Source organism: Saccopteryx bilineata, chromosome 2 (genome assembly GCF_036850765.1).
Source record: "Saccopteryx bilineata isolate mSacBil1 chromosome 2, mSacBil1_pri_phased_curated, whole genome shotgun sequence".
Taxonomy (NCBI): domain Eukaryota; kingdom Metazoa; phylum Chordata; class Mammalia; order Chiroptera; family Emballonuridae; genus Saccopteryx; species Saccopteryx bilineata.
In genome coordinates this window covers 28,358,134-28,475,769 of record NC_089491.1, presented here as the reverse complement: position 1 = coordinate 28,475,769, position 117,636 = coordinate 28,358,134, and the positions used below count along the sequence as shown (strand labels likewise).

The following is a 117,636-nucleotide window of genomic DNA, read 5'->3' as shown; positions in this document are numbered from 1 at the left end:
TTTTCCAGAGGACTCTCAATTCTGCAGCGTTGTCTGATGACATAAAGACTCGAAGGGAGTTCCGAGAATGAAATATGTTTATAGTTATTCTTTTGATTCTCCAAACAAATATAATCTTGGGTTTTGTTCTTCCTGGAGATTTTGATAGAAATTTTTGGATGCTTTCTTTCCTTTACCAAGGTTATCCAAGACCTAGGGAAAGAGGAAGTTAGTAATATAGTAGTGGGATGCTTTATGGGAACTATTATACATGTGTATTTTAGCAAAAATGACACAGAAAAAGCCAGAAATTCTTGTATAAAATTTTTTACTATTATGTTTTATAAAATTGTGTCTTCTCTTTAATTCAGTGCCTTCTTCCTCTAAGCATGTTCTTTTAAATCCGTGCCCCATGCCCCATGCAGTGTCAACTAATATTTAAGCCAGAGACCATTATGTTATACTGGTAAAGGCCTTCCATTGCTGGGGCATGGGAAAAGGAAGACTCAGTCAGGGCTGGTGGAGTGCATAGGATTCCTGTGCTCATGCTGCCATTTGAAACGCTTCATATAAAACTTTCTAATATTCACTTGAAAAATTCATTTGAAGTAATACTACTATTCAAAATAAGAATCTGAGGTTTACCTCTTACTGTTCTTCTTAAAGGTCTCTAAAAGTAAAGAGCAATGTGTGTGGGCTTTTAGTTTAATTGTTTTAAGTTTGTGTTAAGTGAAACTGGAGAAAGTTTGTCATCTTCATTTTCAGACTAGAAAATAATCAACTGTAGTGCCTAATTAAATAGTCTCAAATTAAGGTAACTTTCAACTCGACCATATAAAACATGTTATATAACATTGTCAATGACATTTCAATGAAAAAATATTGAGCTCTTTTCACCAATTTACTATGTTGTGTAAAGTTGGTATACCCTTTCAAACATTCTTTATTGGATTATTTGCTCTTTGACAGTCAAACACGATTGCTTTCTGTAAAAGAAATGCATGAGAGGTTGACAGGAATGGATGTATCACAGGTTTAGAAAAATTATGTTTTATAAGAACCTGCTTTTAGTATTGCATTTTTCTTTTAGCAGTTGAATCCAAAATCAGTAACCTGGATAAAGAAATGAAGGAATTGCCTTAAGCACTTTAGAAAAAGAATTTCTTTTTATAATTCATTCTGATTCTTTGGCCTGACCATATAACATGTACATCTTTAATTTTTGGTAAACATGTATATACCAAGCATTTAATAACTGCACATAGGATTTAATACACAGTACAGTGATTCTTTGAATGTTCCAGTATATATAAACAAATGAAAGTATTAGAGGCATGCTTGTCTGTACATGGGTTTGATAGCATGTGTACATTTGACAAACTGTAAACTGCTGTACAGCTAGATTTGGCCTCCTTTATTGTACAGACGAGTTTCCCTGAGTTATCATCTAAGAAGATATTGGCTTGGTTATATTTACTCATATATGAAGTTAAAGCATGAACAGTATCATGTTTAATTTGAATTTTTGTGACTGATCCGTGTTGGTATAAATAGCAAAAGTAATTTGTCATGAAAGCTTTTGATTAGGCCAAGATACTCTATTTCATGACTTACTTAGCTAGAATGATTAGTTTTTTTCTATAAATCTTTCCCATAAGGTTATAGTTATTTTTATTTTTAATTGTTTCTTTTGGAAACACAGATTAAAAATTGGAAAAGGATATTATGGAAAATGATTATTGCGAAGAGTATTAATTTCACAAGAGGAATGTAGACTTCTTACCATAAAATGTGATTCCAGACGGAAAAAAACGGAGGACTGTAGTTTCAAATCATCACCATAATTCTTTTTCAAAAAGCTTATATTTATTAGACCAGTGTTCATTCTTTGGCTGACTTATACCACAAATATTTTAAATATCTGTGATGTGGCAGTCATACTTTGTATTCAGATTTCCAAAGTTAATGAGATTTGATTTACTGGGCACGTTTTTGCTGCTTTTGAGTGGTGTAACAAAGTTTGCATCTTATAAACAAAGTTTTGCTTATGAGTCAGAAATTTTTAAAAGTAAACTTGTTATAGTTTGTAAAAATTCAAATTTTAATAAGCATATAGTTGCACATAATATGGTTCACTTTTATATAGTCACATAAAATGGGTCTGGAAAAGATTCTTTTTTTTTTTTTTTTTTTGTATTTTCTGAAGTTGGAAACTGGGAGGCAGACAGACTCTTGCATGTGCCCGACCGGGATCCACCTGGCATACCCACAAGGGGGCGATGCTCTGCCCATCTGGGGCATTGCTCTGTTGCAACCAGAGCCATTCTAGCGCCTGAGGCAGAGGCCACAGAGCCATCCTCAGCGCCCGGGCCAACTTTGCTCCCATGGAGCCTTGGCTGTGGGAGGGGAAGAGAGAGACAGAGAGGAAGGAGAGGGGGAGGGGTGGAGAAGCAGATGGGTGCTTCTTCTGTGTGCCCTGGCCGGGAATCGAACCTGGTACTCCTGCACGCCAGGCCGATGCTCTACCACAGAGCCAACTGGCCAGGGCCAAGATTCTTCTTTGATTTTATCTTTACAGAGATATATTCATTTAGGGAAGTGTAATGGCCAGCATAAATTTATTCAACATCCAGATATCCAAAAAGTTATTTTTAACCAAAATGTACATTTCATAATACCAGTCCTAAAGCATTATAAGAGATTGTGTTTCTTTAATCATCACAGAAGAAAGCTTACCTCATGTTCAGTGTAGCTTTAGTGTTGTTTGTATCTTACAATACTCGGATTATGCCAGTATGTGTCATTCTGATATGTCACCCGTTTTAGCTTTGTTATTTGATTATTGTAAATACTCTCAGCTTTTTTAGTAATTTGGAGTTAAATGGGTTATGTTCACTATATTTTGTTTTTGTTGAAAACATATTGTCATATTAAGATTAGTATTGACTTGCAGATACCACAGATTGCCATAGTACTTTCCCCTCGGACTATTCAATTACTAAATTAAAACAGTATTTGTTATTTCTGGGTCAGTATAAGGTAATGACTTGATTTGTAACCATTTGAGCTTTTTTAGTTTAAACTGATATATTTTTTTAATGGAACCTATTTACTGTAAGCTGGTCCTTTGAAATGGACATATAGAAGATTTCACAGTATGTAGGGCAGAAGGTAGGTGACTATGTTCGCTTTAGCGTGGAGCTTCTTAAGTTTGGACCAATTTTTTTAAGAAATTCAAAATGTAAGCTGTAAAAGGCATTTTTGTTAGCATTGGAACTTTTTGGAGAGCCTAAGGGCTATGAGAATGCATTATTATTATTATTTTTTGTAACATTTCCAATATCTCTAAGGCACCAAAGCACTGAAGTCTAGTTTACCTTTTAAGGGAGACTCTTTAAAATCAAATTTATAACTAATTCATATTATAAGATATATAATAGCTAAAGTTTAGAGTAATTTATATTCAAAACCACTAGTCTTTACAATTTCTGGATATAATATTAAAATTTTTTGGCTTCCATTTTTTAAAAAGTATTTAAAATTAATCACTTAGCTCTACCATACAGTAGATCTGTGACCTCAACATAAATTATTTCTCATCTTTGGGCCTCCGTTGCCTTACATAAAATAATTGTAACTTGCTCAGCCTACCTCACAGGGCTGTTGTGAGGAATGAAATGAAATGGTGTGTTATGAAATTGTTCAACAACAGTAAAATGCTATGTAAATGTAAGGTATTTTCAGTTAGTAATGGATTTAAGTATTCAGATACTTCTAGATACATTTACTTTGATAAACCATGTGCTTAAAGTGATATCACCAAGACTTCAACTATGATGTACAAAAAAAAAAAAAAAACCTGACTAAAATGCCCTTTAACCTTCCTGAGTTTGTGCATGAAGTGGCCATTCTGTGTTTTCGCATCAGACCTGTCACTCTATAGTAAGACTTTCTAGAACTGTAAATTTCTCCCACAGCATTAGTGTGTCACCATAGAATAGTAGCATAAAGCATAAATAAGTGATGTAAGCTATGTTTCCAGCCAGGCATTTGCACTTTCAATTTATGACTCCTCTGTGCCACATGCAAAGACTGAATTTGGCCTAATTCTTCCCTGACAACCAACTGGTTACAGTTTATTGTCATTGGGTAAATGATTTAAGGTGTATGTGCCCATTTAACATTTGAATTTTATTTTTAAAACCTACGATGAAGCATTTCAAAACCTTGTTAACCTGGATATCATTTAGTATCTCTCCTAACAAATTTGTTTGCTTTAAATTGGATTTATTAAATGGTTTACAGGTTCTCTTTATAGATTATTTGGTATGTTATCATCTGGACATGGTTTTGCTATGCAGTTCTAATAATAAAAATTCTGATTCCTCAGGTTAAAACTTTTAAGTTATGGAGGAAAAACATGAACTACTTATGCTTAGTGCTGCAAACTAGTGTTTTAATACGCATATTGCCTCATTTTCCTTGGAAACAAGACAAAGCCTTTTAAATGGTTTTTAACTTTAAAATAATGTATTCAAAGAAAAAGTGTATTAAAGTGGAGTAACTTGTATGTTGAAATGATTGTATGCTCTGTGTAGAACGACCAAGTTAAATTCTTACAAAACACCTGGAAATCTCATCTAAAAATTAAACTTTTGTTTCTGCTTTCTTTTGCTTCAGTGCTTGCATTTTTTTCAGTTCTCATTAAAAATATACACTGTGCTGTTGGGGATGACAAGATAGAAATGTCTAGTCCTTTTGTGCCAGAAGGGGCACTACTTTAGAGTAGTGCCGTTTAACAGAATTTCATGCAGTGATACAAAGTTCTACATAGCTGCTCTTTTGTACAGTGCAGCTATTGATGGAGGATGAAACATGCTATAAGTAACTATAAGTTAGGAACTTTGGAGCTTGTCACATCTTGAAGTACATTTTGGTAGATGATGGCTAAGAGTAAGAACTAGAACCTAAGCTTTCAAAAAAATTATATTTTAATTTGAAATCAGTTTAAGAGAAAAAAGAAAACCAATCAGTGACTAGATGAAGCTGGAGCTCCTGTAACTAAGATCATTTCACCAAGAAAAGACTGAAGGGAGCCTGACCAGGCGGTGGCTTAGTGGATAGAGTGTCAGACTGGGATGCAGAGGACCCAGGTTTGAAACTCCAAGGTTGCCGGCCTGAGCGCGAGGTCACTGGCTTGAGAGTGGGGTTGCTGGCTTGAGCCCAAAGGTCGCTGGCTTGAGCCCAAGGTTGCTGGCTTGAGCAAGGGTCACTCACTCTGCTGTAGCCCCTGGGTCAAGGCACATATGAGAAAGCAATCAATGAACAACTAAGGTGCCACAATGGAGAATTGATGCTATCTCTCTCCCTTCCTGTCTGTCCCTCTCTCCTCTCTCTGTCTCTTTCTCTGTCTCTTATCACACACACACACACACACACACACACACACACACACACGAATGAAGGGAAACGATATAGTCTTAAGTCATGGGGAGAGGAGTGTGACAGATACTGAGAAACTAGTAGTCTTATAGGGAATGTGAATTGCTGCGACATTTCTGGAGAACAGTTTAGTAATAGCAAGAGTTTAAATACACATGCCTTTGAAAAATTAATTTCATTTCTAGGTATCTGTCTTATGTATATGCTCACAAATAAGCCAGTACTAACTGGAGCACTACAATGGCAAAATATGAGCAATCTAATTGTTAACTAGAATGGGCTACCAGAATCCTGAAGGCTCCTCTATTCTAACTTGCTGCAGTAACAAGCTGCCATTGTTATTTTATTATATTCTGTCTGCCCCCCCCACCACTCTACACATGTTAGAAATGTGTAGACCATTATGGGAAATGGCTGTCTCAGTTAGAGCCCTTTCCTTGGTCTATCAGTCCTGCTATGCCTCACTGATCTCTGTGGGTAAAAGCTTGGGAGCTTGTATGCACTATCCTTTTCTGTCCAAGTGTTTGTCTTACTAAACCCTATTTTACATTTATACTGCATGGTACTAGTAAAGTGTTTTTGCCCCTTTTGCAGAAGGTCACCAGGATGATTAAATGGTAGTGTTTCTAAGTAATCTTTCACAGCTGTCATGTAATATGCTATTAGTGGAAGGTGTTCATGATACGAAATGGAAAAAGCACGTCCAACAGTATACACAGTATGATTCTATGGGTATGTGAATGCACTTAGACTTGGGTAAGAAGGATTCCTTCTCTGATTCTCACTCGGGCTCCTCTCTCCATGGACTGAAAAATTGGAGTCAGGATTTTACCCACTTGGAGTCTGCATTCCTCTGCCCAGAATTCCCTGCCAAACCAGCCAAAAATTTGCTTCCAGGACATATGCAGGCTTCTTTCCCAAGTCCGTCCTGAAGACAGAATGCATTTCTGGTATATATACCCCTATACTGAAGGGGTGGGAGTTTGTGAAGAGTGGATGGAAGTTGGAAATGTAGACTGAGATGTCCACATACATGCATAATGGGACCCTTCTGGCAAGCTGAAGCTAGAAATAAAAGACCCGAGGGCTTGGGGAGGAACAGGCTAATCTACTTAATTCTTACCGATTTAGACAAAATAGGAAAGGGTTGGTCTTCATTTGTATCCTTGAACCCCCACCCCACAGTATTGGGGTGGGCCTGGATGAATGTTTGCTTACAATAGAGTCTATTGTTACCTATCCTTGTACCCTCCCCTAACTGGATTGGCTAACTAGTGAGAAGCATACTGATTAGAAGGCTCACACTTGGGCTCTGCACTAGTATCCTGGAGTAGTGCTCCCACCAGTTAAGTTGTACGTTTACCTCTAGTTAACTTTTGTTTCTAAGTATGTTTATGCCGGTAGCAGTCATTGCTGTAATTATATGTTAAATATCACATAAACCAATGAAATACGAGTATGAAAAGTTACTTATAAGGAAAGTTGGGGAAATTTTAGAGATGAAGATCTAAAAAAAGTTGTCAAGTCTGTTGTGTTCAAGATCATTACGAATGATAGGGGAGGATTGCAAAACATAAAAATCTAGGACTCAAGTTCAGATGCTTTTACTGGTACCTTTAAGTTCCAGGTCCACTTTAAAGAAACAAACTAAAAACTAGAGATGATGTCTGTGGTATACATAAGAAAAAAAAAACAAACTCCAATCATACTTGAAAGACCTTAGCTCAAAAGATTGGCCAGTGTAATTTTCTGCTTTAGCTGCCTTTTTTTTTAGGTTTACATGGAACGAGACTTGTTATGCATGTGAAAACTATTTACTTCCAAGAGCCTGATGATTATTTTCCCCTTTCCTTGTTAAGTTTTATTATGACAGATTTCAAACATGCAGAAAATAGAGGCTATTAATAATGAACACCTTTAGCTCATCACCTAGATTTATCAGTTAACATTTTGCCATATTTATTATTCTTTAAGGTATCTAAAAATAGGTATAAGTACTGCAATATGCATCAATGATTATTTTCTGTTTTAAGCACAGACACACTCTGTTAACATTCTTAGTAAAATTAACAGCAATCCTAATATCATCCAGTGGCTCATAATGTATTAAAATTTCAGTTGTCTCAAAAATGTCTTTTTATGGTTGTTTTCTTAAAATAAGGATCCAGACAAGGTCTACACATTGTATTTGGTTATATGTCTCTTTAAGTTTCTGATTTTGTAGTAGTTCCCTTTCCCCTTTGTAAATGCCATTGATAAATGGCATATCTTACAGAATGTCCCACATTGTTACCTACTTTTTAAATTTCACCTACCTACCAACAACTAGTTCTAAGACTATATAAGAACTAATAATGCTAAGTAATAGGATTGCTACAGAAAAAGCTTTGGTGTACACAAATTATATGGAAGGAAAAACAAGCTGATATGAGTCATAACCATGGGAAATAAAAAGACTTCATTTTATACCTTTCCAAAAAATCAAAGTTTAGAAGACAAATACATGCGGGGAATATTTTCAGTCTTTACTATTAAGCTGATAATAGTAACTTTTGTAAAAATAACTTAAAAGTACAGCGATTTGTGCAATACTTTATAGTTTCCAAAATTCTCGTCAAAACTGATTGATATCCGATCCTTTGGATGACACCGTTGAAGAACCCGTTCCGAATTGTGTCTATTTCCAGACCTAAGCAGGGCATCGGGCGCGCACTTCCACCTCCCGAGCAACGGTAAGCGGAGCGGCTGTTTCCCACTGTATATTCCTCACCTGAGGGCACCCAAACCGAATTCAGGGAGTAGTCGGAATCCCTCTGCATCACACACACACTAAAAAAGGATTCGTTGTGCGTCTGAAATTGACATTTACCCGACATCCTTTATTTTCTATTGCAAACAGCTCAGCTGGTGCCTCTCCAATTTTTGGCCCACTTCCTAAAACCTCAGGTCGCCTTAGTGCGTCACTGTCGTTATTTGGGCAAGAAGAAAATGGCTTAGCTAAGTGCCGAGGTCTCAAAAACTGGGACACGGCCAAGGCTCAGCAACCTGGGGGCGGGGGCTGGCGAAAGCCGGGGCAGGACCGTGGGAACCTCTACTATGCCAGAGCGGTTTCCATGGCGCTGCTTCACGGCCCCTTTTGCAGCGGTTGCTGCGAGTGCCGTAAAGTAGAGCCGCCGCCGCTGTGGGATGAGGTAAGGTATGGGAGGCTCAGCTTGCTCAGTCGCCCCGGGTGGGCAGGTGCCTTCAGGCAGGTGTCGCCTGTGGCTCGGGTGCCTTCACTGCGCATCGGCCCGCATTCAGGGCACTTGCCCTGCCTCCGGCGGCCGAGGCTGGCCCCAGGGAGAGCGCGCTCCGGGTAGCGAGCCCGCGACACCATCTCGTGGGGGACGCCCACTCGGGCGTGTCCTCAAGGAAAATCCTCATCGTGGGACGTGTTGGGTTCTGGAGGGCGACCGAGACCCGTGTAGGACCCGGGTTAGGGTGGGGTCGTGAGTGCCGTCCCGGGGATTGCGAGAGGACCTGGGGGGGGGGGGACGGGGGGGGAGCACGGCAGGTTGTGGGGCCAGTGTGCCTGGTTGCCAAGTGCCTCAGGACACAGGGATCCGTAATATTTGTGAACTTAGTGGAGAAGGAATGAATGAGGAAACAAGCTGAAGCGACTTGTGTGACATAAACTCTGGCTGTTACTCTTCGCATCAGCTGTTCACGTTCACCACTCGTCGCAATTACTTTGTACTCTTCTGGGCACACTGAGCTCTTCTGGGGCAACAGAAGTCCGTCGTATGTAGAAAGTTGCCTTGTAAGTCTATATACTTGAGTTGTACTGTGGAAGAACATGGAGTATTGGGGAATATAGAAACATACATGATAGCCTCCTGTCTCGGAACTGTAATTTAAGACTGACTACAGAAACAGGACAAATATATAGAGCTGTGGGAATATAAAGGAGGGTGACTGAGAGCAGAGGGAATTACTAGTAGACCTTTAAGATGACTATTATTAATTATTGTTAACACTTATTGTATACTTACCAGGTATTAATTTGTTCAGTCCTTAGGAAAGCCCTGTGAGTCAGAGTCAGGTACCATACAGATCCGTTTTAAAGACGGCGGCATAGGGAGATGAAGTAACCTGCCAAGGCCATGTAGGCTACCAGTGGCAGAGCGAGGGGTGAACAGGGCAGGCTGTCCTCGGAGCCTGCACCCTTAACTACCAGACGGTGCAGTCTGTCCTTGGAGCCTGTACCCTTAACTACTAGACGGTGAGAGCCGGGAGGATGGGTAAAGGAAGCATTGTAGCTAGAAGGAATATCGTAGGCAAAGGCACCAAGGTGAGGCAGCATTGTATCGGTGGGTTCATAGCACTAAATAAGCCATAGAAGGTCTTAAAGCAGAGGGAGCGACACAAAGTGGTACTGTAGAAATAATTGGACTTTGGTCCCTAGGATGGGGTTTTTTGTTTGTTTGTTTTGTTTTTTAGGATGGATGTTTTGAGGAAAGCCTGATAGATGTGGAGTTAGAGCTACAAAAAGTATTTTGTTTTGAAATAAATAACTGAGAAATGAGAAAACAGGGATACCATTAACAATAGATGGTGCAGTCCTGAAAGAAATCTGGTTTGAAGGTAGTGATTGTTTTAAACGCTAGTGGAATATTTAAGAGGACATATCCAGTGGTCAGCTGGAATATTGATAACTAATAACCAGTAGATACAGAAAATATACCTAATAAGTTAAGAGACTAAAGAAAACGTCCATTGGTGAACATCCGTCCATATTTTATGTCAAGTGCAGAATAGTAGGCATATTAAACAATACCACTTCTTCACCCTTTCAATTTCCCCTGCATTATCATTCACTCCTACCTGCCCTTCCATCCTTACCAAGCCTTTCTTATCTAGGTGTGTGACTTCAGACACTCGCTTTCAAAAACCTCATTGCTCCATAGTCATTCAGAAAGGTGTCACTATATATTTATGATTCTTCTGAAGCATCAAATGGAGAGACTTAGTTTTTTTATCTTCAAATGTCAGCATGTTGAGAGAGAGGTTATATTGCAAAGGGTTAAGACATTGAATGAGTAGTAAGCAAACAAAAGAGACTTCTTTTTTTTTTATTTTTATTTTTTTTATTTATTTATTTATTTATTTTTTAATATTTTTTTTTTTATTTTTATTGATTTTTTAGAGAGAAATGAGTGAGAGAGAGAGAGACAGAGAGAGAGAGAAGGGGGAGGAGCAGGAAGCATCAACTCCAATATGTGCCTTGACCAGGCAAGCCCAAGGTTTCGAACCGGCGACCTCAGTGTTCCAGGTCGACGCTTTATCCCACTGCGCCACCACAGGTCAGGCAAGAGACTTCTTAAAACTCTTGCATTCTAACCTTTATTTCCAGGCTGCTGACACTCTTGAGAAGTTAGCAACAGAGGAAAGGAATGACATGAAGGACCAACAGTATTTAGGGAAGGTTGGATAGCATCTATTACAGTGGTTCTCAACCTTTCTAATGCGTGACCCCGCAATACAGTTCCTCATGTTGCGGTGACCCCAAACCAAAAAATAATTTTGGTGGCTACTTCATAACTGTAATTTTGCTACAGTTATGATTCTGAATGTAAATACCTGATATGCATTATGTATTCTCATTGCCTCTCTGCCTCCTAGGCTTCTGTCCTCTGGCGCTTGCTGCACCCACCCACTGATGATGTCAGCAAGCGCCGGACACATGTAATGTGCTGCTATGGACTGTGGAGCGTGTCCCCCCCCCCTCCTCCCCCCCCCCCCCCCCCCCCCCCCCCCCCGCTTCCCCCGCAATCACATCTGCGCATGACCACAGGCATTCAGTTTAGAACGCAGGTCCATAACGGCGTGCGTTCAAGCTGAATAGCGCTGCTGCAGATGGTAGCGTGGCTTCTCAGCGGCTAAAGCCATCGGAAATATGTATTTTCCGATGGCTTTAGGCGACCCCTGTGTTTTGGTCGTTCGACCCCCGCCGGGGTCGTGACCCACAGGTTGAGAACCGCTGGTGTATTACTACTGGGCCTTTTTTGGCTTAGAGCAGCTAAACAATTTTTTTTTCACGTTTTAACCCTGAATACATCGGAAGAAGCATTTTCTCTATGCTTTTCAATTTGCTACCTCACCTCTAAACATGCCTTCACCTAATTACCCCGCCCTCTTTCTTCTCTGTAGTGTAGCCTCCGGTTTTATTTTGCAGTATTGGAATATTTGAATCTCAGTTCTGTCTGATTTGTACCACCTACACCTCCCTCTCACTTCCCAATGTCTGCCATGATTAGTAGCATCGAGGGGGCCAGTTTAGCACACATCACTTATGTCTGAAGTTAGGTGTCGGGGCCGGTCATTTCTGGTCTCTGATGTCAGGAAAGGTGACCAGAAGGCAGAAGTAGAAAGAGGTGGAGTAAAAATGTCAGGCAGTTAGCTATGCTTTCAAACTGATCCCTACCCAGATGATTCTCTAAAAATGGTGGTGGTGGTTGGGATGTCCAGATGAGGCGGGTGCCGGTCTTTCTTGCCGGTACCCTTAAAGAACAAGCGATCATGTGAAAGGGCAGACGGGAAGCTGAAAGAATATGAGATGCTCTCAGCTTAGAAAAAGCCTGAGAACTCTCATGGACTCCCCATCTTGTACATTTTCTTGCACATTTGTGTGTGGATTTCATCTATCACCAGTTTTCATCTACCGACCTTTTTCATATCTGACTCATAGTGAAATTGCTAATAAAGGATGAAAGAATGGATAAAAGAATGCATTTGTTTTTGTCTGGTGGTGACCAGTGTTGGGCTTTAGCTGCCCCAGGCCCAAAGACGGAGGAGATTGATAGCTCTGACTCCCATAATCCATGACACGTGCAGCTGGGAAGCAGACCTGCTCATTCCTTTCTTCTTCATTGCCAAGTCTCAGTTCACGCACGTCATCTAAGAGTGCTTCTGTGCTGTAATATACAGTATTTATATTAACCTCATATTTGCGTTAGAACTTGAAGATATGTGGCTACTTAAACTTATAACTCCCCTTATTATCCCCATAACATCCTTTTCCCCCCTGAAAATACTTACTTTCTCCCCCCCCCATTTTAATTTACTATTTTTGCAATACTTTTTCATTAGACACAAGATATATTATTTTCTTTATGAAGCTTTACATAAGTATAACTAAGAAAATACATTACTTATTCTCTCAGCATTTTTATTATGATAGCTAAAATGTCACATATAAGAAGAAATGTGCCCTGGCCGGATGGCTCAGTGGTAGAGCGTCGGCCTGGCATGCAGGAGTCCCGGGTTCGATTCCCGGCCAGGGCACACAGGAGAAGCGCCCATCTGCTTCTCCACCCCTCCCCCTCTCCTTCCTCTCTGTCTCTCTCTTCCCCTCCCACAGCCAAGGCTCCACTGGAGCAAAGTTGGCCCGGGGTGCTGAGGATGGCTCTAAGGCGCTGCGGATGGCTCTATGGCCTCTGGTTGCAACAGAGCAACGCTCCGGATGGGCAGAGCATCGCCCCCTGGTGGGCATGCCAGGTGGATCCCGGTCGGGTGCATGCTGGAGTCTGTCTGACTGCCTCCCTGTTTCCAACTTCAGAAAAATACAAAAAAAAAAAAAAAAAAGAAGAAGAAGAAGAAGAAATGCACACAGGAGAAGTGCCCATCTACTTCTCCTCCCTCCCCCTTCTCCTTTCTCTCTGTCTCCCTCCTGCAGCCGAGGCTCCATTGGAGCAAAGTTGTCCCGGGCACTAGGGATGGCTCCGTGGTCTTCGCCTCAGGTGCTGGAATGGCTCTGGTTGCAGCGGAGCAACGCCCTAGATGAGCAGAGCATCGTTCCCCGGTGGATCCCAGTCGGGCACATGTGGGAGTCTGTCTCTCTGCCTTTCCACATCTTACTTCAGAAAAATACAAAAAAAAAAAAAAAAAAAAAAGAAATGCATACATAAAAATATGTTCATTTTGTTTCTATGCCACATTTCTCTATATGTTACTTTTAAATGTTTATTCTTTGGGAGTTGGAACCAAATATGGGTTTTTAAAAAAATCACTTTTTCATATTTCATATTCTGTTTTATCATGGAGGTTTCTACAGAACAGATAACTTTTAAAAAATAAAAACTTAAATAGTTTTCTGTGCTCTTGAGCGTTGTGCAGTATATTTGAGTCTACTTAGCATACTTATTATTTGAAATTCAGCCAGTTTTAGGCTGATATTGGAGATAATTCATGTGTATTAATAACTAATTCAAAATAGAAAGCAGTAAAGATTTCAGGATTAGTTGTCTCTCTTTGTGCTCTCGTAGTAACCTGTACTGACTCCTTCATGGCAGTTCCACTATTAATACTCCCTCTATATTTATCTTTTCTTGCCTCCCCCCGCTTGCAGCCTGAGAGAGAGGCAGAGGCAGAGACAAGGACAGACAGACAGGAAGGAAGAGAGTCGACTCTTCATTGTGATGTCACTTTAGTTGTTCACTGATTGCTTTCTCATATGTGCTGTGACGTGGGCAGGGGGCTCCAGCTGAGCCAGTGACCCCTTGCTCAAGCCGGCAACCTTAGACTCAAGCCAGCGACCTTTGGGTTCAAGCCAGTGACCATGGAGTTATGTCTCTGATCCCATGCTCATGCTGGTGATCCCGTGCTCAAGCCAGCAACCTTGAGGTTTCGAACCTGGGTCCTCTGCGTCCCAGGCTGATGCTCCATTCACTCTGCCACCGCCTGTTCTGGCTGATATTGCCTCTGTATTTATCTTCAATAGCGTGTATATCACAGATTAGAACAATGATTCCCAATAGATGTGAGGTGGTAAGGAATGGGGCTTTATGCATTTTTGTAAAAACTTTTCATGTTATTCATACATCACACCCTCCACCACCTTCACCATCACCGTTCCCATCACCATTCATTTATGGAAAAGGCCTACATCATCTCTAAACTCTTAGAAGGTAGGGGACTGTATGATAGTTAGCATTTTATCACCAGTGCTTAGCATTATTGGGGCATCTCTGCCTATTAAGGTAACAAGTAAATATTCTCTACAGGAAGGAAAGACTCGGAGTTTAGAGCTAGAAGAGGTCATTTCTGATTGGGAAGAGCATGGACAACCTCATAAAAGAAGGATCATTTGAAAGGAGCAACAAAAAGAGGTGTAGAACTGGTTTTATGGAAATGGGTGAGAGCATTTAGACAAGAGGGAATGAACAAAAGCTAGGAGGCAGGAAAGTGTGGGTTGTATTCCAGGAATACTTGGACAAAACTATGCAGTGTATGAAGTAGGAGAAAGCCTAGAAAATTTGCCTGTGTTCACTCTGGTGGTGAATACCCTTAAATGCCATTGTACGGAATTCGAACTTCATTTGTGGGTGGTAGAGAACCAGTGAAAAAGAACTGGATTTTTTTAAGTGAGAGGAGGAGAGATAGTGAGACAAGATTCCCACATGCAACCTGACTGGGATCCATCCAGCAACCCCTGTCTGAGGCCAATGCTTGATTCAACCAAGATATTTTTAGCACCTGAGGGTGACATGCTGGGACCAACCAAGCTATCCACAGAGCCTGTGGCTGACACTCTAACCAACTGAGGTACTTGCTGCTAGAGGGGAAAGGTGAAAGAAGGGGGAGTGGGGAGAGAATAAAATGGCTGCTTCTCTTGTGTGTCTTGACTAGAAATAGAACCTGGGACATCCATACACTGAGCCAACTGTCCAGGGATGAAAATTTTTCATTGTGGTATAACTTGATTCATCTGTCAGCCACTTGATATATCTGTCAGTGTATAGATAAGATTATGGGTAGGTAGAAAGTGGACACTGGGACATCAGTTGAAATGAAAACCTTAGGGGCCTGACCAGGTAGTGGCGCAGTGGATGGAGTGCTGGCCTGGCTCACTGAGGACCAAGGTTCAAACCCTGAGGTCACCAGCTGAGTGTGGGTTCATAGACATGACCCATGTTCACTGGCTTAAAGCCAATGTCATTGGCTTGAGCAAGGAGTCCCCCACCCCACCCTGGTCAAGGCACATATAAGAAAGCAATTAATGAACAACTGAGGTGCCACAACTATGAGTTGATACCTCTCTCTCCCTTCCTATCTGTCCATCCCTGCCTGTCTCTCTGTGTCTCTCTTGCTTAAAAAAAAAAAAAAAATAGAACCTTAGGTACAATTAGAATCTAACTTAAAATGGCAGTGAAAAACAAGAGGCAATAGATGCCAGAGAAAGTTTAAAGATAAAACTTTTTTTTAAAGTAATACACTATTCATTTTAAAGTGGTAACTACATTGCTAATACAGAGATAGTGCTAGAAAAATAGAATGTTTTGACAGGCTAATATTCTTTTGCAATTGAATTGCCTTGGCATTTGTAAAAAATAAATAAGTCTAGTTAATTAGATATCATCTTGATAATAATAATGTAGTTAAGTGGTGATATATTTTGGAGATTTATTTCAGGTAAGAATTAGTTAAATTAGAGATGTGTCCAAAGAGAGAACAAGATATTAATTTGGACTTTATGTCTGTGTAGTGGTTTATATGGGCCTTTTATGCTTTCTTTCCCAGTTATTAATTCAGGTGTAGAAGAGGCTGAGCTTTGGCACAATCTGAATGCTACATTAGGTTTCATTAGCAGTCAGTATATATTGATGCACCATTTAATACAAGCACAAGAAACTGAGCTGTGGCCCTGGCCGGTTGGCTCAGTGGTAGAGCATTGGCCTGGCGTGCGGAAGCCCCGGGTTCGTTTCGGCCAGGGCACACAGGAGAAGCGCCCATCTGCTTCTCCACCCCTACCCCTCTCCTTCCTCTCTCTCTCTTCCCCTCCTGCAGCCAAGGCTCCATTGGAGCAAAAGATGGCCCAGGCGCTGGGGATGGCTCCTTGGCCTCTGCCCCAGGCGCTAGAGTGGCTCTGGTCGCGGCAGAGCGACGCCCCGAGGGGCAGAGCATCGCCCCTGGTGGGCGTGCCGGGTGGATCCCCGTCGGGCGCATGCGGGAGTCTGTCAGACTGTCTCTCCCCGTTTCCAGCTTCAGAAAAAAAAAAAAAAAAAAGAAACTGAGCTGAAATCTTTTTTTTTTTAAGTGAGAGGAAGGGGTATAGACAGACGCCCATATGCACCCCAACCGGGATCTACCAGCAACCCCTGATCTGGGGTGATGCTCAAATCAACTGAGCTATTTTTAGCACTTGAGGTTGACACGCTTGGACCATGGGGCTAGCCTCAGCGCCCAGGGCTGACGCTGTAACTAATTGAGCCACTGGCTGCGTGAGTTTGTTGACCTTACATAATTTCTTAGAGTGTTGCTTGATATAGGCTTCAACCCTGGAAGCTGAGGATTTAAGATGGCAAAGTAAAGACATTTGTGCCATCTCCTATCTGAAATTACCCTGAAACGACAAGGAGAATAAGAGATAGAGATCATATCTTGAATGAGACTGGAAGACCTGTCACCCAAATAAAAATATTAGAGAAACGGTTGTCAGATGTGAGCAGGAAGCAATGAAAGGATGCTGGTAGAAAGAGGTCTCTGAGCTGCAGAACAAGGAGAGAAGGATCTCCTGTTAAAGGTGGGGTCGTGGTGCATAAAGGCAGTGGGAGTTTTCTTGTATTGCTTGGCAACAAGAACTAGCAGAAGGAAGAGAGAATGGGGAAGCACAGATACACTGTCTTTGAAGGAAGCGGGGTCCTGGTGAGGCAAGAAGTTATGGCTGAACACCTTTTCCTGTTTGTCCTCACACCTGTTCTCTGTGTCTCTCACGCATTCACATACACATGACACTGTCATAAAGAGCTCTCATGTGTACCAGAGACTATCTTTTGGTTCAGAACACAGCCTTGTTTCTTCCCTCCACAATCTTGCAAATCACTGATTTAGAAGGAGCTCACATTGTTCAAAAATAAATAATAATCAAAGAAATGAGCACAGCATCAGTACAAAAATGTTGTAAGAAAGGAGAAAAGAAAAGGAGAAAAGAAACGGAGAACAAGTGAAAGAGGACCCATGAGAAAACTATGGCCTCACAAACTTAATGAAACAACCAATTTTTAAAAAATAAGAGGCCAAGTTAATTGGCCGAAGAGCTAGGAAGAAATGGTAAAACGACAAGATATGGTGAATTATAATCTGGTAGAGCTCAGGAAACAAAAAGAAAATCAGAAACAAAGGCCACATTGGAAGCAAAAAGAATGAACATTGTTGAAAACTCAGAAAGGGATCTGATGACAGGCTTTTGAAAGTTGAACAAAGTGACATGGGAATGAAAGGCGATGAAACAAGCACTGACTTGTGGTTCTGGAAATGGAGAATTAAACATTGGAACAGAAAAATATTCAAACAGAATTTAAGAAGAATGTTATAGAGCTTTAGGTAACTTTTTCTTCTGTTGCTGGTTACCAGAGGTGAAAGATTAAAACAGTTTTCTGTCTCTTTAGAAATATCTTTTGTTCACGGAAATCAAGATTATCTTCTTATCCAAAAAGATGAAACTAGCTGGGTTACTTTCAAAAGACAACCAAGTGAGCACCGCAGACTAATGAGTAGAATCAACAAGAACGTGATTTTGGCGCTTTTGACTTTGGCGAGCTCTGCGTTTCTGCTGTTTCAGTTATACTACTACAAGCACTATTTATCAGCAAAGGTAACTTTTTTCTCCTTTCTCATAATTATGCTTTGTTTTAGCTGTATATTTCCCTAACATACTTCTTTTTTGCTGCATATAAATTAGTCACTGTTTTTAAAATCTTTCTAAAAATACTTCTTACTGCAGTTTTCATCTTTGTGGATGTAGGAAGCAATTCAATATTGCAATTAAATGTCATTGTAACAACACAGTCAGTCAAAGGTGTTTGGTTTCAATGATGTTTAATCTATTGGAATTTTCTGATAGTTATGTAAAAATTCTTATTCTCCTAAACAGATCATCTCTTGTTAGAATAAAAATGAGAAATAATTTTATTTTATTTTATTTTTGTATTTTTCTGAAGCTGGAAATGGGGAGAGACAGTCAGACAGACTCCCGCATGCGCCCGACGGGGATCCACCCGGCACACCCACCAGGGGCGAAGCTCTGCCCACCAAGGGGCGATGCTCTGCCCTCCGGGGCGTCGCTCTGCCCCGACCAGAGCCACTCTAGCTCCTGGGGCAGAGGCCAAGGAGCCATCCCCAGCGCTCGGGCCATCTTTGCTCCAATGGAGCCTTGGCTGCGGGAGGGGAAGAGAGAGACAGAGAGGAAGGAGGGGGGGGTTGAGAAGCAAATGGGCGTTTCTCCTGTGTGCCCTGGCCGGGAATCGAACCCGGGTCCCCCGCACGCCAGGCCGACGCTCTACCGCTGAGCCAACCGGCCAGGGCCGAGAAATAATTTTAATAGAGCATAAAAGTTAGTTCATTTTTGTACGTTTTTAAATCTCAAACTGTATTAGCAGTCATGTCTTTGATTACAAATAAGCACAAACATCTTTGTATATGCTAGTTAGTCCTTGTTACTGCTTTTAAATTTTTCTTATTATTCCTATTTGCATATTTTTGATGGTATTATCTTTCTGTAGTTGGTCTTTATAGTTTTAAGGATATTAAACCTTTAGCATATTTCAGATATTTTTACCAATTTATTAATTTGCCCTTTAGTTTTTATGTTCTACTCTCTTGGTATATTAATATTTATTTTTTTAACTTTTTAAAGTTAATTAATTGTGTTTACATAGATTCTAGGGTCACCCCGAATGCCTCCCCCTCCCCCCTATTCCCCTCAACATCTAATATATATATATATATTTATTTATTTATTTATTTTGTATTTTCTGAAGCTGGAAACGGGAGAGACAGCCAGACAGACTCCCGCATGCGCCGGACCGGGATCCACCCGGCACGCCCACCAGGGGCGACGCTCTGCCCTCCAGGGGGCGATACTCTGCCTCTCCGGGGCGTCGCTCTGTTGTGACCAGAGCCACTCTAGCGCCTGGGGCAGAGGCCAAGGAGCCATCCCCAGCGCCCGGGCCATCCTTTCTCCAATGGAGCCTCGCTGTGGAAGGGGAAGAGAGAGACAGAGAGGAAGGAGAGGGGTAGGGGTGGAGAAGCAGATGGGCGCTTCTCCTGTGTGCCTTGGCCAGGAATCGAACCCGGGACTTCTGCACGCCAGGCCGACGCTCTACCACTGAGCCAACCGGCCAGGGCTCAACATCTAATATTTAATGTCAAGATCCTCCTTAGGGCATCAGTTTATATGTTATAAGTTGCCCAAGATTGTGGAAATATTCTCCTACATTTTCATCAAATATTATTTTATATTTAAATTTGTTAACTAAATAGAATTTATTTTAGTATAAGGTGTTAGATATCTAACTTACATTTTTTTCCCAACAGGTTAAGCAGTTGTCTCTCTCACTTATCAAATTCCCCCATTAACCTAAAAATCTAATTTTAATTATGTTAAGTTTCTATAAATAACTTGTCCTGACCCTTTCCCCTGAGATGCAATGAAGTTTAGTTGTTGAGAGCACAATAACCAGCCTAGGATTAAACCTCATGTGTACTGTTTATTAGCTGTGGGATCTTGGGTAAATTACTTCTAAATACCTCTATTTCCTCTTCTGCAAAGTAGGGACAAAACTATACCACCTGTAGCCTTGTGACACTTAGGTGAATTAATACATAGAAAGCATTTGTTACAGGTCACATAGAGATGAGTAAATATGAGCCATTATTTTTATTATTATCCCCAATTTTAGAATCAAAAGCCATATTTGTGGTACTGAGTCCATGGCATACAAACTGCCTTAGGAATGAGTGCTGAGTGCATTAAACAACGGGAGTGCTAACAACTTCGGTGGCTTGGGGGTAAATACAAGAAGTGTTTCTGCTGGAGGAGTAGGCACTGAGATGCAGGAGGGAAGCTGCCTGGAGGGCTGGTGGGTTTGCCGTGGTCAGTGCTTCTGATCCTTAGGTTTCCGTTTATAAAGCATTAAAAAGATCCATTATTGAAAACTTCAGTTACGCCTGACCTGTGATGGAGCAGTGGATGAAATATCGACCTGGAACGCTGAGGTCACTGGTTTGAAACCCTGGGCTAGCTTGGTCAAGGCACATATGGGAGTGGATGCTTCCTGCTCCTCCCTCTTTCTCTATCTCTCTTTCCTTTTCTCTCTCTCTCTCTCCCTCCCTCCCCTCTCCCCACTCTAAGTGAATTAAAAAAATTTTTAAAGAAACCTTCAATTAAAAAAAGGTATTATCTTAATTCTGTATAGGCATGATTAATAATCATGCTGAATTAAAAATTGGTCTTTTTGGTTTCTTTCAGAAACTGATTGCTGGATACTATCTTCCAAAAGACAGGAAATTCTCTTAAACCTTCACCTGTTTTCGAAATGCTTTTTCTTTGATGGCATTTCTTAATTTGACTCATTTATCAGTCGAATTCAGTAGCCACCAGATTTTTTTCTACAGGTCCTTTCACTTAAATTTTCACTCCAAATATCCCATAGGCAGTGTTTCAGGATATCTTTAGGCTTCTTTTTCTTTTCTTTCTTTTTTTTTCTCTTTTACAGAGCCAGAGAGCCAGAGAGAGGGATAGACAGGGACAGACAGACAGGAACAGAGAGATGAGAAGCATCAATCATTAGTTTTTTTAGAACATTCAGTCATTTGTTTGTCAAGTATTTATGAGAGCTTACTGTGTGCCAAGCACAGCACTAGGCCATGAGACAGAATGATGAGTCAAGTGTAGTCGGTGCTATCTAGGAACTCATAAACCAGGGAAGTTTAAGTTCAAGGTGTGAGAGGTTAAGAGACATATAAGGAGACATAAACATATGACAACAATGTGATATGTTACTTCTCTAAAACACATTGTAAAACCCTGTTCTGCCTACTTTACTACTTAAAGCTTAATAACTCTTTCTGTCTTTTAACCTGTAGCCTTTGTAAGAAGAAAAAGCCTGTTCAGAGATAATGAGCTATGTGGATATCTGGAAAAGGTGCATATCAGTAGAAAGCAAAGGAAGTGCAAGGGTCCTGAGGCAGGAACATGCGTGTTAGTTTTGGGAACATCAAAGAGATCAATATGGCTATAAAAAAGTGAGGGGGAGGTAAGGTTAGAGAGTTCCATGTTATTTAGGGCCGTATAGCACATTATAAGGACTTTCATTCTGAGTGATACTGGGAAGCATAAGAAGGTTTTGAGCTGATATTTGACATGATCTGACTTTTTTTAAAAAAGTAGACTGGTCCTGGCTGGTTGACTCAGTGAATAGACTGTCAGCCCAGTGTGTGGACGTCCTGGGTGCAGTTCCCGGTCAGGGCACACATGAGAGAAACCATCTGCTTTTCTCCCCCTCCCTCTCCCACTTCTCTCCCTATTCCTTTCCCACAGCCAGTGGCTTGATTGGTTTGAGCGTCTGTCCCGGGCTCTGAGATAACTCTTTTGGTCTGAGCATCAGTCTCAGGCATTTAGGGTAGCTCAGTTGATTTAAGCATCAGCCCCAGATGGGGGTTTCTGGGTGGATCCTGGTCAGGGTGCATGCAGGAATCTGTCTATCTCCCCTCTTCTCACTTAAAAAAAAAAAAGGTAAACTGTATGCTCTGTTGAAAATAGATTGGAGGGCAGGAGTTGAAACATGGAGATCATTTAGAGCAGGGGTCGGGAACCTATGGCTCACGAGCCAGATGTGGCTCTTTTGATGGCTGCATTTGGCTTGCAGACAAATCTTTAATAATAAAAAAAAATAATGTTAAAAATATAAAACATTCTCATGTATTACAATCCATTCATTTCCTACCGCTCATGTTCATGGTTGTGGGTGGCTAGAGCCAATTATAGCTGTCCTCCGGGACACCACCAAATTTTTATTGGATAATGCATAACATACAGGGGTCATTGTATGGCTCTCACGGAATTACATTTTAAAATATGTGGCGTTCATGGCTCTCTCAGCCATAAAGGTTCCCGACCTCTGATTTAGAGGGTGATTCTAGTAATTTACATGAGATAATGATGGCTTAGACTAGGCCATTAGTGGTAGGGTTCAGGGAAAGTGGAAAGTAGAGCTAACAGGACTTGTTGATGGGCTGGGTTTAGGGTCTGAAAGACAGAAGAGAGTCAGGGAACTCTAGTATTTTTGGTCTAGATAATTGGAAGGGAGAAGTTGTTCACTGAGATGGGAAAGACTAGGAGAAACAAATTTGAGGGATAGTGAAGATCAGGAGGTTTTTTGTACATGTAAAACTTGAGATGCCTGTTTGACATCCAGAGAATGAAGGTGAATAGACAGCAATTTGGAGTTCACAGCACTGGTATGGTTGGGAATATAAATTGGGAGTTGTAAGTATATAGATAGTATTTAAAGCAGTTGGCGTAGACCAAGTAACAAGAAAGTGAACACAGTAAATGAGAGAGCAAAGTCTCATGGTCTGAGCTTTAGGAGCCTCCAACATGTCAGGTAGGTAGTGAGAACTAGGAAATGAGACCAAGAAGGAGTAGCCAGAGAGAAATAGTAGGAAAGCCAGAATTATGGAGACACTAAGCCAAGTGAATGAAATATTTAAGAGAGGCAAAAGTGATCAACAATTGATTTTTCTTTTTTTTAGTGAGAGAGAGGAGGGCCCGGGGACAGTCAGACAGGCAGGGAGAGAGATGAGGAGCATCAGCTTGTAGTCACGGCACTTGAGTTGTTCATTGATTGCTTTCTCATATGTGTCGTGACCATGGGGCTCAAGCTGAGCCAGTGACCCCTTGCTTAAGCCAGCAACCTTTGGGCTCAAAGCTAGCGACCTTGGGCTTCAAACCAGTGACCTTTGTGCTCAAGCCAGTGACCATGGGGTTATGTCTATGATCCCACGCTCAAGCTGGTGAGCCCGTGCTCAGGGCAGCGACCTCAAGGTTTTGAACCTGTGTCCTCAGCGTCCCAGGTCGACACTCTATCCACTGCACCACTGCCTGGTCAGGCTCAACAATTCTTGATAAATAAGACAAGGCCAGAGTGAATTTAAGCTCAAGTGAGGTTATGGAAGAAGAGGAATTAAAGGCAATGAAAACAGGCAACCCATTAGGAGTTTTGCTTTAAAGAGGGACAGAAAATTGTTAGTTGAGAAAAGAGAAGTCAAAGGTTTTTTTTTAATTATTTGTTTTAAGATTGAGGAGATAACATCCTGTGTTTATACTGATGAGAATTACAAAGCTGCCTCTTCGTTGTTTTTTCTGAAATATCTCTTGCTTTTAAAATGTTATTGTCTAAATTGCTGAGCTTGTGAGGAGAGACCAGTTCTGACCCTACCTTAATTACTCAGTATATCCCTCCTTCCCTGCAATTAACAAACTCATTACGCATTTACTAATTACCAGGCAGCACAATAGACGCTGGCCAGACAAAGATGAATTGTGTTTCTTCCCTGCCCTTGAGTTTGTGGTTTAGGGTGAGACGAGTCTCCTTTTTAGGAATTTAGAGCACATTTCATTTTTACTGCGAGACTACTGTAATTGTTCTTCAGTATCCTCCCATCCATACCTTATTGATAAAGAACACATTTAAGGCATAATAAGAAAGCTCTTTGGATCTTTGAGCTTGAAACATTCTTCCTTTTGTCTCTAGACCATGAGACATTCTCTCCTTGTTATTTTCAAAGTATTTTGGGCTTATCAGATGAAAACTGATTTGCTAGAGCTGAATATTTTTAAAAATATTTTTAAAAACGTCAATATTTGCTTGACCAGGGGGTGGCGCAGTTGATAGAGCACCGGACTAGGACTCAGAGGGCCCAGGTTCAAGATTCCGAGGTCACCAGCTTGAGTGCGGGCTCATCTGGTTTGAGCAAAAGCTCACCAGGTTGGCCCCTGGCCGGTTGGCTCAGCGGTAGAGCGTTGGCCTGGCGTGCGGGGAACTCGGGTTCGATTCCCGGCCAGGGCACATAGGAGAAGCACCCATTTGCTTCTCCACCCCCCCCCCCTCCTTCCTCTCTGTCTCTCTCTTCCCCTCCCGCAGCTGAGGCTCCATTGGAGCAAAGATGGCTCAAGCAAAGATGGCCCGGGCTCTGGGGATGGCTCCTTGGCCTCTGCCCCAGGCGCTAGAGTGGCTCTGGTCGCGGCAGAGCGACGCCCTGGAGGGGCAGAGCATCACCCCCTGGTGGGCAGAGCTTCGCCCCTGGTGGGCGTGCCGGGTGGATCCCGGTCGGGCGCATGCGGGAGTCTGTCTGACTGTCTCTCCCCGTTTCCAGCTTCAGGAAAAAAAAAAAAAAAAAAAAAAAAGCTCACCAGCTTGGACCCAAGGTCACTGGCTTGAGCAAGGGGTCACACGATCTGCTGTAGCCCCCAGTCAAGGCACATATGAGAAAGCAAGAATTGATGTTTCTCATCTCTCTCCCTTCCTGTCTGTCTTTTCCTATCTGTCCCTCTCTCTGACTCTCTCTGTCTCTGCCACAAAAAACAAACAAACAAAAAACCAAACCTCAATATTTAAAATTATGATGTATGTTAGGGAAAGTGTGGGCACTAGAGCCATCTGTGACACAAACAAAACTTTGCACGATTGTTATGCAGGAGAGATGAGAATACATAACTTATATATGGAAATGTCAAGCACAGTACACTCAGGAGCTGCTCAATAAATATATATTATTATACTGTACCTTCTAAGCATTTTACTAAGGTGAACTCTGTGTGTGGAGATAAGCTGAAGTTAGGGATGTGGAGCTAAATTGATAAAGCCTAATTCCAAAGGGATTTGGAATAGCAAAGAGTTACTGTATTTATTGATGGCAATTAATTAGTTTAGAGATGTTGGCCATATACAGTATATATACCTTATCATTTAATAACCTAATTAACTTAATTGCAGTCTGTCAGTGTTTTCTATCCTGGGTAGATGTGTTGTATACTTGTAGAATTCTTAGCTCATGGCTGTATGAAAATAGGCATTTGTTGAATGCTTACTAATGATTAGGAACCAGTTATGTAGTTTGAATCTCACGCCTACCCTCAATGTAATGTTGCATGCTAGTTACTGGGCTTTGGATATACTCAATGTTCTTTTGTTATCTTCCTAGAATGGAGCTGGCTTATCAAAATCCAAAGGAAGCCGAATTGGATTTGATAGCATACAGTGGGTATGTGCAATAAGCAAGAACTTCCTCAATTATAATGTTCATTTTAGTTTATTGGTATAATCAAGTGGTTATTTGTTGAATGGTGTTAACGATAATAGCTACCTTGGTCAGGAGTGGAGGTAGGTGGTCGAGGGGAAGGGGCAGGCTCTATACCAAGTGCTTTAATGCAGTCTCATTCAGTCCTTATGGAAACTCGAACAAGTCAGCAAATTTTTATACTTAGTTCACTTAGAAATTCAGGTTAGTTTGCTAATAAGTGACTGAGTCCAGATTCTGTTTGTCCCCAAATACTCATTCACTGAGCTATAGTGCTTCCTCAAATGATAAATATGTTAGTAAGCATTAAACTATAACCTGACCAGGTGGTGGCCTAATAGATAGGGTCAACTTGGTAGGGTGAGGACCCAGGTTCGAAACCCTGAGGTAGCCGGTTTGACTGCGGGCTCATCTGGCTTGAGCGCGGGCTCATCTGGCTTGAGCGCAGGCTCACCAACTTGAGCCTGGAGTCGCTGGCTTGAGTAGGGCATCACAGACATGATCCAGTGGTCTCTGGCTTGAGCCCAAGGTTGCTGGCTTGAGCAGGAGGTCACTGGCTTGGCTGCAGCCCCACGGTCAAGGCACAATCAATGAACAACTAAGTGACACAACTATGTGTTGATGTTTCTCATCTCTCTCTCTTCCTGTCTCTCTCTTTTTCTTTCTCAAAAAGAGAGAGAATTGAACTATAAAATAATGATTAGGAACAAAAATCTGTTAAACGTATTTCCTTTATAAGATAAGGGAAACTAGCAATATTATAGTATATCTTTATTATGATTTACAAATTTCAGACTGTGCACATTTATAAAACATAGTTTCTTCTTCTTTTTTGCTAAACTTAAAATGAAAAACAGTGCTTGGTTACTAATATGAAATTACATTTGTCCTGTTGGTATACACTTTGGATGTGACCAGATATTTCTCAGTCTTTTGCTTCTGTTTCACCAAAGACATGAAAAGCTGTAGATTACAGGGGGACTTTCAAATCACTAACAGCAGTAAAGTACTAGTGATAATTTTAGGTCACTGGTGACAACAGTTGTATTTGAACCACTGTTTTAAAGGTAAACTCTGGGATATTCTATTAATAAGCTCCTTGACCATCAAGTCTAGAAATATCAATGTGAACTTTAAAATATTTAAAAAAATATTTTAAGTACTGTTGACATCCAGTATTATATTAGTTTCACTTGTGCAGCATAGTGGTGAGACATTGGTATAACTTATGAAGTGATCCCCTTGTAAATGTCGTACCCACCTGACACCATACATAGCTCTTCATTGTGAACTTTTAATTTATTAAAAGTAGCAGACATTTTTCTCTGTGAACTTAGGATAGGCTGAAGGGAAAGGGAACTATGATACACTTGCAGTTCATACTCCCCAGTCAAAGCTATAAAGACTAGCAGAGGAAGTAAAAAGGGGCATTTGTGCATTCTGTTGAGCCTCCTCTGTCTCCTACCTGCCCTTAAGAACAACACATTTACAATACTTGGACAAGATTTATTGTCCTGTGAGTGAAATGGTTGGCTGGGACATATACCCATCTGAAGATAACGGAAGTTCTCCATCATTAATTTTAGCTTTCTAAAATGTGATGATACGGTATATAAACTTTTCCAGGTTGCCTTTTATTAAGAGTCTTCATATGTAAAGCTGACAGGGCATGGGCAGAAAAACTTCTAAAGCTGTAACAGCTTCAGTGAGATGGAAGACTTGATTTTGTCTGGATTAAGCAGTCAGCAGGGGTCCAGACTCACTGATAGAATTTTGAATGGAATTTATGTATCATTTAAAGCTTAGCATCAGGGAAAAGCAGGGCAGCCCCATCATTTTCATCTGGAGAATGATCCTTGAGGTGGAAGAAAATAATGGATTTTTAAAAAAAGGTTTTTTTAAAAAAGCAGCTCATGGTACTAAAAAATTACTCTTTATAAGAGTTGCAAAATCACAGAAAAGGAAGTACTGAAATTCTTTTATTTTAATATTTTAGGAGGAATGAAAGTTGAAATGCGATCAATAAGTATGATACTGAGCCCTGATAAAATTCTAGAATGAATTATTACAGATAACTTGAGAACACTTAGAAAAGAAAATGATGACTATTAAGAACTAGCCCTTCACTAAGAACGGGTTTCACCGAGCCCTGTTGGCTTCTGATAAAATTATATACACTGTCAGATAAATAGGCTTTTCTAGTGTCAGCACATCCTGCTTTTCAACAAGGCATTTTTCTTTCCTGTATGAAATGAATTACTGAAGGCCAGATGATAACAGTCATGTTGATTTAGAATTAATTGGATTTAGAGTCAGTTGGACATCTGTTTCCAAGGAGCATTGATGATTACATTGATAACAATCTGGAAGGCATATTTAGAAGGTGAGTTATAGATTCTCTCCTTGACCCTGCCCTAATCTATATTTATGTTGACAATCACAATGAAGCCGTGTCTGTGTTTACCATGTTTGTATTTAACACCCAGCTGAGATTCAGTCAACAAAGATTTTCAACGCCTTATTTGTACTGGTGTCTGTCATCTCCTCATTTTTCTTCCCAAACCATTTCTTTCCCTTTTATTCTCCTAATATAAAGCAAAGAAAGCAAGAACGTAAAAGGAAAAAAATTGATTATGCTGTGAAAATTTAAAACTTCTCGCTAAAAGGCAGCATTAAGAAAATAAATAGACGTGCCACTCACTAGAAAATATTTGCAAAACGTGTCTGACAAAAAGCTAGTATCAATGATAATGAACTTTTACCACTCACTAATAGATTTTTTTTGTTCATACTTTTTTTTAATCAAATTGAGGAAGTATTCTATTCCTGGTTTGCTGAGAGTTCTTCATTATGAATAGGTATTGAATTTTGAATACTTTTATATTGAATTTCAAATACTTTTTCTGTATTGACATTCTTATAGATTTTCCCCCCTTTATTCTGTTGATTGATTTTCAAATGCTATCTTTTTTTCCCGGTATAAATCCTACTTGGTCATGATATTTACTTTTTTTTTTAAGCTATTAGAATTGATTTTCAGTGTCTTTTTAAGTATTTTTTCATCTATGCTCATGAAAGATGGTGGTTTGTAATTTTCTTTCTTTTTTGAAGGGCATACATCCCTTTGAGATTGTAATTGCTTTCACTGAAGTTGTCTTGTAAGCAATAGTGTACACCCTTTATTCTATTTATTTTTGCTACTCTTAGGTATTATTTACTCCTAAATGTGATTTAGTCTGTTTCTATTCTAATTTTAAAATTTATTTTTTTGGAAGAGGACTCTTATTACTGCCCAGCACAATAATACCTAAAAATACTGCAGTATTATTAGAAAGCCAAACTGTATATGGGAATGTATTTTAGTTGGAGTCTTTGCTTAGAACAATTATTAAGCAATATTACAAGTATGGGGGAAAGAGGCACATATAATTGATTTTTGGTTTTGCAAAGGTTGACTGATTTTTAAAAGCTGACAGATCTGGTATTTCATCTCCCATTTTTACTTGAAAAGATTTAGCTAATAATACCAAGAAAATAATTTGTAAGCTTGAAGGTTCTTCTCTGATACTATATATTTTCTCTAAAAGATTTTCTTACTCTTTTGTTGTACAATTAATTAGTAACTTACTGCTGTATACTTTATATGTTGCGTATATTTTACCTTGATTTGTGAGTATTTGTCTACCTTCCTCAGTAGACTGTGTACTTCTTGAGAGTAAGGGCTGTGTATTATTATTATTTTAGCATAAGAATAAGAACAGTGTCTATTGAGCAAACACTCTGTGTGCTTATAAAATCAATGAATAAAATTTAATAAGCTAGATTACTGTATTGGTTTAGTAGACTTAAAGAGATCCTTTTCTTTTTAAACAGCGTGCAGTTAAAAAATTTATTATGCTAACATCGAGCCAAAATGTACCGGTGTTCCTTATTGATCCTTTGATTCTGGAATTGATTAATAAAAACTTTGAGCAAGTCAAAAATACTTCTCATGGCTCCACCTCAGAATGCAACTTTCTCTGTGTTCCAAGAGACTTCACTGCATTTGCTCTCCAGTATCACCTGTGGAAGAACGAGGTAGGATGATTTGCTTTCAGACAATGCGATGTCTTTTACAGAATAGTATGAGATAATGCCAGTTTAAAATGTAAAAAATTAAAAAATTTTCTAAAAGCTTTTTATAAATTGTATCAGGGATATTTTCAGCTGTAAGTAACAACAGAATAATAGTTTGAGCATGTAAAAGTACAGCATAGGGAATAGAGTCAACATTTTAATAACTTTTTGTGTGGTGTCGGGGGTGTAGGCTTATTAGGGGGGATCACTGTGTAAGTTATCTAATGGTTTAACCACTATGCTGTGCACCTGAAACTAATATAATATTGAATGTAACTGTACTTGAAAATAAATAAATAAATAAATAAATAAATAAATAAATAAATAAATACAATAGCTTAAGCCAACAGGGAATTTATTCTTGTATAACAAGAGGTTAAAAGGTTGGTGGCTGTTGGTATTAATTGAGCTGCCCACTGCTGTCAGGCCTTGCATCACTAAGTTCTTTTCATCTCTCTAATCTTCATAAGATAGCTATCATAGCTTCCAAGCATCATATTCACATTTGAGGCAGGAAGATGACAGGGAGGGAAGGTGATACTATCCATCTTTTGAAGTACAAATTTTCTTGGAAGCTCCTGATAAACTACTGATAGCTCCCTGTCCGGAACTCGATATTCAGATGTCTCCTTGTTGTGAAGGAGGCTAAAAAGACAGGTGTTTAGCCTTTCCTTAGTGTAGGCAGACCGATAGAAAGGGTTTGGTGATGGATTTTCAGTATCTGCCACATAAAGTGTACGTGAGGGTGGTATCCCTAATCTATCGTACCATTCTTTCCACTTTGTAAATTCACAGGACTCGTTAGATACTAGAGTGGGGTGCTTCCTAGGTGTAGCCAGAAGTTCAAACTTACATTTAAAGGCGTGCAGCAGTCAAAATAAAAAACTCTTGCTCAAACACCCCAAAATTTGCTTACTTTATTTTGAATACCTCTAACTTCCCAACTTTACTGTTTTTTCATTCTGAGGAATTATTCAAGTAAGACTACAGAAATTAGCATCAGATTCAATGAACTCAGCCACCCATGATAGCATGTGCACTGGCTCTGCGGTAGAATCTGTTCCAGACGTGTGACCCCAGGGCGCAGGTGTGGTCCTGGAAAGCGGGGTGCACTGCGCATTTCCGACTGTCCCCAACTCCTCCCCAGTGCAAGAGAAGGAGCTTCGACCTATTTCCTGCTTATAGTTCTTGTTTTGTCTTTCCTCTCAACTTTATAGTTTGAAAATGCAATATTTAAAGTTACAGAAAACTTAGGGCATGGTATTTTCAATGGAATTTTTATTTTTTGATCAAAATTATACTAGAGCTAAGTTTTAAACGTCAGATAGTAATGCAAAGCTCTCAATGAAAAAGAGCTGTATCTGCCTCTTCCCTCCCCACCCCTTAGTCCCACGCCTAGAACCAGCCACTTCAACTCTGCTGCTTTATTTTCTCTTTTATGAATGGAATGTTTATGCTTCTATTTTTACTGTTTCATATTTAGATTTCAAATTATGAGAATTTAGCTTTTACATGTTTTATCACACACATACACCACACACACTCTGTCTCTTCTCCGTCACCATCCTGAAATGACCATATCACATTTGCTAGTTAAATCAGTAGTCAGTGTTATGCAAATATAATCACACAGATGCTACCTAGTTTATTCTGATCATATTTCTTTTCTTATATAACATTTTTTCTCCTTTGGAGTTTGCAAGTTTTTATATGTCACTGATCCATGTGTGAACTCTGCAACAAAAATATTAAACTCAGTACTCTCAATAGGATCTATCATATCAGGTGATCTCTCAGTTCTGTTCTTCCCTCCTTGGTGACATGCCTCCCAGAGCCCCTGGTCTTTCTGTGCTAATACAGACGGTCTGCTGTGCACATGCTGTTTTCTAACTCCGCTTCACATTTTATGGATTCCCTTCTGAGAAAGCATGAATGGAGATTGAATCAAAAATGTTATTTGTTACTTGCACATTTACTTTCTAATTTGACTTATATAGCAGTTAGCTTCTGCTACGTAACAAATCCCTCCAAAATGTAGTGGCTCAAACAGCATCCAGTTATGTAGCTCATGGTTCTGTGGCTTGGCAGTTCAGGCAGGATTCAGCTGGGCAGTTCTGGTCTCAGCGGAGGCTCCCTCACGCAGCTGCCGTCAGCCAGGCAGCGGTGCTTCCGGCTGTGGCCCCGGCTGTCCACTGTCGGTGCGGCGGGGGAGGTGCCCGGCCCCTGTCTTCCATCCTCCAGGCCAGTCTGAGAACGCAGAAGCATGCAAGGTCTTTTGACATTGTTAAAATATTGTATTAAGATTTCTTATCCACCGACATGAAATATATGTCCTTTGATTTCAGGTGTCCTTAGATGTTCTTTAATAAAATACTCTAATTTTTCTTAAGATTTTGCACATCTTTTGTAAGATTTGTTTCTAAGCTACCTTATAGTTTATGTGTGTATGGGGGTGATTAATATAGATATTTTTTTCTTTTACAATTCATTATTATAGGTGGATGAGACTCTGTTGACTTTTGTATTTTGCTCTTTTCCCCAGCAACAGTAATGATCTCTGAACACTAGATAAATTCCAAAAGTTTCTCCCTCATCCTCTTTTCTCCTTTTCTGCCTTTTTCTTTTTCTCTCTTTGAATATAGATTATTGTATTCTCTGCACACACATACAAACACAACCAATTTGGTCTGTTTCTTTCCAACTCTTACACCTAATTTCTTCTCTTGTTTTATTGACTTAGGTAGGTAGGACCCCCAGGCTAATATTGAAAAAAAGTGTTATTTCTTTCTAAACTTTTTACTACTTGGATGTTGGACTTCCAGAATTGATCCTATTATTCTATTATCTTTGCTCTATGATTTTTATTTTTTCTAACCGTTCCACTTTTAAACAAAATCTTTAACAATGTCATTGATTTTTTTGTGTGTTTTTGCTTGAAATTTATATTTTTTATTTCCTAAGAGCTTTATACTCTGATTATTTCTCATAATAGCATTCATGTTTTATGGGTGCAGGGTTGTTTTTACTCTGCAGATTTTAAAGTTTATTTTTTAAGTTATTTTGCTCTCTGCTGAATTTTATTTTTGCAAATCCCTTCTTTCTGGGTGTTTATTTCTTGACAGATCATTTGTTTCTCTCTCCTTTTTTTTCTTCCCAAGTGAGAAGAGAGCAGACAGACTCCCACATGCACCCTGACCAGAATCCACCTGGCAATCCCCTTGTTGTGCTGATGCTCCGCCCATCTGGGGCCATGCTTGCAACCGAGCTATTCTTAGTACCTGAGGTGGAGGCTCCATAGAGCCATCCTCAGCACCTGGTGCCCGAACCAATGGAGCCTTGGCTGTGACAGGGGAAGAGAGAGAGGGGGAAGGGTAGGGGAAGGGTGGAGAAGCAGATGGGCACTTCTCCTGTGTGCCCAGGACGGGAATCAAACCCAGGACTTCCACATGCCGGGCTGATGCTCTACCACTGAGCCAACCTGCCACAGCCTCATTTGCTTTTCATGATACAGGTTTTCAACGCTGTTTGTTAATCTTTGCTTTTCATATTTAAGAATGAGACGCTGAAATCCAGCTGGAAGTTTTTTGTGATGGTCAGGCCTTATTAACTGGTGGACTTCACTATAGAGTGTGAAAGGCATGCCACCTTTTTCTCTGGAAAAACTCCTAAATGTCAGTATTTGTAGGTCATTGCTATTAGATTGCTTGATTTTCTCATAAGAAAGCATACAAGGTTTATAAGCCATTTTTACAAAGAGTATTTTATAATGTTTTTTTATTTTCCCAAAATGAAGAAGTTCATAGAAATTATAGTCTATCTTTGTACATAATCGCCTGAATCAATATAATGTCATAACTAGAATATAAAGTAGAAATAAAGGAAATGTGTATTTCAGGGTGTAAGTGTTCAGGCATGACCACACTGGAAAACATAATGAAGTAATTCCAATGCTTGCACTTATCAGTAGGATCATATTATTGAATGATGCTTTGTACTAATGTGGTTTTTCCAAAACAATGAATGTTTCTAAAGACAAAAAGTGAAGTTATTTCTCCTTTAACATGGCTTTGGTTTCTTGGGAAATGGAAGCTCAGATAATTGTGAACAAGTTTTCTACTACATGATCTTCTGTTAGAACATTTGAAATTATGCAGGACACAAGACAGATTTTCATCTCTTGGATTATAGGATGTCTATTGTTCCTGGCCTAGTCCTCTGAATGTCAGCTTTGGTCTCCTCATTCATTATGATAACCAAAAATATCCCAATAAAATTTTAAAAGTCTCTCGGATACAGTACCACTTACCTTGAGAATCTGTACTTTAGAAAAAAGAGAATATGTTACAGTTGGCAAAATCAGTTATGACCAGTCAGTGGAAGAAGCTGAAGGTCAATAAGACCCAGGATAAGCACAGAGGTTCATGTTTATTCTTTTATCCATATGACATCATAAGGGAGCCCTTGTCCAGCCCTCCCTAAAGTTTCTCCCAGGTGGAACATATTAGATCACAAGTGCTAATTACTATAGACTTTGCATTAATACTATTACTGTAAAGTGCATGAACCACTGCCAAGGCAGCTGGGGGCTGATTCGTGCTGTACAGCCTTGACTGAGGCCTTCACTCTGATCAGAGCAACGACTGTGTTCTTGATCTTCTCTCTCTCACGGTTACAGAAGACAAGTCATTCCGTAGTTCTCCCTAGCTTGTCAGTCTCCTTCTCCTCCCACAGCCCGAGGAGTGATTCCACTTCAAGGTCTGACTGGCCTTTTAAATTTTTCCTGAATTTGCCAACTTATAATGTCTTTCCTTCATCCTATGGTAGATCGTTCCCTGAACTGACCACTGTCATCCTCATTCAGTACTTTCTAGCCTTGAGGTATATACCAAGAAAGAAAAGCAAAAAGAGGAATCCTACAGTTGGTAATTCTAATATAAGGAAAATCAAGGTGAAATTTTACTAGTGAGGGTAAATTACACTAGACGCTGTTAAGAACAACCCTAAAATCTCATTGACTTAGCACTGAAAGGAATATTTATTTGTCTTGACACAAAATCCAGTGTGAATATTCTCGGTCAGGAAAATTCCTGGGCAGTTTTCTTCTAAGCAGTTACTTAGGGGGATACCAGCTGTTCCATTTGTGTGACTTTTTTACCTTGAAGTTCTTTATTTTCCTACATGCAGTTGGGAAAGGGGAGCGTGGAACATCGTATGGGATGTTGTAAAGCCAGGCCCAGAAGTGGTATATGATACTTCCAACACTATTTAGCTCTACATCTAGAGAGAAGACAGTTGCAGCACTAGTTAGCATTCTTCTAGAATTATCACATTCTCTCATTTAGCAACATAAAAACAACAATAGATATTTATTGAGCACCTGCTGGGTACTAGCCACTGTCTTGATTTCTGTGGTTGAGAAACTTATAGTCTGTTAATGGCTTTTAAACAATTTAAAAAAGTATAGTCAGTACTGTGATAGGAGTTTGTGTGTGTTACAAGAGCATAGATGAGAGGATACATCTATTCTGGATGACAACATTCAAAGTGGTAAGTGATGTGAATAAGTACTCTTGAAAATGCCTATGGATGTGGTTTTGAGACAAACTTCCAGACACACTCCATCATTTAATAACTTTAATGTCTGGTATTACCGCTTAGATCATTTTTCCTTAACTATAGAGTAGGCAAAATGTCTTCCTTGCCTCAGTTGAGATAATGACTATAAATGAGCTTTGTATATATTATATGCACATAGACTAGCGAGGTAGTGTTATTGAGTGGAGCGAACCTTGGATTTTGCTGGATAATATATAAATGCTGGTATTATTAATTTTGTTTCTTTAGTCCTCTGTGAGTCTGTTTCTTTACCTATAATATCTGTGCTGCTTACTTTGTAAAGTAGATGTCATTAAGTAAATGCATTAATGTTTATAGAAGAATATTATATTTTCTGAATTTTATAAATTCCTATTCATCTTTAAGGTGTTCTTCATAATACTGTTTAATCATCTATAGCACTAATTGTTGAGATTAGGACTAAAAGTCTACTATCTCTATTAATCTTGGTGTATGAGATTTATATTATAACTCATGATATTGGAAAATGCACTGCGTTATGTAGTATGTCTGAGTCTGTTTCCTAATGATGTGCGTTATGATGGGCTTCTGTTACATTAGCAGTTTAAAGTGCTGGAATATAAACTATAGGACAAAAGCACTTTTTCCAAGCATGTTTGAAGATAAAAATTATTAGGTTATTAGGAATTAAATTGAGAAAGTTATTAGGAATTAAATTGAGAATTACACGTTTAAGTGCTACCCTTATATCTATTAACATTTATTTTATAGATACTAATCAGAGAACACGAAAATGGGCATTATCGTTCCAGGGGAGACATCCCTATTTATTTCCAGAAAGAGAGGCTTTGAACATGTCTTCCAAGCCACTTTGTTCTCCCTTTGCTACTTTCCTTTTGCTCCCACCACCTAGTTCCCTCACCACCACAGTTTTAAATCTCTAGGCAAAGAACAGGCAACACAAAAACACATATAGCTTAATTCAATGTCAGAATCATTTTAGTTTTGCCAACTGGTATTTGATTTTAAATATTAACACTCGATGTTTCTCTGGTTTTTAGGAAGGCTGGTTTCGGATAGCTGAAAATATGGGATTTCAGTGCCTGAAGGTCGAGAGCAAAGACCCCCGGCTAGACGGGATAGACTCCCTCTCTGGAACTGAAATCCCCCTGCACTACATCTGCAAATTGGCCACTCATGCCATCCACGTGGTGCTCTTTCACGAGAGAAGTGGCAACTACCTCTGGCATGGCCATCTGCGACTCAAGGGACACATTGACAAGAAGTTTGTTCCTTTTCGAAAGTTACAGTTTGGTCGTTATCCTGGTGCTTTTGACAGGTAAGTGCAGGGTGTGAGGGAGGAATGTGAAATCTATACTGTCCAGTCATGAATTCTTACTCCTTTTTTTTTTATATTAGTAATTAAATCAAATAATGCAATTCAGATAACTCAGTTTTGACATAGAAATATTCAATAGGAAGAAACTTATACACAAATGCACTGGGAAATATATTTAAGAATGTTTATAGCAACATTGTTCATAATGCCCCAATCAAAACATATACAATGGGTGATATTGTAGAGCAATCAGTTAATGCTCTGTACAGCAACAGAGCTGAATCCTCCAGTGTAGGGTGGCAGAAGCAAGCATAAAAGAATGCAAACCTTTGATTATGTTTATAAAAAGTTTAAACACATGATAAAGTATGTTCGTGGATGTATGCTTACAAAGTGGAAGTGGTCAAAAGGTACAGACTTGCAGTTGTGAGAGAAGTTAGTTCTGGAGATGTAATCTAGAGCCAGGTGACTCTAGATAGCACTGCTATTGTATATTTGAAAGTTGCTAAGAGAGTAGATCTTGAAAATTGATATCTGAGGTAATTGAAGAAAATATGCTTGATTGTTTAGCTATTCTGCTTATGTTGTATATTTTTGAAGAGGCTAGCAATACTCACTCTGGGTTAAGTTCTTATAATAAATCTTAACTTTTGTTTTCAGGCCAGAATTACAACAAATTATTGTCGATGGACTAGAAGTTCTCATTCCCAAAGATCCAGTGCACTTTCTAGAGGAAATACCACACTCTAGGTTTATTGAGTGTAGGTATAAAGAGGCCCGAGCATTCTTTCAGGTGAGAGACAGCCGAATATTATACTTTTGAAATTAAAGGAAGTATAATTGTTTTTAATATAGTATTTCTGGGAGGGGATGAAGGGACCGCAGAAAACATTTTTTGACTCATCTATTTTCTTCTAGATTGTTTTCTTTTGATTTCTTGATAAGTAGATTAAACATTAACCTTGAGAACTATTTGATATTGTTTGGTATTTTCGGAAACCTGGTTTCACGTGGATGGACTGACAGGTTTAACATTGGCCTCTGCTTTAATTAGGGGAGCCCATAAACTGTGGTGCAGTCCGGTGTTGGAGCACTCACTCCAACAAGTATGACGCCCCTGCAGGAGATGAACCGTGTGAAAAGTCTTAGAAGATATTTCATGGCAAAGACAGTTTTTCTCAGAGGGTTGGCACCGAGTATGAGATTTTTCGTGTTTAGGAAGGTTTTTGGAGATAAATGCTACACAAAGACCAAGTGCTTTTGAACTTTACTTTATTCTGCTGCTGTAGCTTTCATTCAGTAGACATTTATTGAAACATTTACTGAAAGCCTCTTTCCCAGGAACTCGGCTGGCCCTGGGGATATAAAGATTTCAAAGGTCATGAAACTCTAAGAGATGACATGAAACAAAATTACTGGGAAAACAGTGAAATTTACAGCAGGGTTCTGGTACCCTAATTCTTCCACCTGCCCTTTATTTCATGGGATTCCCTTCTAAGAAAGCTGTGCACACAAGGAAAGGAGCAAAATGGGAGAGCGTACGAGCTCTGTCATCACTGGTCAAGTGCCCAGCACCAACTAATGTAAGGTTTTACTCATAGGCTCTGCTGACCCCCCGGACCTAGGCCTAATGGCCCAAGTGAGCCTTCCCAAACCTGATCCCTTTGATCTGTAATTATGGAGGTGTGAAACATACCCAGTCAGCCCCATGGGTGCAACGCTGGGAAGCTGCATGTGTAAATAGGCCTGCTCTGGCAGGCAAGTGCTGCCCATCATACCCCCACTACATAGTAGCCAGAAGCAGAAGAGATGCCGTCTGGTGCATGAACTTGACATTCATTCTTTCCGCCTTAGGGGGTTTTGTTCTGGTTGCCACCTCTGTCATAGTAATTATCACAGTGAAGGTCTGCCTTGTGCCCCTACTAGATTATGTGAACTTTTTTTTTAATGGATTGATTTTAGAGAGACTGATAGAGAAAGGGAGAGAGGGAAGCATTCATTTTTTGTTCCACTTAGTTGTACATTCATTGATCAGTTCCCGTATGTACCCTGACCTGGGAGATTATGTGAACTTCTTAATGGCAGACATCTTATTTTACTCACCTCTGAAGCCATACTGAAGTACCTAGCATGGCACCTGGCACAAAGAAAAGACCTTGTAATCATAAAAAGCTCATTCAAATCTAATGACTTTTTTAGGGATGCTTATTAGAGCTACTTCCATTACCTAGCAAGCATTTGCCCAGGCTTATTTGTTGATCTTTGTGGGAAGGAAGGCAGTGTAAAATGTAAAATGTTTCAAATTATTGAGAAATCATGAGGATAGTGTTGTATTTAATTCACTATTTTCATTCTGTTGAGATTTTGAGGGCAATCAGCATTTGAGTAAAGAGTATAGATGACCGATGTTCACAGGAATTTTCCGTTTATCATAGGCTTATAGTTTTTCTGTTTAAAGTACCATCGCACAGCAAGACCATAATGCTGCCATAACTTCACGGCAGGTGGAACTTTGTACTCGTTCATCACTGTGTTGTCTGTGTCCTTCACTGCAGCTAGACAGACTGGTGACCCCTCATTTGCTTTTTTCTCTTCTGCTGAGGTATTGGTATTGCTATATAGAGTGCCTGATTGGATTGATAACTTAAAAACTGTTTTAGCCTCTTAAATGTTTTTTTTTTCTTCATCATTTCTTATGTTAAAGCCATAATTAGAATACCTGGAGGGCCCTGTTTCAAATTAAAGGTAACATACATAACTTTGAGCACTTGATGGCGCCAAACTGTCTTACATACAAACTGGTGTAGAGCAGTGAACTAATGTTAAAGTTTCCTAAAGCAGCCTCCAAACTTTTTTTAAGATAATTTATTTTGAAACATTTTCATACTTTTAGAAAAATTTCAAATACAAGTAATTTTTTCCCCTCATTTGGGTCCAAGTTGTAGACCATACAGCCTGTAACTTTTAGTATTTCCTAAAAGCAAGAATATTCTCTATAGGTCTCAATACAGAGATCAGGAAATTAACACATAGATTATTACCATTTAACCCTCATTCAAGTTTTTCTAATTGTCTCAGTACTGATCTTTATAACAAAAGGATTCAGTTTAGCATCATATGTTGTATTTACCGTATTTTATTAAATATTTTAGCGCACCATTTGGTTCAGAATATTTTTTTTCTTATTTTCTTCGTTAAAACACTAAGTGTGTCTTATGGTCAGGTGTGTCTTATGGAGTGCAAAATACGGTAATTTTCTTGTCTCTTTATTTAGTCTCCTTCAGTCTGGAACAATTTCACAGTCCTTTCTTGATTTTCACGACTTAGATACTTTTGAGGATTATAGGCCATATGTTTTGTAAATTGGCCCTCGTTTGGGGTTGGTCTTGCTTTTCCTCACGTTAGATTCAGGTTATACAGCTTTACCAGGAATTACACAGGTGTGACGCAGTGTTTTTCTTGTTGCATCCTGCTAGGTGCTGCATGATTTTGATCTGTCCTGTTACTGCTGACATTCACCGTGATCACTTGATTAAAGTGCTGTCTGCTAGCTTCACCCCTGTGAAATTTCCATTTTTTACCTTTGTCATTAATATTTGGCATGAAGGGCTTTATGTAAATATTGTCAGTATCATCATCAAACTTTTACTTTATTCATTTGTTTATATCAATATGAACTCATGGTTTTCTATTCTTTCAGTTATTTTCATTAATTATTTTGACCTTATAATTGTTCTATATTTGGTCACTGGGAATCTCTTCACAGTGGCTTCTGTGTCTTTTTGACATTTCTCCATTGTTTTTTGAGTACTTTCTTGCTTTTTGGCACAAGGTGTTCTAGGTTCACCTTGTGAATTTCCCTGCCACAACCCGGAATCAGCCATTTCTCTGAGTCCTGGTTCCTTTAGAAGCCAAGATCTGGATGCCAGTTGTGCTCATTGCAATTTGGGTTTCATTGCACACAGGTCCTCCCGCTGACAGGAGGAGAGAGAGAGAGAGAGACAGAGAGAGAGAGAGAGAGAGAGAGAGAGAGCGCATGCACGCTTATTTCTGTATCGGCCTGTTTATCTATGTCCATGAATTCACACTGATCTCTCCAGTCTAATTAATTTATTTCCATTAAACAGCATAGGACTCATTTCTATACTTGTGACTCCCTTCTCATGCAGTGAGAAACCTGATTCCTCTTATCCTTAATATATTTACTGATGTGTTGAGTCTCCCATCGTTTCTGTTGCCCCCTCTCCTGTGTGGATGCTGCCCTCAGCCTGCTCGGGCTCTGACTCCCTCCTGGACGGCCCCTCCATGCAGACACCCTCACCACTTGCTCAGGCTCCGAGAATGACGCCCGGCCACCACTGGGCACTTGCTTGCTCAGCCTCACCCAGTGGCTCTAGTTTTATTGTAAATAGTTCAGGAAAAGGGACGGGTGGGGCGAAAGAAGAGAAGTGCCCACTCCTGACTTAACTTTGTTTAGTTTTAATTATTTTCTCAATCTGCCAAGAAGTTTTAGAACTAAGGTAATACACATTTTTCTGAACTTCATTTTGCTAATTATCAAAAAACTGAATGAGCTTCGGTCTGTTAAGTCCCAGTGAAAAACAACCAGGGACTATGGAAATCGCTGGACACCTGACCTCAGACTGCATTTTGCTTCGGATGTGCTGGTAGCGCTCAGGACTAGCCTCTTCCCCTGCTCGCCCAGCCCGCTCAGGATTAGCCTCTTCCCTGCTCGCCCAGCCCGCTCAGGACTCGCCTCTTCCCCTGCTCATGCCCAGCCCGCTCAGGACTCACCTCTTCCCCTGCTCATGCCCAGCCCGCTCAGGACTCACCTCTTCCCCTGCTCATGCCCAGCCCGCTCAGGACTAGGCTCTTTCCCTGCTCACTCAGCCAGCTCATGCCCAGCCCGCTCAGGACTCACCTCTTCCCCTGCTCATGCCCAGCCCGCTCAGGACTCACCTCTTCCCCTGCTCATGCCCAGCCCGCTCAGGACTCACCTCTTCCCCTGCTCATGCCCAGCCCGCTCAGGACTCGCCTCTTCCCCTGCTCATGCCCAGCCCGCTCAGGACTCGCCTCTTCCCCTGCTCACTCAGCCTGCTCATGCCCAGCCCACTCAGGACTCGCCTCTTCCCCTGCTCACTCAGCCTGCTCATGCCCAGCCCGCTCAGGACTCGCCTCTTCCCCTGCTCATGCCCAGCCCGCTCAGGACTCACCTCTTCCCCTGCTCATGCCCAGCCCGCTCAGGACTCGCCTCTTCCCCTGCTCATGCCCAGCCCGCTCAGGACTCACCTCTTCCCCTGCTCATGCCCAGCCCGCTCAGGACTCGCCTCTTCCCCTGCTCATGCCCAGCCCGCTCAGGACTCGCCTCTTCCCCTGCTCATGCCCAGCCCGCTCAGGACTAGGCTCTTTCCCTGCTCACTCAGCCAGCTCATGCCCAGCCCGCTCAGGACTCACCTCTTCCCCTGCTCATGCCCAGCCCGCTCAGGACTCGCCTCTTCCCCTGCTCATGCCCAGCCCGCTCAGGACTCGCCTCTTCCCCTGCTCATGCCCAGCCCGCTCAGGACTCACCTCTTCCCCTGCTCATGCCCAGCCCGCTCAGGACTCACCTCTTCCCCTGCTCATGCCCAGCCCGCTCAGGACTCACCTCTTCCCCTGCTCATGCCCAGCCCGCTCAGGACTCGCCTCTTCCCCTGCTCATGCCCAGCCCGCTCAGGACTCGCCTCTTCCCCTGCTCATGCCCAGCCCGCTCAGGACTCGCCTCTTCCCCTGCTCGCCCAGCCCGCTCAGGACTCACCTCTTCCCCTGCTCATGCCCAGCCCGCTCAGGACTCGCCTCTTCCCCTGCTCATGCCCAGCCCGCTCAGGACTTGCCTCTTCCCCTGCTCGCCCAGCCCGCTCAGGACTAGGCTCTTCCCCGGCTCGCCCAGCCTGCTGAACTGTGCTGTGGGAAGAGGGAGTTGATAAAGATGTGAGTCTCATCTTGGTTGTATCCCTACCTCTTTTGCTTGTGTCTTCTAGAGTCTACTCCTGCAGACTTATTTTATAAAAACAAATGTGTAACTAACAGGGAACTCGGAAACTTCATTTGTGTAAAAGAAAAATATTTGGGGGGGCTAATTTTCAAATTTAATTTAGATGTCACAGAAATGATTCTAGCAATTTAGAACTGGCCAGAATGGCTGACCCTTTATTATATGTGCAGCAGTACCTCGATGACAACACCGTGGAAGCGGTGGCCTTTCGGAGGAGCGCAAAGGAGTTGCTGCAGCTCGCGGCCAGAACCCTGAAGACGCTGGGAGTGCGCTTCTGGCTGAGCAGCGGCACTTGTCTCGGTAAAATTCTTGCCTTACTTGTCTCTGTGTCATTTTTCCCCTTTGGCTTTCGGGATGACTGCTTGAGATGACAAAATATGAGTGATAGTTGAGGTGTCATATGTATAGGTAGAATAAACGTAGTACATGGAGCAAGAATTTATTAATTTTTTTAAAGGAATTAATTTCAGAAACATAAAAGTGAATTAGGAAGGCCATATTTATGTTTATTAAAAATTATAATTCATGTGTGCAAAATTGACATAAGAACATGTAAACTATATTTGATTCTCAGGTAGTCCTTAGATTAGCATTTTATTACTTCCATCCCAAAGATTACTGTTACATAAAAAAACAATTGTTAATTTCTTTACTTACACATGACACGAACAATGTGCTTGCACCAAAAGTTTCTACTGAGAGGAAGACTGAGGCATGTACGTCTTAGATCTTCCACTAGCCCTTCCCCGGTCGTCAATAGCGCCACTGATCAGACATCACTCTCTTAACGCATTCTGTTTCCTCTGAGATGGGGAAATGCAGACTTCCCTACAGCCCTTAGCAAGCTGCTGTGAAATCTGAGAAAGGTTTCTGCATCTCTTTCTACTAGGCATTGGATCAAACTTCTTTGGAATTTTATATTATTTAGAATCTTAAATTTTATTTTTATTTTGTCTTGTTTATACCTATAGTTATAACTGTGTTTTTTCTTGATTATAACTATATTTGCACAAAAATTAATTATGCTCTTTTATGGGATTACCATACAATTCATTTCTAATTCAAAAGACTTTTGACAGTGAAAGGAAGTCCCATTAATAATTATGTTGTATCACAGGCAGAAACTGGGATATTTGGTTATCCTATCTATTAGACTTATGGACAATTCACATGGTTCTTCGTGACAAGATGCTTACAGCTAGAATAAGCAAAAAAAAAAAAAGTTTACATCTTACACACTTCTGTAATATATGCTTTAAGGTTTAACTTTTTGAAGCAAAATTGTTTTATAGACTATGTCATCAGAAAGACTTCTTAATCATTTGTCATGGTTCATTTTGAGATTTTAATCCCATTGTGTTTTTTTTTTCTTGTAATTTTTTTTTTATTTAAAGTGAGAGAATTTTTTTATATAAAATGAGAGAGTTGGATTATATCATAGTTAAGAACCTTCTATTGTTAATAGTTCATGATTCTTTTCCAGATGTGGATTGTAGATTTTTCTTAAACTATAGGTGAGACCCCTCCTACCCCATCCTAGGCTTCTAAAGATCCAGGTTAAAATAAAATGAAAGTTTAGAATTCCAAGCAGTATTGCTCAATATCAATACCTCTAAAGCTAATTATAGACATTTATTTACCTTTTTAATAATTTGGATGGAAGGTTAAGAAGGATAACAGGAGAGGCCAAGGAGCCCTTAGCAATATTAAGAGATAAATATTTCTTTTTGAATAGTACTATAGCAATTGATAGAGAAGTAGTTATAGGGTAAATACCTAGAAATATCTTTTGACAGTATGTTGAAAATTGAGGTCGATACTGCTCTTCTTTTTTCTATGATACATCAGACATGAGCTGTTCAGAGTTGGTAAGGTCTATAAATTACTGCTCAGGGAAGGGATATTGTTTAAGCAAAAAATTGAATTACATATTTTTTAACATATCTTAAAGGCAGTCTTTATTATTAGAGGATTATGATTAAACAGTCTCAAAATTAATTTAAGTTTTTAAATGGATGGCCCAGTTAACATTATTAAAGCTAATAGTTTATTCAGAAATTAAAATACATTATAAAAGTTTTTTAGGATGCTTAGTGCTCAGACCAAATAGAAAGAAGGAAGGAAGGAAAGAAAAGTTTCTTTAATAGATGGTCCTATAACCATAGATTTTAGTTTGGGATTTAATTTAAAAAATTTTAGTGAAGCAGTTTAAGTCTTATCCTGTGAAATAAAGCCCACTGTTACAAAGATCATTTATTATAATAATGACTAATTCTTTCCAAACTTAAGTTTTTAAAAAGGTTTTCTTTTTCTTTTTTTTTTAGGATGGTATCGGCAGTGCAGTATTATTCCTTATAGTAAAGACGTTGACCTAGGAATTTTTATTCAAGATTATAAATCTAATATTATTTCAGCATTTCAGGATGCAGGACTTCCACTCAAACACAAATTTGGGAAGGTCAGTAATAAAGATCTGCTTGACTTCTTAAGTAACATGTCTCAAAGTAAAGTTTGTATTACACAACTCAGAAATGGTTAAGAACGTTGCATGCATCATTTTATCACTTGGTATTGGCCAGGATGAGTTCAGCAGAAACTTATTACCACTTGTAACCTCTGCACTATTTAAGAAAACTAGAAAATCTGACTTTCTATTAACAGTGGTAAGGAAGACCTTGGGCTCTTGCAGATGAATGTATTCCAATTATATTAGGCAACAATATATATATATAATACATAATTAATACAGCATATACAATTAATATACTAAATAAGAATCCCACCTACCCTATTCGAAGTTATATTGTTTCTCATGAGTCATTTAGTTTTATGTTCACTTAGGTATTGTATCATTATCAACATGAAACACTTCATTGATTGCTAAGGGTTAGAAATACAGACTCATTTCAAACAGTACTTTAATTTCCTGTTTATTTCTTCTGTCCTAGGTCATAGTAATTTTCTCAGAGGTCAGCTGGGAATAGGTCATCGTGGCTTGGATGAAATCTCCTTTTAGATAATTTGATTCTTATACCCTAAAACTATGATCCCTTGCAATCTCCTTACTATTAATTTATTTGTTCCCAGGGTGGTATTGTGCTGGAAATCAAATGGAAGTATGTTTAGCACTGGAAATTACTTTCCTCATCATGACAATTCTAGCTTATTAAAGAATTTAATTAAATATTTTCCTGAGGTCACAGTCAAAGCATTAGACCTCTAGTCATTCAGCAAACATTTACTCAACAGCCACACTGTGCCTGGCACTGGGCTTGCATCTGGGACATGAAGATGAAAAAGTTATGGTTTTTGAGGAATTCACTGTCTAATTAGAAGGAAAAATGCATAAATAATTATGTGGTTGATTCTGTTTCAGACAGATGCACCAAGTCCAATGGGAACATAATTATTTGTAGGATAAGCTTCTTTAGGAAAATACTCAGAATTCTTTGTACCTTTAACTTTTTTTCATGTACATATTGTAATGGTCCATGGCATGCATATGGGTTTCTATAATATAACATTTACTTAAGTACTTATTTATTCATTGCAATAAAAAACTTCTTTCCTGATAGCTGTACTTGATTATTAAAGGAAGTGATTTTCTTTGGTTCTTTTCTTTCTTTAGTCAGAAAGGGGCTTGGGAACAGGATGTTCTGCAGAGTGATGATTTAACAACTGTTAAGTCATTGCCATGAGTTGTCATCAGTTGTAAGAAGCAACATTATTTTATATGCATTTAAGAAAGAAATCAAATGATAGCACCTGACCAGTGGTGGCACAGGGGATAGAGCATCAACTTGGAACACTGAAGGTCCAGGTTTGAAACCCCAAAGTTGCCAGTTTGAGCACGGGCCCATCTGGCTTGAGTGCAAGGTCACTGGCTTGAGCATGGGATCATCGACATGATCGCATAGTCACTGGCTTGAGTACAGCTGTTGCTGGCTTGAAGCCCAAGGTCACTGGCTTGAGCCCAAGATCTCTGGCTTGAACAAGGGGTCACTGGCTTGGCTGGAACTCACCGTCAAGGCACATATGAGAAAACAATCAATGAACAACTAAGGTGCCACAACTATGAGTTGATGCGTCTCTCTCCCTTCCTGTCTCTCAAAAAATAAAAAAAAAAGAGAGAGAAGAGAAATCAAATGATGGCGTGCTACTGATACATCCCAATTTCAGAGGTGCTCTAATTTGAAAAAACATGTATCTTAAATCAATACTCTGTATAAAAATGTGACCTTCTTAAAGAAAAAACAAACAAATGTATTTCCTTTTTTTCAGTCTGTGAAGGTTTTCATCTTTCCTCCAGGTAGAAGACAGCTTGGAACTATCTTTCCAGGGAAAAAATGATGTAAAACTTGACATTTTTTTCTTCTATGAAGAGACTGACCATATGTGGAATGGAGGCACTCAGGCCAAAACAGGAAAAAAATTTAAGTATGAGTCAGATAAGTACTTTTAAAGGGGCAATGGAGATAACTTCAGAGGTTGTGGGGGAGACTGTCAAGGCTCCACTACTAACTGATGCTTTCTCAGCTTACCCTTAGAGCCCAGTCATGTTTGCAAAGGCAGGACCACCTGTCCGGACAGTCCACAAGAAGGAAGTGTCTCTGGGTTTGTTAGTCCAAAGAGTTATTATGCTTAGAAACCCTTGAGTCATCAGAAATACAAAAACAAGAAATGCAAAAATCGAGCCCAGAGCCTGAGCCAAAACACTGATTGGCTGTTAGCGCTGTAGGAGCTTGATAATTGGGTGGGAATGGGTAATGGTCAATAAAGAGGCAGTCATGGTGAAATGAAGCTCAGGTGAGGAGGTTGGGGCCATGAGAGCCGGGCAAGCTCTGCTGTGGGCCTTGAACACAGACGGAGGGCGAACCCTTGAAGGAGCCTCGTTGGGCTTAACGGCTACTCTGTTTTATTAAATGTAAGATGATACACGTTGTAAGATGCACCATAATTTTATGTGCTCCTAAGAAAGGAAAAACTGCCACTTAAAATTTTAACAAGACTCACAGATGGAAAAATTGGGGGTGGTGTCTCAGAACTGAAGGAATACAGTATGTTAGATCGGCCTTTCATGTTTTTTTTTTTCTTTTAATGCTGCCCTAGTAAAACTCCTTAATGAGAAAAGACAAAAATTACATGAGAGTAACTGTGCTCTCCTTTATGATGCAGTTGGCCTAGCCTTAGTCCTGAGAGAGAGAATGAATGGGAATGACAACCCAAGAGGAGGGGCTTTGGAGTCCGGCCAACGTGGGGGGCATCAGCTACACCTCACTACTGTGTGACCTTAGCTTTTCCGAACATTAATGTCTTCAGCTGTTAAATTTGGGTAGTGCTACTGTGTGTCAGGCACTATTATGAACATTTTGCATGTGTTAATGCATCTAATCCTCATAACAACCTTAAGAAGTAGATAGTCAATGAAGCCCTGAGAATTTAAGTAGTTTGTTCAAGATCACATAGCAAATAAGTGAAGGAGTCAGACAGCAGGCTCTAGAATTCATCCTGTGAGCCACCACTCCCCAGTGCCTCCTCTCCACTATACTGGACAGTCTGAGGCACTGAGCATAGCACTTAGTGCTTATTAAGTAAGTGGTGGTTATCGGTGTTGTTGTGTAATATTAATACTGTGGCTACTAATGTGATTAATATCATTACTGTCATTATTAGGGTAGTTATATAAAGTTGGTGAAGTACTGACATAAATTTACCTCACCAACAAGCTGAGTTTAGGGCTTCTGTCATTGAAAACATTGAGCCTTTGGGCATGGGAGGAATGTTCTCTGACACAAAAGAGGAATCCCACGCCCAGCCTGGTATCTCCTGTATCACTGGCATATCCCAGTGGAATCGCTGAATCTTTATTTGAAGGCAGGGAGTTTTCATGTAACCTTAAACTTGTTCTGGAGGTTTGAGAGTAATCCAAACCTTTTTCTCAAAAGTATAAAGCATGTCCAGTTGACATTGACCCCGGATCATATTCTTGAAACTTTTTATTTATTATAAAATTATTTTGCTTTTTGACAACAAGAACATTCATGCTGGGTAACTTCTAATTACAAGTTAATGAATATATAACGGACCCTCTCATTGTGACTAGGTGAATATGAATGGTAAATAGGGTGTGTTTTTGACATTAAGTCAGTTTTTTTATTAAAAATATGATAAAGATGCCTGACCAGGCAGTGGCCCACTGGATAGAGCATCAGACTGTGCCGCAGAGGACTGAGGTTCGAAACCCCGAGGTCACTGACTTGAGTGTGGACTCATCCGGCTTGAGCATAGGCTCATCAGCTTGAGCGCAGGGTTGCTGGCTTGAGTGTGGGATCACTGACATGACCTCATGGTCGCTGGCTTGAGCAAGGGGTCACTCACTCTGCTGTAGCCCCCCCCCAGTCAAGGCACATATGAGAAAGCAATCAATGAACAACTAAGGTACCGCAACGAAAAATTGATGCTTCTTGTCTCTCTCCCTTCCTGTCTATCTCTCCCTATATGTCCCTCTCTCTGTCTCTCACACACAAAAATATGATAAAGATGCCAAATTTCATGTATAATTTAGGGGCTTTAAAAAAAAACATGCTATGAGCACAGGCTCATCTGGCTTGAATGTGGGCTCATTAGCTTGAGCACAGGGTCACCAGCTTGAGTGTGGGATCATAGACATGACCCCATGGTCACTGGCTTGAGTTCAAGGTCGCTGGCTTGAGCAGAGGTCCCTGGCTCGCCTGGAGCCCCCGGATCAAGTCACATGAGAAAGCAATCAATGAACAACAAAGGTGCCACAACAAAGAATTGATGCTTCTCTGTCCTTTCCTGTCTGTCTGTCCCTCTTTCTCACAAATAAATAAGTACAAATATAAATACATTTAAAATATAAAAGCAGCTATGAGAAAGTTTAGCATAGAAATTAAAGGCATGAAGCCAGTCTGCTTGCTTTTGAATTTGATTTCTGTACTTGACCAGATTTATTACCTTAGGAAAATTATCTAACTTCTCTCTACCTACGTTTCCTCAAGTGTGAAATGGGAATAATAATAGAAATTGCTGCATAGAGTGGTTTTAAAGATTGAGTTAGCACACAAAAATGGTTTTGAAGAGCTTTAAACATTTCCCGAGTGCTGAGTAATTATCAGCTGCTATTAATACTCCTCATAGTAGTAGCAGTGAAGAAAACTATTCTTAGTCTTATGAGAAACTTAGAGATTCGGAACCTATATATCAATATTTATCTTAGTTGTGAATTGCCACAGCTATTCTTAGAGAACTCTTATGAGAATGTTACCCTTTTCTAAGAAAGATTTTTAGAGCTAATATCATAATCTTGTTCTTAATTTTTTTTCTAGGGTTTGAATTTCTTCTCACTGACAATGATCTGAAACCCACAAACCTCAAAAGAACTGTTCATTTCTAACCACTCCATTCTGGATAGAAAGCACTTGCTTCATTCTGCTTTCACTGCTCTTTATGGTGGCAGTGTTTGGGAGGTGTGAAGTGTTCTGATTATTTAACAAGAGAAATGAGCAGTGATAGAACTGTCTGGACAGATGGTGTGAGTCCCAGATTTCCCATCATGTTACTGTGACCTTAAAAGGCAGAGAAAAGAACGGGATGGCTGTGTAGAGTAGTTTCTCTGGAAGATTCCCCCAGCCATATGCCATTTTCATTCTTTTCAGCACTATTCGCTTTAAGGAACTGTAGTATTTTCTAGATGGGGGAAAAAACCCATGAGAGCTAGTCAGAAGGTCTTCTTTATCTTTATAATGTTCTACTTTTTATTCATGCATGATTAATTCTGAGAAAAGCTTAACAATGTCATAAACTACTTACCATTTTTAAAAAGGTTAGAGAGGAACTCAGGAAGGAATAAAAAAGATTTCTCTTTCAAAACTTTGCTCTCTGCCTTCAGAATGATGTTTTTGATCCTAAGATTTAATAATGATTATATTAAGAGCATCAATAAAGATATAGCTACCATGGCATCTGCTAGATATAAAGTACTGTAATAGGTACTTTATAATATCAAGTAATTTTCACATTATCCTTTTTAATGGGTTACATGTTCTCTCTCCAAGTAAGATATGAGGAAACTGAAGCTCAGAGAAGTGAAGTAGCTGGCTCAAGGTCATCTTGCCCTCCAGACCTGTTGGACTCTTCAGCCTAACTGCTTCCTTCTAAGATAGGCTAAATCAGTGAATGCATGTAATGACTTCACAGCGATATGTGGCTAGTAAGTACTGTATAGGTATTGGCTAGTATTTATTATTACTATTACTACCACTGTGCTGCTCTGGCACAAAGCGTAGCACCTTCAACATAGTGGCGACTTGGGTTAGTTATTCTCTGGTCACGCATTTTCTTCCCAGGTCTCATATTCATTCCATCCTTTATTTGTTTTTAAATTTTTCTGTTGATTTCAGAGAGAAGAAAGGGTGAGGGGGGAAAAAGAAAGAGAGAGAGAAGCAGCAACTCTTTGTTCCATTTAGTTGTGTACTCACAGATTGCTTCTCATATGTGCCTGACCAAGGCTCGAACCTGTGACCTTGGTGGTTCGGGACGATGCTTTATCCACGGAGCCATCCAGTCAGGGCCTCAATCCTTAGTTTTTAGTCCATTACTCCTTTACCTGAATATATTCTTTTACCTAAAAATCTAAATTCTACTCTTAGCTATTGTCTGGATTTTTTATATTTACCAGTATTTTTCTTCTCCAGAGTCCCAATACCAGTAACAAAGAGTAATGAAATAATTATGCCTCTAGGATGTGAAGATTTTATTCCACAACTTCACAGTTCCTACAGATTCCATATTTCTTTAGATAATGTCTTTCCTTCCCATCTAAGTCAACGGATGTAAGTAAACACCAGAAGTTGGAGAGGTAATATTAGTGGTAATAATAGAAATGAACTTCTATCGAGTATTTACTGTGTGCTAGGTACTGTGCCAAGCTTTCATGCGCATCATCTCATTTAACCCTCACAACAAGTTTATAAGGGAGATTTCATCCCTATCACCTTCCTTTATGGGTGAGGAAATGAAGGCAGAGCTAAGACTCAGGCCTAGGGCCATATCACTTCAGAGCCCATAAATTTTGTTTGTTTTAATTGATTTAAATTTATTATGTTTACATAGATTCAAGTGTCTTACCGAATACATCCCCCCCACCCCTATGTTCCCCTCAACATCTCCCTTGTCCCCCTCCCCCAACGCCCTTCCCCCTTCCCTCCAGGATTTGCTTTTCTGCTCTCTATAACGCTGTGTTATGTGTATATAATTTCACCAATCTCCTTCCCTTCTCTGATCCCATCCTCTCATCCCCTTTCCCTCTGGTCCCTTTGATTCCACCTCTGCCTCTGTTCCATTGTTCATTGGATTCCTCATATGAGTGAGGTCACGTGATATTTTCCTTTCTCTGCCTGGCTTATTTCACTTAGCATAATATTTTCTAGGTCTGTCCATGTTGTCGCAAAAGGTGACATTTCCTTATTTTTCACGGCCCCATAGTATTCCATTGTGTATATGTACCACAGCTTTTTAATCCTCTTGTCCACTGACTGGACACTTGCAGAGTCCATATTCTTATCCTTATGTAGTGTTAGTGTCACCACAGTCTGTATCATGTTGTTAATGAGCAGCTCCTCGAGAAAAATTAATTCTGTTTCATTGTAACAATGATGAGATGCTATAGGAATGTAACACTTGTTTGTATCAGTCTGTTGTAAAACTGGTTTCATTATGTGCCATTTCCATTAAAGTCACAGGACCAGTCAATGACAATAAGTGAGCACTTCTGTTCATTGGCATTCTCAGGGTAATACGGCCACCTCTGTGTCCTCTAATTGACTATCTACTGCCCCGTGGCCTAGTAGGGGGTTCCTTATACCTTCTTACAGTTGCAGTTTCTGCTTATTGTATGCATCTTCAGAAATTTTGAATTTTTTTCCTCTGTGGGTCTAGACTCCTATCCAGGTGTGGCTTTAATATAATTTGACATTTAATTTCTGTAAAATGTATTTGTTAACTGCTATGTGTTAAGGATTCTGATGTGAATGTGATTTAGTTTCTTCTCCGAAGGCTCTTATAATCTAGACCCTGGTCGGGAACCTATGGCTCGCAAGCCACATGTGGCTCTTTTGATGGCTGCATCTGGCTCGCAGGCAAATCTTTAATAAAAAATATAATACCATTAAAAATATAAAACATTCTCATGTATTACAATCCATTCATTTCCTACCACTCATGTTCATGTTTGCGGGTGACTGGAGCCAATCACAGCTGTCCTCTGGGACAACACTACATTTTATTGGATAATGCATAATGTACATATTGTGAAGTCAGGAAGTAAACTTCCCTCCTTTTAATTAAGTAGTCAGCTAGCTAATTGCAGAAACCCTTTTAACGAAGAAGATGGCTAAAAGAAAAAAAAGATGAGGAGTATTGTACTTTTCAGCAGGAATGGACGAGGAATTCGCCTTTGTGGAGAGAGCAGGTTCTGCAGTGTGTCTAATATGCAATGACAAAATTGCATTGATGAAACATTCAAATATAAAGCAACACTTCGACCCACACCATACTACATTTGCATTGAAATATCTAGCAGGGGACAGCAGGAAGAAAGCATGTCAAGAGCTACTGTGCAGAGTGCAAGCTAGTCAGCAGCAACTCCATGTTTGGACCCAACAAGGTGACTGGAATTCTGCTAGCTTTGCTGGTGCTTTAGCAATTGTGAGAAACGGGAAGCCATTCACAGATGGGGAGTATGCCAAAACATTCATGCTTGATGTTGCCAATGAACTTTCTGACGACTTTTTGGATAAAGACAAGATAATCAAATGAATAAAAGACATACTTCTATTGGCAAGAACAGTTCACGATTGTACCATCATGATGGCAAATCAGACTGAGGCAACACAAGTGAAGGACATAAATGCAGCATCATTCTTTTCTCACTTTGGATGAGTCAACAGATATAAGCTATTTATCTCAGCTCAGCGTGATGGCAAGGTATGCTGTCGGTGACACACTGTGAGGAAAGTCTTGCTGTTTTGCCTATGAAAAAGACACCAAGAGGGGAGGATTCATGAAGTCTTCCACTGAGTTTGCTAAAGAAAAAAATCTGATGGATATACTTATTTCAGTGTGTACTGATGGTGCTCCGTGTATGGTGGGAAAAAACAGGATTCGTAGAGCTTCTTCGTGAACATGAAAAGAGACCCATCCTAAGTTTTCACTGCATCCTACATCAGGAGGCGCTTTGTGCTCACCAAGGTGAGCAGCTTGGTGAGGTGATGTCACTGGTCATTCGGGTGGTCAACTTCATTATTGCCCGAGCTTTAAATGATCGCCAGTTTAACACACTGCTGGATGAAGTTGGGAATAATTATCCTGGTCTGCTTCTGCACAGCAATGTGCGTTGGTTGTCAAGCGGGAAGGTGCTCAGCCGTTTTGCGGCTTGTCTGAGTGAAATCCAGACTTTTCTTGAAAAGATAAACGTCGATCATCCTGAGTTAGCTAACACTGAGTGGCTCCTGAAGATCTATCTCGTGGACATGACAGAACATCTGAACCAGCTCAATGTGAAAATACAAGGCATTGGAAATACAGTCTTATCCCTTCAACAAGCAGTGTTTGCATTTGAAAACAAGCTGGAACCTTCATCACTGACATTGAAACAGGTCGTTTACTACACTTTGAAAAACTGGGAGAGTTTAAAGATGCATGCACAGCAAGTGACCCTGCTCAACATCTTGATCTCCAGCAGCTAGCAGGCTTCCCATCTAATCTCCTGCAGTCATTCAAAGCACGCTTTGGAGAATTTCCTGAGTGCACTCATCTTTTTAAGTTCATCACGTATCCACAAAGTGTGCAGTGGACAGTGCCGACCTGAGTTACATCCCTGGTGTCTCCGTCAGAGATTTTGAGCTACAAGCTGCTGACCTGAAGGCCTCAGACATGTGGGTGAATAAGTTCAAGTCACTGAGTGAAGATTTGGAAAGACTTGCATGACAGCAAGCAGAGTTGGCGAGCAAACACAAGTGGGGAGAAATGAAAAAACTTCAACCCGCAGACCAGCTATTGTCAAAACTTGGAACGCACTTCCCGTCACATACCACACACTGCAGCATGTGAGTATTGCTGTACTGACAATGTTTGGCTCTATGTATGCATGTGAGCAGTCTTTCTCACATCTAAAGAATGTTAAGACCAACCTACAATCATGTTTAATGGATGGAAGTCTCAATGCCTGCATGAAGCTTAACCTCACCACGTATCAACCAGACTACAAAGCCATCAACAAAACCATGCAGCACCAGAAGTCACATTAATGGTAAGAAGTACTTTATTCATCATTGGTTAGCAACAGCATAACAACGTTATTAAAAACAATTCAGAGACTTATTGTACTTTAAAAGTGTTGGTCTTACATAAAGTGCACACATTTACTTGTATTTAGTGTTAAACATATTGTATGGCTCTCATGGAATTACATTTTAAAATATGTGGCATTTATGGCTCTCTCAGCCAAAAAGGTTCCCGACCCCTGATCTAGACCATGGAACAAATAGGTATTAATGCATTCTACCAGCAGTACAGGAATTGAAGTACAGTGGGGTGCCACATAATGTTGCTTTGGTCAACTACAGACCACTTACAGGACAGTGGTTCCATATGCTTATAATAGAGCTAAAAAACTTTCTACCGCCTAGGGACTCATAGTCATCTTAACATCACTGCACAGTGCATTACTCACGCAGTTTTGGTGATGATGGTGGGAAGGAGTCTACTGCACTGCCAGTTGTGTAAAAGTGTAGCACATACGACTATGTGGGATACATAGTATTAGATAATGATAGTAACCGATGTTACTGCTTTATGTATTTACTATGCTCTACTTTTTATTGTTACTTTAGAGTCTTTCTGCTTATAAAAAAATTACTTTGCTGTAAACCAGTGTGATGCTGGCAGCAGCCTCATCCATCTCATGTATACCTCATTTGACTACATTGTTTTATCTTGTGCTTGATTTTATGTTGTGTTGTACAGTAACCTGCTGCACAGGCTTGTAGTCTGTGAGCAATAGGCCCTGCCACATAGCCCAGGAGTGTAAGGGGCTACGCCATCTACATTTGTGGAAGTGCACTCTGTGATGTTTGCACTAGATGAAATCACCCAGTGACACATTTCTCGGACTATCCCTGTTGTTAAGCAGCGCATGACTAGATGCATCATGTATAGTTGAGATACCAAATCAGCTCTATCTAGAAGCAACGGCAAGGAAGTGTGGCTTTAAAATAGAGAAGCTGTTAGACTTAGGAGGAATATTGAGAAAGGCCTGGTAATACATTTACTTAACTATTTTTCTATTTAGGTTGTTCCCATTTTTTATTATTAAAAAGTCTGTGTGCATCTTTTTACATAAAATAAAAGCTTTATTAGGGATTGTTTCCTTGAATAGATTTCCAGAAGCGGAATTATTATTGCTGTTGGTGCCATTTGAGAACTAGTCGGCAATGTTCTAACACAGTAAAAGTGTAACATTTTATTCCTCAATGTCTTTTTTCTTTTTTAACTATTTAAGGCCCTTAGTAGCTGCACAGGCCTCCTTAATCTTTCTTGTCAGCATGCTCTGTTCCTCTATTCTGCCTGCCTTTTTTTCAATAAACTTTTTACTTTGTGATAATTTTAGATTTATAGAACAGTCACAAGGATAGTACAGAGAGTCTTTGTATACCGGTTTCCCCTAATGTTAACACGGTTACCATAGTACAGTCAATTAGTCAAAACTGATTAAGCAACATTGGTACATCATAGTTCACGAAATTCCAGACTTTAACTGTATTTCACCAGTTTTTCCACTAATGCCCTTTTACTGTTCTAGGATCTAATCCAAGATACCACATTGCATTTAGACACCAGGCCTTTTGAAACTTGATTTTAGGCCAAGATGTTTAAGCATGTCAGTAAGTAGTCCCAGTTTATCATACATCGTCCCCTGGCCCAGCTCTCCCCAGTCAAGGCCATTGAGCTGCCTTCTCAGTGCCTGTAACTGAAATGATCTCCCCTCCCCCTGAATTTCCACAGATTGCTTTTTCCTCTTGGCCGCTCTCACGCTTTCTTTGGGTATTTTGCTGATGAGTCTGTCCTTTCCGAGTTCTAGGTAGAATCAGGCCTGGCAGATCCATCAGGCTGGGTGAGACCCCTCCTTGACACTGAAAGCCGGCCCTCCTCCAAGTGCAGTCTGCAGTGTTCTGTCAGGGTCGTAAGGTGACACCAGGTGATAACTTGATCCCACCCAGCAGCTTTGGGGAATCAAAGCCATCAAGTCAAGTCACCCCAGTTTCCATTCACTCTGCTGTACAAGAAGTTCCAGACTAGAGTTAGGAGCTGCATCCCCATCCTCGGTTCTCGGCCTCATACATGCTCCCATAGTTTCAGCTCTCAGAAACACAGTTGTCTTTTTAGTACTGACAGCTGTGAAGCTAAAAAGGCATATTTGAGTAATTTCTTTAAATGAGTACATTTAAAACATTGGCTCTTCTAAAAATGGTTTCACATTTTCTACGCTGTTTATGCCTTCATATTTGACAACATAAAGATTATATCTTAGGTCTCCTTAATTATACCTCCAAGGAGGCACAAAACTGAGTCCTTCAGGGAAGAACTTTGAGTGCTGTGTCGTAATTCTATACTTATGCAATACGTAGAAGTGGCAGTTATTTAAATAGTAAGCTTTGTTTGTTTTTTAAAGAGGATACCTCAGAATGAATAAATAGCAGATCTGTTATTTATGTGAAGTAAATTATATTTTTTAAAACTGTCGTATATTAGGTTTTTGAATATAATTCTTTAAGACAGTCTGTAAGGTAGTATTTTGTGATATAAAAGCATTTTCAGGATAAGACTCATACAGAAATGTTTATAGCAGTTATTCATGGTAGCCAAGAAATGGAAACAACCCAAATGTCCATGTTCTGGTGACCGGGTAAACAAATGACGGTGTGGCCCAACACTGGACACTACTCAGCCAGAGGGGAAAGAACCGCTGGTACGTGCAGACAGGGACCTGGTGGGGCTCCAGAACGGCATGCTGAGTGGCGGTCAGAGAATAGTAACTGTGTAACTGTGTGTACTTGAAATTGTGGAACAGGCAGGACAGATCAAAGCTGTGATAAGATCATTGATGGCCCGGGCCCAGGGTTGAAAATAAGAAAAAAAATATTCTGAACCAAATGTTGTGTTAAAATATTTAATAAAATATACCAATAGTGGCCAGAAGATAATGCAGTAACATCTTCCAAAAACTAGGAGAAATAACTATCAACTTAGAATGTTCTGTACAGTTAAAATTAATATTCAAGAGTGAGGTCAAGATAAAGACATTTACATGTGTATGCAAAGACTAAAAATGTTTATGTCTCATAGACCCACACGTAAAGACTTATTAAAGACCAGAAGGAAGACATGCTATGTATAAACGGTGAACACAGATGGATAAAATATGTCAGTAAATTTGTTAGTCATTGCCTGCAAATAAACAAGAAAATAAACAAACAAACAAAGACAGTGTGTTAAAAATAAATTGAGAAGGAGGTGATTTGCCAAGTGTTCAAGGAGTAAAGTGTACTAACTTTCATGTCTAGGAAAAGGATAAAGACTCTGTCTGCATGTAGTCTTTATTAGAAAATGGTATAGTGAAGTATGTATATTAAACAATGAACTAACTCTTACAAACAGCAACTACTAATGGATAAAGATATTTAAAACTTTTGATTAAGTAGAATGAAAGATAATTTATAAACCTTTATTAATCCAAAAGAAAGTAGGAAAGAGGTGTCAAAGAAAAAAATGTGGTAAACTGAAAACATGTAAAAATGATCATAACACCAATAGTCAGCACCGAGATAGCACGTACTATATATGTGTTAAATACTGTTCTGAGCACTTCACATTTATTTATTCATTTATGCTCACATTTCTCTGAGGTACTGTTAGTACCCTCGTTTTATAGATGAGGAAGTTAGGGCGCAAAGAGATTGACCAAGGTCACACAGCTAATAATTGTGTGAAGGCAGGACTTGAGCCCAGGCAGACTGGCCCTAGAGTTCAAAATACATCCAGGTATATAATTTATTACAATAAATGTTAATAGATGAAGCTAACCTACAAAAAGCTGTAGATTATCAAATGGGATAGAAAAACAAAATATAGCTATACAATGCTTGACAAGAGGCATACTAAAGCAAAATCACACAAAAAAGACTGAAAATTATGGGAATAAAAAATATACCCTGATATTATTAACCAAAGAAAACTGTTACTATATATAATTTTAGCATCAAAGGAGAATTTGAGGGGAGTATTAAAGGATTAAAAGGCCCACTACATAATTTTACAAAGAAACGGTCCACAAAGAAGAAATAATATTCATGAGCTTATGTGACTCTTAACAGTATTGCCTTTAAATATATAATCGATAACTAATGAAATTCTAATGAATATTTGGTATGTCCACAATTATGGGAAATATTGATATATTTTTATTTACTTTTAGTTTTAAAACTGCTGATTCAAGCACAAAAGATTAGTAAAAATGTTGAAGATATGAACAAAATTAATAGGCTTGATCTATTTGATATAGAAAAGTTTTTGCCCAACAAATGGTAATATACTTTATCTGCTCTAAATGGAGCATTTTACAAAAGTTGATTATGTACTGCAACATGAAGACAGTCTTAGTACATTTCAAAGCATTAGTAAAAATTGTATGTGTAAGATTCTCCACATTAGCAGATTAAAGAGGAAAAACCTAGATGATGATGTCAATAGATGGCATTATATGACCACAATAGAATTTAATTAGAAATCAACAATTAAGAGGCATCTTTAAGATGTCTGGTAACTTTAAAATGCCCTCCTTAATAACTAATTAATTAAAAAGGAAATAATAGTGGGGCCCTGGCCGGTTGGCTCAGCGGTAGAGCATCGGCCTGGCATGCGGGGGACCCGGGTTCGATTCCCGGCCAGGGCACATAGGAGAAGCACCCATTTGCTTCTCCACCCCCACCCCCTCCTTCCTCTCTGTCTCTCTCTTCCCCCTTCCTCTCTGTCTCTCTCTTCCCCTCCCGCAGCCAAGGCTCCATTGGAGCAAGGATGGCCCGGGAACTGGGGATGGCTCCTTGGCCTCTGCCCCAGGCGCTAGAGTGGCTCTGGTCACGACAGACCAACGCCCCAGAGGGGCAGAGCATCGCCCCCTGGTGGGCAGAGCGTCGCCCCTGGTGGGCGTGCCGGGTGGATCCCGGTCGGGCGCATGTGGGAGTCTGTCTGTCTCTCCCCGTTTCCAGCTTCAGAAAAATACAAAAAAAAAAGGAAATAATAGTGGGAATTATAAAATTTTTAGGACTCAAAAATAAATGTATTGCATATCAAAATGTATAGAATGCAGTTAAAATGATAGAGGCAAAGTGAAGGAAGGAAGTTGAGAAGAAATGAATAAGAGGGTATCAAAGATCAACAAATACAAATGGTGGTTCTTTTCTTTTTCAATTACTTTTTACATTTGGTATTATTTTCTATTAATTTCAGGTATACGCATAGTGGTTAGACAGTCATATACTTTACAAATTGATTCCCCCCAGTGTTTCAAGTGGTCACCTGGCACCATACGTAGTCATTACAGTATTATTGATTATATACCTTATAGTGTACTTCCAAATACTGTTGCTTAAAAAAAAATTAAAAACTAGTGAAGTAAATAGACGTTTAGCAAGATTGATTAAGAAATAAAATTAAGAATAATATTCAGTACTCAAACCCAGGATGTTTGGCTTTGTAGTTCTTAACTATGTTACACTGACTCTCAAAAGAAAATATTACAGACAACTTTATGTCCATAAATGTGATAATTACATAAAATGTGAAAATGATAAAATTTTCTGGAAAAAATAGAAATGTCAGCGTCAACTCAAGAAGATCTAAATAACCTCATTAAAGAAATTGAAGTAGTAGGTCCTGGCTGGTTGGCTCAGTGTTAGAGCGCTGGCTCAGCATGTGGATGTGCGGGGGCACACAGGAGAAGTGACCATCTGCTTCTCCACCCCTCCCCCTTTTCTCTTTCTCTTTCTATCTCTCTCTTTTCCTCTCCTGCAGCCATGGCTCAATTAGTTCGAGCTAGTGTGAGGAGGGCTCGGTGGCCTCTGCCTCAGGCGCTAAAAAAATAAATGGCTGCCCCAGATGGGCAGAGCATCGCCCCGTAGCGGGCTTGCATGGTGATTCCCAATTGGGGCACATGTGGGAATCTCTGCCTCCCTCCTCTCACTAAATAAAAAGAAAAGAAATTGAATTAGTGACCCCAAATCCTCCTTTTCCCCCTCTTTTCCTTACCAAAAGACCTAGAAAGTTTTACCATGCCTCACAAAATAAACTATTTCCTCTATTAGGTAACCCATGTCAGTAAATAGACAAAAGAGGAAACTGCTTTAAGCAACTCATTTTGTAGAACTGATAGCAATACTGGACTTGGACAGTATGCAAAAAAAATTTTTTAAGGGAAATTACAGTCTTGGTGAACACAGATAAAATATCTGAAAGAAACAAATAGAATTTGTAGTGTGTATTAATATAATTCTCAACATTAAAGGTTTAAAAGATTAAAGGGAGAAAAAAACTATGTGATTATTTCAGTAGATGACATTTAAAACTTGATAAATTTCCTAATTAAAAAGAAAAAAGGAGATTTTTTAGTGGACTTGGAATAAAAGAGATCTAGAATCCCTTTAACCTGATACCAAAAACCTAGAGTGAGCAATCGTATTTAATGATAAAACTTTAGAAGCCTTTCTATCAAGATTGGAAAACAACATAAAAGTAAGTACTGATCCTACTTCTATTAAGCTAGAGGGTTTAAGGCACCGAATAACATAAGGAAAAGAAATTAAGACTTAAAAGAAGAGACAAAATAGGTAACAAGAATAAACCATTTGTGTTGTTTTACCGGAAATTCTTGTGTAATAAAATGGCTCTGCTGTCTCCACTTCAGAGTTTGGTGTAAACTTATATTTAAAAAGGTCAGATTCAGTTGTAGTTGATGTCTTTAACTCACTTGGACTAGCTAACTAGTAATAAAAAAGGTTTTTCCATTTAGCAATAATGTTGATAGGTTGTACATACAATTAAACTGATGAAATTACTTTATCCAACCACCAAAAAGTAGTTTTGTAGATTTTAAGGGTGTCTGGGAAACAAAAAATGGTCTACTCCAACTAACTCTTTTTTTTCTTTTTTTTTCTTTTTCTTTTTCTTTTTATTTTTTATAAATTTTTATTAATGTTAATGGGATGACATTAATAATTCAGGGTACATATATTCAAAGAAAACATGTTTAGGTTATCTTGTCATTAAATTATGTTGCATACCCCTCGCCCAGAGTCAGATTGTCCTCCGTCACCCTCTATCTAGTTTTCTCTGTGCCCCTCCCCCTCCCCCTAAATCTCTCCCTCCCTCCCTCCTGCATCCTCCCTCCCCCCACTCCTGGTAACCACCACACTCTTGTCCATGTCTCTTAGTCTTGTTTTTATGTTCCACCAATGTATGGAATAATGTAGTTCTTGTTTTTTTCTGATTTACTTATTTCACTCCGTATAATGTTATCAAGATCCCACCATTTTGCTGTAAATGATCTGATGTCATCATTTCTTATGGCTGAGTAGTATTCCATAGTGTATATGTGCCACATCTTCTTTATCCAATAGAAGATTGGATAAAGAAGATCCAACTAACTCTTAATTCTTTTGTGCAAAATAAAGTAAAAAGGGTATGAAATAGAAAAGGAACGGAAGGGATGTGTGTGCGTGTGCATGTGCGTGTGTGCGTGTGTGTGTGTGGTGTGTGTGTGTGTGTGTGTGTGTGTGTGTGTTGGATAAGAGCCCTTGAATTCTGCTTTAGGGTTGCTTTGTCTCAATTTAAGTGTGTTCACATTTTGGATCCTGTCAGAGCTTTAAAGTTTAGACTACTTGGCTGAACTTACTCTTAGCTTTAAAAGCTGAGGTAGCATTGCAGACCCATGTGTATTATTAGCCATTGTTTACTGGTAACCTGGACAGAGGACAAGACATGCACTGCTGTGTGTCACTCATCCCCCTTCCTTTCCGCAGTCCCATTTCACAGCCAGGTTTTATGTTTTATGGTTTATCTTTCCTCCTACGAAGTTGGAATTTTCTCTCTGCTGAGTGAATTGACTATTACTAAGTGAAAAGAAAACCACAAAAAGTTTAGGATGTTTCTATTTAGCAACGAAATTAATGTTTGAATTAAGTTGTCTTTGAGTTAACATTGTTTATGTGTTTAAAATATTTTGGTTTTATTCACAAATTTTTATTGTTCCAAATATTGCTTTTGTGAAATGTGTGGTATTCTTACTCACCGTGTCTATCCTGGACCTATGATTTTTCTTTCATCTTTTTGACAAGACTGCAGAAGCTAATATTTGAGAAGTTTCTTGGCTTATGTTACTAGATAGACCATGATTTTTGAACCTCAGTGTGTTAACTTTATAGGATGGGACAGGTGGACATTCTGCTGACCAGCATCTGATTGCTGGTGATGGATGGATGTGTCTGATGGCAAAATAAGCAATTCTATGAATATGAGTGTGCAGAGTAAAAGTAGGACCAGCAGATGGTGGAGCTAGGCCATGTCTTATTTCTCCCTCGGCTATGGGATTTGCCGGGCTGATTTTCACAGAAGCCAGCTGGGATTGTCTGTTAACTGCCAGGACCCATTGATTGGGGTAGAAGGGACTTGTTGATTTCTTTCAAATTTGTTCAGCCTCTCATTTTCATGTATTTCTTTATGTTCATCTGGTGATAAAACATGATATTCAAAAGCAGAATATATGAGAACTGGCCTTTTCTTGGAGAATACCCCAGTTAGATCTCATTTCCATATGTCTGATTACACTTTGATATCTGTTTCTTTTTCCCTGTTTCTTTTTTTTTTTAATCCTCTAGTATTTCAAATTTCTGTAATCTGTTATTTTCACTTCAAATCTCATTATTGAAATTTATACCCATGTTGTGAAGAGAGGACACATTTTTCAGAAACAGCAACACACAATATAGGAGTATAATAAAAACTTAAATCTAGCAAAGCTGATAGTTTTCACTTCCCTTTGCAATACATAAAGTTGTATTTACCAATCCAAAGTACCTTTAAGAAACATGTTTAATTTTTGAAACTTACCTATTAAATTGGGATCGTTCTGCCATAGCTAGAATAAAATTCAGCATAACTGATATTCCTTGAGCTGGGTTACAGGTGCTCGTTAGCAGCTGAAATGGAAGGAGGCAAGGTGGACCCCACTGGTGGGTTCCTGTGGGGTCAGCAGCCTGAGAGCTCCCTGGAGCCGTGCTTGCTGTGCAGCCCACGGTAGTCCAGGCTGTGAAAGAAAGACTCACCTCACACAGTGCTGTTTTAGTGTTCTTTAGTAGCAGCTTGGGTTTGATGGGGATTTAATGATATGTAAACTTAAAAATAAGTACGGAAAAAGAAAGTTTGGGGCTGAGGACAGAGATAAAAAAAGGGCAGGTGATAAAGCAGAGCAGAAAGAAAGTGGTTTGTTAAAGCTGAGCAGGCAAGGGAGATGTTGAGGGGAATGCATTCGGGAGACACTAGAATCTATATAAACACGATAAATTAAAAAAAACTGAGCAGGGGATGGAGTGTGGAGTTTTACTTGAAAAGCCAAGTTAATGGGTCCTGCCTACCATGTGCTCGTATTGTGGTAGGACATTCTCACTACAGTATGAGCTAGGAAGGGAGTTTGAGAAATACCCTGGCAGACCCTGGGAATTTCTTTAGCTATCTAACCTGGGTATGTTATTAACAGCGATCTGGGACACAGAAATTAACATGACCTCTCACAAAGCTATACGCATTCGTGATGCTCTTATTGGAGAAGGCCGTATATGGCCAGGATCAGTTCAGGCTCTCTGGCTGACCTGGGGGGTGTTGTTTCTCTCACTGCTGCAGGGCCTTCTGCATTGCAGTAAGAATTGCAGGTATTAGAAGTGTAATCAAACAGAGTATTTGTATATTGATGGGTTTACTGAGATTGCTTAAGGAGTGACTACAGCCAGATCCAAGCACTGTCCCAGCGTTTTCTGAACTCTGTCACTTCCTCCATCTTTTGGCAGCTTTTTGCATCAACTAATAGCAAAAGTGGCCATCAGCAGTGCTTCCCTCTGTCCTACCAATCCAGAGACCTCAGCAGAGAGGTCCTTTCCCCAGTCATTCCAACAGAAATCCAAAGCTGACTCTCATTACCAGAAGTTCTTCGCATGTGAAGAGAAGAAACATTTTTCAGAAAACACTAACAGCAACTAGAGGGCTATAACTTACTGGCTCGGCCCGGGTCTGGTTTAACCATCTGTGGAACATAGGGAAAGGGTCAGTCCCGAGTCACCAGGACAGGGAATGGGAGGGAAATCGGGAAGCTGTTAGCGTTAGAAGAGGAAAGTAGTGCTGGGCAGACAAAAACAATAAGATGTCCACCTTGTCCCCAAAGCTGTTTAGTGGGAAAGGACTGTCCTTTGGCCAATTGTTCACGAACAGCTGGGTTCCTTAGCTAAAATGCTCAGTGTTGCAGCCTAACCCCTCTCCACATTGCCTCTTTTGCCCAGATACCTGTTTCCCAAGTTCACATTGTGCTGGACTGAGTTTGTAGACATGAAGGTTCACGTGCCCTGTGAAACCATCGATTACATCGAAGCCAACTACGGGAAGAGCTGGAAGGTGCCTGTGAAGACGTGGGACTGGAAGCGCTCTCCCCCCAACGTGCAGCCCAACGGCATCTGGCCTGTTTCTGAGTGGGATGAGGTTATCCAGCTGTACTGAGACAGCGAGTGGGAACGGTGGACTTCCTCTCCTGAAAAACTGTGTAAAGGTATCTACTTGTCCAACAGAAATAGGAGCCAAAGAAAAAGGACAATTTTGAAGACGCAGAAAGGGTTCTAACTCCTAAGCCATCTGTTTTAATTCTCTCACCTACCACTTATAAAGGGGTCTCAGGTGCCAGGTGCTGTGCTGGGTCACCAGGAGAGCAGAGATGAGTGAGACAGAACCTGCCTCTCTCTCCCCTTCCTTTTCATACGCCCCCACTTTTCCTTTGAGGGAAACACCCCACTCAGAGGAGCTCAGATAGAGGACGTGTTCTCTCAGTGCTTTCAGATCAGTAGTGTTTGGGCTGCTGGATGGGCTTACCACATGAGGTTAAGGAAGGGATATGCGAGTTACAAAGAAGAACTCAGTCCTGTTCTCAGCCTTTAAGCTTGTGTGTTAGTACCTCCTTTAAGGTTGTGGAGTCTGAGTGAATACTCCGATGAGCTGACTTTCGGTGGCATCAAGAAGAGACGCTAGCAGATTCATTTTCTAAGCATCCTGCTGTGGGGTTGATTTAAAACACAGAGCAGCCTCTTATAAGAGAATGAGAGCTTGTTTAAGCCTTGTCAAAGATACCTAAATTTCCATACACTTTCTATTTTCATATCCGAAGTGAAAGGAAAACTTATGTTTCTGTAATGCTTACATTTCTAGCCATTGTGAGAATATTTTCACCAACTTCTGATAGCACTTGTTGACAAATCATTCAAGTGAGACCATGCTACCAGACGTGATTTTGAAAGGGTTGTCATCTCACAAAACCTACTTCCCTTACTTCATTCTCCACCATCTGTTAGGTAAAAATAAGAACTATTCATGGATATTTAATATTTTCTGATTTCTGTTTCTTGCACCCAGTTTTAATGTTAACACTAAAATATTAATAGACATACCTTTAATTTTTCTAAATGTACTCCAGTGTATTCATTAATTAATTATATTGTAGCTTCATAGTTTCCATGGATGGCCCGTAAACCAATTAAATATCAAGTAAGCCTACCCGTTTCCTCTCTTCCAAAACTACATCCAGTCTCCAAAATGAAGATAAACGGAAAACCGTGTAACTATTCCCCACGCCAGATCATAGTGTTTGTAAAGTTTGTATTCATTTTAGTGGTTCTCTGTGTTGAATATCAATGGGGCAAGGACTCAGACCTCCCTACTTTATCAAGTACCTCCCACTCGGAACTCCTCATTTCCTTTTCCCCCACAAAACCCATTTCTGAGTGGGCTGGGATGGCTCTGTCTTCCCCATCTTTTTCTGAGTCACTTTAATTATATATTCTAACAGAGAAGTGAAGGGATATGTAGGCACAGATAAACTCTTCTACCTTTTTTCTCTTTTGGTCCAGAAAAGAAAGCTAAATGTTTTCATCTAGGCTGCATAGGACTACTTTCTGGACCAGATTGGCAGGCTTTCCTCTAAAACCAGAGAGTTATAGGGGTGTCAGGAATGGCAGGTGTGAGGGGCTGGGCGGACGGAGTTTTCTTCAAACACAATGGGGAAAACAACTTACAACCACCCCATTCCAAATTTTAAAACCAGTGAAAATTTTCGTGATAATTGATGGATAACCAATGACCTTCCTCTCTTAGTATGAGCTTTCAATGCCATAATCATTGGGTCTTTTCATAAATAACGTAAGTAGGTTTTTAGGGACCTTTATAGATCACCAGTAAATTTGTCCCCAGATGACTGGCCACTATAATCAGCTTTTTCTTTGTTAGAAAATCAGCCCATAGAAATGATACCCAAATTCTAAAGTTTAGAATCTAATTTTCTTTTTCATGGTTGAAAAAATATATAAGTGTTCCTGGACAAAATACACTGTGCTTAATGAGGACCATTTGCTTATACTCAGTATCTCTTAAGCATATACACTCTACATTTCTGCCCATTCCACCCTGGGACTCCCACTGTTTGCTGGGAGTCCCTATTTAGGTTATTTCTCTTTATCTGACCCTGGAGTTCTAGGTCTTGAACTATTCAGAATCTAAGCTCTCTTGCCCCATTGACAGAGGTCCCACGTCCCTCCCTAAAGAGACCGCTGGCTGCTGGGATACCTTTCTTGATTGCCTTTGCTGCCCAGGCTTTAGCTCCTGGGTCCTACCCTCACTGTGGGGAAGGGAAGCGTTTCCCCAGACCCTGAAGGCCAGGCTTGCCTCCGATACAGACTCAGCCATACTTCCTCTTGTGCTCCTTAACAGTTGAACTTTGCTGAATGTCCAGCAAAGTTTTCAGGTCCAGTTTGCCTGACTTACTAGGAGAAAACCTCTTACATTAAGATCAGCAAGATTGACAACCTCTCTCTTAACAGCCAGTGCTCACCCAGGCCAGTAAGCAGGGAGCACTTGTTCTCTCTCCTCTGTGGCGGCTACTGACATCTACCCAGGGAATGAAACTGTGGTTTCCAAAACGGAGCATCCCTGTGAAGCCGGGCAGTGGGATCGCAGGTTTCCATGACTCCCTGGCTACCAACCCTGACACATGACCACCACATGGCAGAATGTCTGCCACTGTTCCCCCAGACAAGTTAACATTCAAGTGAAAATCACCCTGCTCTGACTCTTAAAAGCAGAGGGGGCCTCATTGCCACATTTATTCTAATCCCCTTATTTTATGGCTAAATATAAACCCAGAAATGTGTGATTTGAGCAAAAAACAACAGGCTAAACCCGGCAGTGCCCTGACTGTGGCCCACTGCCTGTTTGATGATGTCACAGCGCAGCCTCTAACCCTGCTCGGGATGCTGGGCAGGGAGTCCTCTAGTGCCTCAGCTGGACTGCACGTCAGGGTGTTACTGCCATTCCCACTTAACAGCCTTCTGTTTGGATAGAGAGCCCAAGGGGACAGAGAGGTCAAGGAGGAATGTTTCTTTTTTTTTCTTTTTTTAAAATTCAGTGAGAGAGACCAGGATCCACCTAGCAAGCCCACTAGAAGACGATGCTCTGCCCATCTGGGTTGTTGCTCCATTGCTCAGCAACCAAGCTCTTAGTGCCTGAGGCAGAGACCATGGAGCCATCCTCAGTGAACTTGCTCTGATCAAGGCATGGGTGCAGGAGGGGGCCAGAGGGGAAGGGAGAGAGAGAGAGAGAGAAGCGAACGGGGAAGGGGTGGAGAAGCATATGGGTGCTTTTCCTATGTGCCCTGACCAGGAATTGAACCCAGGACATCCACCCACCAGGCTGATGAGCCACATGGCCACGGCTGAGTGTTTCTTTCTTGTCCGAAACTCTTAGGTTATCCTTATACCTTTATCTGAAAATGACTTAGCCTCATAAGGTGAAATGGTCCATGTTTGGGTACATCAGACTTAGGTCATGATGCTCTTCACACCCAGAAGCTCCAGGTGTGTCCCATGCTACCTCTCTGCTTCCCCGGGAAACCATTAGCACCAGTCTGCTAAGAGCGCATTCCTGGAGTCTCTTCTGTTCCTCTCTATGGGTATTGTCTATGGCTACAAGTAGTTGAAAACAGAGTGTGCTCATTCCTTTTTTGCTTTCTGACCTCAAACCATTGTTTCTAGTCTTAGAGGGGTACAGATGGCAGGAACAGCGAGGTGTTATATAGGAAAACAGAAGTTTATCGATTGGGGACCAGAGCAGCATCTGGGAAACATACTTGAAATGAATTCTCACACTCTAACCTAAAGCCTCGCCCAATATCACAAGCTCAAGGCTACAAATGTTTCTAAGCCTCCCCTTCTTTTTACCTTCTGGAAAATGAACAGTTCTTTTATCCTCAATGTTATAAATCCCTGGGGAAATTTCCTCTCAAAACCTACTCAGAGAAAGTGCCACCTTCCCACCTTCTGACACATAATCATCTTTTGAAACAGCTTTAAAGCATGGAAGAATTCTAGTTCCTGATCTGTCAAACAAACTTCTCTGAAGAAATTTCCCGTCGCAGTTTTCTTCTTCCTTATCTTTCTCTGTGGGTAAGACCTGGGCGAGGTCGCCTCTGACATCTCACCAAGGGAAGGCAGGCTGTGGGCACGGAAAGGTGACAAACGTTTAAATTAGGCCTGAGTTTGGATCCCAGCTTCACCATGTAGAATTTATGGCAAGGGTCCCCTCAGCCTTAGTCTTCACAGGAGAGAACTGGGGAAATGGCGTGTCCTTCTCAGAGTCTTTAGTGAGGATTAAACGAAGGGGAAAGTGCTTAGCATCAGGCCTAGGATTAAGTAAGCACTCAAGACATGTTCCATTTCCTACACCCAGGTCCTTTTCTAATTTTTCTTCAAAAGGGGTAAAAGAAACTGTGGATTGGAACACAATTCTTACTCAGAAGGTTGCGTGACTGAATTTGTTTAGGAAAAAAGTTTTTCATCATATCAAGGTATTAAGGACAGATTGGATGGTTTATGAAGTCCGAGACTTGACCAAGTTGCCTCCTTCTCTAAATAGAACTTGTCTTTTATTTTATTGGTCAAGCCGTTGTCTGTTAGCATCTTGTTATACTGTCCCAATACGCTACCTGTTCTTTGGTTCCAACCATTTTACTCTCTGTACCTCCCTAGATTTGGTGCCTGCTCTGCCCTGGACTTTTTTTTTTTTTTTCAGTATTCTTCCTTTTGCTAGAGGTAAATCTCACCTCCTTGTTAGTAGATCTCTGCATAGCCAAAGGCAGATATAAGTCATGATTTGGAAGGGGAAAGAATTTAGAATACTTAGTTTCATTTATTGTCTACCCTAATGAATGAATGATGATATCAGTATTAATAAAGGATAATTGCAAGTACTCATTTCTACCTTCTTTCCCCAAATTTGTACTTCTGTCTCAACTAGGCAAGAATCAACAGGGTATGTGATAGTATTTTAATCTGTTCCATAATCAGAGAGAAATTCTAATTATAGTACATAAATTAAACAGACCAGTTCAATGGTGATAGCCTTTTACAGGACCAGTGCTAAAATAGGCAAGTATAAATTTTTCTAATGGGAAATCTATGTATATGTATTCTCTGACCTACCTTAAAATGCGCCACCTTGCCATCCACCAACCTAACCCAATGTAGCGATTATGTAGAAACACATTAATCTAAGCAGTTATATAATTATGAGCAGTTCTCTCAGTGAGGTTGAAAGGGAACATTAGGAGAATTAGATATACTGTATTTCATTCTATAAAACAATTATGCTGTCTCATGCACCATATTAATAAAATTACACAATTTTGTAGCCTTCTGATGACTCATTCTGAGCATGGTGAACGTTTCTTGTGTCTGTTAAATGAAAATCATATGTAGCTATTTATGTGTCCCTTCCACTTCATAACCACAGAAACATAGATGTGAATTTTCTAAACTAAGTGGTATTTTTAAACATGAGTAAATTTTAATGTATGCTTACCAATTTACTCTTTTGATTTTATCTTCAGGAACAGATAATTTGTGGTACTACTGAAAATACCTTTAATATTATTACTTTGATCAGAATTTGTAATATATAATCCAGATTGTGATGATGAATAAAATTTTTCTAATCTCTTGAAATATTCTGTGTTTATTTTTGAAATTTACAGTGGAAATAACAGCCATTAACATTTATAGCAATCTAGTAAAATAGTAATCTTGCCACCAGTACAATATTTCTAAAATTCAACAAGTCTACGAGTCCAAGCATTCTCAGTGATAATGCCTTCTAGCCATAGACCATCAGGAAGACACTTGTAATTAAAGAAAGTTAGGTTTGTTGCATTAAGAGTGAACACTCATCATGGAAAACTATAACATTTTAGGAAGGAGGAACTAGAAAGGGCTTTTAGAAGATTTGAACTAAAATCAGAATTGTGAAGAGTAACTGTGGTAGAGTGGAAATAACACAGGGTATGGAATAAAGAGTGCTAGTTTGTCTGAAACCAACAATGTCTATAAAAAGAATTACACACCATAACTGAGTGGGATTTATTGCAGATATATAAGGCCTGGCTCAGCATTTAAAAAATCAGCATAATCACCATGTTCACAAACATGAGAGACTTTCCCCCTAAGATTGGGAACATGGCAAGGATGTCTGTTCTTGCTACTCTTATTCAGTATAATCCTGGAAGGTTTTGCCTCTGCAATAAGGCAAGAAAATGAACATACAGATTAGAAAGAAAGGTAAAACTTTATTTTCAGATGATATGTCTGTCTATATTGAAGATAGATAATACCAAGAAATCTATTATAAATAAAAAGAAAAACCAACCAAACAACAACAAAAACTGGAACTTCCAAGTAAGTTTAGCTTGGCCACAACATGCAAGATCAAGTTCAACACCAAAAAATCTGTTGCATTTCTATATAGTAACAGTGAACATGTGAATACTGAAATTAAAAGCACAGTACATTTAGGGTCACTCTAAAGAAAATGAAGTACTTAGGTGTGAACTTAAAATATATATAGGATCTGTATATGAAAATGATGAAAGAAATCAAAGAAGATCTCAATAAATAGATACATGCCATATTCATGGACTGGTAAACTCAACATAGTTCTATAAGTTTTAATGCAATTCCTTATCAAAATCTCAGCAAGATATTTAGTAGGCTTAGGCAAACGTATCATAAAATATGCAGAAAGGCAGAGAATCTAGGATAACTCAAGCAATCTTGACAAAGAAGAGTAAAGTAGCAGAAGGATTTAGAATTGGAAGACTTAAGTTCATCCTTTTATTTCAGATGTATCATCAGACTTTATAAGGTAGGTGTTATTATCCTTTGTTTTGCATACAAAGATGCTACAATATAGAAGTAACATCTTAAATCCTTGTCTTCTGACTGAAAATGCAGTGGCTACTCTGCCAATGCTGGTTAACTGTTGATTGAAAAAATTATTTTCATTATAACTTTAGACCAATTTTTTATACTGAAAGTAGGAAGAATCACATTACCCAATATTAAGACTTATATACCTATAGGACTAGCTATGGGCTGAATTGTGCCCTTCTCCAAATTCATATATCAAAAGTCCTTACCCTCAGTACCTCAAAATGGACTGTATTTGGATATAAGGCCTTTAAAGAGGCACTTAAAGTAGAAAGAGGCCATATGAGAGTGGGGTGGGGGTAATCCAACATGCTGGTGTTCTTATAAGAGATTAAGGGTATAGACAAGCACAGAGGAAAGACCATGTAAAGACTTAGGGAAAAGATGGCCATCTACAAGCCAAGGAGAGAGGCCCTCAGAAGAAACCAACCTTGCCAACACTTTGATCTTGGACTTCTAGGCTTCAGAACTGTGAAAAAATAAATTTCTATTTTAAGCCACCCAGTCTAATATTTTGTTAGGGAATACTAGCCAACTAATGCATGATATTGGCAAAGGGATAGACGCATTGATCAATGGAGCAGAAGAAAAACCCAGAAACTGGCACACAAGTGTGCTCAACTAATTTTTTTTTAATTGCAAAAGCAATTCAATGGAGAAAGGATAGCCTTTTCAACAAATGGTGCTAGAGCAGGGGTTGGGAACCTGTGGCTCGCAAGCCAGATGTGGCTCTTTTGATAGCTACATCTGACAAATCTTTAATTAAAAAAATAATGTTAAAAATATAAAACATTCTCATGTATTACAATCCATTCATTTCCTACTGCTCATGTTCATGGTTGCGGGTGACTGGAGCCAATCACAGCTGTCCTCCGAGACAACAACAAACTTTTATTGGATAATGCCTAACGTACATGGGTTGTTTTGAGGTCAAGAAGTAAACTTCCCTTCTTTTAATCAAGTAGTCAGCTAGCTAATTGCAGAAACCCTTTTGACGAAGAAGATGGCTAAAAGAAAAAAAGATGAGGAGTATTGTACTTTTCAGCAGGGATAGACAGAAGAATTCACCTTTATGGAGAGAGCAGGTTCTGCAGTGTGTCTAATATGCAATGATAAAGTTGCATTGATGAACTGGTCAAATATAAAGCAGTACTTCGACACACAACATAGTACATTTGCATCGAAATATCCAGCAGGGGACAGCAGGAAGAAAGCATGTGAAGAGCTACTGTGCAGCCTGACAGGCGGTGGCGCAGTGGATAGAGCATCGGACTGGGATGCCGAGGACCCAGGTTCCAGACCCTGAGGCTGCCAGCTTGAGTGCGGGCTCATTTGGTTTGAGCAAAAATTCACCAGCCTGGACCCAAGGTCGCTGGCTCGAGCAAGGGGTTACTCAGTTTGCTGAAGGCCCGTAGTCAAGGCACATATGAGAAAGCAATCAATGAACAACTAAGGTGTCACAATGCACAACGAAAAACTAATGATTGATGCTTCTCATCTCTCTGTCCCTGTCTATCCTTCTCTCTGTCTCTGTGAAATAAATAAATAAATAGCAACTGTGCAGAGTGCAAGCTAGTCAGCAGCAACTCCATGTTTGGACCCAACAAGGTGACTGGACTTTGGCTAGCTTTGCTGGTGCTTTAGCAATTGTAAGAAACGGAAAGCCATTCACAGATGGGGAGTATGCCAAAACATTCATGCTTGATGTTGCCAATGAACTTTTGACGACTTTTCTGATAAAGACAAGATAATCAACTGAATAAAAGACACGCCTCTGTTGGCAAGAACTGTTCACGATCGTACCATCATGATGGCAAATCAAATTGAGGCAACACAAGTGAAGGACATAAATGCAGCACCATTCTTTTCTCTCGCTTTGGATGAGTAAACAGACGTAAGCTATTTATTCCCAGTTCAGCATGATTGCAAGGTATGCTGTCGGTGACACACTATGTGAGAAAAGTCTTGCTGTTTTGCCTATGAAAGAGACAACAAGAGGAGGGGCTTTATTCAAGTCTCTCACTGAGTTCACTAAAGAAAAAAATCTACCGACGGATAAACTTATTTCGGTGTGTACTGATGGTGCTCCGTGAATGGTGGGAAAAAACAGGATTCGTAGTGCTTCTTTGTGAACATGAAAAGAGACCCATTCTAAGTTTTCACTGCATCCTACATTAGGAGGTGCTTTGTGCTCAGCTGTGTGGCGAGCAGCTTGGTGAGGTGATGTCACTGGTCCTTCAGGTGGTCAACTTTATTGTTGCCCAAGCTTTAAATGATCGCCAGTTTAACACACTGCTGGATGAAGTTGGGAATAATTATCCTGGTCTGCTTCTGCACAGCAATGTGCGTTGGTTGTCAAGAGAGAAGGTGCTCAGCCATTTCATGGCTTGTCTGAGTGAAATCCAGACTTTTCTTGAAATGATAAACACTGAGCATCCTGAGTTAGCTAACACTGAGTGGTTCCTGAAGTTCTACTATCTCGTGAACATGGCTGAACATCTGAACCAGCTCAATGTGAAAATGCAAGGCATTGGAAATACAGTCTTATCCCTTCAACAAGCAGTGTTTGCATTTGAAAACAAGCTGGAACACTTCATCACCAACATTAAAACAGGTTGTTTACTACACTTTGAAAAACTGGGAGAGTTTAAAGATGCATGCCCAGCAAGTGACCCTGCTCAACATCTTGATCTGCACAGCTAGCGGGCTTCCCATCTAATCTCTGGCAGTCATTCAAAGTGCGCTTTGGAAAATTTCCTGAGTGCACTCATATTTTTAAGTTCATCACCCATCCACAAAATGTGCAGTGGACAGCACCGACCTGAGTTACAGCCCCAGTGTCTCCATCAGAGATTTTGAGCTACAAGCTGCTGACCTGAAGGCCTCAAACATATGGGTGAATAAGTTCAAGTCACTGAGTGAAGATTTGGAAAAACTTGCACGACAGCAAGCAGAGTTGGCGAGCAAACACAAGAGGGGAGAAATAAAAAAACTTCAACCCGCGGATCAGCTGATTGTCAAAACTTGGAACACACTTCCCGTCACATACCACACACTGCAGCGTGTGAGTATTGCTGTTTTGACAATGTTTGGCTCTATGTATGCATGTGAGCATCTAAAGCAGTCTTTCTCACATCTAAAGAACGTTAAGACCAACCTATGATCACGTTTAATGGATGGAAGTCTCAATGCCTGCATGAAGCTTAACCTCACCACGTATCAACCAGACTACAAAGCCATTAGCAAAACCATGTAGCACCAGAAGTTGCATTAATGGTAAGGAGTACTTTATTTATCATTGATTAGCAACAGCATAACAACGTTATTAACTACAATTCAGAGACTTATTGTACTTTAAAAGTGTTATATAAAATGCACACATTTACTTGTATTTAGTGTTAAACATATTGTATGGCTCTCATGGAATTACATTTTAAAATATGCGGCATTCCTGGTTCTCTCAGCCAAAAAGGTTCCTGACCCCTGTGCTATAGCAATTGGACATCCATAACCCTGCCCCCAAAATGAACCTCAACTACATTAGAAGAAATTAATTCAACATGAATCACATCTTTGAATGTAAAATGAGACTTTTAGGTAAAAGATTAGGAAAAATCTTTTGTGATCTAGGGCTAAGCAAAAAATCCTCTCTTATACTTGACAACAAAAGCACAATTCCTAAAAGGAAAATTTGACAAATTGGACTTCATCAAATTTAAAAACTTCTCTGCAAAAGCCTATATGAAAAGGATGAAAAGACAAGTCAGGGATTAGGAGAAAATATTGATAAAGTACGTATCTGACAAAAGACAAAAAAGAATATCTCACTAGAGGATATACAGATGCCAAACGCATTTAAAAGATGGTCAATATCATTAAACCAAATAGGCAAAAGCAGGATTCTGAGGAAGAACTAGCAGGAGGCATCACACTTCCTGTATATTACAAAGCTACGGTAATCAAAACTGTAGTACTGGCATAAAAACAGATCACAAAGTCCGATGGAACAGAATTGAGAACCCAGAAATAAATCATTATGTATAGTCAACTAATATGTGACAAGAAAGCCAAGAATACTCAATAGAGACGTGACAGTCTCTTCAATGATGAAGCTGGGAAATTTTAATATTTTCATACAGAAGAAACTAAAACCCTGTCTTATACCACTCACCAAAATTAACTAAAAATGTGAGACCTTAAAACCAGAACACTCTTAGGAGAAAACAAGGGAAAAGCCCCTTGACATTGGTCTTGTCAAAAAAAATTTTTTTTGGATAAGAGAACAAAAGCAAACTGAACAAGTGGGACTGTATCACAATAAAAGGCTTTCTGCACAGCAAAGGACACAATCAACAAAAATGAAAGCCAACTATAGACTGGGAATAAATATTTGTAAGCCGGATATCTGGTAAGGGCTAATATCCAAAATATATAAGGCACTCATACAATTCAGTAGCAAAAGAAAAAAAAATCTTAATTGAAAGTGAGCAAAGGCCTGACCTGTGGTGGTGCAGTGAATAAAGCGTTGACCTGGAAGGCTGATGTCGCTAGTTGGAAACTCTGGGCTTGCCCGGTCAAGGCACATACGAGAAGTAACTAGAGTTACTGCTTCCTGCTCCTTCCCCACACTGCGTCTTTCTCTCTCTCTCTAAAATCAATAAAGTCTTAAAAAAAAAAGGAGCAAAGGAACTGAATAGACATTTTTCCAAAGAAGATATTCAAATGGCTCAGAGGTGCATGAAAAGGAGGTCAACATTGCTAATCATCAAGGAAATGCAAATCAAAATCTCAATGTGATACCATCTCCTGTCAAAATGGCTGTTATCAAAGAGACAAGAGGTAACAAGTGCTGGTTAGGCTGTGGAGAAGAGAACCTCTTTACACAGTTGGTGGGAAGGTGAATTGGTACAGTACTATAGAAAATAGTATGGAGATCCCTCAAAAAATTAAAAATAGAGCTACCATATGATGCAGCAATCCCATTTCTGGGTATATGGCTGAAGGAAGTGAAATCACTATCCCAAAGCGATATGTGCACCCTATGTTCATTACAGCTTTTCAAGACATGGAAACACCTGAGTGTTGGTGGGTGAATGGATTAAGATGTAGTTATCTGTAGAATGGAATGTTATTCAGCCATGAGAAAGAAGGAAATCCTGTCATTTGCAACAACAGGGATGGACTTGAGGGCATTATGTTAAGGGAAATAAGTCCGAGAAAGACAAATATTTTTTTATGATCTCACTTATATGTGGAATCTAAGAAAACCAAATTCAGGAATGGAAAAGAGGTTGGTGGTTGCGAGAGGCTGAAGGTAGGGGATGGAGGCATTGGGTGAAGGTCAAAGGTACAAACTGCTAGTTATGATAAATAAGTTCTGGGGATGTAATATATAGTGTGATGACTATAATGAATAATATTGTAGGCCCTGGTCAAACTGCTCAGCTGCTTAGAGCACCTTCCTTATCTGCCAAGGTTGCGGTTTGCTCCCTGGTCAGGACACAGTCAACCAATGAGTGCACAAACAAGTGGAACAACAAATTGATGATTCTCTCTCTCTCTCTCTCAAAATCAACAAATACAATTTTTTAAAAACTACTAAAAAATAATACTGGGCGCTGGCCAAGTTGGCTTAGTGAATTAACCCTTTGAGTAGTGAGTTTTTTTCATACTTACTGACCCCCGGGAGTATTTTTTTCAAAAAATGAAATTAGTTCCAGTTACAATTTTATTAACTTAGAATCCTGTTTGTTTGATAACCAATTTATGGAAACAAGAAGAACATACATTTGCCTTTTTTAAATGTTGCCTTACACATTTTTAAAATAAATTGATTGTACTCTGGATGGTCAGGAGGCACAAGGATGTACATGAACGTTCGCACTACTCAAAGGATTAAACATCACGCTAACATACCAAGGTCACGGGTTCTATCCCCAGTGAGGGAACATATGAGAAGCAAGCAAAGAGTACTCAACTAAATGGCACAATGAAGTGGAACAATGAGTTGATGCTTCTGTCTCTCTCCTTTCCCTCTTTCTCCCTCTCTCCTTTTCTCTCAATCAGTGGAAAAATAAAAAACTGTATTGTATATTTGAAAATCGCTCAGAGAGTAGATCTTAAAAGTTCTCATCATAGGAGAAAAACTTTAACTGTGGATGTTAACTTACTCTGTTAATCATTTCATAAAGTATACAGATATCAGATCATATGTTGTACACCTTAAATGCATACAATCTTATATATCAGTTAATAAAAATGAAGCTGGAAGGAAGAAGTGACCATTTTCTGTGTTGTCACTGGTATGAGGAGTGACTGCAGTCAGAGCTTCCCGGCAGTGGTCTGGGCCGCAGTCTCGCCTCATCACACCTGTGGTATCTAGCAGATTACAACCACGGTGAGATACCACTGCACACCTAGAAGAATGGCTAAAACATTAAATAATGCTCACACCAAATATTATAGTTCTTTTATGCTTTTCTCTTTGAATGTGTACTTGCGCCATTGCTTATACTATGATTTTACTAGAATCCTGAAACATTTTCCGAACATTTAAATGTAACGCTTTTCTTCATAAAATTGAAAGGAATAATCTTGTCTCAATTTTTGGAAGATAGGCTTTTTGTTTTGTCTCCTATCTTTCCTCCAAGTCTTCATTAACTTGTTCTATAAGTTTAATAACCCTCTTTATTATTTTTAACTGATTTTAGAGAGAGAGAGGCAGGAGTAGAGAAAGAGAGAGAGTAAGAGAGAAAGAGAGAGAGAGAGAGAGAGACATCAATTTGTTATTCCACTTACTTGTGCATTCATTTGTTGTTTCTTGTATGTGCCCTGATCAGAGATTGAACCACACCTTGGTGAATGGGGACATCACTCTAATGAACTGAGCTACCCGGCTAGGGCAGCGAACCTTTTATAAACTTTATTTACTCACAAATTATTCTTTTGTGTTGTTTTGTAGTTGACTTTTCCCCAATTGGATTTATCAGAAAAAGCCCTTCAGCAGCTGGTGTCATTGTTCTTAAGTTTCTGTAACTTTTCATTTCATATTTATCACCATTTTTTTTTTCATCTGAAAAACTTAAAAAATCAAACTTTTCTCTCTAGTCTCAATAATTTGGAAAATGTTTTCTAGTGAATGTTGCAGGAAAGGTGACTAATTTTCTGAGACTTTATTGCCATCAAAGATCTTCCAGGTGTCTTAGAAGAATGACAGTCTCACAGTAGGTGTGTGTGTGAGTTTGTTTTGGAACCAAAAGTGTGTAACTCTCTAATCAATCCTGACCCTGCTTTGCAGAAAAACCAAAGGGTGACTTAAAGGAAAAGGCTTTGCTTTTAGGACACTGTCCTCTCCTCATATCAAGCCAGTCATAATTTGCTAGGAGCAGTTTTCCCCCACGTTAGTGGGAGAACAGAATATCTTTAGAAGTGCTGTGCAAACAGAGAAGTCCGTGATGCTGTAAGGCAGCGGTCCCCAACCCCTGGGCCGTGGACCAGTACCGATCTGTGGGCTATTTGGTACCGGTCCTCAGAGAAAGAATAAATAACTTACATTATTTCTGTTTTATTTATATTTAAGTCTGAATGATGTTTTATTTTTAAAAAATGACCAGATTCCCTCTGCTACATCCGGCTAAGACTCACTCTTGATGCTTGTCTCGGTCATGTGATACATTTATCCGTCCCACCCTAAAGGCCGGTCCATGAAAATATTTTCTGACATTAAACCGGTCCGTGGCCCAGAAAAGGTTGGGGACCACTGCTGTAAGTGACCTCTGTCTGCCCTCTTAGGACAGTAGCCACCAGCCACATGTGACTGTTGAGCCCATGAAATGTGGCTGGTGTAATTAAGGTACTGAATGTTTACTATAATTTTAATTAAATAGCATCATGCAGGAGGTAGTATATTGGACAGTGCAGAGGGTTTGATGGGACCAGCAAGGGCTTTGGAGTTGTAGAGATGTAGACTGAAATCCAGCAGCTGCCTCTACCTGGTTTTGTGATCTTGAGCTAGTTATTGAACTTCTGAGTTCCATTTCTTTTTCCTACTAATGGGATTTCAAGTAATACCTACCTATGAGGTACAATTAGAGGAATTGTAGAAAATCTACAGTGTCTGGTATATTCCTTAGCATATAGTAGTTGCTCAATAAATGGTAGCTGTTGTTAATGTTATCTTGTTTTTATTTCTGTCTTTGGTACAAATCCTATGAATTTGTATTTTCCAGATAATCTCAAGTAGTAATCTTTCTGTAAGATTTGTTATTTCAAAGCCCTTCTGCTAAGGGTCCTGTCTTGAGGACTGACCCTGACCTCAAGGGCACAAGTGCAAGACTTGCCCATTAGGGAGATAGGACACCGGATTAAACACTTAATAGAACCAGTCTCAAAGAGCAGGCTTCGGGAAGGGAACCGAAGGTCCTCGACTTTGGAGAAGGCAGCTGAGCACTCAAGGCCAGAAAAACCTCCCAAGAAGGAGGCCAGGAAGAGGGACAGCTGGATCTGAAGACTTAATGAGCATAAAATTTGAATCAATGAGGAAAGGGAAGAAAATATTCCTGAATAAAAAGTCAATAAAGTCACAGAATGAACTATCTGGGACAGTGAATAAGACCATCTGGCTCTAGATGGATAAATAGTATACTGCTCGCAAAAATTAGGGGATATTTCAAAATGAATAGGAAGCGATAAAATATCCCCTAATTTTTGTGAGCAGAATATTTTTTAAAAAATCAACTAGAGGCCCTGGCCAGTTGTCTCAGCGGTAGAGCGTTGGCCTGGCGTGCGGGGGACTCGGGTTCAATTCCCGGCCAGGGCACACAGGAGAAGCGCCCATTTGCTTCTCCACCCCCCCCCCCTCCTTCCTCTCTGTCTCTCTCTTCCCCTCCCGCAGCCAAGGCTCCATTGGAGCAAAGATGGCTCGGGCGCTGGGGATGGCTCCTTGGCCTCTGCCCCAGGCGCTAGAGTGGCTCTGGTCGCAGCAGAGCGACACCCCGGAGGGCCCTGGTGGGCAGAGCATCGCCCCATGGTGGGCGTGCCGGGTGGATCCCGGTGGGGCGCATGCGGGAGTCTGTCTGACTGTCTCTCCCGTTTCCAGCTTCAGAAAAATACAAAAAAATAAATAAATAAAATAAAAATAAATAAATAAAAATCAACTAGAAACGTGGGCAGGGAGCAGATTGTGGGGGCGCTGAGTATCCTGCTGTGAAGTTTGGGTAAGAGAAAACGAGCAAGCTTACCTGCATTGAGAGCACAGCACGTTCAGTAAGCGCGTCTGGCTGGATGACTACTCACAGGCAGTGTGCCAAGGTTCAGTCGTCGCTTCAGCCAACGTTCAGGAAGCCCCTTCAAGGCCAGAGTAGGAATCAGAGAATTTAGACGTACTGAGACTGATCTCAGATCCCTGAAGTTGCAGGGACAGAGGACAGAGGACAGAGGCTCAGCCAGGTGGGCACTGACCCTCGATGGCTCAGGTAAGGTCATTTCTAGGATCGCCAGTCAGCACCAGGCAGACACGGGGAGTCCAGGGGCAGGACGTATTTGAGACTGGGGGGCACTTGGTGCTGGTCTGGGAAGTGGAGCCCAAGAGCAGTGCTGCTGGCACAGGGAGGAAGTATGCTGGGACCACGGCAGGCTCTTCTCCAGAGGGTTCCAGGGAATTAGAGCGGGTCTCTGAGGGCTAGGACCCAGTTAGGTGGGCTGGGTGGGGCAGGAGAGGCAGAGGGGAGATCCTAGGTTCTGGGAAAGGCATGACGACGATTTCGGGGAAGGGGTGGAGGAGCGGGGACACCGTGGTCAGAGTCAGGCCCAGGCACCCCCATGCAGGCAGTGTGACAGATGCCAGGAGGAGGCCAGAGCCGACTCTATACCCTCTGCTTCAGTTCAAAACCAGAACAGGATGGACTCTCCACGTGTGGACACCGCAGGGCTTAGCGGTGGGAGCTGGGGAGCCAGGAGCCAGGAAGGGAGGCGGGCTCAGCGGAGATGTTAAGTTCTGGGTCTCCATTGGTCCTCATTTCCCTGGTGACTTCACCTCTGCCGACTCTGGCTTCAAAACGGGAAAGAGGAAGCATTCTACTTGCATTGGGAATGCCATTCATGCTAACGACTGCCCCACTGTCCCCACCCGACCTCCTACCCTGAGAAGGCTTGGGACTCCGCTGGCTTTCTGGGTCACTCTCAGCTACCACTCAGGCCAGGCCCCATCCATCTCGTTCCCACTCTTCCCCATTTCCACCTAACTGGATTGCGCTGCCCAGGGCAGAGAGCTCAGACAGGATCTGGGCCCACAGATAATGCCTGCCGCGATCATGGAGGTGGTGGTGGTGGTCGGGGGGCTGTATCTTGTAAATACAGTCCGCTTCAGCTACAGTGTGAGTCTCAGAATCGAGTCTGAAACCCCAGCTGGTAGCCTACTTATCTTAAGACGATTTTCAAAGAAGCCAAATCCCCACCAGCTAGAAGAGACGGGTATGCTGTTGGGTGGTGCAGACGTGTATGTGTTAAGAAAGCCAAGTGTGAACAGTGGTGGGAAACCAGGTTTTCCTCTGGAGGGTTTTTTGTCGGTTAGATTTGAGGTAACACTCTCTAATTTTTTTGAGGAGCCCAAGTGAAAGCTCCTGAAAACATCTGCTGGTTTTGAAGGGTTAGGGGAGAGCCTCCCTCATCCCCCGGGGCGTGTGTGTTTGGTTTGGGATTTGTCAGTCTGGAAAGCTGGACCGCTCAGTCCGGGCAGATTTCCCCCACCTGCCCGAAATTTGGTGGGGGGTGGGCAGGGGGGACAAGTCCGCCCCCACCTGCACCCAGTCCTGCACCTCCACACGCAGCCCCTGGAGCTGTGGCCTTTATTTCAAGTCTGGTCCCCAGGGGGCTGAGCGGGGAATGAAGACAGCCGATAAGCCTGACAGTGTTGACTTTGTGGGGAGTATTCAATGAATTTACTTTCTGCAAGAAGGCTGCACCCTTATCTGCTGTGCACAGAGCATTTAAATCCTCATCTAGGGGGCCCTTCGATGAGTCATGTCCCTATACAAAGACCAGAGAATAAAGAGGAACAGGGGAGCTGCACCCCCACCTCTTCTCTCTAGTACCTGGTTCTGCCCCACTTCCTGCACCCCCCCCCACTTTGCTTTCCAACTGCCCTTGGGTTTATTGGCTGGAAATTGAAGCGCAGCTCCAGGCTTACAGATTCCAGGCCAAGCCAGCCTGGTCTTGAGAATGGCAGCAACTGGCACACCCAGGGCTCTACGTCCCCCTAATTGGTAACTGTGGGAAGAAAACTTCACTCACTGGCAGCGGTTTTGTGCCCTGCTTTGTGCTGCAATAGTCAACATTTGCTCTGGACAGAAATTCTCGCCTGGCCTTAGCACCGGGCATCTTGGTAGGGAAATGTGTGTGTGACTGGGTGTGTGGGTGTTACCAAGGGGTCCTGTGCCGGGGCGGGGGACGGGGGGAGCCTGGAGTGTAGAAAGTAACTGTAAGAGAGAGAGAATGCCTTACAGGATATTCAAAAGAAGCTTTTCTTTTCTGTCTGTGGCATCTCCCTCATCCAGCTGGGCTCTGTTTGCTCCAAATAGTGGGAGGAAATTGATGCCTCTTAGCAGCAAGGGGCCCAGAGCAGCTGGAAGGAGAGACATGGGGGCCAGGATGCTGGGCTGGCATCTGGTTTGGAGCTGATGAGAGGCGCGTGTTCAGATTCTCCATCTAGCGTTCGGATAGGGTCTTTTTCCGGTAATAAAAGTGAAACTATTTATTGAGCAGCTATGTATGATTTTATCCGCTGTCTGTTAACACCCTCGGTAAGCATTTGCTCCAAACCACCAACTTTATGTACATTAACTCACTGAATATTCACATTAACCCATGGAGTTGATATTATTTCCAGTGTACAGCTGAGAAAATTGAGAATGGGGAGAAGTACCTTGGGATTCGAACACCAGTCAGTCTGCCTCCACAGGCCAAGTCGAGGGTCTTCTCTCAGCTACTACGCTGAACTACCTCCCACTTGGTATTTCTTAATATCTTATTCCATGAAATACATAGCAAGGCAATGAGTATTTATTATTCCCACTTTATGAGAAATAAATTCAGAAAAGTACATTTCTTTTTTTTTTTTTTTTTTTTTTGTATCTTTCCGAAGCTGGAAACGGGGAGAGACAGTCAGACAGACTCCCGCATGCGCCCGACCGGGATCCACCTGGCACACCCACCAGGGGCGATGCTCTGCCCCTCCGGGGCGTCGCTCTGCCTAGACCAGAGCCACTTTAGCGCTTGGGGCAGAAGCCAAGGAGCCATCCCCAGCGCTCGGGCCATCTTTGCTCCAATGGAGCCTTGGCTGCGGGAGGGGAAGAGACAGAGAGGAAGAAGGGGGTGGGGGGTAGAGAAGCAAATGGGTGCTTCTCCTATGTGCCCTGGCCGGGAATCGAACCCTGGTCCCCCGCATGCCAGGCCGACGCTCTACTGCTGAGCCAACCGGCCAGGGCCAAGAGTACATTTCTAAAAATTCTATCAGCTCATTAAGCAAATGGCCAATTTGATGGAGAAAGTGACCAAGCAGCCGTGAACCTCTAAACCAGGGGTCTCAAACTCAACTCAGCATGTGGGCTGCAGAGCAAGATCACAGCCCTTCGGCGGGCCGCACTAGGTCTACAAAAGGCAACTGTTACGCAACACTTTTCTCACTGCAGTTGAAAACAAAAAAAAATCAGTACAACAAGCACAATCGTACATGCAGTTTACTCAGTGTCACAAAACGACCAGAAACTGTAGTTCGCATCACAACTGCTGTTAACTAAGCTAATATCTAGCTAGGATGCTAGAGAAATGAAAAATACAAGTAGGTCCCTAGGCTTACTTAATTTTATCCAAAATATTTTGAACTTCGTGGATTAGTCTGCGGGCCGCACAAAATTGTTCGGCGGGCCGCATGCGGCCTGCGAGTTTGAGACCCCTGATCTAAACCATCCATAAATTCCTCTCCTTACAATCCAAACCAGTGTCCTCCTCGCTGTACTTCCCCCAGGCAAGGCAGGGGGCTGGGCAGCAGATGAGGCGGGGAGATGGAAGAAAGGGCACAGCAGAGCAGTGTAAACAGCACAAGAAACCTTTGCCAATCGGACACAGACTGTGGGCAGATCGCTCCCCTCACCCAGCCTTCTGTGCTCAAGCAGGGCTCCTTGTGTTCGGACCCAGCAGAGGGCCATCGCTGTGGGGCAGTGTCCACTGCTTTTACAGTGGAGGCTGTCTGGTAACTCAGCTGTCAGCAAGCTGTCAGCAAGCTCTCCCTCAAGTTAAGGATAACTTTGTTTACCAAGTGACATTGCTTCTCCTCCTTTGTCAGCGAAGGGCGGCGTGTGCAGCGTGCGGGGCAGGGGGTGGGGCACGCAGTGGAGAGCGGGTCTGTCTCCTCAGTCAGTATCCTTTTCTTCTTTATTGTGCCTAGCTATCTGTGTCCAGAGCCACAAAACCAGTGTACATCAAAGACTGTGGTCTTCGGACTCTAGCATCTTTTTTCTTCTAGGGAATGACTTGGGGAAGTGCAAAAATGATGATGATGAAACGGCCAAGCCTCTCTTTCCTGATGGGAGGACACCAGAGCTCCACCCCTCCAGCGCTCTTCTCGGTGCTCAGGTGGGATTGTGGACCCCGTCAGCGTATTCCTCCCTTCCGGGGCCCGGCTCCCCCTATCACCTGCTTTCGTCTGCAGCTACTGGCTTTCTTATTTATTTATTTATTTATCTATTTATTTTAACAAGAGAGAAAGACAGTCAGGAAGGGAGAGAGATGAGAAGCATCAACTCAGAGTTGCAAGCACCTTAGTTGTTCATTGATTGCTTTATCATATGTGCCTTGACCAGGGGATGCTAACTGAGCCAGTGACCCCGTGTTCAAGCCAGCAACCTTGGGCTCAAGCCAGTGACCATGCAGTCATTGTCAATGATCCCACGCCCAAGCCCGCAAGCCTGCACTCAAGCTGGCGACCTCAGGGTTTTATACCTGGGTCACCAGTATCCCAGGTTCATGCTCTATCCACTGTGCCACCACTGGTCAGGCTTTATTATTATTTTTATTTGGGGGAAGTTAGATTAAGGGAGGCAGGAAGAATTTTCGATAGGTAAGCAACTCCCTAAGTTGCTTTGTGGGTCCTGTGAATGGAGTGACATTAACATCCATGAAAATCTTACAGCCTCCGCCGGCTCCGGCTCTGGCTTCAGAAAGCTGTTTGTCTAAGAATCGCCAGGGAAACAGTGTCAGCTGCATGGGAAAGTTTGTTTCTTTGGGCATACATTTTAGTATTTAACTGGCTTGGGAGTGGTATTTTGTTTTTTTTTTGTCAAGGATGATTACTTGTGATAGACCTTTATAATCAAAATATATAGTTTCTCATATTAAATGAAAACATTGGGTGACATGCCTAGAACGACACCTGGTAATTAGTGCTAAGTAAAGGGGGTAGAGTATTTGAAGCCTGGCCCCGAGTTGGTGCTCGATGCTCCTACCCGGGTCAAGCCATCATCCCCCCTCGCCGGCATCTCTGTCATTGGCTCTTAGCCAGTCTCTCACATCTGGCTCGGCCCCTCTCCATCCAGCAGCCAGAACGCTCTTCTTAAAAAGCAATCACCAAAACCCCCTTCGCGCGGCCCTGGAGGCGCTCAGGTCTCTGACAGGAAGAGGGCAGGCTGGGGGCAGCTGTTCGAGAGTCGGCATTGTCTTCGAGTCTTTCCGCAGTTGTCTTACCAGGCAGCTTTCACGTGCAGCGGGCACAGTCCGTGGGGTCTAGTGATTAAGGACGCCAAGTCCTTGCCTTCCTGACGTTCACAGCGGAGTGGGCAAGCCAAGCAAGTGAACTAAAATGGATTTGCTTAGAAGAATCCAACATGGAGATAGATGGGGCTCATTGAAAAACCCAGAGTCAAAAGAATTTAAATTTACCAAATAAAGTTTCGCAGAAAGGTAAAACCTATGACCAAGGGTTGCACCCGCACACCGAAAATTAACTGTAAAAGAATGGGCACGGTTTCATTTGGAAAATGCACATCTGAAATAATATAAAACAAAATGGAATTCATAACAAAAAGCAAGCCAAAGAGGGGTCATTTTATATTGACATGGGGAGCAGTTCTCTAAGTCGGTAAAACTTCCACGAGTCTTTGTGTCAAAGGCAGTGCATCAAAAGGTAGAACAAGCTGAAGCGAGCACTTGCGGCAAAGCCCGAAGGAAGGAACAGACATGAAATAGCACAGAGATACTTCCACACACTCCAGCAGATCAAATAGACCCAACGCCCCCGAAGATAGAGGATCGATTGAATGGATGTCTATGAAAAAAAATTTTTTCTTTTTCTTTTATTTTTTTTTCATTTTTCTGAAGCTGAAAACAGGGAGAGACAGTCAGACAGACTCCCGCATGCGCCCGACCGGGATCCACCCGGCACGCCCACCAGGGGCGGTGCTCTGCCCCCCAGGGAGCGATGCTCTGCCCATCCTGGGCGTCGCCATATTGCGACCAGAGCCACTCTAGCGCCTAAGGCAGAGGCCACAGAGCCATGCCCAGCGCCCGGGCCATCTCTGCTCCAATGGAGCCTTGGCTGCGGGAGGGGAAGAGAGAGACAGTGAGGAAAGCGCGGCGGAGGGGTGGAGAAGCAAATGGGCGCTTCTCCTGTGTGCCCTGGCCGGGAATCGAACCCGGGTCCTCCATACGCTAGGCCGACGCTCTACCGCTGAGCCAACCGGCCAGGGCCTTTTTCTTTTTGAAACAGAGGATATACCTCCTTTTCTACTACCTATGGAATGTTTATGAAGGTTGATCCTATGTTTTACCAAAGAGAAAAATCTCAGTAAATACCCTAAAGCAAACAATGCACAGGGCACATCTTTGACTACAGGGCAGCACAATTAGAAATGAATAGCAAATGGTTACCCAAAAATACAAAAGTAAGGAAATTTAAAAAAAAACCCACTTTCTTTTAGAAAATTTAAAATAAACAACAGCTGTTAGAAGCTAATGACAAAGATACTGCAAATGGAAACAGAGTGACACCAGTGGTGTATCAGAAAAAAAATCATAATCGGAAATGCTTTTCTTACCAAACAGGAAAGAATGAAAATTAGTAAAATAAACACTGAATCTAACAGTGGGAGCTGGAGAGAGAACAAAATAAACATAAGCAAATGAGAAAGAGCTAAGGAATAGCTTTTTTCTGATAAATCATCAAAATGATGAATCACAGAGGTAATTCTTTTTAAAAGAACAATAATAGCCCTGGCTGGTTGGCTCAGCAGTAGAGCGTCGGCCTAGCGTGCGGAGGACCCGGGTTCGATTCCCGGCCAGGGCACATAGGAGAAGCGCCCATTTGCTTCTCCACCCCTCCGCCGCGCTTTCCTCTCTGTCTCTCTCTTCCCCTCCCACAGCCAAGGCTCCATTGGAGCAAAGATGGCCCGGGCGCTGGGGATGGCTCTGTGGCCTCTGCCTCACACGCTAGAGTGGCTCTGGTCGCAACATGGCGAAGCCCAGGATGGGCAGAGCATCGCCCCCTGGTGGGCAGAGCGTCGCCCCATGGTGGGCGTGCCGGGTGGATCCCGGTCGGGCGCATGCGGGAGTCTGTCTGACTGTCTCTCCCTGTTTCCAGCTTCAGAAAAATGAAAAAAAAAAAAAAATTAAAAGAACAATAATAATGTGCAAGCTTCTGCAAAGCTAACTGAGAAGAGAGAAGTCATGAACAGAGGACACAAAGAACGAGACAGGCGATGACATAAATAGACTCTACTTAAACCATTGAATAACTCTTTGTAATACTTTATTAACGATTCTGAAAATGTCAATGTTTATATGTCAAAGTTACTAAATTGATTTAAGAGATTGCACACTCCAAAGAACAAAACCTACCTAGAAGGATTCACTGGTAAATTCTATTAACTATCAAGATGCAGCTAATTCGTGTGATGAATGAATGGATGGATACATACACAATGGGTGGAAGGAAGGAGGGACGGCTGGTCGGGGCGGATGGATGAATGGAGAAGTGGAGAGAAGCTGGGGCCCGGAGATGCAGGACTGGAGACTGGGAAGGGGCTAAGGAAGACGTGAGAGGGAATTTTAAGACTGGATGACATCTAACCAAATGACCTTGGCCCAAGACCTTCTGGGCCGACAGAAATCCCCTCTGCAAACCTTAGGTGTGGGCCTTCCTGAAGCTGACGCCCCCTGCACACAGGCCCAGCAGTCCAGTGTTCACAGGCTAATCCAGACAGATCAATTAAGCCAGTAAAACCGCATCCTGACACTGCCCAGGCTCTCCTAGCGATCTGCCCTGCCCTGCCCTCCCCGGGAGCCCGCAGGTGCAGTCTCTCCAGGGGGCGGTGAGAGCCATGAATAGTAAGGGTTTTAGCTCAAGCACACAGAGGCATTTAGCTGCCCAAACCTAATCCCCCAATAATCGGATTATGTAAATTCCTACTTCAACCCCTTTCCCTGCAGGACCAAGCCCCTAAGCTTTCCACGCTGGGAGACAGGGTCCGCAGAGGACCCATCACTCACTTTGAGTGGAATGGTGCATCCAAATTGTGTCCCCATTTTAAAAACTATAAAACCAACAGTCATATGTAAGACAGTTTTGAGAAGAAAACATGTCAACTCTGGTTCCAGTGTGCCACCATAATGGCGCTTCCTGCTCCCTAGTCCTCACCCCCCTCCGTGCTTGTCCTCTTGTACGCAGATGCAGATCCTACGTCCTAGCGTATTGTTTCGCTTAGCGTCCGATCTTGCTGCCCAGTGGCCACAGTTCTTCTTTTCACAGCTGTAGATTAGGTCCTTGAGAGAATACATTAGCTCCCAGGTTTTAGCTTAGATGACAGGTAATGCAGGTTCTCGGTTTAAATTCTAAGCCAGAGCTCTGCTAGAACTGTGATACAGTAAGTAGGGCAGGGCGGAAAGCAGCCAGGCTTCTCGGCAGCACCCAGAGAAGACCGAGGGCAGGAGGAGGACGAGTCGGCGATGTTTGCTGCACATGCTCGTTATAAAGGCCCCTTTTGTGCCTGTGTACAAACAGACCAGTCACTTCTCTCCCACCTTGCCCTCCAATCCGTCCTTTCCTCTGCCACCAGAATGTAGCCTGTAAATCTGAACGTATTCCTCCTGTGTTCGGGGCTCACAGCTGCCCGCACATGGACTGCCCTGCTGCTACACAGGCAATTCCTATGTGGCCTTTCCTCCCCAGCCCTGGGCTCTGTGCCCCAGATGGCCCTGCTCTGCCCTTCCCCGGCACCTGTGTGGCACCCATTCCCCACGTTCTAGACCACACTCTGGGTTGCTGGGACCCCTAAATTTAGACCAAACTCTGGGCATTCGGACCTCTGAATTTCTACTCAAATGGCCCTGATTCATTTTCAGAGGCTGCATAGGGCTCTCCCGTGGCTCCATGTGAGCTGGGGTCCACTTCATATACATAAGGCCCTGTACGGAGCAAGACAGAATTGGAAGGTAGGAAACACTGGGGACAGGGGCGGGATAGGAATCCGCATGTGTACCCTTGTCCTGGTCCCACAAATGTCAGACAGAGGCAGCCCTGCTTCGAGGCCTCGTTTAGATGCCATCCCTCCCACGAGCCATCTCTGCTCCTCCAGATACTACCTTTTGCCTCCGAAACTCCAGTGTCATACTCGCTGGGACTCAGGACCATCTGTCTTGTATGAAGTCAATTTTATTGTGCCCTCTCCTTCCTAAAGGCTGTGAACTCCATCCAGGAAAGCAGATACAGCGTTTTCTTTATCTTCCTGCCCCCTGAGAACCTAGCAGCTTTTAAAAATTTTTAACAAGAACATGATTCATCCTTTTTTTTTTTTGAGAAAGGGGACAAACAGCCCCAAAGTCTCAGTGGCTTACAAGAGCCCAGATGTATTCCTCACTCATGTTCCATGAGGGTTGTGGTCTGCTATGGGTTTGTCTCATGGCTTCTACGATGAAGGAGCAACCCCACGCATGACTTTCTCATGCCTGAGCCCAAGCAGCAGTCACTCTTAAAAGTGAATCAAGTCTGCTCACATTTTATTGGAGGATGCAAGTCACATAACCAAACCTGGAAGGGGGCACGGGAGGGCTCTCCCTTCTCCGAAGGAAGAGTCACTGCCAGTCACTTGACAATGGTCAGGCTATATAATCCTCTCATAGGTAAGGGTGCTAGTAGTTGTAACAGTAATAATACAATCAACCATAATAAAATTGACATAATAAAATTGAGTGCTAGGTATTGTGGTGAATTTTTTACCTGTTTTGTTAATACTTACAATCCTATCTTTTCCCCCCCATTTTAGAGATGAGGAAACGGAGGCAGGGAGAAGTTACATAGTTTGCCTGGGATCACACAAGCAGACTAGGGATTTCAACCAGGGTATGTAACTCCAGAATCCTTTATTCTTATCTACTAAGCTGTGATGTATTTGTGAATTTATTGTATCAAATCCTGTGCTGGGTCATTCAGAGAGGGCGATGCCTAGAAACTCATCACTAATCCATTCATTTAATCAACCAACATTTGATGAATGTCTGTTCACTAGTGCTGGGGAGGAAACAGCAACATAAGTAAAATATTATTACTACATGAAGGTGAGTGATAAGGAGAAGAATAAAGCAGGGCAGGAGGATGAAGAGTACTTGTGGGTGTGAAGGTGCAATTGTAGATATTGTGGTCAGAGAATGAACCTTCACTGAGAAGGTGACATTGGAGCAAAGACCTGAAGAATGACAGCTCCTTGAAAGGAGGAATTTGTGTGTGTTTTGTTTAAAGTTGTGTTCCTGGAGTCTAGGACAGGTACTGGCCTATAGTAGCTCTCGATAACTTGTTAAATGAATGAAAGAAAGTGATGGAGGGAACAATGAGGATAACCTGAGGGGAGAGTGTTGCAGACAGAGAAAACAGTGCAAAGGCCCTGAGGCAGGAGGGTGTCTATTGTGTTTCTGAAAAAAACAGAGGTCAGAGTGGCTAGAGGTGCGTAAACAGGAGAAAAGGAACAGAGAGATCAGGTAAAGGGTAGCCTCATAGCCACTATAAAGACGTGAATTTAACTCCAAATGAAATGTAGAGACAGACAAGGGTTTTAAACAGAGAAGTGACGGAATCTGAGGAGTTTTCATAGCATCATTCTGGGTGATGTTGGAGAATAGACAGGAAGAGGCAAGTGTAGAATCAGAAAGGCTGCTGAAAAAACCGAATCCTGTGCTGGGCACCGGAACGTGACCCATGTATCCGGAGTCTGTCCAGTGCAGTGATGAAATTCTCGTGCATCTCAATCTCTTTGGGTACTTAGTAAAACTGGGAATTGCAGATCGCACTCCCAGAAACCCTGATCTGGAGGGTCTGGATGTGTGTGGGTGCTGCGATCTGCCTCCCTTCCCCCTGATTCTGGAGCAAGTGGTTCTCACAGTACAGTTGGAGACTGCTGGGGCTTAACTAACTGACATCTGATGAATTACTGATCTCTCCGACTTCCCTAGGATTGGCAAGCGGCACACAGGGCTTCTAGCTGTCGCCCAGGTGGGTGGCAGGACCCCTCCTGGCCCCCAACCTTACACAAAACGGGTTCTCCCTACGTCTCTGCCCTCTATCTATGGCACAGGAAGGGCTGGTCCGGGGAAGCGGGGACACGGGCAGTGGGGCGGGACTGGCGGGAGTCCCGGGAGGGAAGGGGCCCCGTGGGCCTCACTAACAAAGGGAGGTGTCCTATAAAGGCGGCGGCGGCGGCGGTGGCGGGCATCCAGACGAGGGCGCACACAGCCAGTGACAACGACAGCGCGGGCTCCCGGCTCTTGACCAGGAGGTGCGTCGACTCCGGGGTGGGCTGGGGTGGGGAAAGTGGGGGCCGCCAGGCAGGTTCTTGGGCCCACAGGTCTCCCGCACAGCCTCCGAGCCCGAGCCGCACTCGCCGGGGAGGGTAGGAGTGCGGAGGTGACTTGGTAGCCATCACCAAGTCAAGCCAGGGGAAGACCTGGCAGGGCAGGGGCGTGGCGCGGCTCCGGGAGCTGGCCGGTTCGCTAGCGCTGGGGCCAGCCTCACTTTGATATACGTTCGGAGCACCTGGAGGGCCATTCAGGTAGCTCCTGCGTTAGGTGAGAGACTCCCGGACACCTGGCAGATGCGCAACTTGCCTCAGCGCCTGAACTACTTCTTCACAAAGCACAGGACATTGCAGGCAGGGGGAGAAAGGGGAAAAGCCGAAAAGTGAAGCGGGCATGGGCAGCAGATTGGGCGGTGTAGGTGGGGAGGAGCCGGTGCTGAGCACACCTTGGACAAACAGGTGGCTCTCCCAGTGCCCATCCAAAGGCTGGTATTCACGGTAAATGGATTTATTTGTAACATCAACATGCAGAATAGTCTAACGAGAATAGTAACCTGCATAATCGCATGTATTCTGATGTTTATATTCTATAGAAAGATGTATATTATATATGTGTACATACCAAACTGGCTACTTTGGGGGAATGAGATTAAATAGGTAGATAGGTAAGGAGCCTTTTATTTTTTACTTTATAAACTCTTATACTGCTTGATTATTTTTTTCTTAAATGAGTCTGTATGACTTCTCCAAACATTTCAGAAGGCAAAGCTGTGCCTGGTGTTGGAGTTTAGGCATCTTCTACTGATGCAGCTATAGAAAGCACCCTTTGTCTCTGGCTTTCTGGACTGTTTTCCCTTACTTCCAAGAGAAAGATAAGAGACAAGTACACAAGACCAAATGCCAGGAAGAGAGAATAGTCTTATGAAGAAAGCAGCATGAGTCTGAGTGCCTGGACAGGCCAGCGCAGGCGTGTTAGCCGTGTCCGTGTTCTGGACAGGCCAGCGCGGGCAGGTTAGCCGTGTCCGTGTTCTGGACAGGCCAGCGCGGGCGGGTTAGCCGTGTGTCTGTGTTCTGGACAGGCCAGCGCAGGCGGGTTAGCCGTGTCCGTGTTCTGGACAAGCCAGCGCAGGCGGGTTAGCCGTGTCCGTGTTCTGGACAGGCCAGCGTAGGCGTGTTAGCCGTGTCCGTGTTCTGGACAGGCCAGCGCAGGCGTGTTAGCCGTGTCCGTGTTCTGGACAGGCCAGCGCGGGCAGGTTAGCCGTGTCCGTGTTCTGGACAGGCCAGCGCGGGCGGGTTAGCCGTGTGTCTGTGTTCTGGACAGGCCAGCGCAGGCGTGTTAGCCGTGTCCGTGTTCTGGACAGGCCAGCGCAGGCGGGTTAGCCGTGTCCGTGTTCTGGACAGGCCAGCGCGGGCGTGTTAGCCGTGTGTCTGTGTTCTGGACAGGCCAGCGCGGGCGTGTTAGCCGTGTGTCTGTGTTCTGGACAGGCCAGCGCGGGCGTGTTAGCCGTGTGTCTGTGTTCTGGACAGGCCAGCGCAGGTGTGTTAGCCGTGTGTCTGTGTTCTGGACAGGCCAGCGCGGGCGTGTTAGCCGTGTCTGTGTTCTGGACAGGCCAGCGCGGGCGGGTTAGCCGTGTGTCTGTGTTCTGGACAGGCCAGCGCGGGCGGGTTAGCCGTGTGTCTGTGTTCTGGACAGGCCAGCGCGGGCGGGTTAGCCGTGTGTCTGTGTTCTGGACAGGCCAGCGCGGGCGGGTTAGCTGTGTCTGTGTTCTGGACAGGCCAGCACAGGCGTGTTAGCCGTGTCCGTGTTCTGGACAGGCCAGCGCGGGCGGGTTAGCCGTGTGTCTGTGTTCTGGACAGGCCAGCGCGGGCGGGTTAGCCGTGTGTCTGTGTTCTGGACAGGCCAGCGCGGGCGGGTTAGCCGTGTGTCTGTGTTCTGGACAGGCCAGCGCGGGCGTGTTAGCCGTGTGTCTGTGTTCTGGACAGGCCAGCGCGGGCGTGTTAGCCGTGTGTCTGTGTTCTGGACAGGCCAGCGCGGGCGTGTTAGCCGTGTGTCTGTGTTCTGGACAGGCCAGCGTGGGCGTGTTAGCCGTGTGTCTGTGTTCTGGACAGGCCAGCGCGGGCGGGTTAGCCGTGTGTCTGTGTTGCATATCGTCTCCTTGACCCCCGGTGGGCTATGTGTCCAGGAACCTCCAGCATGAAAAAGCAGCTTCTCCTATTGGGGGAATTAGTCAGCTTCTCTGGGGGCATAGTTGTCATTCTTTTCTCCACTAACCTCTTACCTCTGTGGTGACAATATAAATAGAGGTTTGCTTACTGGGACATTCCTCCAGCCCAGCATTCCTATGGGGGTTGTAACTGAGGCCATGACTGTTAGGGGTATGTAGATAGAATTCAGGGATTCTGTATATTTTTTTGAAAAAAAGCTATATCTTTCTTTCCACTAACCTTTCATCTAAATTTCACCTTTCCTTTATTTATGAATGTGGGTCATAAACTGCAGTGACATTAGCAGCCCTGGTGACTTTGTCACCAGTAGAAATCACAGATACTTTCACATGACAGGTGCTACAGATCTCTTGGGGGGAAAAATAATTTACATATCACTATTTAGAAATTATGGTAATAAATCTAAAGTGTTGAACAAAAAGCACATGTATTACTGTATACGTGTAGTTATTTTAATAACTAATAAGTATAATTGGTTATGTGCCTATGTATTTTAACTGATGCAGTTAAAATCATCATTCTGAGATGAGAACCAAAGGCTTTTTACCGTATGTATTTAAAATCATTGTCCTGAGATGGCATCCATCCCTAGGCGTCCATGGACTGCCAGAGGGGTCCAGGGCGCACAAAACATTAGGGACCCTGACCCAACAGCATTCCGTGGTGACACAAGTGCATGAAAACCCAGGCTCGGGACACAGGCTCTGCCACTGATTCCCATGTGGCCTGGGACAAAATGCCTCACCTCTGTTTTTGACATTTATCAGATGTTTTCTAATTTTATGGCATCTGATGTATTTTTTTAAAGCTCTTAAATTACTCTGAAATCAAGACGGAATACGGAAAAAGACTAAATATGATTCTTAAATTGTTATTAAATTTACTGGGTTGACATGGGTTAATAAAATTAGATAGGTTTCAAGTGTACAATTCTATGATACATCATCTGTATATGATGGCATTGTGTGTTTACCACCCAAATACGGACTTTAGTAATTTTCCGGTGAGCTCTTCTTTGAGTTTTTCCAGCTTGTTAAACCATTGATTTCTATTTCCTTTATAGAGGAGGAGAGAAACACACTTGAGGATAAATCAACAAGTAATTTTTAAGCACCTCCTAGGCTGGCAGGCCTTGTTTCAGAAGTGTGTCTTTCCCCTGTTCCCTCTGTCTGCTTCTAGCACAATAGATTCACGCCCCCTTAGAAAAGAGCACAGTTAGTTTATCCTGCCTAATCTTTTTCTCACCAGTTTGAAAAGGGCCCCCTGCGGGCCTGCAGTAGACTTACCAAATGAGCTGAACCCTCCTTTGACAAGAGAAGCTTGGAAGTAACTTTGCTCCCATAGTCCTGGCTGCAAGAAGCCAGTTTTGTTGGGAGTAAATGAGACAGTTTTCTATCTACACTCCTCCTGATTTAGTTTTCAACTCTGAATTTTAGGTACAGTTGGACACAGTTTGACAGCAGTCATGTTTTCATTGTAGGACCAAAGCGAGGCTATTTAGAAATGGCATAGGTTAGACAATTGGCAGTAGTGGGTGCCGTGGCATTTCAGAGCAGGAAGAGGGCCTGGGGATCGGCACTCTGGCTCGGGAGGACACATGGTCTGCGGGGAAGCCCCCCGTATGCCTAAGTTAGGTGCTGTTTCTCTGCCCCAGCAGCCCCTGTGCTTCCCTCTCTGTGTCATGCAGGCAGCGGGCATAGTATCTGGCACGTAGAGTCAAGGAGTGTCGATGCCAAATCTTAGAGGGCGGATGGTTATTACTGGCTCATGAGTCCAACTGGGAGTGTCTCAGTAGGGAGAGGAAATGGAGGTGAGCGGCTGGCGGAGGAGCCGGAAGCCTGCTGCTGCTGCTCCACCTCTGCTCCCCTCCGGGTTCCCAGCACAGCACTGAACTGTCCAGCGGATAGAGGAGCTGGCTGGGGGCATGTCCCTGCAGCACAGAGATGATCGAAAAGTATCATTCTCTGCAGTAATGACACTTCCCATGTGTATTGGGAAGAGAACCCTTGTATTTATTAAGCAGCTATGTGCTGGGCACATAGTATATTGGTATATTTATATACTTTCTAGAATGTCTCACTTAATCCTCACAAGAACCCTGAGGATGGTTCTATCTCTGCTTTCCAAAAAAGAAAACAGAGGCTTAAAGTATTTAACTGATTTTCTTGGAATCTCTAGGGAATTGGGAGCTGGGATTCATGCCAGGTCTTTCTACATTAAAGCCTATGAACTTTCTTAATTTTTTTCTATTTTGAAGCAAATATGAATACTTTCTTAAATAAAAATAATGCCAAAATATATAGAATAAACACTCAAGTCTCATTTTTCTATCTTCACCCAACCCACTGTCCTCCCCAAGGAGGTCCTGTTGACAGTTTGGCCTGAATCCTTCCAGGTATATCACTCTGCATCTACACACACATGTACACACATGTACACACAGATGCACACACACATATATCCATACACTCCTTTAGAGTGAAATAAACAAACATAAATAAAGCTACTGCACCGTAGCTTTTTTTTAATTTTATTTTTTTAGTGAGAGTAGAGGAGGCAGAGACAGACTCCCACATGCACCCGACTGGGATCCACCCGGCATGCCCACTAGGGGGCGATGCTCTGCCCATCTGGGGCCTTAGCTCCATTGCAACAGGAGCCATTTTTTTAGTGCTTGAGGCAAAGGACATGGAGCCATCCTCAGCACCTGGGGCCAACTCACTCCAAAGGAGCCATGACTGCAGGAGGGGGAGAGAGAGAGAGAGAGAGAGAAAGGAAGTGAGAGAGGGAGGAGTGAGAAGCAGATGGTCACTTCTCCTGTGTGCCCTGGCTGGGAATTGAACCCGGGACATCCACACACCAGGCTGATGCTCTACCACTGAGCCAACCAGCCAGGGCACTTCTTTATTAGAAAAAAATTAATAAATCACAACCAACATTTACTGTTCTCTGTTTTATTTGTAGGACAATTGTAATTGTTCAATATGCATTGAGCACTTACTGTGTGCCAGACACTGTGTTAAGGTACTATATGTGTATCATTTTATGTGTCCTCACAGATAGCACCCTAAGTATTCCTTCACCTATGAGGCATTTGAGGCACAGAGAGGCTAAGAGATTTCTCAAGGTCACACAAGCAGGAGGAATAGTGGTAGAAGCCAAACCAGGGTCCGGCTCTGGAGTCTGTGCTTTTAACCATCACTGGATGCCTCGCCTGATGTCTGACTTGATGGAGTCAGGGCTCGGAGGTATCAGCGTGGATTGTTCCGGTTACCTGGGGTCACCCCGCTTGGCTCCTCTGTAAGTGTCCTGTGTGGTGAACGAACCCCTAGAACATGCTTCCATCCCTAGGGCGACCCCAGCAGCGTGTCCAGCACTCAGCACAACCAGCACTGCTTCCCTGTGAATATGGCTGAGTTCACACCGGAAACAGTGCTTGGCACAAAGCCTGGGCTTCGTTTGCTCACGTTGTCCTGACTGCAGTTCATGGGATGCCTTCGTGCGCAGCATTTCATTTCATCCCTACAACAAGCCTGCAAGGAGAGCATGGTTTCGTTAACCCATCTGATAGCGAGGAACTGAGGCTCAGGCGAACTGACACAGAATGCCTCGTGGCTGGGTAGTGTTCGCTGCTGTGATTAGAACACGCATCTGAAGGAAAGGGTGGCTTTTTCCTTCTGTTCTGTACTGCTGTACCTTCCTCTGGGATGGCAGGTGTCTTGTATGTGAATACACGGCTTCCTGATTAAAGCAGGTTGTGCTAGGCATCAGAGCGGTCCTGTGCGGGGAGTAGAGCATTGGGTCGCAGCATGGACCACACACCGAGATGACATGGAAATGTGTACGTGGCTTGGATCTCACATTAATGAAGAACTTGGGGTTCATCCTCAAGGGTTACAGTTAGCCGACAGCCTCCAGCTGCACTGCCTTCAGGATGGTCCTCGGCTCCCAGCCGGTGACCGAGTGGGTCCAGGCTACCGGGATCTGGCTATTTCTGCCCAATGGGGTCCCCTCTAGTACGCAGTCTGTACCCGAGAGCTACCTGTTGGTTGACTGCCACGTTTTCAGATCCGCACTGCGGGCGGATGCTCTTCTGACCCGTCCTGCTTCCTCCCCGCTTTTCTTTCCTGGGTATCAGATGTGCACTGCAGTCTGGAGGCTTTCTCTGCCCAGTTCTACTTTCCTCCCTTGTCGTTCACAGGCATTTACCCCAATGAACTGCTTGTGCGTGCAGCTCCTAGTTAGCATATGCTTTCTGGAGGACCCAGCTCATCTACCTGGGGGGTTTGAAAAACTGCTAATGCCTCAGAGGTTTTATTTAATTGGTATGAGGTGCAACCTGGTTGATTCCAATGAGCGGCCCAAGGTGAGAGCCACTTAAACAGGAGGGAAGTTGAGAGACAGAAATTCCAAGGGTTTTACGTTAGAAAAGAACGTGCTTTATTTCACTTCAATGGGGCCTCAACAAGTCAAATATTTTAGGTTCTTTTCAAGTAAAATGGGCCCATACTTGGCTACCATACATACATGCCCTTTTTAAAAAATAAGTAAGTTTTTATATTTTTGATTTTAAAATGTTTATTAATTTTTAGAGTGCGGGAAGGGAGAGAGAAACATTGATTTGTTGTTCCACTTATTTATGCATTCATTCATTGGCTGATTATTTTACCATGCTCAGTCTGGAGACTGAACCTGCAACCTTGGTGTATGGAGACAATGGTCTGACCAACTGAGCTACCCAACCAGGACTGTACATGCCCATTTTTAATGCTCCAACTCCTTCCTGCTATGTGTGCTGTTAATATAAACAACAGTTGTGGAAGGAAGCTGGCATTTTGAGAGGCACCTATTGAATTCCTGACATTCTGCCTGAGGCTTTATATAACGTAGACCTGTGATGTTTACCCACAAACTCATATCCCCATGAAGATCCAATTTGAAATAAAAGACCGGTAGAATTTAGGGGAGAGTTCAGTGCTGTGACCTGATTATTCTGGCCTTGATATGACCCTTGTATACCTTCCTCTAGTGGGCAGTGTGGTTCTGGAGCTGGCCCTTAGGGCATGGGACATGGCGCTGTGATTTTTAGGTGTTTATACATGTGCTACCTCCTTCACCAGACCATCCAGTAAGGCCCTGGAGGACAAGTACCCTGTCCAACCATGTGCACAAACCCGGCTCATGGCGCAGGGCGTGGCACAGAGCGGGTCTACATCAAGGGTTAGAATAAAAGGACAGAGGCACCAAGAACCAGAAGCTTACAGCAGGCTTGGTTATAGAAGGACAAGTTATCCTTCTCAAGGAATGTTCAGTACCCCACAAGTCATTTTTATTGACAAATATATTCTGTTAAATTTATTCATCAACATGTCTATAGCAATTACTATGTGACAGGCACTGTTATAAGTGATTTACAAATACTAACTTATTTGATTCTCCTAAGAGCCTCGGTCTGCCACCAAGGGCTGGTATATAGGACTTCAGCAAGGAGAGGGCATGGGGGGGCCTGGGATTCATAGAAAAGGAGGATCTGAGCTGTTCTTTAAAGAGTGTGTAGAAATAGGCAAGGAGGGTGAGGAGGGAATTCAAGGAAGAGAGCAAGGTGTATGTAGAGGGGTGGAGTTAGGAGTATTTACTGCTCTTGGGGGAAGAGGAAGGGGCGGACTGCTAAGGGAGCCGAGACCGGAGCAGGTGGCCCGGTGATAGCAGTGAGCTCCGAGCACCCAGCGGTCAGGTGCCAGGCTTCGGCTCGTTAGCTGGTGCTCGGAAACATTCCCATCGAAGCATGTCAGTCCCAACCACGTGATAAAAGGGGGCCCTGCTTCTAAGAGGATCATCATGCCTCTAGATCTGGAGAGGTCACATACACAGAGCCTGGGGGAGGCCTGGGTCCAGGCCGAATCATCACCCACTTGCCTCTCGTCTGTCTTCTTTTGTCACCCCGAATGTCCCCACTTCTGTACTTGCTACAACAGGCTTGCAGGACTCTTCATCACCCTGTTCATCCTCCTCTAAATGTGGTCCAATCTGGCTATTTTAGCTCTTCCACTGCGGGGTCCAATCCTCTGCCAGCTGAGAGGAGAAATGTGTCATCCTTTCTATCGTTCCAAATGTTGTCTTATTGATGAAACCTAGAATCACAGCTTTTTAAAATAGAATCCATATTCAACCCTCTATTGGCTAAATATATACTTTATTACTCAGTCCTGTACATGTGCTCAATCCTATGCTGTGCCTGATTCCAAACAGTTAGGAAGAGTTGATTATAAAAGAAGTAATGGGGGTGTTGGGATGGAACAGCCTTGTAACGGGGGTGCTTTAAAACAGCCAGGGAGAAAAAGGCCAAAGGGTGGTGTTCTCATCCTGCCCTTTCTTCTGCCACATTTCTTCCCTCCTCCAAAGGAGGATTCAAAAACCCTGAAAATGAGAAAATGAATTTGCTAAAATCTGGGTGAAGAAGATTAAACATCTCGGGGTTTGACAGGACAAGGATGAGCATCAGGCCTCTTACAGGGTGTGGGCCCTTTCTCTTTCCCGCCCCAGGAACTCAAACATGACCAGGAAGATCTTCACAACTTCCAGGGAGCGGTGGAGGCAGCAGAACGTCAACAGCGCCTTTGCCAGGCTCAGGAAGCTCATTCCCACTCACCCTCCGGACAAAAAGCTGAGCAAAAACGAAACGCTTCGCCTGGCAATGAGGTATATCAACTTCCTGGTCAAGGTCTTGGGGGAGCAAAACCTACAGCAAACGGGAGCAGCTGCCCCGGGAAACATTCTGGGACTCTTTCCCCAAGGACCCCACCCGCCGGACAGGACTCTGCTCAGTGACTGCCAGGTCCCTTCACCTGGCCCACGTCACCACATCCCTTAGTGCGGCCCTGACTCTCAGCACCCGTGGAAACACTTGTTCGGAAGTCACTGGCCAGCGACAGCCTTTTGCATGTTGCAGAGTCAACCTGATGAATGATTTGTGAGGCCTGAATGTAGGCTCCCCAGGAGCTGGCTCAGGGACGCGACTTTGGAGTCCACCATCCCTGGGGCTTCCGGCAAAGCAGCCTGTTTCTGTCTGTTTTACGCATCTAAGATCTACGTAAGAGGTTGTTCGAACAGAAAACAATCACAGGTTAAAATATAGGTTTGGCCTGACCAGGCGGTGGCGCAGTGGATAGAGTGTCAGACTAGGATGCCGAGGACCCAGGTTTGAGACCCCGAGGTCGCCAGCTTGAACGTGGGCTCATCTGGTTTGAGCAAAGCTCACCACCTTGGACCCAAGGTCGCTGGCTCCAGCAAGGGGTTACTCGGTCTGCTGAAGGCCCATGGTCAAGGCACATATGAGAAAGCAATTAATGAACAACTAAGGCGTCGCAATGTGCAACGAAAAACTAATGATTGATGCTTCTCATCTCTCCGTTCCTGTCTGTCTGTCCCTGTTTATCCCTCTCTCTGGCTCTCTCTCTGTTTCTGTAAAAAAAAAAAAAAAGTTAAAAAAAAAGAAAAAACAGGTTTGAAAATCACTATTTTGCTCAGTATGTTTTCAGTTATAAGGAAGTTTTCTTATGCATTTCAGATGAATAGAAAATTCTTCCCTCAGAACATATTTAAGTTTGTTCTGAAAAATGTAGCATGTTTGATCAAGGGCGAACAAAGTAAGTCTTCAGGTTGATGAATTGTAAAGCTAGCCCTTGCAGAAAAACCCTTGGAGCCTTGTGGGAAAAATCTGTGGAGAAAAGACTCTCCTGACATGTGAGGATTTCAGGAACGCAGCCGATACAGGTGGATCGCATCCTTTATCTCTGTAGAAGTGTGAGGTGTTACCTGCACTGAGCCATTGAAATGTATGTTATCTCCAAGGCCAAATGGTGGATTATGTTTGTGAGAGGCAAGGACTTGATAGTTTATGAATTAGACTTCCTAGTTTTCTTATGAAAAACAGCTGAAATAGATTATCTAACCCTCAGTGTCACATGACAGGTATTAATACTTTTAATTCAGCCCGAGTGCCGGCTGATTTAAGATGCACAAAATCCAAATATAATTATGAAAATCTAAACATTACCATTTAACGACTCATTTAGCAGAGAGCTTAGTTTAAACAAAAGATTTAGAGTAGACAACAGGACTGTTATACGAGATGCTAATGAATTAATGAATTTGTAATTTGTCTTCCCACTATGGAGCATTAGCTCAATGGTACAACGGGAGGGGTGGTACCCACAGGTCAATGGAACAGTGTGGACCTGGCATAACTCACCACCACGTGCCACCCTGATGATGCTTGGATTCAGACATGGATTGTACAGCCAAACCCAGAATACAAATAACACCGTTTGATTGTCTCTGAGAGATTTTATTTCCCCAAAGTTCTTGCTGGTACATTGGTTTTAAAAACCTTCTGAACCACTAGTAGGAAATTGATGGATTTGCGATTATGGATTTCCAGTGTACACACAATAGAGGGATTTGAATTCCTGCCACTCTAGAAAGAAGATAGTTGATTTATGACAGGCTAAAATGAGCCTCTTTGGTTTGGTAATCTAAAGAAAGCAGGAGGAAGCCCACTCATAATCTCATCCTCCCAAAATAGCAAGTCTGTCATGTCTTTAAAGGCTATACAACATTCACATGTGGATCACACTGTGGTTATCAGAAGCAGTGCATTTGCTTCTAGGTCCTTTCTTTAAACTGCATTCAGTAAACTTTCCTCTGGACCCGAATACCCCAGGAAAACACTTAAGCACAGAGACCACGGGATTCTGCCCACCAGTGTGCATTTCTTTCTCACGAGCTTAGATGGACTTAACCTTGTCCACAGAATACCAGAGCTTTGACGATAGTTGTCAATTGAGCAACACTACCTACTCTCTCATTTGGCGTTAAATTAAACTCTCATTTTGGACAGCATTTCTGTGTTAGCTACATTCTAATATGCTGCTGAGGAAGGCACAGAGGCCTGAATATGGGATTGGACTGCTCCTGTCAGAATGAGCCCACTTTCCTACAGTCAGGGCCACGCCCGTGTGCGTGGAGGGCCTGTGCACCAATATGTCACAGAGTGCTCCTACAGCTGTGAGGAGATGGCGTCATCATCAAACTATGTGAGGGGGACAATTACTTAAAGAAACCCTGTGGGAAATCCCTTTGATAAATGCGCAAACATTTAAAATATTACTTTATGTAATTCACCTCTTAAGTGATTGCTTTTGCATGCTTGGCTTTTGATATCTAGAGTTGTGTCAGGTTAAAATGACTGTCAAAGGAATTGTGGGTATATGTGGACCAAATATATGTGGCCTGGAAATGAATTCAGACTGTATCACTGTATAGTCTTCACTGGAGTCCTATACTTAAGGCTTGGTGATTGCAATAAGAATTTATGTTTGAGTAAGAACGTCTTCTAGTTCACTGACTGCGTCTCTTTCTGGATCATTGGAACCCAACAGAGGAGTTTAGATGGATTATATCATCGACGCTGTTCTGTTACTTGAAACCAAGTGTTTGGTCTGCTATGGATACCACTGGAAACTTCTGGAAACCACAAGTCCATTTATTTATATGGAGCATTCGATTGGCTAATTCTAATTTTCTCCTCATATGACAGGAGAAAACAATCCAGAGGATTAATAAGAGACTTTACGGAGGTGACATGATCAGTTGGTGGAAACCCAGTGGTGGATTGCCTGGCCCAGCGCTCAGCCTTTCTACAGCCTGTCGGTCACTGTTTTAGGTTTAAAAACAGACAAGCACCCTATGATTAGACGCATCTCTTTTCCACAGTGCTCCATAATCTTCTATGCCTTTTTTATTGAAATTGAATTATTGTGCTTTGTAGACTGTGATTAGAAGTATCAACCAAAGATTTTTATCTGTTGTTTTGTAATATTTTTACCACTGATTCTAATTTATGATTTAACTATTAATTTATTGAAAACAAATTAAGAAAATAAGTTGTTCTTTTTCTTTTTAAAAAGAATGTGATAAATTAACTAAGCACGTCCACCCATTTGCTCCATCCTCAGAGCCAGACCTCTGGCTTTGAACCTCCCCTTCTCCATCCCAGCCCCATTGTCTTTGGTCAGAAAAACATGCTCTTCCCTACAAACCAGGCCCTCTGCAGCCTGCCCCCTTACCTTCCACAGTCCCCTAAGTGGAGTGTACGTGCTGATAACACCACTTCACTTGATGGTCCCCAAACATGCCCTGCTCTTTAATACCCCTGACTGCTCCTGTGATTCCATCCGCCTGCATGACTGTCCCCGTTCCCACTGGTTTAACTCAGCCTCCACCTGCACCAGTCTCACTTGCTAAAGCCCTGCGTGACTGATCTGAAACACCACTCCTCCAGGAAGCTGGACTCATCTTTTTTTATTTTTTTAGATTTTACTTATTCATTTTGGGGAGGAGAAAGAGGGAGAGAGAGAGAGAGAGAGAGAGAGAGAGAGAAGGGGGGAGGAGCAGGCAGGAAGCATCAACTCCCATATGCACCTTGACCAGGCAAGCCCAGGGTTTCGAACTGGCGACCTCAGAGTTCCAGGTTGGCTCTTTATCCACTGCGCCACCACAGGTCAGGTTAGACTCATCTCAAATATCATCTCTTACACGAAGGCCTCCTAGATTTCCACCATTCGTCCAGTCTCCCCTGTCTTAGAATCCCCTTGTGTACTTCGTGGCATTATTTCCTCTACCCTGTGTTTCATGTATCTGTTTGTTCTGCCCCCTTTCTCCCCAGCTAAGATCCCTTTGACACAGTGACGGTGTCTGTCTAACACCTGACCTATAAGACAGCCTTGCAAGTGACGTTACTTAAAACTTTATCAGGACTGACTCTGTTAAGAATATTCCTCCAGCCTCCCCTAAAAGAGATGACATTGACATGAAACTTGAACAGGCTAAATTTTACTGAGAAACCCGATGTCTAAAGCTCTTGTTAAAGGTTTGTTTCTCATGCTATCCATTCAACATGGCCCTAGCTGCACCTGCCTCTTGAGGTTTTGTCACCTAAGAATGGCTTGAGACGACCCAAATATGTATAAGTTATGCACAGCAGGCTTTGTCCTCAAAAGGCAAAAGATGAAAGGGATCTGGGAGAATGGACAGCTTAACTGTTGACCCACAGGCCAAAGGTTAGTTAAAGTCACATCCTTAAATTAAAAGGTCAAAGATAAGGAGGGAATCTAAAATCTCAATGGCCGTGCAAAGTAAGGGATTTAAAGTAGCAGGTGCTGCAAAATGCCAAGGAATGAATGCAGTTAGCGGATTACGGTCAGCCCGGGCCAAGGTCTCCTAAACTGGACGTGCGCTTCTGTGACTGCTGGAGTTTATTGTAAACAAGGACACTTTCCATTTCATTTTCTTCCCTTTTTTTTTTCCATTTTCTCTTCTGATAACAAGCTATCACAAAGAGATTTTATATTTTAAAATAAAATTGATTGATTGATTATTATTGGTTGATTTTAGAGAGAGAGGAAGCGGGGGGGGGGGGACATCGATTTGCTGTTCCACTTATTTATGTATTCATTGGTTGACAGTTGTTTGTGCCCTACCTGGGGACCAAACCTGCAACTTTGGTATATGGGTACAATGCTCTAACTGACTGAGCTACCCGACCAGGGCTATCACAAAGAGATTTTAATGAGCGCTAGGCTTTTACATATACCTTAGTTATGGTTGTAATCTACCGAATAACTTATACACTAAAAATTTAACTTCCAGAGCTCAAGAATTTCCTGGTAGTCGAATAAAGCAAGCTGTTCACTTGCTGTTCTAGATAACTTTCAAAGGCAGGATTATTTAAAATGGGCCTGAGTGGTTCTCTTTCTAGGAATGTATCATAAAGAAATAATCAGAATTGTGGTCAGAGAATTATGCATATGGATATCCATTTCAGAATGATTTACATTGTAAATACAAGTAAAATAAAATAATAATAATAATAAGAGTAGAGCCAGGATTCACTGAGTGCTTACCATATGCCAGCTGCCTCCTGTGTATCTGCTCACATAGGCTTCATAACAGTGTTCTGTTGTTAAGAGTATACAGATGATATGTATTGTTCTCACTTCACAGATGAGGAAACTGAAGTGTAGATTATTTAACTTGCCCAGGTTTCCACTGCAGGGCCAGAATCTAATCCTCAGTCATTTTTACTCAAAATCGATGCTTTTCACAGACATTTTTTTTTTAACCTCAGAGTTCTCAATTGCTTTTGACCCTAACCACCTTAATGTAAACAAGCACAACCCTGAAAACACAAAGCTCCCCATCAGAAGCACCAAGCTGGGGTAACGCCACGATCAGACCCCGTGAGTGGCCTGGCCGGCGGGCACAGGCACGAAGGTGTGCCTGTTGGGGTGGCTGGTTGGCTCTGCTGTCTGGACTCGGCAAGGTGCCAACATGCGACGGCTTTACTTTTCCCCTCGCTGCCTAATCTTCCCCTCCCATCCCATGATAACCTGTCAGAGCCCAGGTTTTGCCAGACTTTCAGGAACAAAAAGACCAGTGCAGGCCAATTCAAGAGCCCATCTCATGCTTTCTTACCTTTATGCCTGCCCTGGCTCAAGAATGACCTATGGCTCAGGGCACTGGCACTGCGAGTGAGTGGCTGTGTGTGCGTGTGTTTATTTACGCACAGGGTGGGAAATGTGCTCCTCCACATCTCCTCCCGGGCCTCCTCCTGTGTTAGCTTCTCTGGAGATGAGGAGGAAGGAGGTCTAAGGAAATGGACAGAGTTTTCCTCACTGGGGATGGGATTGCATTTTCTTCCTATATTCAGTTTAGACTATTTGTTATCAGTTCCTTTGCACTAGTGATACAAATCCTAAATTTAAAAACATAGGAACAGCCTGACTGGTGGTAACACAGTGGACAGAGTGTCGACCTGGGATGCTGAAGTCCCTGGTTCGAAGCCCCATGTTGCCGGTGTGGGTACAGGGTCATCAACATGATCCCAGATTCGCTGGCTTGAGCCCAAAGGTCTCTGGCTTGAGCAAGAGGTCACTGGCTTGGCCTGAGCCACCTACCCCCCTGTCAAGGCACATATGAGAAGCAATAAATGAACAACTAAAGTAAAGCAACTATGAGTTGATGCTTCTCATCTCTCCTCTCTCTCTCTTTCGCTTTCTCAAAAAAACAAACAAACAAAAGAACAGCAACATCTTGGATTCAGTAAGACTAGCTTGCATGTAGTCTTAAGGCCATGGGACCCTCTTCTGGTATATTTTTGTATCTTTCACTAAATAACTCAAGATTTAATTTTACCATATGGCGTGTGTATGTGAGTGTGTGCATGAAAGTGTATGTATGTGGGCCTGATCTGTGGTGGCGCAGTGGATGGAGCGCCGACCTGGAAATGCTGAGGTCGCCGGTTCGAAGCCCTGGGCTTGCCTGGTCAAGGCACATGTGGGAGTTGATGATTCCTGCTCCTCTCCTCTCTCTCTCTCCTTTCTAAAATGAATTAAAAAAAAAAAAAAAGAAAGTGTATGTATGTGCACGTGTTCTCTTTCTACCAACTTATAATACACTGAGAGTGTACAAATGTGTCAGAAATTGGGAAGCATTGACCCCTCATACCTCATACACCTCAGATAAGCACTGCACAAAGAATGTTTTTTTGTTTTGTTTTGTTTTTTTACAGAGACAGAGAGAGAGTCAGATAGGGACAGACAGACAGAAACGGAGAGAGATGAGAAGCATCAATCATTAGTTTTTTGTTGTGGCACTTTAGTTGTTCATTGATTGCTTTCTCATATGTGCCTTGACCGAGGGCCTTCAGCAGACGGAGTAATCCCTTGCTGAAGCCAGCAACCTTGGGTCCAAGCTGGTGAGCTTTTGCTAATTTGGGCAAAGATATTGTAAAATACCGGTGTGTAAAAATTAGGTAGTTTTCAGAAAACAGTCACATACATACTTTAAAAGAGGACTTTGTAAGCAAAACTTGAAAAATACAAAATTTCCAAGATGTAAACATCTTCCTTTTTCTAAGTACTTCTGTTTAAAGAATACATGTGTAAGTGTGATCTGGTCAGGTAGAATAGTTACGTGGGTGGGCTAAATGTGTGAAATGATAAAAAGTTATACATGTGGTTATAAGTATACCAAATTAAGAGTCTCAATCCAACCACCACATTTTTATAAATTGATAAAATGTTTTACAATCACAGGTTTGTTTTTTTTTAATTTCAGAAATAATGTTTTTTTTAAATATATATATTAATTTATTTATTTTAGAGAGGAGAGGGAGAGACAGAGAGAGGAGAGACAGAGAGAGAGAAGGGGGGAGGAGCTGGAAGTATCAACTCCCATATGTGCCTTGACCAGGCAAGCCCAGGGTTTCGAACCGGCAACCTCAGCATTTCCAGGTCGACGCTTTATCTACTGCGCCACCACAGGTCAGGCCCAGAAATAATGTTTTTAAAGGTATGCTTGAAATTATAAGAGGATATGACCAGAAAATGGTTATCAGAAAGTTCTTTTCCAGCTCTATTAAAAAAAAATGGAGAGCCTGACCAGGCGGTGGTGCAGTGGATAGAGCGTCAGACTGGGATGCCGAGGACCCAGGTTCGAGACCCCGAGGTCACCAGCTTGAGCGTGGGCTCATCTGGTTTGAGCAAAAATTCACCAGCTTGGATCCAAGGTTGCTGGCTCAAGCAAGGGGTTACTCAGTCTGCTGAAGGCCCGCGGTCAAGGTACACATGAGAAAGCAATTAATGAACAACTAAGGTGTCGCAATGTGCAACAAAAAACTAATGATTGATGTTTCTCATCTCTTCGTTCCTGTCTGTCCCTGTCTATCCCTCACTCTGACTCTCGCTCTGTCTCTGTAAAAAAAAAAATTTAAAAAAAAAATGAAGAGGGGGAGTGGGGCTAGTAACAGCTGTGCTTTTTCTTTTAAAAATATTTTCTAGCTCTGTGAAAGCATCAGGAGAGTAAGAAGACAAGCTAATTTGCAATAAGCACATTTAATGAAAGACAGTTATCCAAAATAAAGAACTCTAAAAACTCAATAAGAAAAAAACCAGAAGTCTGATTAAAAATGAGCTGAAGATCTTAACATCTCACCCTTAAATACACATCTGGTAAATGAGCCTTTTGAAAGATGCACCACATCCTGTGTCATCAGGGAGATGTGAGTTAAAAAAATAAGACAACACTTGACACCTTCCTAGAATGGCTGAAATCTGGAACACTGTCGACACCAAATGCTGGAGAAAATGGGGAGCGTCAGGAACTCCCACTTATTGCTGGTAGAAATGCAGAATGATGCAGCCACTTTGAAAGGCAGTTTGGAGGCTTCCTACACACTAAACATATTCTTCCACATGATACAGCATTGGACCCCTTGATATTTATGCAGAGGAGTTGAAAATGCACGTTTATATAAAAACCTGAACATGGATATTCACAGCAACTTTATTTTATTTATTTATTTATTTCTGAAGTGAGAAGCGGGAGGCAGTTGGATTCCCGCATGCACCCAACCAGGATCCACCTGGCAAGCCCACTAGGGGGTGATGCTCTGCCCATCTGGGGCGTTGCTCTGTTACAACCTGGAGCCATTCTAGTGCCTGAGGCAGAGGCCATGAAGCCATCCTCAGCACCTGGGCCAACTTTGCTCCAAGGGAGCCTTGGCTACAGGAGGGGAAGAGAGAGATAGAGAGAAAGGAGAGGGGGAAGGGTGGAGAAGCAGATGGATGCCTCTCCTGTGTGCCCTGGCTGGGAATCGAACCTGAGACTTCCACAGGCTATGCCAACGCTCTACCACTGAGCCAGACAGCCAGGGTTATAGCAACTTTATTTTTAATTGTCAAAACTTGGAAGCAACTGAGATGTCCTTCAATAGGTGAATGGATAAATAAACTGTGATACATCCAGACAGTGGAATATAATTCAGCACTGAAAAAGAAATGAGCTATCCAGCATAAATACACAAGGCATAGAGGAACCTTAAATGAATATAACTAAGTGAAAGAAGCCAATCAGAAAAGCCTACATATTATATGATTCCACATATATGACATTCTGGAAAAGGCAAAACTATAGACATAGTAAAAAAAAAAAAAAAGATCAGTGTTGCCAGAGATGAGAGGGGGAGGGACGAATAGACAGAACACAGAGGGATTTTTGGGCAGTGAAAGTACTCTTCATGAGATTATAATGATAGATACATGTCATTATATACTTATTGAAACCCTTAGAATATACAACATTGTTCCTACATGCAGACCCAGGGGGGGAAAACCCCAGACTGAAAATCTCCCTCTGTAAGCAGAGAGCAGGGAAAGACCAAAGAAACAGGCCGCTTTGGGCAGGCAATCAACAGAGTTTATTAAGGAAAACTTATGTACGAGTCGCATCTTGGGTGTCTGTCTGCAAGACAAAGTGCATATCCTCTTTGGCAGGTGCCAAAGAGTTATATAGCACAGGGCAGAGTGGACAGGGGTGTTGGCAGGTGACTTAGTCCCAGGAAGGAGAAAATGCCTTACATGCTTGACTGGGCCAGGACAGCTGCCTGTTCCAGGAAGCAGCATGCCAGGAGATGTAGGGGAGAAGCACTAGTTTCTGTTGGAAGGACAGCATCCATTACGGTCAGACGGCCTCTGACAGGTGTTCCAGGAACCATCTCTCTTCTGGCCCAGGTCTAGCTTGCAGGTCTAGCAGAGGTCACGTTATGGAAAAGTCTCTCCTCCACAAACACCTGACCTGGCAGAGGTTAGAAGACACACAGTCCTGAACTGGAAGGGAAAAGAAACAGCAAAAGGCAGAAAAGAAAAATAAACAAAAACAAGAAATAAAAGTTCAGATCAACTTTCTCAAAACTTGGGGCCTCAGAGAGAGATAGCTGGGTGCGCAGTCTCTGCTACCTCTCTCATCCCCAGTGTTACCAGGACCCAGCGAAGGTGTGGCCGTGAAGAAGGACTACCTGGTAAGAGCTTTGGTTGCGCAGGGAGAAGCCAGCCAGAAGCTACGGAGGCTGAGGTTGGGACAGCTGCCTCCTGGGGCACAGGGCAGGGCTGGGTTTTCACTGCTCCCTCCCCCAAATAAGGACCGGGGAATACATTGTAATGAAAGGGTTTTTTTTTTTTTTTTAATATCAAAATAGATATGGAACATAGAATATTAAGCTATTTTCTTGCATTGTTTGGCGAAATCTTTACTTGGTCATGGTGTACTTAAGTTTTCATATGCTGTTAAATTACGTTCTCCATCCACATCTTGACCACGATGTAAAATATCTCTGAAAAAGTCAGACTTTTTCAAAAGGAACCTTTACTAGAATGGGAAAGTAGAGCATCTTGTCTGACTAAGAACATCTTGAGTCATTTCTTTTTACGCCGTTCAACCACTCTGTCTACACAAGATGCAGAATAAAATACAACTGTTTCAACCCCATAGCCCAGGGGCTGTCAGAGCTAATGAGCTTCTCAGGCCTTCCCTTGATCTGCCCCTCGCCCTTTCCGCTGGAGATTGGGCCTCCAGGTCCCCTTCTCACACTTTCGGAGTTCTAGGTGCTTGCTTCGGCTGCTAGCAGATGGAAATGACCTCCTGCCTGCCTCCCCAGACTCAGGCTCTTCCCCAGGCTCCCAGCTGACACCCTAGCACTGTCCTCTCCATTCCTCTCTGAGAGGCTGAGTGGCTCTCGGCTCCAAGAGGAAAGACGCACCATCACGGAAACAGGGAAGGACAAACATACTGCTGAAAAGACGGGAGACAAGGCAGAGAAAACACAGCTCTTGGGGACTCCTCAACTCTTTGCCGGGGAGTATCACGATACACCCACTGGGATGCAAACAGGCCTGAACCTGGCAAGCTGGGGATGGGGAGAAGTGGAAGCACCTCAAGGAAGAGTGATTCATACTCATCGAGAGCCCATTATGTGCCGGGCATTATATAACGGCCATCTTTGGTACTTCTTTTTGTTTTTTTCATTTTTTCCGAAGCTGGAAATGGGGAGGCAGTCAGACAGACTCCCGCATGTGCCCGACCGGGATCCACCCGGCACGCCCACCAGGGGGCGATGCTTTGCCCATCTGGGGCATTGCTCTGTTGCATCCAGAACCATTCTAGTACCTGAGGCAGAGGCCACAGAGCCATCCCCAGCGCCCGGGCCATCTTTGCTCCAATGGAGCCTTGGCTGCGGGAGGGGAAGAGAGAGACAGAGAGGAAGGAGAGGGGGAGGGGTTGAGAAGCAAATGGGCACCTCTCCTGTGTGCCCTGGCCGGGAATCGAACCCGGGACTCCTGTACGCCACGCCGACGCTCTACCACTGAGCCAACCGTCCAGGGCTATCTTTGGTACTTCTAACAACCATTTCACGGAGATATTTGCTCCAGTATATCACTGGGGAAATTGTGGCTTAAAGGAGTTCAGGAGACAAACTTGAGGTCATGGAGTGAACGAGCAACAAGGCGGGGCTCTGAGCCCACGTCTGCCTTTCTGCACCAGCCAAACTTCTCTTCCCATGCTCTTCAGCCTGGAAGAATAGAACCCTCTGATGGGAGGACGGCTTGCCTCAGGCAGGCAGTGATTGCAATAGAGGGGAAAATAAAGAAAGCATGATGTAGCCTGACCAGGCAGTGGCGTAGTGGATAGAGTGTCAGAGTGGAACGTGGAGGACCCAGGTTTGAAACCCCAAGGTCGCTGGCTTGAGCGCAGGCTCCCCAGCTTGAGTGCCGGGTCGCTGGCTTAAGTGCAGGGTTGCTGGCTTGAGCGTAGGATCATAGACATGACCCCATGGTCACTGACTTGAGCCCAAAGGTCGCTGGCTTGAAGCCCAAGGCCTCTGGCTTGAGCAAGGGGTCACTCAGTCTGTTGCAGCCTCTCAGTCAAGGCACATATGAGAAAGCAATCAATGAACAACTAAGGAGACTAAGGAGCCACAAGGAAGAATTGATGCTTCTCGTCTCTGTCCCTTCCTGCCTGTCTGTCCCTAACTGTCACAAAAACAAAACAAAACAAAAAAAACCAAAAACAAAAAAAACCCAACACCCCACACAATGTAATTGGGTTGGTGATCTGGGCTTTCCATCCTGAAGAATTGTTTGATAAAGGAGAAAAGGAGGTGCTGGAGGTGCTGGAGTGCTGAGGCTGCAGTCCTCCCAGATGTAAATTCTGTTGCAAGGCATTGGGAAAGATGCATCAACAGAAACGCACCATCTCTCCTCGGCTTCAGATGTCAATCATGTCATAAGTCAGGCTTACACGAGGCTTCCTTTCAGTCTCATGGAGTTAAGACACATTTAGATGTTCTCTGAGAATCACATACATTCGTACAGAGACTTTGTCTAAGGACTTCTTCATCTTTAGGGCATAAGAACAAAACAAAACACAAACACCACCTTTCTTCCATGTAAGAAGGGTAAGAGAAATCCTGTGTTTGGAACTCAACATTTACTGCGCATGCACATTAGCATCCCTTTCTTAGTTTTCAAAATCATGGAAATTTCAGTCATACTCAGAACTGTCTATAGCAGAGAAAGGTGCCCTCAGTCAGCAATGTCCCTGACTTCACCTGTTACAACACGTTAGTAGTTGAGGTTTCTGATTGTGGCTTCTAAGGAAGCACACGTTCCCTAAAGGCCTAAAACAACTGCTGCCATTTAGCTTTCTCTCTCTTTTTTCAGAAATAGAGGAAAGATATAGAAGTCCCATTCAGAAAGTACGGAGAAACCAAACATCCAACGAACTTTGTTCCCTACCAGTAAACCCCTTATCAGTCTCTTGCAGAGATTCTAAAATGCTTATCTTGATAGACCAGATTATGGGGCTGAGCCACTCTCAATGCTGAGTAGGAATCAAACGGGCATTCTCTTCTGTCAGCGAACCAAGCTTTGCCAATCCAGATAAATCAATTAATGGGATGCAGAGCTGCTGTCTTGCCTTTCTCTTCCCCACGCTTACCACCCTGAGCTCCCCCCGCCCCCAGCCCAGAATCCTCTGCCCCCTGTTTAATACCATCTGAGAGTCCTTATTGACAAGAGGGCTTGTACAGGTGCAAGCTTTCAGGCCGGCAGCGCAGGAGCAATTGTGCCCTTCTCCTTCCAAGCTCCAGGCTCCCCTCTTTGTGAGACACTTCTTTTCTCTGCTTTTCAGACCAAAGACGCCCCTCAGCAGCTAATCTAATCGGATTATGCTAATTTGTACTTCATGAACCTAAACAGCAGAACTATAGTAGATCTGCAGAGGGCTACGGCCAGGAGGAGAGGCACAAGGACTTTGTCAGTAAACTTACACCCCAAATAATGCAACAAGAAAGTCCGTCCTGGGTTTAGCCACACAAAGCTGTTGCTCTGGGAAGCCCACCATGCTCTTGACAACTTAGAGTGCCCAGAGCCGGCTGTGTTCAGAACCGAGAAAGGAACAGCTCAGGGAAAGGACAAGGAGGACCACAATGACAAGGCTGTTTTCCCCTCTTACAAAGTAAGGCTCCTCTTCTGCCTCCTCCCCAATTTACTCACATGTCCCCTCTTGGCTGATCAATATATAAATCTGGAAGCTGAAGCCAGTCGGTACAATTCCACAAACACTTACCGGCACCTACTGCCCATTAAGGATGATGCTCGGTGCTGTGGGCTGCACAGTTGTGCCTAGGACTTTGAACTCGCCCTTCAGAACTTATACTCTGGTAGGGAGAGATATTTCAGGCACAGAAATGAGAAAGCACCTGCAGTTCCTCTCTTTCTCTCTCTTTGCCTCATGTTTGCTGACCCTGCTAGTCATCTTCCACCATCTTCCAAGGATGGTTGGAAAAATAACTTACATTCACACAAAGCTTTATGTTTATTCAAGATATATAATATAAGTAGTTAACCCACATGACAGACTGTGAGAGAAATAAAACTGATATTTTCAGTTCCATTTTCAAGTGTTGATACCGAGACTGAGAGACCTTAAATGGCTCATCCGAGAAGAACCATCCAGCTAATAACCGGGCTTCTGGTCCTGCCCCACCCCAGCCTGCTGCCCCACCGACCACTCCCTTCTATTGTGTATGGGCAGGACTGTTACAGGTGTTAACATTTTATACTAATAACTTTTTTAATAAAAGAGCTTTATGCCTTGTGAAATTGGAAAAACTAATTCGAATTTTCAAATGGCTAAGTGAAATTGTTCAACTAGAATAATCCAGACAAGTGTTTTTTTTTTTTTTATCAATGCCAGCTCATTTTCAGCCCTTAACTATCTTGTCATTGTTCTTGTGTATTTATACCATTCAGCTTCTCCCTTTTTTGCTCAAGACATCCACAAATGCTCCCTGAGCTGGTTTCTCCCACCCGTTCTGGAGTCAGCCCCTCTTGTGTTGCTGGGTTCACGCTGCTGCTGCCCGGGGTGGTTAGCACTCAGCACTTTTGCTAATTAGTTTCTAAGCTGATACCCTTGGATGATGAAGCCCCAGCAGTTGCAGAATTCTTCCCTGGAGATTGCTACTAACCTGTCTCTGTCATAATTTGCAGAGGTACGCAGTCTTTCTCTTATTCCAAAGTCCTCATTCCCTCTGGGATCTCACACTGAATTCTTGCATCTGATCCGAGAGCGATCTTGTCATTCGCAGCTCATTTACAGAGCTGAAAGGATCGACTGTCTTGGAGTTAAAGAATGACTGAGGGTGCCGCAGTTCACAAGCTCATGTCTCCGTATCTCCCTGGCCTGCACCCCTAAAATAGCTGAAATATGCAGCAATGATCTGTTCCCATCAAGAGAACAACCTGAAACCTATATAATTTTATGAACCAATGTCATGCCAATAAATTCAATAAGAAAGAAAGAGCTGGAACAAGTGTGTGTGGTGGGTGGGTGGATGGGAAGGTGGGACAAGTATCCCTCATAAAGTTCTGTGAAAATGTTATATACAAGTGTCCTTGTAAAAGAAAGGGGAAGGAGATATGACAGGCGTGGAACAGGCCATGTGAAGACGGAAGTGGAGATTGGACTTCTGTGGCCACAAGTCAAGGAACGCCTGGGGCTACCAGGGGCTGGAAAAGGAGGGCAGCAAGTCCTTGGTTTTGACCCAGTGATACTAATTTTGGACTTCTGGCCTCCAGAACTGTGAGAGACTAAATTCCTTCCTTCCTTCCTTCCTTCCTTCCTTCCTTCCTTCCTTCCTTCCTTCCTTCCTTCCTTCCCTCCCTCCCTCTTCTTTTTATAATAAATTTCTGTTGCTATAAGCCAAAAGAGAGAAAGAGAGGAACAAAAAACATATTTCTGTATTGTCTGTTCGCCCTCATTTGATAATAAAAGAACCTAAAAAAATTATTCTTAATAATCTCATAGCCTTAGAGCCTGTTTAGGGTGGAGGGT

General features: G+C 42.3%; 2 protein-coding genes across 6 annotated transcripts; both read left to right on the top strand.

Annotated features, from left to right (window-relative positions):
• Positions 1–8,590: 8,590 nt before the first annotated feature.
• FKTN (fukutin) lies at positions 8,591–71,025 on the top strand. Of its 5 annotated transcripts, none has more exons than XR_010729048.1 (10): positions 8,591–8,612; positions 17,847–18,052; positions 25,444–25,503; positions 29,413–29,616; positions 36,294–36,571; positions 37,232–37,364; positions 42,773–42,902; positions 44,927–45,060; positions 46,884–47,039; positions 65,282–65,415. XR_010729048.1 is itself a non-coding variant. In XM_066256599.1 (10 exons), the coding sequence occupies exons 2-10, from the start codon at positions 17,948–17,950 to the stop codon at positions 65,493–65,495; spliced, it is 1,383 nt and encodes a 460-aa protein (XP_066112696.1). In that variant the 5' UTR covers positions 8,591–8,612; positions 17,847–17,947; the 3' UTR covers positions 65,496–71,025. The 5 variants fall into 5 exon arrangements, 4 of the variants coding, with proteins under 4 accessions (XP_066112696.1, XP_066112695.1, XP_066112699.1 ...); XM_066256599.1 differs by having other exon boundaries at positions 42,776–42,902; positions 46,912–47,039; positions 65,282–71,025; XM_066256598.1 differs by having other exon boundaries at positions 46,912–47,039; positions 65,282–71,025.
• Positions 71,026–93,054: 22,029 nt separating this feature from the next.
• On the top strand, positions 93,055–102,754 carry TAL2 (TAL bHLH transcription factor 2). Its single transcript, XM_066254681.1, has 2 exons — positions 93,055–93,102; positions 101,890–102,754. Exon 2 carries the CDS (start codon positions 101,900–101,902, stop codon positions 102,215–102,217), a length of 318 nt encoding a protein of 105 aa, XP_066110778.1. The 5' UTR covers positions 93,055–93,102; positions 101,890–101,899; the 3' UTR covers positions 102,218–102,754.
• The last annotated feature ends 14,882 nt before the right edge of the window (positions 102,755–117,636 follow it).

Excerpts from the sequence above, each read along its gene's own strand:
- FKTN (XM_066256598.1), top strand. The coding sequence starts at position 17,948 with ATGAGTAGAATCAACAAGAACGTGATTTTGGCGCTTTTGACTTTGGCG. Across the intron at positions 25,504-29,412 it reads GATTTGATAGCATACAGTGG|CGTGCAGTTAAAAAATTTAT; the intron begins GTATGTGCAATA and ends CTTTTTAAACAG. Across the intron at positions 37,365-42,772 it reads AGGCCCGAGCATTCTTTCAG|CAGTACCTCGATGACAACAC; the intron begins GTGAGAGACAGC and ends TTATATGTGCAG.
- TAL2 (XM_066254681.1), top strand. The coding sequence starts at position 101,900 with ATGACCAGGAAGATCTTCACAACTTCCAGGGAGCGGTGGAGGCAGCAG.